This window comes from Pseudoliparis swirei, chromosome 24, assembly GCF_029220125.1.
Source record: "Pseudoliparis swirei isolate HS2019 ecotype Mariana Trench chromosome 24, NWPU_hadal_v1, whole genome shotgun sequence".
Classification (NCBI taxonomy): Eukaryota; Metazoa; Chordata; class Actinopteri; order Perciformes; family Liparidae; genus Pseudoliparis; species Pseudoliparis swirei.
This window is the reverse complement of record NC_079411.1, coordinates 4,193,427-4,325,738: the sequence shown is the minus strand read 5'-3', so window position 1 is coordinate 4,325,738 and position 132,312 is coordinate 4,193,427. Positions and strand designations below refer to the sequence as shown.

Here is a 132,312-nt window from a genome sequence, read left to right as displayed (position 1 = left end):
CACAGTATATGATCCCTGCAGCGTTTGCTTTCTGTCAAATTGAATACAAACATTAAAACCACACAAATGGAAAAACATGCATCTGTATCGCCAGCTCAAGCTCTACTCTCTATGGTCAAGTGTTTTTCTCTTGGAGAGCTGCAGTGAAAGACTCAGTCCTGTGGCAGCGTTGCCACACTCATTCAGCAAGGCAGCTTTCCATCATAGTCACCTCCCCATTCACTGACAGACGGGACAGAAAAGCAAGTGTGCTGGTCGTCAGAATCTCTGCAGTCTTCAAATTTGGTTGCGTCCTTGCTCACAGGTGTCTTCGGTAGTGATTAAAAAAAATGTAAAAAAAGAAGCAAAGAAACTGTGGAAAGTCTTTAGGGTCAAACTGAGCTTCTTCTTTTGAACGAGTCCGTCCTCTGTTGCTCACGACAACACGTTCCCTCACTCAGCACGGCACTCACACTGCCCTCCTCAGAGTGTGTGACAGCGAGTGTGTGCACAAGTGTGTGTGTGTGTGTGTGAATGGGAGAAAGAGAGAAGGGCAGATGGGTTGCCTGTTTGTGTGTATGTGTGTGCGTATGCATGTGCGCGTATGTGTACGTCTTTGAGTGCTACTGAGGAGTTCCTTGTGGCGGGTAGTAGAAGGAGTCTTAATTTGTCATCTGGCTCTACAGGTGAAACTCGAGAGCGCTGGGCGGCTGAGGTGGCGGGGCATAAATAATACAAAAGGGAGAGAGAAAGAAAGAGACATGGGATGCAGAAGATAAGACTGAATGAAAAGTAAGATGTCATCAAATCTCCTCAAATCCAACTATTATCAATGTGTAATTTCTTTAGTGATGCGTTGCATTTACGCTTATGAAGAAGAGAAGTCACGTACACACACCTTTATGTTATCTGACTGTAAATCAACTCCTCCTCTTTTTCCAGAGTAACGTATACTGTCGTGTGTGTGTGCCTGTGTGTGTGTGCATGTGTGTGTATATGAGATAATAGATAAGTGACGCATCATTCTAAAAAGTTTTTGTTTTTAAAACAGTATCAATATGAGAAGTGCAAGCATTCTTAACAACAGGAGAAAGAGCAGAGGCAGGAGAAACACCCACTCGTAATGTGGATATATGATGTCTTCACACTGGTGATCAATAACAGAGGAATGACTCCCTCAAACACACACACACACACACAGCCAGTAAAGGATCAGTAACAGAGCTGTGATTATTAGTGCCATCAACCAATTATTATTCTTCCAGAGCGAAGGGGTCCGATTGCCAGATCTGTCCTGTTACAGGGTATAGGTATTGGGTTGCCAGATCCTGATCTCTGGTCTTAGTGTGTAAGTCAATCTGATCATGACCAAGCAGCAAAGACCACATGTCATGATGTGTGTGTGTGTGTGTGTGTGTGTGCATGTGCGCACAGTGCATTTTATCCAACTTGTCTTTGAGTGGGTGCAGATGTGCATTAAAAAAAATTGAGAATGGAATGAAAGAGCATTTTTTTCCTGGATTTCCCACGGTTTGTCTCTAATGGTACATCTTCCTTTGAAGTGTCATGAAGAGACCCCATCAAACATGAAAAGGCCTGAGTAGCAGCTAGTCTCCCTCTTCCCAAAGCAATTGCTGCTGGCAGGTGGTCCTCCATCTTTTGAGAGTATTTGTAGAGAAGAAACCACACAGAGAAACTGGGATATATGCCCATGAGAGAAAAGCAGATTTATGAGAGACGTGGACTTGATGAGGCTCATCAAAAGCATTCAGGTCCCGAGGGGGAGCAGGAGACCATATTTGTCACATTACACACACACTTTACACACACACACACATAAAGCAATCTGCTGCTATCTAGTGGACCAGAATTACACCTGCAGCACTTCTATTCTAATAGTTTGTTGTTGGTTGGTTCAGGTAAGTTTACAGGCCTTGCAGCAAGTGTGAGGCTTGCATAACACAAAGCAATTACCTAAGTATTGTGCATTCTTTTTCTGTGATATAATATAATTTCATAATGAGTCAAAATGAGATACAGTCAGTAGTCTAACTCCAAGCAACAACATTTATCTTGCAGGAGAGAAGGAGATAAACCAAAGTGTGCAGGCAAAGGGAGCAAGGGGGGAGGGAGGAGTGAGTGCACTCAAAACCAAATCCTACCTTTCCTCCGGGATACCCACGCTGGAGCTCCGTGGTCACGTGTCCCCGTCATCTTAAAGGTCAAGGAGGGAAGAAATTACAAAAACGAAAACACCCCAAAAACTGACACTGCAACACATTTAAAGCTATCAGCACGGTTCCCTGCTCACCTCTGCTCCCGGCTCAGAGCAGCAGGGGTCGGTCAGTGGAGAGGAAAAGTGTGCCGCCAGGAACGGAGGATGAATATTTAACGACCGCTATTCTTCGGTGACCGACCGCGGGCTTGAGTTCCACACGCTGCGGTGAGAACTGATGAGCACCGCGGGTGGGCCGCGTCGGTCATACACGCCGATACACACTGATGTCGTTAAATAAACACGATAGGCACACTTTAAATGTGGAACATTTGTGTGTTTTGGGGTATTTTAGCCACATTTGTGTTGGTTTCACAAACTTTACGTATTCTTTGCCGAACGGGTGACAGATATAGCCTAGCTTAATTCCCGGGGCGTTAATTAGCATTAGTTAGTTAGAAATAAAATGGCGTTTTCCTCCACTACCTGACTGTTGGCCGGAAGTTTATCGTTATTCGTTATTAGTGTTTAACAAAGGTTGTGGACTTTTTACCATTTTCTCGCATGTGGACTGAACACGACGGGGAAAGAAGTGACTCAACGGGGTTGTAACGGCTCTCAACGGTTGAGGGTGAGGGCGGCCACTTGAGACGTGTCCAGCTAACGTCTTTCTCTCTCTCTCCCTCCCTCTCTTTCTCTCTCTCTCTCCACATGAACAATTCTTCCGCTGCCCGCTAGATGGACCCGCGCGCCAACAAACAGGCAGCATGGAGCCACAAGCTGCCGCATCTCGGTCACTTCATAACCTCGACGACCTTGCCGTCTTCCCCCCACACGACCGACCGGCTGCCGGTATCAAAACAGGTTTTTGGAGCTTTGATATTGAACCAACTGTGGCGAGCTGCGACGCAGTTTTCTTTATTTTTATTTTTTTAACAAACCTTTGAGCTACGTTTGAGCTATTTCTAGCGCTGTGCCGGAAATAGTGATTCAACTACACATACGTCAACGAATATATACATTTGCAGTGTTTATGGGTCGACACACTTAATACAATGTTGACACTCTGCAGCTGGCAGCCAAAGTCTCGGTCAGTGAACGCAACACTCCACCCTGCCAGCTTGTTTTATAACCAAAAACCAGGTCACTGCTTTTATTTTTGTTCGTCCACTGACAGCATCATAATCAAGTGTTCTACATAAACAACTGCTTCAAAATACAGACACCAATGTGCAACATAACCCAAGCTCTCTCTTTTAGTCATACCATATATTAGAATAAATCTGTGTTTCCCAGTCTGGTGGTCCAGACTCCCTGAAGGGGTCGTGAGATAATAAATAGGATCGTAAAGACGAAGGAAAACAACATGTTTATGCTCAGAAACTCGGCACTCTTCAAAAGATATTACATGTTGTTGTTTTCCTCTTGTAAGTTACTGGATCGTTTTACTTATTCACTCTGAAAGTGGTCACATGTGTTACCAGTGCCAAGGGGCAGCACGTAGACATGATTGAAGGGAGGACAAGCCCAAAGAAATTGAGTACCACTGGATGAGAGTAGGGACACCTGAAGGCATCATATTGTTTTTTCCCCGTGGTTATAGTTATTTTTCCAGAGCTACAGGGTAGTAGCCATGCTTTCTGCAAGCCAGCCTTACCGGAATTATTTGCAGCGAATAATTAACAGCTTGCTTAGGGCACTGAAACATTAAATCTCTATTGGCCCCGTGAATCATCCAAGGAAAACAAAAGTTTTATCCTGCAGGAACAAGCTACTTTTTTTCAAATAACATTAAACAGCCTTGTCTCAGGAAGCTTGTGATGTTTCCTCAAGAAAAATATTGCAGTATTGGCGTCAAGCAAGTCCTGCATTGTTATTTGAGTAAAATAAATATCACAGAAGAGAAATCTTGGTAATGTAAATAGTAAATGGCATTACACTTGTAAAACAAATGCCAATACCGGTTTGGTGAAATCAGAACAAGTAGCTCCGGCCCACTGCTGCCGAGTTCCATAATGGATGGAGTCGTGAGCTTTCCCGCTACTAGGCACCGCTGGTCGGCTGGCAGACGACACAGAGCACCAACATTATTCTTTCCTCCTGAAGGAGTCTGGAGCTGAAACAGCTGCTCCGCGACACCCGTCAGGCCAGAGGGAAAGCTTCCACCAAGACAGAGAGACCTGTGCATGTGTGTCTTTGTCTGTGTGTTAGATGGATGGATAGATAGATAGAGATAGATTAGGGTTGGAAAGATTGAAAAGCCGCAGGGTACATCCACGCTCAGCCACTTAACAGGCTCCACCTGTACCGGCCGTATAGTGGAGGATAGTGCGTCTGCTGCACTAGCGAGAGCCCCGCTGCGTGTCCATCAGTTTAAAATGTTCCCTGCTGCTAGTGAAGTGTCCTTGAATCCAATTTTCAACCCCTTCCTGCTCAGAGACACACCTGACGGCTGTTTCACTCCAAACCACAGTGATATGTTCCTGCCACTCACACATCTATTTTTTTGGTGCGTCTGTCTTTTTAGCCCCAGTCCAACCGAACCCCTCAGCCATGGTGCAGGAATGGACCCTGGCTCACAGCCTCTCTCCAAGATGGGTACAGTAACGGTTTGTGTTTGTTTGTTTGTCTGTGTCTATGGGTTAGTTGACAATGACAAATAGCCTTAAATACAATAAGGAGCTGAATTCGAGGATCGGATCGACTGAATTTATAGCAGCAATATCATATTTACATTACCGTTCAAAAGTTTGGGATCACCCAGACAATTTCGTGTCTTCCATGAAAAATCACACTTTTATTTATCAAATGAATATAAAATATAGTCAAGACATTGACAAGGTTAGAAATAATGATTAATATTTGAAGTATTAATTTTGTTCTACAAACTTCAAGCTCAAAGGAAGGCCAGTTGTATAGCTTATATCACCAGCATAACTGTTTTCAGCTGTGCTAACATAATTGCACGGGTTTTCTAATCATCCATTAGTCTTCTAAGGCGATTAGCAAACACAATGTACCATTAGAACACTGGAGTGATAGTTGATGGAAATGGGCCTCTATACACCTCTGGAGATATTTCATTAGAAACCAGACGTTTCCACCTAGAATAGTCATTTACCACCAGGGTTTTTCCTGGGTCAAAATGGGTCTTCGGTGCTGTTGAGTGGGTGATCAGCAGCTGGTTGCTCGTTCCATTCGCGCACCTCACAGTTGCGTATTGATCAGACAAGAGGACACGCTTATCAACTCCAGTGTTTCCCCTACCATTATAACTAGGGATGGGTATCGTTTGGGTTTTTTCCGATACCGGTGCTAAACCGGTACTTTTAAAACGATACCGGTGCCTAAACGGTGCCTGAACCGCTACTTCTTTTTTTTTAAACGCACATTGAGGACATTAAAAACCTCTTCGGCCATATTCCCTGTAGAAGCCGTTATCAGGGAGCACCGACACACAACGGATATCAGACTGTTAACATACACAATAGTTCTCCATGATATGTATTGTCATGTGCAGACGTTATAGGGTTAATCCTGTCACTGTTTTGATGGGCAAAGAGAACAACCAATCAGAGGGACTGAAGATGACACGTGACAAATAAAGTTTTGCTTCTGACAGCCAGAGTTACACTGAAACAAAGTGACGCCCCACGGTCTTCATTCCTCCGTCATTATATTCCCGGTAACACCGGGTATACAGCCGGGATCGCTGTACATCAACACATCTGCGAGCAGACTGTCACGCTCGTAGCTCGTAGCTAGCGCTAGCTACGAGCTAGCTTAAACATGGTTATAATGGCTAATTTATTATTTCTTGGGCTACTTTTATGAATGCAAGACTTGCAATCAACGTTCCGGTACTAATCTGAGTTAAGGCTGCTCGTCATCATCGGTCTCCCCGTGTTCAGGGGGACCGGTGACGGTCTCCCCGTCGCGCCCAGCCTGACGCTGGTGTCCACAGGGCTCACGTAGTCACACACGGCGCAGCCTCCGCTGTCAAAGTTAAATATGAGAGGCTCGTAACCTGCTGACAGGGCGGAGTCACCAGAGAAGTTCACAACAATAGGTTTTTTTCAATTTCAATCGGCTCAGGCACCGGAAAGCACCGAAATGTGCGTTGCGTTTCGGTCCGGGTAATACCGGTTGTATCTTTTATATATTTTTTCCATCGCGGACTTTTTTTTGCCTTAGGCGCTCGGGATTTGTCATAGGCACTCGGGAAAACGGCGTCGGCGCGCGCCCAAATGTTCTCTATGCAGGAAAAACCCTGACCACATTAACAATGTAGAGAGTGTATTTCTGATTAATTTAATGTTATCTTTATTGAAAAAAAAGTGCTTTTCTTTGAAAAATAAAGTCATTTCTAAGTGATCCCAAACTTTTGAACGGTAGTGTATGTGCATAGAGAATTTTAAGAGTTTTACAGGACACAAAATTATAATATTTGCATCCAAGTCACACAAAGTTTTAATCTGATGTAAAGAGCAACACAGGGCATTCATACAAACATGAACAAGATACAGCAAAGCCTACGTTTATCACCTGCATGACCAAATATATATATATATTAAGCATTATCGGCATGTGAAAACAGTGTTTTATACCTTTTTAATATACCTGCACTGTAAATCAACATGTAAATAACATACATGTCATATACAGTACACACAGAGTGCGACAGTACCATATATACAGTATACTGTATATAACGGTAAGCGTGAAGTAGTCATCTTTCATGTACAACATATAGAAAAAGTGGTTTGATTTCTAGGTGTTGCATATTGAACATACCTGCACTAAACATACTAAACAGTCTTATACTAGATATATAAACATGTGGTAATGAGCATAAACGATACGTATGTATGAAGCTACAAAGTGTGTGTTAATTTACTGTGGCACAATTCAAATGAATGAGATAAATGATCGCAGCATTTAGTTCATCATTAGCAATATTCCCTCAAATCTCTAAAATCACATAAATAACTCAAATATATGCTCACCACTTTGATTAAATTCCCGATGTACAAATGATTAAATAATTGATCCCGTGACAACTGTTGGTATTATTCACCTGACACCGTTTAATTAAAGATCGCGACCATAAGCCAAAAGAGGGTCGTCACAATAAAATGATGTGGAGAATTTCTAGTAGACATTGCGAGTATTTTAGATGTTCCCGACTCGATTCTGGTCTTTTAGTCGCATGGTAGTACGATCTCCGTCATTGTTTTTCCCGTCAGTATTTAGTAAAGATGAAAACAATAAAAAAATGATTTCTTTTTGGGGGTAATTGGAGGTAATCGCCAAATGCATCGGTTTTTCAGTTGAAAGAATAACAAGCTACAATGAACGACTACAATTAGCTGATTTAAAAATATCTTTTTTTAACAATCTCGGCAACCTTTACGGGGCTTTAATTTCACACCAGTAGTTTATTAAAGTGCTGCAGGCTCCAGGGAAGTAATTGTGTCTTCACATTGAGCATCAGTTACCTACAGTGTCGCGGATGTTCAGTATCTTTCATATTAATGATCTAATTCCATGATTAAAATAATATATACTGCGAGTCATGCAAAGGGACAATATTTGTATTCTCTGCAGTTTACGGAAGCTATCATTTCTAAAACATCTGTTGTATTTCATTAAATCCACCAAGCTGTGAACGCATGTCTTTAAATGACTGTTAAACATAATGGAACAGCTTAAAGAATTAAACATCTCTGTTCCTCCTGGGTGTTTTTTGAAAACACGAACAGTCTGAGTAGTTCATTTAGCGCGGCTTAAGATCTACTTCACTCTGGAGTATACGAGAGGAAAAGGGGGCGACGGAGATGGAATTACCGTGTTGCTTTCTGCACGGCAGGTGATTATTTGATCTTCAGGAACCACTTGGTTATGAGATCATGCTAGAGTGGTGGGATGGTGCTGTGGATCAGAGATAACACCTGGTTCGGCGTTAAATAACAGAAATAGAATTTCTATGAAAGCTGATGCATCTCATAAGCCCATTACAGGAAGCCAAATTACAATTTAAGATCATTTTTTTTAAATAGAGGAAAGTGGGTACCCCCCCCCCATAGTTGATATGTACCTTGACACAACAATGAGACACGCAGCAGGAGGCACACCTGTGGCCAGAACTGCTCTTTGGACTAATCGTGCTGCATTTTGAAAACACATTTTTCACACTATACATGACATGTGGAGGACACGCGGCTGCAATTGATCAACTTGCTTTCTCTCGCGGATGCCGATGCTCCGGGAGCGGGCAAGTTCTTCACATTTATATTCAGAACTGGACTTAAACAGTCCCCTGTTACCCCCGACACTCCGTCATCCACACCGTAAATATTGAAACAAAGTACTCCTGTATGGTCTATAAAGTTATAGCATTATCTATTAAACTGCATGCTTTAAATATACTTAGCATTTTAATGGGTGATGAATTTGAATCTCAAATATAACATTTCGTTGAGTTTTGGATTATTTTGTATTTAACCTTAAGAGCCTGCAGTAAAACAAGAAGGATGTAATGCTCTCCTCCAGTGCTCTTCATGAGCTCCTGCTTCACCGTGTAGAAGCTGCAAATACAAGACGAGCCGTAGGTAGCCGGAACAACTGGGGTTTGGAAAATACCTCAAAGCAAACTGAACCCTTCCCCTGAATGGATTTTGTGATGTAATGCATGTTATATTTACCTAAATAATGTATAAGCCAAAAGGTTTACTTGTCAGTCACCTAAAGGTTAAATAAAGATTGGAAATCAATCCCCAGGAGGACATGACTGAGGAGACAGCTGACTGGCCCACTTTGCTTACTGTCACCACCACCTGGACCCAGTTAAGCAGTAAATGTGCAGATGGATGGATACATAAATCGGTGTAACAGTACATTCGTAGACTAAACTAGACGACATTACTCTTGCTGTCGTTGGCATGGTTTCCATGCTCTCTGCCCCGACGTTTTGGAGCCTCGAAATTCATCCTATCGCTGTATTCTGGAGTGAGACCCAGAAGCAAGATCAGCATGTGGGAGTGGTAGTACAGAAGCAGGATTTCACTCGTTAGATAGAAAGATATATAGGTCAGCAACAGGTAGGCGGTCAGCAGAGGCAAACAAGACCAGAACAGGCATCGGGCAACATGTACTCGCGGGTACATGGCGCGAGGCTGCCGGAGACAATCTTCAAAATGACTATAATTACGACATGGGCAGGTATATTAGGGGCTGATGGGGTCGTGTGATTTAGGTTATCGGACCGGAGGTTGAGATCAGGCGACTGGAAAAGGTGGGGGCAGAGTTTTAAATCACAGCGGAACATTCAGAGACTAAACCACGATCCACTATTGTTGGCCTGAGTGTCAGCTCCATGTTCCCTAGGCCCCATCCCACAATCCTATGTTCCCTCAGCTCCATGTTCCCTAGGCCCTATCCCACAATCCTATGTTCCATCAGCACTATGCTTAATTTCCCATCCAAATTAACCATCATGTTCCCTCAGCTCTATGTTCCCTCAGCCTTATGTTCCCTCAGCTCTATGTACCCTCAGCTCTATGTTCCCTCAGCCTTATGTTCCCTCAGCTCTATGTTCCTTCAGCTTTATGTTCCCTCAGCTCTATGTTCCCTTAGCTCCATGTTCCCTCAGCTCTATGTTCCCTCAGCTCTATGTACCCTCAGCGTTATGTTCCCTCAGCTCTATGTACCCTCAGCTCTATGTTCCCTCAGCCTTATGTTCCCTCAGCTCTATGTTCCTTCAGCTTTATGTTCCCTCAGCCTTATGTTCCCTCAGCTCTATGTTCCTTCAGCTTTATGTTCCCTCAGCTCTATGTTCCCTCAGCTTTATGTTCCCTCAGCTCTATGTACCCTCAGCGTTATGTTCCCTCAGCTCTATGTTCCTTCAGCTTTACGTTCCCTCAGCTCCATGTTCCCTCAGCTCTATGTTCCCTCAGCGTTATGTTCCCTCAGCTCTATGTTCCTTCAGCTTTATGTTCCCTCAGCTCTATGTTCCTTCAGCTTTATGTTCCCTCAGCTCTATGTTCCTTCAGCTCTATGTTCCCTCAGCTCTATGTTCCCTCAGCCTTATGTTCCCTCAGCTCTATGTACCCTCAGCTCTATGTTCCCTCAGCTCTATGTTCCCTCAGCCTTATGTTCCCTCAGCTCTATGTTCCTTCAGCTTTATGTTCCCTCAGCTCTATGTTCCCTTAGCTCCATGTTCCCTCAGCTCCATGTTCCCTCAGCTCTATGTACCCTCAGCGTTATGTTCCCTGAGCTCTATGTTCCTTCAGCTTTATGTTCCCTCAGCTCTATGTTCCCTCAGCCTTATGTTCCCTCAGCTCTATGTTCCTTCAGCTTTATGTTCCCTCAGCTCTATGTTCCCTTAGCTCCATGTTCCCTCAGCTCTATGTTCCCTCAGCTCTATGTACCCTCAGCGTTATGTTCCCTGAGCTCTATGTTCCTTCAGCTTTATGTTCCCTCAGCTCTATGTTCCTTCAGCTTTATGTTCCCTCAGCTCTATGTTCCCTTAGCTCCATGTTCCCTCAGCCTTATGTTCCCTCAGCTCTATGTACCCTCAGCTCTATGTTCCCTCAGCTCTATGTTCCCTCAGCCTTATGTTCCCTCAGCTCTATGTTCCCTCAGCCTTATGTTCCCTCAGCTCTATGTTCCCTTAGCTCCATGTTCCCTCAGCTCTATGTTCCTTCAGCTCTATGTTCCCTCAGCCGTATGTTCCCTCAGCTCTATGTTCCTTCAGCTTTATGTTCCCTCAGCTCTATGTTCCCTTAGCTCCATGTTCCCTCAGCTCTATGTACCCTCAGCGTTATGTTGCTTCAGCTCTATGTTCCCTCAGCCCTATGTTCCCTCAGCTCTATGTACCCTCAGCTCTATGTTCCCTCAGCTCTATGTTCCCTCAGCCCTATGTTTCCTCAGCCCTATGTACCCTCAGCTCTATGTTCCGTCAGCCCTATGTTTCCTCAGCCCTATGTTTCCTCAGCCCTATGTTCCCTCAGCTCTATGTACCCTCAGCGTTATGTTCCTTCAGCCCTATGTTTCCTCAGCCCTATGTACCCTCAGCTCTATGTTCCGTCAGCCCTATGTTTCCTCAGCTCTATGTACCCTCAGCTCTATGTTCCATCAGCCCTATGTACCTTCAGCTTTATGTTCCCTCAGCCCTATGTACCCTCAGCTTTATGTACCCTCAGCTCTATGTTCCGTCAGCCCTATGTACCTTCAGCTTTATGTACCCTCAGCTTTATGTTCCCTCAATCCTATCTTCCTTCAGTACCAATTATTTATTCCCCATCCAAATGAGATCCTATGTTTCCTCATCCCTATGCTGCATCATCCTTGGCCAATGTAAAAAACATTCTATAACTTTTTGAGACATCCTGCTAACATCACCCAATATAGAAGCCTCAATATTTAGGTTATCACTGTAACACATCTGGATTTAGACCCAGAGGCAAAATCAGCAGGTAGGAGTAGTCCTGCAGAAGCAGGCGTTCCTCGTCATCATGCAGGATATGTAGGTCAGCAGCGGGTCGGCCGTCAGAGGAGGCAAGCAAGACCAGAAGGGCCGAGGCTGCCAGCCAAGTGTCCTACGCTGTGGACAGCCACCTGCGATGGATAAGGAAACAAGTATAACACTGTTGTGTAGTAGTCTGTGTGTAGTCTGGGCTTGATGGAGTGATGAGGGACGAGAATGCAGACGGGTGGAGGACCAGGTCAGGGGACTGGAAGAGGAATCATGCCAGCAGAGGATGGATGAAAATCAATACACTGTACATTTCTATCACGCTCTCGCTTTTTTGGGCAAATATAGCTGATACATCAGTGTTTCAATCCTGGAGGGAGACAAGCAGAACCTGTGGGTCGGAGTAATAGAAGAAAAGAAGATATTAAGAGTCAAAAGGCAGCATACAGGTAGGCAGTCAGAGCCGAGGGACCAGGCCGGCAGCCAGAAGTCCACAATCCAGTTGTCTCAAGGTCCACATCAAAATTGGGTTACGTTTGGTTTAAATTGAAGAAATATAGCTCCGTGAATGCGATGTTCGGACTCTGTGTTTGATAGTTTCTTTTCATGAAAGATATTTTGGAAAAGCACAGGTGTCGACAATGAAACGAACGCTGGCTGAAGGCCACTTAGCGGCTCCAATTTCAGGGTCCTTGTGCGTGTAGTGACTTAATGACACACTTGGATATAAGTTATTGACTGAGTGGATTGTTAATCGGATGAAGTAGATCACCTGTTGCAGCCCGATTAAACACATTAGTCAGTGTCAGTTTGTATTCCGTCTGTATAAAATGGCCCTTTTGATTCGTACGGACTGACTTTGATTCTTCTGTCGGCTGTTGTGTCCTATTCATTAGTCATATATACAATTCTATTTACAGAGACTCAACAATAGTTTGAAGGAGTGAACCGTGGACCTATGCTGCACTCTATACCCCCCCCCCCCTCACATCCCACTCTCTCTCTCTCTTTCCCTCCCTCTCTCTCTCTCATATAGTATGGTAAGACTCAATGCTGGCCTTCAGGTACCAGTTGGCCACTCGTGATGCTCAGTCCACCTACGCCTCTGAGAGTGTTGTTGCCAGAGGCAGAAATGTGCAGGCAACAGCCGGATCCAGAGAAGAGGGAACCACCACACATATTCCTTCATCGCTTTAAAAAAATAAATACATATAGCGCTCTTTCACGGAATTTAGCACTTGGTTGATTGGCACTTTCACCACTTTGTTTCTGCCTCTTGCCCCGCCCCTCTGTGGGAGGAGTACATGATTACAGTAGGTGTGTGTGTGTGGCCAGGAGCAGCTGGAGAAAGTCAAGACACAGCTGGAGTGAGCGCACCTCATTTAGGCGTGACACGCGCTCACCGACACACCGTTTTGCATATGTTGCTATTTCATACGCGAAGTCAGCCAGACTAATGACTTAATTGCTGTGTATATTTTGGGTGTGTGTATCAGCATGTTCAACAGGAGTGTTTACCAGCAGTGAGAGCAGGACAGCCTTTCACCGTTAGAGATCTAACATTCGCTCGGCCTTTAAATAACTTTGACGAGCAGACTTTTTTTTTTCTATGTCCTTCATCACTGTGATCGTCATTACTCTAAATTACTCCTAAATAGAGAATTAGCACTGGGAAATGTAATAAAGACCTTCATTTCAGAAGGAAACAAACATGGTCCTCAGAAGAAAAATACAAGAAGAGGCAGATCAAAGCTTTGTTTTTCATCTGAATTACCAAAACCTTTTTAAGGAAAAACAAAGGCAAGCTCGGACTAGATCTCAAGGGGTCCATCTCATTAGCTACATTTTTCGACAATTTGGAGCTAATTTAAACTGATTACCAGCCGCAACAGCGACGCTGAGATTGTTTTCACCTTGTGAGTCTGTGTGTGCGTCATAATGGAGCATGGAGAGGGAACCCCCACACAAGCTATTTGAATACTTACCAGATGTATATATATTATATTTCTGTCTGTATGTGGACAGATTTATTGAGGAGGAGGAGGGTCGCATCTGATTGTGCTGAAATGACAACTGACAGCAGCAGAGAGGAGAACATTTTTAAAAAAAAAGTTTGACAGCACCGATGTGATTGGTTTAAAGAACTGTGCAGAACCTGGTTGATTGACTGAAAGTGAATTCTCACAATCAGCTGAGAGAGAGAGAGAGAGAGAGAGACTGAGATATTATGAATGAAAAAGGAGTGTATAGAGAGTCTTCCTGACTGAACCTCTGCTTGAGCTTCATTTCACCGCGATGGCGTCACAACCGTGTAAGATGCAGTCACGTAACTTCACAGGTGTGTAGTTTAGATCGTAGCGAAGGCCGCTTCTGAAGATTGGTGTGGTCTGACTCAGGGTGCCAGAAGTAGGGGAGTGGGAAGTATTGAATGGGCCTTTTTCGGGGGCAATTTTGGCGTTGCAGCTTCTACGATCCCTTTGCAAGATGCTCTAGTTTTTTATCCAGATTTGATTTTTAGCAGTTATTGTATTAACAAAAAAACTCTGCCACTGTCTGTCTACCCACTCCTGTTACATTTGAAGAATGTTTAGTATCCGAGCACGATGAGATTTATTTGGCCTTTTAAATGTGCTTTTTTTTTGCAGTCGGCCATCTGTTTGACGTTGAGAATCTGAAAAAGACATCTTCGCTTCTTGCTGATGTTGACGATTACTCCATGTGTCACATCTCTCAGTTTACCTTCCAGCTTTTCTCGCCTAATGTTTTTTGAAGCATAGTATTACATTGTTTCCAGGAAATCCACTCGAGAGGGTGAACTGGACCCCTTTCTTTACTCAGACTAGCCGCTCCATTTATTGCAGAGCACATAGCACAAAGACTTAATTGTCCTTCTTAAACAGGAATAGTTCCTGGTGTCTGGAGGATGGCTCGCGACAATTCAGGTGGAGATAAAAGTGTCTCCAAAAAGTATCGCCCAATTTCAAAACTATCCTGTTTAGTAAAAATACTAATCACAGCGCTATTTCAGCCATTGCTTTAGAATCACATATTCTTCTATAGATAATGAAGAAAACATTACTATGCAAACAAATGTAGAACTTCCACTGTAGACCTCAGTTATGCACAAATGATGAAGGCCCGACCGGCTGTCTTTTGTAAACACACATATTTCTCCTAAATGCATCTCATACTAGAACGGGCACTCGGTAGAGCGCATACCTTCGCATATCACAAGATTGGGCATTGAATTATGAACATGTTGGCATTAGTTGCATGCCAATTGGATAAAAATTGACCGTGCTATGGTAAAAAGAAGATGTTGACCTCTCCATGACCTTGACCTTGACCTTTGACCCGATTGATCCCAAAATCGAATAAAATGGCCCCCGGATAATAACCAATCATCCCACCAAATTTCATGCGATTCAAGAAGATTTTTATCTTTTCATGACCTTGACCTTGACCTTTAACCCGATCGATCCCAAAATCTAATCAAATGGTCCCCGAATAATAACCAATCATCCCACCAAATTTCATGCAATTCGGTTTAAAACTTTTTTTGTTATGCGAATAACACGCATACAAATAAATAAATAAATACACGCCGATCAAAACATAACCTTCCGCATTTTCAATGCGAAGGTAATTAACACCGCAGTCATTAAAAAAGGCTACAGTAAACCTGTTAGTTGACTAAAGCATTGGTCAAATGTATTACATAACTATGAAGTTGATGCCCTTTCATCCTCATCAATTATTGTCATAATTAAATAGATTCTATAAATTTTGTGAAGTTTCTGAATATTTTTTAAGGTATGTTGTCATACTTTAAGAGGCAATCGCACACACACAAACACAACAAATACAAATGTAATTTGATGTCATTGTGGTAGAGTTTCAATGTTACAAATTAATCTTCTAACTTTGCTGAACAGCCCTTAAACAATTATGTAATCAATCACCTCTGGTTGAAAGTTCATGCTGGACATCATCACTTAACCTCATTTCTTGGACACATCCAACTTATGGATTTTGTTTGCAGTTGTTTGTCTTATAATTGATGAATTTGGTGGTCCTCGTCCTTCATTTCCTTGTTTTTCTTCTGGTCTGTTGATCATTATTTTGCTCCCGAGACGATTATGTGCTACTGACATAGATGGAAATGCTTGTAACTGGTTTCAGAATAATTAGTTTGAGAGACTTCTTCAGTGTATGAAGTCAGGGAGTGTCCAGTCTGTTTTTTGCCAGTCACAAAAGGTGTTCCGCAGGGCTCAATTTGAGGTCCTCTCCCTTTTATCATTTATAATAAGGATTGTGTTTCCTCACTGAGCGACTGTGAAGCCGATCTTTATGCTGATAACACAATATTGCTAACTCTATTCAACTAGCCATGGAGAAACTGCAAAGCTTTGTCTCACTCCCAAAGTGTCAAATACCGATGCACAAGGCACCCTTCATAGGTGGTATGAAACTCAACTGGCTTTCAGTTAACTCTGATGAAAACCCATCCGCGCCATTATTATCTCAGCGCGACGGAGTAGTATTGAGAGCGAGAAACTGTCACGTGAAGCTACGTCACTGAGTCAGCTGACGTTGCGTTCATACTTCAAGTTACTGAATCATTTTAAGCCAAACCATGATCTGTTTTCCTACCCTTCTGGGTACATGGTTCTGTACAAGCGGCAAAATACGACGAGTTGGGATGAGATCACGTCAGGTCACAAAAATCTACATACGGCCGCTGTGAATGGATCTAATATTGAGATTATACACATCTTAGCATTTGGCTTGATGATACATTTACATTTTAATTCCTTATTGCTAATATTGTGAGCAAACTGGGGCAGAAAATTGCCTTTTTATCAGCGCTTGAAGTGGAAAAAAATCTAAATGTCAGTACTCCCCTTATTCACATGTTGGCTTGCGTATTGGCCGGCAGCAGCAGACATTCACACGAGGAGATAATAGGTTTGTGGGGTCTTCCACCAAGAAAATGTTTAAATGTTTATGACTTAGAAATGGCCACATATATATATATATACTTGTTCTTTTCTTTCATTTTTCTCATGCAAAAAAAAGAACAAAAACAAATGCATCACTCAATTCATTCATAATATATTAAGCCTTATTTTTTTTTTTTTTTCTTTTTATGATACAGCTACAGCTAAAAAGATCAAATAATCTATAATATCCTATCTCTAAAATGAAATATAAGTAAAAAGTAGGTTAATAGAATTTAATAAATTGTCTAATTAACCTAAACACCTGCAAGAAACTTGACAAACACAAACACTCAGCTGTATATTTTTTTTTTTTACTTGGTTTTTTTTTAAAAATAAAGAAATATGATAGGATTTAGAGTTTTTTTTAGTGCTGTAAGCCATAATCAACAATAAATAAAAAATTGCAAAATATTTAGTATTTTTTGTAATGATCAATCAAATGCATGACATTTTTTTTTTTTAATTGCATTACAGAAAATAAAGAACTTTATCACAATATTCTAATTTTCTGAGACAGTCCTGTATATATGAGCTAGAACTGACACCCGGGGGTTCGATTATGGAGTTTGTGTTCATTCTCCGGCTTCCCCCCCCAGTCCAAAGACACGCAGCTTAGGTTAACTGATGACTCTAAATGGCCCGTAGGTGTGAATGGTTGTCTGTCTTCGCTATGCTCCTTCCTCCAATATTCATACAGCTTATGGAGCTACAGTGCAAGAGCGCTGGTGCTGTGCCCAGAGAATCTCATATGGAGAGCGTAGAAAAGAGTTCTGGCAGCTTGTGAGAAAAAGTCACGGTACGCCAAAGAGTGAAAGGTAGAAGTGACGCACCGACTTCCTTATGGTAGGAAGAAGATTGTTGAAGCAGCTTTCGTATCGGTTCTGGACGATGGTGATGTCATTTATAGACATGCTGCTGCTTCCCTTCTTAAACCTGTAGATTTTAATAATAATATTCACCGATGTCTCCAGTATAGTACGGTTGGTTGCTCTTCTCTTGCAGATGGGAGTAACACACATTGGCATCTATTTAGTTGTGTTTTATATCTTGTGTTTTGTGTCATTTCCCCTTTTTTCTCATTTATCTTGTGGTGTAACTGCTTTTGACTTGTTTTTTACTCCATGTCACTGACCATGAGGGCAACCGTTTGGATTTAAATTAAGGCTTGAACGAATGAACATGTGTTTACACTGCAAACAACTTGTCAGATTGGGGTTGGGTTTTAAGTGCAAATGGGGTCCTTTACAGGGTAGGGAATGAGGTTTTAAATTTCAATTTGTAATTGCCCTCAGACATGTGTGAATCCTCTTCCCTGGTGGGATAAAAACTGTGAAAATCAATAAAACATAAAAAATAAAGTTTCAGTAATAGCAGCACAAAACCCAAAACCTGGCACTTTATAGTCTGTTCTGTAACTAAGATTATCGATTTACATAGAAATGACCAAAAACACACAAAAGACGCACATTTTAGGAATTAAAACAAGTATAAAATGCCCAATATACACTATCTTCAAATATAGCAACTTGGAGATTTACTGCTGCTCCATCAACTGCTGAAATCTCAATTAACTGCTCACAATTGAGTGAACCTTTGATTATTATATATGGATTGGTGACTGAGCGAACGAGAGAGTGACTCAGACACAGCAACACATTGCTGTTCACGACTCCACACAAACAACTGCAAAACATTTTTGTTTCATATCAACAGTATCTTTAGTTTTCATTCTCAACTGTGGCCCGTCAGTGTTGTCTAAGATGTATCTGAGTGGGAGTGACACTAACAATGTGACCGTCCACAATCGCCGGTTTGTGCTGTTCCCCCGAGTGTGGCGTAACGAGGATAATATTGGCCAGTGGGCATCGGAGTACAAAGTGTCACAGAAGATTACACAGCAGGTGGCGACGTCGCTGCTTTCCATTCGAGACAAATAGTCCCCGTGTAGCCATGTTTACGTGGCCTTCGCTGATCACATTGGCCAGACCATATGTGCCAAGGAAATGCTCCAGTGTGTGTGTGTGTGTGTGTGTGTGTGTGTGTGTGTGTGTGTGTGTGTATTAATGCATGATGCAGCCACCCAACTTTCTCCATCGGTGTTCCTTGAGGAGATGCAGCAGATGGACAATATCCTTGCAGAGCTGGAGTTTCCCCATTCAGGAAAAAAAATTCCCCAAAAAACAAACTGCATGAGATTATATAATAACCAACCAGAGACTCAGGATTAGACATACCAGCACACAAACAGATGCACAGCAACACATTCAGTATGAGGGCCCGTTTGAGAGAATCAATCATTTAATTCAGTGGCTGACAAAACTAATTGACCAATCAATTTTAATTTTTTAAAAATAAATATAACCCACAGTGACTTTACACACTTTAATTGATGATCTGTCATGTGGAGAAGAAACATGCCATAATATAGTGTTGTGTTTTTTTACGTAAATAAAAAGAAATATTATATTATTAGAATTCTTTCCGTGTTGTCCTTTATTGTTGTTATTTTTCCTGTATCAGCATGAATATATTGACTTCACAGTGGACATCAATATACCACACAAGCATAACGTTGAAGGTCAACATCACTTCGCGTCACAATCTGCACATCTCCCAACCATCTACGGGCGAGAACATAATAATAAACATAATATAGAGATGTGTATCGTCCCAGCATCTACATATTGAGCCACACACGTATCTGTATTCATATATGCATGCAGACATGCATGCATCAACACACCCATAGTTATCAACACGGGCAAACACAGAGCTTTCATAGATGTTAGTATTATATTACGTTATCTATTTTTATTTACATTTAACAGCTTATTGTTTTGATGGTCAAATCAATGATTCATTATTAGCATATTTCCTGATAAATTAACAGGAAATTCCTTGATTATTAAATGCACGTGGACTGGTCAATTAATCGCTTCATCATCTTAAATGTCAACGGATCTATCCGTGGACAGTAAACCTGTCGGTGGCGCACAATCACACTATTTCAGACTTAACTGAATCTACAATCAATCGCTCCGTCTTCGCCTCACGTTCACAGTCCACTTAATTCTCCATACTTTCTCTTTATTGTTTCAATAATTGCTCCCTCAAATACTTTATACAGGAGGCTCGTCCCTCTGGTTCTTTTCTTACCCACAGAGGAGCCAATAACTAATCACTGTGCTCTTTATTAACCTAATATGCCGATGTCAGCATCCAGATCTACAGCCTTTTCCTTCACCGCCACCGGGATGAAGGCTCCATCAGCAGTTGGCCGGTGGCCAAAATGGGACATTATGCTAATGTGTGATTATTGGATTCACCTCCATAATCGGGCATTGTCCCCCGATTTAGTCTATTCCAGTCTAATCTATTTTTAATCAACAACACTAAATGTTTAAGCTTCTCCGCTGATTGAAATCATTACATGTGCCTTTTTTTTCTTCTCTCCAGCTTTTGAGTAGTTCATGTTAATGGAATACAAGTGTACTTGTGGCTTTTATGAGCTCAAGGGGGAGGGGGAGGGGGGGGGAGGACTTAAATACGCATCATTGGAGTGTCATACTCGGGTTCACATGTTCAATCCATCTTCAACTGAGCATCTCTCTGCTGTTGATCCTCTGCTCTATATCAACAAACAGCCTCACCACCAATGAAAATTATTTTTTCCACACCGTGTGCAGCTAATACGTTCTGACAAACATTTAAACGTTTCGGTAACTCTTGAATTGTGAGATCTCATCTGAAAATATGCAAATCAGCATCAATCTCAGTCTGCTTTAAGTTTTTTTTTACCAGTAAGATATTTAATTCAGCCTCTGGCTATGCTGTTAATAGAAAGGCCATAAAGAGTTACGGCCTGAAGATGAGCTATTTTAAATAGTTCTGTGGGCTGGGCCAATTAGTTTGATTTGGCTACAGCCTCCAACACTAAAACTCACTATTGCACCAACTCCGTAGCCGCAGAGCCCAAAGTACCCAAAGTACTGTAACCTCTGGGCACCCCAATAATTTAATTCCCTGAATATACACATGGGATTTCCTGGAGCACTGTGGTACCGGAGTGTGCCCCGGTGCTTTAGGTGCCAATTAATCAACAACGTCTAAATGTGTCCTTCCCCAGATCAACTGGATGACGTCATCTTTTGCATATTTTTTGTGTCTGTTGCAGGCTGCCACTCAAGGTGGGTCGTGTCGAGGAGTCGGTGCACTCCCTGAAGGTCTGTGAGCTCAAGTGGACAGTTGTGGTGGTCAACTCTTACCCACATTAAAGATGTGACTCCATGAAACCTGCAGGTCAGTTCTTTGGCGTCAATGGAATAGTTTGGAAATGCTGATCCGCGTCCATGCCGAGGGTTCGAGTCCTGCATCGAATGTCCTGGTCTGGGTTTTGGTGTCTTGTTTCCTGTTTTATTTTGAAGTCCTTGTCTCTCGTGTCCTCTTTTTTCCCTGCCCTTCCTGTCCCTGATTGATCATTCCCTTCACCTGCGCTCAGCCACCCCGCTGCCTCCTGTTTGATTGCCTCATTGTTTCCACCTGTGTCTCGTTAACCTGTGAATTTAGTCTGTGTCTACTTGTTCTGGGCCAAATCGTTTTTGTACTTCCCGTGTTCGTCGTCGTCGACTTTTTCCATTGTAAAGAGTTTTTTCACCACCTTTTTTTCAAGTATCAAAAGTAAAAGAACTCAATATGCAGTATGGCCCATTTCAGATTCATATATATTATAATGCTGTGTTCTAACTATTTATACATTAATGTGTTCATCGCTTTCATTTAGCAGCTCGTAAAAAGTAGAACACATTATAGTTATTGGTATACTAACGGGTAGCTTAATCTTTCATATATATCAGAATTTATGAGCTTTGTATTAATAATCTAAATCTCTGCATATCTGCAAAGTTGTCAAATATATGATAATCGAATAAAAAAGCACAATATTTTCTTCTGTGTTGAATTATAAAGTAGCATTAAATGAAAATACACGGGAAAATTAATTACTCCCAGTACTGTACTTAATAAAGTACTTAATTACTTTCCCCCATGTTGTACACTTTGTACTGTAAACATGAAGCGACAGCTAGCAGATTATCATATTTAAGCATATGGTCTCGAAACGAGGGGAATCACAGAACCTGCTCACCAGCTTCATATTTAACAACTCAGAACTTAAGCAAAAACATCAGCTTGTGGTTTTACAGCCGTTTATGAGCCAAACTATTCCCTTCACCTGGTCATCCTTTCACCATTCTGGCCAGGTGCGGTAACTACTCTGAGTCTCCACTGGTTGGTTGCTTGGCAACATCCCAGAGACACCAAGACAGGCAGAAGGAGTCCGGTACATATCTCTGTAACAGCACAACAAGTCGGTTTTACACAGAGTATTTTGTCTGGCTTTTTTTGAGCTGTTTCCACATTTCCAGTCTTTGTTGTCAGTAAACAGACTCCGGGCTGTAGCTTCAAAAAGGCAAACAAGTCTATGTCCCGGAATTTTTTCATTTAATATACGATAACCACCTCAAGCTGAACCCTTTGTATAGATGGAGAAGTTGCATGCACACAGTTAACTAAGTCCAGGTATTGTAATATATGTATTATTTCACCCTAAAGTGAGTAAAAATGGAAATGATTCATATCTCTAAGCTTGCCTGTGCAGATGAACAAAAAATACTTTTACTTTATAAAAATAAATTCTGAATGTTGTAGCAAAGAATTTAGGATTTTCTCATATATGCATATTTAGTTCACCTATTTCAAGTGTTGATGGGTTTTTTTCGTGTTAAAATGAGGACGGACTATTTCCAGAGAGGTCTCACTAAAAATTCGAAACTTTCTAAATCCTTTCCTGCAATTCATTATTACAATATTGACCGACCTTTTCAAGCTAGAGATAATTGCTGGTGCGACCGACTGAGAACGACACAGCAGTGCATCACTCGCCGCAAATTGATTTGGCGTGTGCACTCATGAACTTTTCACTGTGATCGGCACTGTGACAGGAAGTAATCCCCTCATCAGTTTACGAGATAGATGTTTTCTGAAAGGGGGCCGACGATATCGTTAAGGTAGTCGCGAAGACCCTCGGGAGTCAGTCTAAATGTAATGATTGCCGGAGAGATCAAGGCGCTACACACTGCCCCTATCTGGCTGTAGCAAGCAGTGCCGTCTGTGGGAGGGCTCATTCCACCCACTCTCTGTGGGCGAGAAGGTGGAGAGTGCACGAGGAGAGGGAGGGAGACGTCACAAAGACAGACTTTATAGGAGCAACATCCATAACTCGGTAAATTCCAGCTATCACACCGCTCTGTTTCAGCCTTGAATACATTTATGTTTATTATTGTTGCCTTTTATTGACGGAGTGATTCATTTCCGGAGTCTATATAAAGTGCTGCAACGTCTTCGCTGTGGCAGCGCCTCAGTCGGAGGGGAACAAAATAAATAAACGAGTCGAGATCATTGTATAAAAGACAGAAATCTATCTTGTGGGTTTTCAGCAGCCCACCTACTTTCTTCACCAACCAGCTTACTTCCAGTTGCAAAGAAACATTGCAGTGAATCATTCTTGCGGACTTCTATTGTGTTGGCCTGTCAATCAAATTGACTGATTGTTAGATAAGCCCAATTCTGTGCTGGTATGAAGACGGCAATGTTTTTTATCCTTCTCTTTAACTGGGCAGGTTTGTGTGGTCACCAAAACAAACAAAAAAGTATCCGGCTATGTGAGCGTAACCGGGTACTCAGGATTAGGAACTTTGCTTAACTGCCTTTTTAAAATTGTATAAAAGCATTAAACCCACAATGCTATTTGTTACAAAACATATAGTTTAATACTAAAAATACAACCCCCCCCCAAAAAGTGTGCTGCAGGGCCTCGTTGTCATGGAAACAATGCGCCTCTCACTCAGTCAAGTCGACAGTTACAGGCTTTTAGGACTGTTTAAGTTAGCTTTAATTAGCAGCGTGGGCTTTTAAAAGATGTCTGCGCTCATTGCATCAGCAGCAGGCCGGAGGCGTTGATCAGAGGGGCCCGTGAATGAGTGGCTGGCATCCTGCAGCAGTGAGCGGGGCCAGGTGTTTATGAATGGGGACTTGTGTATAGTTCAGGACAACTCGTAAAAAACTAAAAAAATAAATAAATAACATATGTATCTGGGTTTCCGCCACTGCCAAAAAACAAAAAGTGGCAACACTCTGAAACAGTCAGTTACCATGGATACAACAATTGCCCACATCATTTTTGTCAGAGGCCTTGTGTAATAGTTTCCTTTCTATTTATCTATTTATTCATTCAGTTGAAGATGTATTTATCCGTTTGTTTGTGAGTCTGCCTGCTGGTTTCAGAGTTGGAGCTGCTTACATTTGATTTGTTTTTCTTTCCTCTGATTAATTTTTGAAATATTGGAGTACTGGGCCACAACATTAGTGGAATGAGCTTTTTGTTTTCAGTAATTATACAAAGTAACAACAAACTACTTAGCACGTTGTTGACCCTCCACACATTGATAATGGGTCTAATCTGGGGTTTTTCTTCAAATATTTCACAAATCACACACCTTGAGAACTTTAATCACACCAGAAACGAAGAGATGAAGGACATGTGGCTCATTGGGCTGTTCGGATGCCGGGAGCCAGATTCATAACAGGCACAGGTGTTGAGATGCTCGAGTCCAGGTGCCACCAGAATGCTGAAAAGGGGTCCCAGAAAGTCACTATCGGGAGGTCTGTATAACCTCAAATGAGATTATATTTAAAAGGGACGGACAGCTTTTAAAAGCTTATTTTTGATGGTGGCCCGGAATAATGTATGATTGTATTTCCTTGGAAACAGCTGACGGTTTAAATATAGACCAAGACACGCTGAGCCGTACTCTCTTGGAGCAAACTGTTGGTCAACAGGCGAACAAGGGAAGAACCGCTAATGGCATTGCGCAACATTTCCTTCATGTCCAGGGGGAGGAGGAGGAGGGGGGGGGAGTCCTGGGTTTGACTTGTCCCAGGAGGTCGAGGCCCACACCCAGGGTTGTTTTCATTTCCCTCACAAGAAAAGTAGACCACCATCCACTCCTTGTGTGGTCCATCTCTCCCTCTCTTTTATGTCCACGTTACGCAATCGTCCGCTTCTTTTATTCCGAGCCTCGGAGGCTGGAGGAAGATAGAGGATCTCAACAGGTGGAGATTTTTTCAGGGATAGAGGAGGAGGAGGAGGAGGAGGAGGAGGAGGAGGAGGAGGAGGAGGAGGAGGAGGGAAGTTGTGTGTTCCCAAGACCTCCGGTCTGCTTGGAGGCTGCGTTTGGTCTCAACGTGCTCACATGACCCCATGCAGTATCTACACGCCATCTGGGACTCCACGTCCACGGGAACACTCACAGAGCGTGGTGGGGGGGGGAGGTGTGCCCTGAGGACCCCCCCCCTACAGTTATGATCTGCTGATTATGTTTAATTGAGGCTGCGTCACTCAGCGGTGGCTCTGTCTGCCCTCATCTTACCAGTAACCTTTTTACAAACCCACGGCGCGGATGAGGGGGACACGACACGTCATCAGCAGCGCGCGCGTCGGCGCAGGGAAGGAAGCCGCACTGTAGATTCAGGGGACCACGAGATCGAGCTGGAACGCTTGGAGCGGATATTACAAAAACATGTTTTATCTGCGCGCGAGGCGCCACACGAGGCGACTTGTTTGACGCCGAGACAGTCGTCACAGCATCACACACACACACACACACACACACACACACACACACACACACACACATACACACAAGCACAAACGCGCGCGCACTTTATTTTGGCTATAAGCGGCACCAGGTGAGGTCATAAACGGCGACTGGTGTGCGCCATATCTATCTTGCGACTTCATCTTTTTGGGAGGGGGGGAGAGAGAGAGAGAGAGAGAAAGGACGAGAGGAAGAGCGACGCGCAGAGAGAGAGAGAGATCCCAGAAAGAGACACAACGAGGAGACATCTCAGTTTTAACGAACAGTGAAGTTGGAGTCGCTTTTTTCTTCTTCTCTTTTTCTGGAGGGCGAGACGTGCATGGCGAAACGTCCCGAAAGCGCGCGCACCCTCTTTTTTTAACTCGCCCTCATATCTTTTTGATATTTTGTTATGGGAAGATGAAGTCACCCAAGTCGTCCTCCTCACCCCCGTCCCCATCCCCTCCTCTCTCATGCCCCCCCACCCCCCCTTCCCTTCCCCCACGCCACCCATCCTCCCATCCAGACCCGTCGCCCATATGTTTAATTAACTCGACTGATGTGTAAGTACCTTGAGCCAGCGAGGCGTGGGCGGCCGGGCTGCGGGGTAACGCGGCTGCCGGAGAAGACCTCCTTCTTTCACTCCGCCCGAGCGCGCGGTGGGCTGCCGGAGCGTCACCTCTGTCGTGCGGCGTAGAACGCGACGAAAATAACTCGACCCGTTTAAACTTGTGCCGAATTGTCCAGAGGGCGCCTGTTTGCTTTTGGAGTGCGGTGCTCGCGCGCGCGGAGAGAGAAAGAGAGAGAGAGAGAGAGAGCGCGTGAGGGAGAAGCAGGGTGAGACAATAGGGAGAGAGGGACATTGTGCATGTGTGGGTATTTTTCTGTGTCTATATCTATAAATATATATGTGTGTGTGTGTGCGCGTGTGTGTGTGTGTGCGTTCTGATGTTATTTGTGACGGAATCCCCCCTTCAGTCTCCCAAGAAATCCGCGAGCGGCGCGAGGAGAAGGACAGGAGAGGAAGAGGAGGAGGAGGCGCGCGGACCTGTCCACGAGCCCTCACTGCGGAACGCGCGTGGCTGCCGCCGGAGATTCCACAACAACCGTTAATTTGGATTTCTAGAGTGTGACTGATCCCCGCGCGCACGCACGCGTCCACGGCTCCGGTTCGCCTTGCCCTTCTACCCAGCCCGTCTCCGCCCGTTGAACGCACGGCGCGCGTGACACCTTAAACCAGAGGAATACTACCTATCTACCCGGGGGGGTGGGGGGGTGGGTGAGGTGCCTTTTTGGGGCGGGATTGGGAGGTCTTCGCGGGCAGACAGGTGGATTTACCCGTGTGGCGGTGGTTTTTGGGGGGGGGCGCACTAGATGGAGGAGGAATTGTTGGATTAATTTGACGGAGGAGAGTATTTGGTGATTCCTGCTCCCGCCGAGGGCAACCGAATGGAGTAACGGGCTGCAATGTCATCTCCACCTGTCCGCCTGGAGAGATGTGTCACGGGAATGGGGTGAGTTGGCTTAATGAGTAGTGTGGTGTTGGGGGTGTGGGGGGAGCAACTGTCGGTGTTTCAGTGGGTTTATATCATGCCGCACACTCACTCTCCTCCACGAAGTGGAGCAGAGGTGGTGGTGGGTCTTGTCTCCCCCTCCTCCACTCGTCCGAGTCCCCGACACACAACCTGCTGCATGCCCTACATAGGAGCCCGGCGCCGGGGAGCGTGAGGGGAATATCCGCCAAAAGCCACAGGCTGTTTTTAACTCTCTCTCTCTCTCTCTCTCGCTCTCGCTCTCGCTCTCTCTCTCTCCACACACACACGCTTCACAGAGAGAGAGATTATTTAGTCTTTCTCCCCTTTGAATTGAACTTGTTTTCGTCACGCGAGCTTTGCATCCAATAAGCCCGTGTGATCCGCAACAGAGGCGCGCGCACACACATACACGCACCTGTGCTCACACACACGCGAGTGCACGTGCCCCAAAACACACGCGCACAGGCACTTGGCGTGAGCTGGTATGTGATCCAATTGAAACCGTTAACACGCAGACGAGTCACGTGGGCTGTAATTGCATCGGGTTATACTAATTAATAAACTCGTCGGCCTATGTGCGCGCGCGTCGTTTCGTTTTGCCAATCAAGACCCTGAATTCAACAGGTGCGCGCGCTGTTTGCCGGTGTGCAACGCAACGAGCCACATAGCGTCCTCTGTGTGCTTTGTGTTCCAGATCAGGTTCGAACACTTTTCCTCTGGTTTCACCGACGCTGTGAGGAGGAACCAGAATGCCAGCAAGCGGACGGGCCACGCGGGCCGCCTGCACCGGCCCTCGCACCACGGCGCCCAAAGTCAGCACTCGTCGCACGTCGGACTCCGGAGAAGGAGGCGCAAAAGCTCCGCGACCTCAAACCCGCCGCAGCAGCGACGCGTTGTGACACCGAAGGTAAGGAGCGCGTGCGCGTGTTCCCGAGGTGCGACGCAGGGGCGCGCAGCCGCGGAGCGACGCTAAGCGGCGCTGTTGCATCACGTTCTCACCCCGACGGCCGGCAGAGAGAGAGGGAAAGAGAGAGAGAGGGCCGTGGAATGAATTCATATCTCAAATTACAGTTTTTCAGGCTTTGAATGCAGTCACGTTGTGGAAACGCATTTCTCCTTTCCGTTTTTCCTCCCGCTTCCCGTGCCAAGTCTGACACAAAGTGTATTTTTTCCTCTCTCAGGGACATGGAAGCCATCACACACACACACACACACACACACACACACACACACACACACACACACACACACACACACACACACACACAGATGTTACAGAAGGGGGGGGTCTGACATATCTGCCTATAGGAGTCTGACGTGACAGAATATAATGCCCTAATTCCCATAAATCGCCATCCGACTAATCGTTGATGGCAAAGGAGCGGTTTTTTTTTTTTTTTCAATGATAATATTTAATGCTAAATTAGTGTGTGTGTAAATGTATCACGATCATTGAAGGCACATGATCAGTTACGCCATGCTAGACTTATAGTGCTGTTGTGAAAGACTGGGGGGGGGGGAGAGAGAGGCTGTGGATGTCCTCAGCAGTAGCCTATTTCCTTTGAATAGTGGGATGACACAAAAGGAGATCAACTCTGTAGGGCATAAAAAACCCGCAGAAGAGTCGGAGCTGTTTGCTCTAATATCAAAATTGTGCGAAACTGCGATGAATTCTGTGTGTGTGTGTGTGTGTCATAACACCTTTTAAAACCGAAAGGCTACTTTTCTATATTTACTTTCTCTCTGTCGTCATCACTCCAAAGAGTGTTTCCTGTCCAGTTGGGTGTAGTATGTCATCTATGCTACGAACCAACTTACTGAAACAAAACCAGAAGCATAAAAAATGGAACAAAATTCACAGTGATGCGATATGCATACCATATCCCAGAGTCCTCATTTTGGCTCCGGCATCACACGGTGTTGAACCGACGTCTGAGCTGTTGGCAAAGCAGGTTCTGTAGTTCAGGACTCGACGTCTCGCAGCAGCTTGTCGCTGCAGTCAGGAACAGAAGCGAGTTAAAGCTATCCAATCCCTCACATTTAAATGTGCCGTTCTCAACATGTTGTCGTACTGCCTTTTACCAGGATGGCCCTCTTGAGAGTATTTTTTTTCGAAGGCACCTAAGTGGAGCTGGCGATAGTCACGTCGACGTTAAGTTCTTGTGCAGCTGCCAGAGAGAATTCTCTATCGTTTTCTTCTCAAAAAAAGAGCATTTTTTAAAGAGGGGCTTCTTGCCGATAACAGGCTGCAGTAGGTGAGCAATCAGACTGCTGTGTGTCATCCGGCGCTCAGTGTTTTGGTTTTTTAATTGTGTGCAGGACATTTTTAGAGCTAGAGCCCAAAATTAGCCCAACATCTCCATATGCCTGCAAGTGGAGAACGGTTCAGAGAGCATTTATGCAGAAATCTTTCTTTTCATGACAGCTGCATGTTTTTTCTTCTTCATGAATTGCAGTTATAGCCTCAAATGGTCGCTTATCGACATCTGGATGTCTTCCACGTTATTGTGTGGGTCCTAGACGTGATGTTTGTCACATTTCAGTTAAAACAAGAATAGATTGTAGAATAAACCCAGCTGCAAATCCTCTCCCTTTTCTTTTCTCCTCCTCCGTTTTCCATGAACATAGACGATTTTAGGTAGGTGTATTTACATAAGATTGCAACCTCGAGCTTATGAAGAATAATTATATAGAAGACGGTAATACACATTTTAAAAAGCCAAAGAACCTGTGGGTGGAATATGCACCTTGCTGCCCTGCGTTGTCGCCGTGTTTGTCCTGAAGGGCGGATTGACACATCCGCAGATAAGAGCTGCAGCGAGTAATCTCCTTCTCTGCAAAGTTTTTTCGGTTTGGATCTCACTATCCACTGAAGTTGATAGACTGCATGTGAGAAAATCAGGTTTACTTGTGATGTGGCTCTGCCCGAGAACATTAACAGCCAATCGAGCCTCCGGCGTGGCCTTTAGCTTCAGCTGTCGTCTGCAGAGGTAGTGCTTTTCTTTTAAAGTCGATTAAACCTGCCGCGTCGCCCGCGCCGCCAGATTATCTTGTCCCGAAAAACCCTCTGCAACACATATTTGACACATCTACTTGTCTGCTGCGTTCACACCAAAAAGCGTTGCGAATACTCGCTCGACTACGTGTGGCTTATCTCGTCACTCGCTTCATTCTCGCCCTGGAGGGGGCGGGGCTTATCTCTGTGGCTTTGCTCCGTGGAAACGGTTATCATTTCCTCCATCCACCACGGAAGAAATAACCACGAGTTCTGCTTCATACTTGTTGAGGACATCCCACAGACGTCGGAACATCTAACGCCCTCGTGTTCGGGTTCATAACATTAATATCATATATATATATTTATTCATACATGACATCACACAGCTCGGTGACTACGTCTGAATGACTGCCGCTGTCAGCGCTACTAGAGCAGGACCAGTTAGATTCACCGACGGCAGAGCATCTCAACGCCGATTGGCTTTCGCGACGGAAATTTTTCGCCAAAGTTGAAATATTTCAACTCGAGACAAATTTTTCTCGGCATTCGCGCCATCCGGCGTAAATCTGCGTCGATGGCAACCATTCGCGTCTGCACATTGACTTTGCACGGGATCTACTCATTTTTGGTGTGAACGCAGCATTAGAAGAATGTAAAAAAAAAAAAAAGGGATGCCCCGCCCCCTCCCAGTTTCAGAGATCCAATAGCGCTCACGTGAGGATGATGGCGAGCGTTTCCATTTCCCTGCTCCTCACAAGTGACAGTGAGCCGGGCGGAGTGACACATGAATGATGATGAGTCATTCGACCCCCCCGCGGATCTTCTGGATATTGATGTGTGATAGTGCAGTTTCTGACACAAGTTAATAACCCAAAAGCCTCTGAAGAATGTGCTCCGTTTAATCATTTAAATCAAAACACAGTTGGTGGTCTCATTAAACGAGTTAGTGAGCCGCGGTGGTAGAAAGTAGAGTTTGACTAATACAGGTTTCTGAACCGATATTTTTAGAATTAAGTAGAGTGGGTGTTGTTTTTTTGCAATGATGCTCTATATATATTTTTGATTTATTTGATCATTACATGCCCCAGAACAGAAGTATGCAGTATTTTTTCCATCATTTGAGTGGAGACAACTCTTTAGTTTGAATGTAATGATTGATGAGTAGTTTAGCGAGCCCCCCGTCAGGCTGAGCGATGGACACTAACAGCCCCGGGTCAGCAGCGCTTATGACTAAATGTTCACAGTGACTGCACACCGTGCGTCTGTAATGTTCCTTTAAGTGTTCCCTTCACTTTAAGATTCCAGATAAGTCTTATCCTGTTCCAGCCAAACTTTACTGATACGATCTAAGTAATCGCATTGGACGAGATCTCAACATTGGGACATTGAGGCTTGAGGATTATGGAAATCAAATCCTACTTCCGATCAATCTTGAAACTCCCATCTGTGTTTTTCACGTCTCAAAGGCAGATCGGTTTGATGCTGGAATCCAGGCTAATCTTGATCCTACATGAGAGGTGGTTTTAAGGGTGGCTTTAGAGGCGTGACACGCATAATAGAGCTGCAACCAAGAAACTGCCACCGACACGTCTCGAGTATGAATTCAAAAGCAGCATTTCGTGTTTCTATTTTAAACAATAAACCCGTCAAAACCGTCTCGTAACTCAAATGCAGGCGGACGGACCGGCTGGAGGGTCGATTAAGATGCTTTTTGATCTTTATACGAGTGTTTGAATTATTTTATGACACGTTTAGCATTGAAACAATGCGTTTTTTGTTGTTGCAGAATACAAATTATGTTTTTGGATCATATTGGCCATTCAGTGACACTTGAATGTTGCCTTTAAGATCTTATTCATCAAGCAGAATACTCTAATTGAAGCACTTCTCTCCACCATTCTCTTTGTCCACACAGGTCGTATTTGGCCGAGCAGAATCCTACTATTGATGACATTATTTGTTTAATAGATGGCGAGATAAAGGTTAATGGGATGTTAAGTAATCTGTGTCCTTTATTGAGCTGTATTGGCAGCGAGTCAGACCTTCAACACGCCCCATAGGTCAGCTCGCCTCGCAACGACTCACGACGTTCGGGAAAGATCCAAACATCTGTGAAGAGGTCAGAAAGGTCGTAAGCTAACCGCGTCGTCTTGTCTCCGGTTGGCTCAAGGAGAACGTGTGTTGTCAGCGCGCCGTTTTAGAGCAGTGGTTCTCAAATGGGGGCACGTGTACCCCTGGGGGTACGTGAAGGCACCCTAGGGGGTCCGTGAATAAATGTAAAAAAAATATATATATATTTAAAATGAGCATTCATTAAAAAATAGATGTAAAATAAATATTCAATGCAATATAAGTGTACGTTCATTAAGGGAATGGTATATATTCTATATTAAATCATCATTACATATTGTTTTCAACCCACAATGCTTTGCACTGATCAGTAAGTTCTCCTCACTACAATGGATTGGTTAAGGTTAGTGATGAGGGCAAATAAAGTCTCCTTATAGCCATTTGACAGCAGCATAACACATTGTGAACATTATTAGTATTGACACAATGCTACCTCATAAATGTAGGTCCAATATTCTGATATTTACCTTCGCATAGAATGCGGAAGGTTATGTCTTGATCGCCATGTATTTATTTATTTGTATGCGTGTTATTCGCATAACTCAAAAAGTATTAAACCGAATCGCATGAAATTTGGTGGGATGATTGGTTATTATCCGGGGACCATTTGATTCGATTTTGGGATCAATCGGGTCAAAGGTCAAGGTCAAGGTCATGAAAAGGCTGCGGCGAAGGTATGCGCTCTACCGAGTGCCCGTTGTTGTTAACTCTGTTTTGGTCCCATTTGACCGTTTAGCAGCTAAACGCTCGGCTCTGTTTAACATCTAGTCTCCGACTGGCGCCATGCAGGTAGCTCACACCGGGCTTCACGAAGCCCTCTCACAAAGAACAGCTGAGACTCAACCAAAATAGTACATCTGTTTTCTAACAAAACTCAAACTATGACAGACGATGAAACGCTTCATAGAGCTGCGAGGAACCGCAGTGTGCTTTGATCACTGCCAGCAATATGCTTTTATACTACATCCACGGCGGGGATTTGATCCTTTACTAATGTCAAAAATCTGGATTCGTAAAGGCTTTCAAAGGTTTCTGTTCCTTTTTAAAAAAAACGCAAATAATAACCTCATTATTGATAGTAAGTGATCATTGTTAAAAGAAAAGAAGATGCACTTGGATGTGCTCTCCTTTGATGTCAGGACTCATCTTTCAGTGGGAGGCTTAAGGCTTTCAAGATGGTGGATGTTTCATTTTGGTTTGTAACCCCCCCCCACTGGGTTTATTTGAAGAGTGTGCTTTTGGATTAGCTTGATTAGTATGAAGCACAACATGTGGCTTTGAAAGTGGGAATATATCCCCGTCTTCCTCGGAGGCTTGGTTGTTACCTTTTATATGACGACTTCTACACTTTGTCAGGCATTTTCCGAGCTTCAAACGAGGCTTAGGGGGAGTCGCCAGTCTGGCCTCGTCATTTAACTTCACACCCAAGGCCCACATTCCAATTTTATGCTTTCACGGAGACCAGATTTGGGCTCAAACTGATATCAAATGTTCCTCGATAAGACGTTCTTTAGTATTTTAAATCCAATTGGATTCAGTTTCCCACGGTTTACGAGGAACAGATCAGTGGTGTAAATGTTTCGGTACAATTTCACCATTTTATCGCTTCTCAACGGGGATCATTCTTCATTTCCACTAAAATTCATGTTTTAAATATGTTGAGGCCCAGAGAGCTCAATATTTTACCTTTACATTTTTTTTAAACAATGAATCAGATGTTATTATCCCGGAGGTGATAACGCATGCAGGGTCAGACTTATCGAAACAATGGTACAATGCAGCTGCACAATAACCTGCGCTGTGGCGCCATCATTGTGTTTCTATAAGAGGCCCGAAAAAGAATAGTCATCGTAATGCTAATTGTAATTCTCTTGATAAGCCAGCAGCGGCATTTCTAAAAAAGAACGCCTGGCTCGGTGCTAACTGTGCCAATAACGTTACGTCTATCAGGAATTTCGCCATCCTGCCTCAGAACACGTTAAATGGCTTTATTATTTTCCTCGTATTGGGATTCTTGCGAAAACAGAAGTTCCTCCAATACATAAAGAATTACATTTTTATTTTTTTAAACTGCTTTTTGAAAGAGTGTTAATAACATGTTTGGTGTTTGTCACCACATGCTCAACGTTGGCTATTAGGCAGTTCAGTAGCTTCAGTGTAAATGGGCCCCCTGCTCTGTGTGTGTTTTCAGATACAGCTTGTTATGAAACATTGATTTTAATTTGACGTCATAAAAGCCGCCAGTCGCAGCACGCAAACAAAAGTGATTTTTGACTTTTCAGGTAAAAAAAAAAAAGAAAGAGCTTTGTTCTGCCTGCTGCATGCCCCATTAGAGACTTCCTGTGGAAGAGCCGGCTGACTTCCTGTTGCCCCCCCCCCCCCCCGCGCACATGCATGGCATCAAATGATTCTGTGATATGGCTCATCTCGACTTTTTACAAACAAGTCATTTGGATGTTTGCAGTGCTCGAAGAAAACGTTAGTCGCCGTTCCACCGCCGCTTGTTTCCTAATGCGTGCGTCTGGAGAAAAGCTTTTACGGCCGGCGTGTGCATCTTGTTAAGCGTCTTTAAGTGTCACGTTCAATTCTCTGATCATGCAAATGAGGAAATTAATGCAAATTTGGTAGATGGAGCGGGCAGAACATTCCTCCAGACGTACTCCGGCCCATCCAATAGCACCACCACGACATGCGCTCAATGATAAATATCCAGACGCACGCGTCATCACCAGGTGTGTGTGTGTGTGTGTGTGTGGCTTCAAGCTGCGACGGGTGAAAGTCGCCACATGTGTTCGCGCGAGTGGACGGCGTGGCGAGCGAGCTCAAGGTGTGCGCGTGACGCCGCAACATTAAGTCGGCGTCGTCGCCGGTTGTCTGGCTGTCACTCGCGATCACCGTCACGCCGCGGGATCGGAGAGCGAAGCCACCGGGTTAATGCAAGTGTGTTTCGAGTGGGCAAATGCTAATTCTCTCCCCCCACCTCCATGGATAGATATCGGCAGATGAACGCGGGCACGTTCATGAGAAAATGGTGAAATATCGGTTCCCCCGTTTTGGGAAGAGTTGTTTGGGACTAAGCTGTTTTTATCGTTTATCAGTTTGGTAAAAGGCTTCCGTGCTCTTATGTCTTCTCACGGTCGTAATTCAGTGTGTGACTCTGCTTTGATTGATTCTGCTGTCGATTAAAAACGAAAACATGTTTGTGTTATTTATCCACAGTGTACTGCGTGTGATTTGAAAAGTGCTACACCAAAAAAATATGAATACTTTAATTAGATTAATCTGTAATACAGTAAATGCATAATAATGTTCCCGTTTTAAAATGTTACGGTATGTTTTCCATAACAGACAAACGGAATAAGAAAGCCATGTACTGAAAACAAACTGATTAAAAATGTTAAAACGAAAACGGCGACAACTCGCAGACGCCGTGGTCCCAGCTTGTTGATCGCGAGGTAGCCACGCCCTAAATCATACTTTGCTTTATCGTCTAATTAACTAAATGGGACCATAATTTACCAAATGAACTTCATATTGGATGAAAGAAGACTTGCAACTAGAGATTAAGACCATAAACTCATGTTTACAATGTTTACTGGGGGAATAAATCAAATGAGAAGTAGACTCACTTTCTGATAGACTTCTATAAAACCAGAGGAGTCGCCCCCTGCTGGCCATTAGGCAGAAAGCACGTTTAAGGCACTTCAGCATTGGCTTCACTCTTCAGAACTGGAGGTTTCCGCCTGAGCACAGTCTTAGATTTAAGTGGTACAGTTGTGCTTGAGTAGATTTGTATACTCATACCCCCGTGTGCCAATTCTTTGAAGATATGCTGCTAACCTTGGAGAAACAAACTGATCGGATAATTATGTGAGAAAACAAACAAACAGAAACCTGCAATATGTTTAGTTTGTTTACTGATGTAAAAACACAATATCTGCATCCCATAAAGTACAGCATGATACTCCAGGATTGTGAAGTATGACAAACGTGAAAACAACAGAATTACACTCAATAATGCTCCATTCCACACAGTGGTGACGGGTGCTGTCTCAGCCAGACGGGGCATCTGGTGATGTGGGTACATTGGAAGCCTCCGTCTCCTCCTGCCAAGTGCACTTTCTAACAGCGATAAGCGGCGCATCAAAGAACACACGTCAACCAGACACCCAGAGATGGACGATTTAAAAAAAGAAAGAAGAAGAGTTGCCTTTACCGCGATCGCCGGCTTCCCCCCCCCCCCCCCCCGTGTGTTAAACTAATGTCCTGGGTTTACACGAAATGTCCCTTTATTGAAACACGGCAGGGACATGATGGGAAATGTGTCACTTCTAGAGAACAGCGATGAGGCCGAAGCAGCGATGGAGCGCTCGCTCGTCTCTCACAGCGATGGATTTTTAAATATGTCTTAATTAATGAGCAATTAATGAGTTGTGAGCACAGGGGACACACGCCCCCACCTTTCAGCAGTAAATACCCTAATGTGTTTTCACATCGGTTTCACAATGTGTTGGAGACATAATTATTCCATTGGAACCATTTGTGTTTTTAATCTTTTTGACCTAAATGCCTCTTGTTTCACATTGATTAACAGGAATTTAAATATAGACGAATGATATACTTTCAATCAGAGGGTCATTTGATTGTAATTGACAACAGTTATTCTTTTCAAGAAATTGATCTGAAAAGCTTTCAGAAAATGAAGACTGCGTCGTCATAATAAGTAAGAATCTAGAGTGTTTCAACTTAATAAATATTGAACTCATTGCTGTGCATCACAATCATATCTGAGTTTCTATTGGCCCAAAATAAACATCTGGTTGAGTAAATGCCACGCATGTTTCCCGTCTATAGATTTTTAATGATGCAGCACAAGTGTATGATTAATAGCGTATTATTTAGCGGACCCCTGACAGACTGCCACGGCCCCCCGGGTGGTCCCCAGACCCCACTTTGTGAATCACTCCTCTAGATAATATACATTTTCCTACTGTCAACTTAGATGTCGGCATTTCTTAGGCAGTAATTAAAATCATTGAGCAGAATGATGCCATATTGGATTTTTGCATAACGATGTTTAAGTATTTGTCATCTATTTAATTAAACTCCATTTAAAAAGATGATTCTATCCAAAAGCAAAGACTCCGTGGAGGAAGCAGAGTTAGTAATGTGTGATGGAGAGATGAGAATTCATCCATAAGTAGAGAGAGAAGAGGAGAGAGGTGCTCAGTGCATCCTAAAACGTCCCCCAGCAGCCTATCAGCCTACAGCAGCATCTCTAGGGGCGGGACCAGGTGAACCTGATTCAGCTCTATAACTATAAGACTATTAAAGAGGAAAGTCTTCAGTCTACATGAGGTGACTGTGTCTGCCTCCCGGACTGAAGGTGGAATCTGGTTCCATAAAAGAGGAGCCTGATACCTGAAGGTTTTGGCTCCCATCCTACTTTTTACGACTCTAGGAACCACAAGCAGCTCTCTAGTGGGGACATATGGATAACATTTAATGTATAAGCAAAACAGGCGCAGAGTTATTTATTATAGACTAATCTAACACATTCTCCCCTCGTTTCAAATGGTCTCATTCACAATATTTAGTATTTTATTCAATATAATGTTCCCTTTTGTGCATAACGGATAATAACTAAGTGAGAGGAGCTGAGAGCATGATGCCTGTTGAACCTTCTGCTGCTGTGGGCTTGTTAATAAAAGTCCAACTTAATAAGATTGCTGTCGTGACTTTCACAGAAAAGAGATTCGGGCGCTTTTTCCAACACAAGACCGACAGATATTGTGCATGTGTGAGCGGCTTCAGCAGAAAAACATGAAAGGGAAAGGAACAATGTTTATTCATGAAAAGGTAAAAATAATCTTTGCATACATCTATGTGTACCAGCCCAGTTATTCCCACATATGGCTCAGAATAAAAATGTAATATCTGTACTTTTATTTCATCATTTTGATTAAAGCAATATGTAGTCTTTAGAATACATTTGGTGGATTAATATATATATCTTCACTTTTATCAATAATAGATTGTTGGAGAGCGGTGCACTTGTCATGCATTAAAACTCAGTTTTTGGTTAAAAATTAAAAGATTAAAAAGGAGAATTTATTCCGTCATTACATGAGGTCGTCTAACAAGTCTTACCGATGATTGTCTACAACCATCATGTGTCATTTTAATGCTTCAGGTCTTTTGAATAATTGAGAGCTGGAAAAGAAATCCCATCGTATATTTATAAGGGCGGCTCAGTCTTAGCTCATCTCACCGGGCTCTGCTCCTGTGGCCCTGGTGTTCGTACCGTTTGGGGTCAGCTACGCCTAGAAACGTACAGTTTTTGTCACATTATCAAACAATTCCTCCCGACCTGTGCAAATAATTCTCTGACTTGCTATCTGGTTGATTATAATCATGTACTTTGCCAAGGCAAGCTCTTTTGCTGTGAGGTTAAATCATTATTATACATTAAAATGTTCACATCCTCAATCGAGTGCAATTATGATATAAAATCTAATAGAGCTTATCAAACTACACCTCCATCTATCCAAGGTCGTTTCTGTCCTGCATGCACGACTAAACACGTCCTCACCTCAACTTCATTTTCCTGCCCCAACCCTCCTCACCTCTTTGCCCTTTAGTTGCGTCTTTCTCTCGCTTCGCGTCCCGCTGCATAAAAAAACAAACAATAACCCGAAAGTCAAACGGCACAGCGGAAGACATTCAGACAAACACGGTTACAAAAACACACGAGGCGGTCTGTTCCCCGGTGAGCGAGGGAGTGTGCGTCCTTTCTGTTTGGCGTTGTCCTCGTTTATTCCGATGTATTACCGATGAAATATGAATGACAGAACTCTGGTGGACATTTCTTCCCCCCCGATTCCACACGAGCATCACAAAAATAGAAATATGCACACACATTTGTCCCCATTGCTGAAATGTTAGAAGACTACGTGTAGCAGGGAGTTTTATTTTATTTTATTGAGTACAAGCTCGGGCGCTTGGAACTTCCATCGACGTTAAACACATAGAAAATGTGATATTTCAAACGAGACCTTTCCGTCTTCTTCCGCTGTCGAATAAAGACACCAAACCGGGTGGGTGGATAATGATGCACACGGCACGTCTCTGGCAGATATAAACCGTGCTGCTCCCAGGTCAGCAAAAGCATATTTAAGTATAATATTTGTAAGTTCACCTGTATTAAAGCAGTGTTCAGAGAGGGTGTACTGCAATTGCTTTAAAATGAAACCAATACTATTATTTGGTTGTTTTGTTGTCGCTGGAGTGGAGTTAAAAAGGTTATTAGGGACCATGTTGTCCCTATTTGCTTAAATTTCCATATCTAACTGTTGTTGTGCCTTCAAATGAAACAAAACAAGTGTGCTTTGTTCTCGTTTGATATGGCAAAATATGTTTGCTAAAGTGCAGCGAGTCATTTGTTTCATATCAAACTGTTTTGGTATTTGGTTTATTGACGATCTTTGTCCTGGACATGTTTCCATTCATCGGTGCTTTCACAGTTGAGCAATCTCCATAAGGGAGAAAGACAACACGCTGCTTTCATAAACATAAGAAAAAGCCTAAAATACAGATGTAGGTGTTTACTTTACTTCACTTTGTCCATTTGTGTCATCAGATTTTTCCTAAATTCACCCAAAGTTTGCATTAGAAATAGTCTCGGTTCGGGAAACTTGTAATTAAAAAAGGAACTGTATAAGTGGAAGTAATACACTGTTGTTGTTTTTTATTACTCTATTCATCTTTAGTGTCTTTCAAAATCCATGAAATTTGAATGCATTAATCTTTTAATCTCAAGACCTTTTTTCTCAAGCCAAAAATCTCCACTTCAGTCGCACTTAAAGACTTGTGGAAAAATAATTCCCTCTGTTAACCAAAAGGAACAATTATTTTGAACCTGGCTTTATGTTCAGATTTGTTAATGCACTTTAGCACATATTTAATAAAATGATGCCTAATTTAAATATTTAAACATAACTTTAAAAAAATTATCAGATGATGCCCAATTTACATATTTAAACATAACTTTAAACAAAAAAAAGGATATTTCATTCAAAAAAACCTGCCCTAATGTAATTAATGAACTGGGTAAATGTCATGCTGGGATCTATTAATTAAACTGTGTTACCCTATTCACCTGGGGTGTCTCCCCTCATGATAACATTTAATGTCTGACATACAAACAAACAAAAATTGACTATTGACACCAACAAGCCATAGAACACGATTCCAGAACATTTAATCCCAATTATATCAGGCGAAGACTTGTTTCTTAAATAAGTAGCTGGGGGCACTTCCATCTAAAATCCTATGTTTAATTAAATATGACGTGCTCGTCCTTCTCGTGAAGCCTGTGAAGCTGCGATAACTGACACCTGCCAACAGGACGACAGCTTTAAGCCTCTAACCAGATGGTTTGTGCTACTTGAAGCTGGTGTTTCATGTTGTTTTTTGGAAGGGATTAACAGCAAAGCATAACAACACTGGATCAATAAATCCATCCAAATTGCGGGACTTGTTCTACACATGTTCATACAATGGGATGCGGGGGATTTGGAAATGTTTAGAAATTCAATTAAAGTCGCAAACTAACATAAACATCTACATTTTCAATGTGCATTTTTTTAGGCACCTTGGCCAACACTGGCGGTTCCCACCAGCGTCATTGAACAAACATCGTGATTTAAAAACCCAGTTCTGTAAGCGCACTCGTATCGCTAGTTTCTGTCGATAGTTTTCACGAGTTTAGCTCGTTGGCGAGCTATGGAGGAAGATGATGTCATCGTTCATAATCACGCTTCAAAAGTTCTCATTGGTCACGTGTGTTTTAAAACTTAAATGGGACACTGACGAGAGGTCGGGCAAGTTGAATAGGATTTATTGCGAGACCACAGAGCAGAGAAGTGGACTGGTAAGTGGCATTGGCGAGTTGTCAGGGAGGCAAATGATCCTGGGACACAGGCAAACAAGCGTTAATCACAGGCCCCCAAAAATAACTCGGGGAATTGTTCTCACGGTAACGACTGAGACGACGACCTGGCAAGAACGGGGAGGAGAGCCTGCAGTTGATACTGTGCGGAGTTGATGAGTAGATTGCTGGCAGGTGTGTGCAGAGCAGGAGCCAGGAGAGCTGATGAGCTGATTGTAGGCAGGTGTGCTTAAATGAGCAGAGCTGGGAGCGAGGACAGCCACACCCCCTCTGTGGATATCAGTTATTGATTGGCCGATCAGACTTATCGTATCTGATGTTTCTCAATATCACAAAAGTTTCATACCAGAGTGAGGACAGATCACCATTTGTATTTGATTTGTTTTAAATCTGTTTAAAATATATGTTCTATATATATATATGTTATATATATAAAATAAATCTAATGTTAATTGGAGGTCATAACAACAAAAGGATCATAATCAACTATATGTATTGATTTATTCGAGCTTGTGAATAATATGTTGCGAAAAGAAGCTTGGAGAAGACTTATGAAAACATTTGTTTTGGTCAAAATGTTAGTCAATTTAGAAAAAATACATTTCAAACCAATGTGTTATTAAAATCACAACTACATACTGCAGAATATTCCTTAGAAAAAAGTCATTTTACAATGTCTGTCATATGTACTTGTCTGCTAGACATTCTCTCCAGAACCTGTCTCTCTGAACCTCACATTGAAAAAAAAACCTTGTTCCAAAGTTGAATTGCAAATTATAATTCATAAACCCTAAAACCACAAATAAGCGTAGTCGGTACAAACATCCTATTTCCGCAACATTTCATTCAGTTGTCTTCCAAAGATCTTTCGCTTTAACTCTCAGGAGGCCGTCACAAATCATAAACATGTACATAAGGTTAACAAAAGTCCCATACTCCTTATTTTTTAGGGAATACAAGTTACCTTTTCAGAGTCATGTATTTCCTTTAACCGTTTGATTTGTGACTATATCCAATGAGACTATTGAAATCCTTTTAGAAATGTATCAAAAAGTCCTAAATATCCACACCTTTTAAAACATTTCCAATATGTGCTTGAAGACGTCACACCACCATCTGCAATGTGTTTTAATTTTTTTTTTACCCTACTGAGACATAACTTAGCACAGACTGCCTGGTAATGTGACAAGCTTGGCTAGCTTCTCACAGTGCTATTGCAGCCAAATGAAACTAAGAAACAATAAAGGTGGGTGGACCACTCTTCTTTTAACTTTTGCACATTATGTATCTTCTCAACCAACAGGAGAATGAATTGCTCTCCTCTAAAATGAGAGTTGGGAAAGCAAACCTCTTCCTCAACTTCCCCTTTTTCTTAACGCTCTTACTTATTGGTAATCAATGAATGGATCTGAAAAACAAAACAATGTCAGATTTTTTTTTTTACTAACAATAATTTCAAACATTACATCCCATATTCATAAAGAATCACAAATTCATTAAGGTTCCAGAAGCTTATCTTTACTAAACGATGGGGTCCTCTGCGCAGCAATATTACCACACTGATTGTTATTGGTATGTTGCTCTCGTTAACTCTCTGTGCACATACACGTCATACACAATCCTCTCTGGAAAGCATATATAGCACATACAATACTACACTCAGGAGTGGAACATTTGTATTTATTTTATTTTATTTATTTTATTTATTTTATTTATTTTATTTATTTTATTTACATTTTTTTTAATTTTATTTTTAATTTTTAATTTTTTTAAATTTTATTTATTTTGTTATTTTTAATGCAATCTATTCATTATTATCCTTAGTTCCCCTCTTCTTTTGAATTTCTTTCTTTCTTGGAGTGAGCACCATTTAGCAGTGTGTTGTTCTTTGTGTGTTAGGGTTAGAATGTGAATATCATGTGTACCAAGACATACAACTGGAAAATTGACAATGAAAGTGACTGTATGAAAATACATATTGTTATGTTGTTGAAAACCCTAACCCTAAAAGTGAGTTAAAAAAACATAATTTTTTCTCACATAATTTATCGATTGGATATTTCCCATATGCTATATGTCTGTGAGATCATGCATTTGCATGAGAGTCAAACACACATTACTACTACTAGCTACTTAGGACACGACTGCTAAACAATGTAACTTGACAACGTTGACAAAGTCAGCCACGACTGAACCGACGTGTGCATGTTATTCATCAGACAGATGCACCGCGGTTCGGTCCGCCCGTCGTCGGAGACGTAGCTCGCGTGCAATCGCTGAAGTGTGTCTCTTATTCATGCAAATGCATTTAGCAGCTCCAAATAGAGCATTGCACACAAAACATGGGGGAGATTTAATAAAAATGTCTGACTGCACATTCTGGTGCATTTATTGACGGCTCACCCGCTGTATTCTAGGGTTGCTTTTTACTCGGGGACATTATTTGCCTTTGCGATACAGTAGCAGCGTTTTGAATTGTATATTAAAGGTGTGGTGGGAGAGATGAAAAATGTACTAAACCTGCGTTCTGCAGAAAATCACCATGACAGCAGAAATTTGTGTAGGAGAGCTACAGTGAATTATTTAGAAATGAGAGTGGGAGCTTCTTGGAAAAGAAAAGTATTTCAGTTCTAAAGAAACACTTTATTGCACCAAAGCGGGTGAAGAGTTATTTTTATTTAACCTGAACTCAAACATCCTCTTAGATAATACATTGGGGTGATTGCACACTTGACATGGAGTTGTGCTGGCACGTATTTTTTTAAAGGCATTTTATATGTTATCATGAATTTCACCTCTACGCCTACACCTCGACTACTGAGTCCATAGAACCACAATGAATACATTAATCATGGGTCAAGCTCTGCAAGAAAACATAATGCAAATTGTTCCAAATGCTGAATCTCTGAGAGACGGCTACAATAAATCGCTGTTGTCTTATAATCTTGTGGCAATGGGCTATATTTGATGTTTTACAATATTTATATACATGTACAACAAACTGCAGTAGATCGCTGGAGATCTTGGCAAACTCAGCACTTTATTTTTCCTCTCTATATTTAGTATTTTAGTATTAGTATTGTTATTGTGTTTTGTTTTTATATTCTATTATTTTTCTATTGGATTGAATCTATTGTCATCGCACAGAGTACAGGTGCAGAGGCAACGAAATGTATTCTCTGCATTTAATTATTAGTTATTAAGGAGCAGTGGGTTGCAGTGATGTGCCCGGGGAGCAACTGGGGGTTCAGTGCCTTGCTCAAGGGCACTTCGACTTGCAACTAATGGGGAGAGCGGGGATCGAACCGACGACCTCGGGGTTGAAGGACGACCCCCTTACCCCACTGAGCTACAGCTGCCCCGATGTGATATGTGATGTGCACCGCTGCTGTGGTCCTGAAATGTCCCCACTGTGGGACTAATAAAGGATCATCTAATCTATCTAATCTAATCTAATAGCTTGCTTTGCTCGGTTTTATCATGACCACATAGAAGCAGGAAGACCTCCCCCACTGGGGGCTCTACCATCCACGCACGCTTTGATATCCAAAGTGGCAGGAACAGAAAAAAACCCTGTATTTTGACAAAAAGGTTATTTTGCCACGAGCAAATTGTGTTGATGTGAGTTCATTTCTTCATCTTTTGAACAAACATCCCGGCCATATCACGCATTGCCCCGTTAATGACGTGCTCTGCGTTGGCAGCGACACGAATGATGTTCTCGGTTAAAGTTTAATCAAGGATGTAAATGGTTTTGGAGATGGTTTCTTTTAATGGGGATTCAGCATCAACACATTTTTCTTGGCTTATGACATGGTTTATTACTCCGTCGTAACCCTGAGCGGCGTCTTTGGAGATGTCGTTGATATGCAGGATGCAACTGAAAGAAAGTCCCAGTTTCTAATCATTAGCTACTGCTTTATTAAATCAGACGCTAATTTCATGTCGATCGAGAGCGCAAATATGGACATAAATCTGGCCCAGACACTCGGTGTGGAACTGGGTTTTATGGAGATGAACAAACATGATTGAAAAAACAACAAAATTTGATGATGGGGAAACTATTAGACATTCTGGTAGAAATGGGGTAGCAAGTCATCATTTTGGCATCATTGGCAGCTGAACACCAAAAATTATCATCATATGACATTATCCTTAATTCAATTGGCATAATCTTGAAAGTAAAAAGTGAATGTTAAAGTTTACGATCCTTTCTCTTGCTCGAGAAACTCACAATAAAGCAAATAAAGTGAACTAGATTTCGGAGGGTCAGCTTCTATGTGCTCTCTGAGCCAGCATCATTGTTGAGGCACCGCAATGTGATGAAGGGCGGCAACATATGAACATACAGGTATCTGGTGTTTTAACCGGTTAAATAGTTGATATAAACATCTAATCTTCACGTCTGCTGATCCCTCTACAGAAGCTTATTTAACACGGCCGACGCTTTTCTATTGAACTGCATCCAAAGAGCCAATTGTGTAATTCCGAGATCATTACTGGAGGAAGTTAATTAGTTTAAACAATGAGATGAATTGAACTAAACTGCAGTATCAGATTGGCCACACATGGTCGTCACGTGAAGGTACTTTTTGGGAACTCTTCGTAAACAAAAGGCTTTGCATGATGGATGTAACAATCGGAGCCTTACAGCGTTACTCCACACAAACACCATCTTGGGAAGCGAGGGACGGGAACGTGTTTTAATACGAGAGATTAAATTAAGAGAGGACAGCGGAAAGTAGGAGTGGAAGTTTGACATGTTTCAGTGTTTTGATGCGTTTTAATCCCCAGTGAAAATGAGTTAATTCATTTCCTTGTACAGCTTCACCTCCATCCCCACTTGAGTGTTTGCTTTTCAACAGACACATTTAGGGGGGGGGGGGGAGTATCTCTTTAAGATAATTTGGGGACACACGGCCCACACAACCGCGCGCCTAATTTGTGTTGTCACCAATGAAGAGCGGCTTCATTGGCGACGAATGAAGGAATGGAATTGCGGACCGACGGGTTTAAGCAATTACACCCACATGAGCTTTATTTAAAAGGAGTTGGGGTTAACATTGGTGAACCAAAAGATGTGCTTACATCCAAGGAGAATCACTCACAGACGCTCTCTGATTCATTGTCACTGGAGCAGCTTCAGGGCCTCTCAATGCCAGCTTCCTTCTGAGCACACGGGCGTGTGGTTTTCCGGCTTTGACACGCATCGTTTTCACAAATCGAGATTTAACTTTCGACTAATTTACTGCTTAGAGGCACATTTGTACAATCTAGGAAAACGTGTTTGGATGAGCACAAACAAAAGCTTCCTCTGTCTTAGCGCAGTACGTCAGCCATCGGATACTCCTCCACCATTAAAAGAGCCAACCGCCTTTAGTGTTGGCAGCATGCTAGAGAATTACGCCACTGGATGGTACATTATTAAAAATCTTTCATTTTCCAGAGAAATTAGCATATATGCTAACGCAGAGGGAAACCGTTACCCCTCATGACATCCCTTTTGGAAGCTGATCCTCCAGGAGTCAGCGGATGTGATTTTAAAGCACAAAATGCAAATCCAACAAGACAACGGGGGACCCTGAAGTGTTTTTCGACTTGTACTAGCGTTAGCTCGTTAGCTCCGGCGCTAACTCCGGGGGAAAGTCGGTGTGATCTCGTCCCGTCGGTTGGCGCTGACGCTGACGCTGATTTCTCGCGATAGGAGTGTAGCGGTGTGTGATTTCGCGGCGTATGCTAAGTGCTGCAGGAGCTGCAGGCTAGTCTGTGGGCGCGAGCTGGGAGAGCACTGACTTGCCTAACTGGCCTGATTAGACCGGGTGTGAGGTGACATGGATCAGATATACACACCAAGCCAGCCGGAAAGACAGATTGGCAGAATTGGAGGAAGAAGAAGAAAACAATTTATTCCGAGAAAAATGAATAAATATAGACGATGAGCATACAAGTTGGGCAAGGATGAAGAGAAACGGAGACGGTGGGTCACTGATGTGGACGTGGCGTTTCGGCCCTCCCGGGGTGTTTTTCAGCTCTGCTGGACTGCGGTGGTGCAATAAATTGTCCGAGATGCTGCGTGGCGTTCGCGTCGTGGTTTCATTAGCTCTCACTCAGCCCCGAGGTGCTCCACGCTGCATTCCCTCCCCTCTTCTGCCTCTCTCAGCTCTGCTCACCGCACAGTGGGAAACGGTAACGCGGAGAAAGCCCGACGTGGGTCCACGAGCTTGAGGTCCTCTCTGCATCCGACTGGAATGTGTTTGGGTTCGGATACGGGAGTTTGAAAAGAGATGTTGTTTTTCATCTCGGTACATGTAATGGATTGCGGAGACGTCGGAGCGCCCTCGGCGATCCGGAATGTTTTCCCTCATACGACTGGGGGACATCGGATGACATTTATTTCAGGGTTATTTTATCCATTAATAGCCGACACTTTGCTTTGAACGTTGCCCACAGGCATAGATTATGTGCAAATAAAGGCAGACAGTGGAAGAGAGATTTAGGGCGTCTCATGAAGCCAGATTAGCGCTTTAGCGGAAAGAAATAAAGTTAGGTTTAATGGGTGCACATTTTTTTTAACTGAATCAAGTGATTTTTTTAATAGTGGAGGACAGAAAAAGGACAGTAAACTCCCAGCTCCAGTTTTTGCCTATATTGTAATCTTTGAGACTAATAATTACATTCAGGCCACATATTTGAGTCACACTGTTTTGATTAAAGATAAAATACCAGCCACCTTTGAGAAAGCCGGCAGCTCATTTTTACAGCACTTCACTGCGTTGCTGAAGCCATGTTGAGAATACACAAGACTCCTGACATCCTGATAATCCTAAATATATTCCGTCCACAACACGGCAAAGTCGATTTCTAACTGGTTTCACAAGGTGTGACTCAACCACTTTTTTAAGCAGACAAAGATAGCAAGAAGTGGGAGTTCTTGCTTCTCTTGTAGGATGCAAAATACCAGCATGAAATACAGAGGAAACATCAGAGAAGAAGGGTGTTTTAGATAAATGAACGTGATGAAGTCCTTCAGCGCATGCATTGTAAACACCATGGACGGATTAAGAAACCACGGGCCCCTGGGCCTGGACGTGTCAAGGCCCCCCCCCCCCCCACCCGATACCGGAGCTGAGCAGACAACATAACGCGAATTATATGACCATGACATGAATGACTTAAGCCTAGCATATACCGGCTATGGCGCATCGTGTCATATCATCATATCAATACAAAGTTAATAACAGCTACTTCACGCAGAGGCTCTGGATTAGGGGCCCCCTGAGCTCATGGGCCCCTGGTGCCGGTAGGCTCGTTCGGTAATCCATCCCTCAGTAGGACTATTGGGGCCCTGTTACTGACATGAATGACTTAAACCCAGCATATACCGGCTACGGCGCATCGTGTCATATCATCATATTCATATCAATACAATGTTAATAACAGCGACGTCACGCGAGGAGGCTCAGGCCCAGGGGCCCCCTGAGCTCACGGGCCCCCTGAGCTCATGGGCCCCCTGAGCTCACGGGCCCCTGGTGCCGGTAGTCTCGTTGGGTAATCCATCCCTGAGTAGGACTATTGGGGCCCTGTTACTGACATGAATGACTTAAGCCTAGCATATACCGGCATACGGCGCATCGTGTCATATCATCATATTCATATCAATACAATGTTAATCACAGCGACGTCACGCGCGGAGGCTCAGGCCCAGGGGCCCCCTGAGCTCATGGGCCCCTGGGCCTGGGCCCGTAGGCCGTTGGTTAATCCATCCCTGCTCACACCCCTCCCTGGGAAGGAGGTTTGGCCGATTCACAGAATGGCTTAATTCTAAAATGAAAAAAAGAAATAATATAAAACAAATGAAATGAATAAAAAAGGAATTAAATACAGTATATATATATATATATATATATATATATATATATATATATATATATATATATATATATATATATATATATATATATACATATGGGGCAGCGAGACGCGGCGGACGCCGGCGAGACGCGATGCCGGCGAGCGCCGTCGGGACGCGGCGAGACGCGATGCGGCGAGACACGACGTCGGCGAGACGCCCCGGCGCGCAGATGAGCGAGGACCGAACCAGCGGACAAAAACTTCAACCAGCGGCAACACTTCAAAAGTAGCCCAATTCCGCGGGAAAACCGCGGACCTGGCAACACTGGTCGTCTCTCACTCAAAGGGGAACATACGGGTCTCTTTGCCTCGTGTCCAGGGGGGAAACAGCGCCCCCAAAGACTTGTGGCCAAAGATATATCGCATCGGAACTACCATAGAGACGTCTTTGAAGCGAGCATTGTGACGTCACTCAACCCACCAGTTCTAACTGGTTCTGTGCTTTGAAGTCGCCTGTGACGTCACGGACCAGCGAATCAGACTATGTAATACTAGTGATTTCTAGCAGACGGCACGGATCTGTGAGTCCGTAGGAGGCAGTAGGAGAAAGTTCTAGGGATTTGCCTGCCCTCCCTGAGTGTCGGCCATTGCCCACACACGTGGGGGGGTTTGTAGGCAAATTTCCTAAACTTTCCCGGGTGTAGAATCGCCTACACCTTCTGCAGGTGTGGGGGGGGGGGGGTCGGTTTGATTCACCTCGTGTGTCTCTGCCATAAGAATCCCTCACACCCCCTGGGAAGGAGGTTTGGCCGATTCATAGAATGGCTTAATTCTAAAGTGAAAAAAAGAAATAATATAAAACAAATGAAATGAATAAAAAAGGAATTAAATACAGTATATATATATACACATGGGGGGCAGCGAGACGCGATGACGGCGAGGCGCGATGCCGGCGAGACGCCGGCCGACGCCGGCGAGATGCCCCGGCCCGGTCTTGACTCGGGCCGTGACTTGTGACGTGTCAAGCCCCCCCCCCGCAACAAAACAAAAAAAGACCAACAAATGTAAAAAAGAAAAAAAGAAAAATATATTTTTTAAACATCGCTAACAAAACAGTCCGTATGGAACAACGATACCGGAGCTGAGCAGACAACATAACGCGAATTATATGACCATGACATGAATGACTTAAGCCTAGCATATAGGCCTACCGGCTATGGCGCATCGTGTCATATCATCATATCAATAGTAATACAAAGTTAATAAAAGCGACTTCATGCAGAGGCTCTGGCTTAGGGGCCCCCTGAGCTCATGGGCCCCTGGTGCCGGTAGGCTCGTTCGGTAATCCATCCCTCAGTAGGACTATTGGGGCCCTGTTACTGAAATGAATGACTTAAGCCCAGCATATACCGGCTACGGCGCATCGTATCATATCATCATATTCATATCAATACAATGTTAATCACAGCGATGTCACGCGCGGAGGCTTAGGCCCAGGGGCCCCCTGAGCTCATGGGCCCCTGGTGCCGGTAGGCTCGTTGGGTAATCCATCCCTGAGTAGGACTATTGGGGCCCTGTTACTGACATGAATGACTTAAGCCCAGCATATACCGGCTACGGCGCATCGTATCATATCATCATATTCATATCAATACAATGTTAATCACAGCGACGTCACGCGCGGAGACTCAGGCCCAGGGGCCCCCTGAGCTCATGGGCCCCTGGGCCTGGGCCCGGTAGGCCCGTTGGTTAATCCATCCCTGGTAAACACACACGGGCGGGTTATAGAAAGTCCTTCGAAAATTAACATACGATTTAAGCAGCTCAGTATTCTTTTACCAGGACAGTTTCCAAACAATAAACAACTGACAACATGGCAGAAGTCAATGACGGCAGGAATTCAGGGTTCAGTGTCTTGCTCAAGGGCACTCTGACGTGTGGACAGGAACCGCCCACCCTCCTGAGCCCACCCCTCAACATACAGCATGTCTCCCCTGTAGCTGACGCGCTGCTGGTAGCAGGCAGAACGCTGTCAGAGTAAAGACGTGTTGTTATGGTCTCTGGTATCAATTCAGTCTTGACAAGCTGTCACATCGTTGTTGTTGTTTCCAGGGTATGATGGGTGCAGTGGGCTGGATGTTGCTCCTCCTCTCCCAGATGATGGTGCCCGTGGCGTCCCAGAAGCCTCCGGGCCTCAGCGTGGGCGTGATCATGGGCCAGACGCGACTCATTCCCGACGAGGACCTCCGGCCGCCTCAGAGCCCCGACGACGCCCTCGACGTCTCCGTGGTGATCCTGAGGATCAACCAGACGGACCCGAAGTCTGTGATCACACAGGTGAGAGAGGCGGCGCACACTCACCTATAGTACACTCACGATCAAACACACACACACACACGGTCTCTTTCCATTCCCCAAGGTGTGCGAGCTTCTGTCGCGCTCTCGACTCCACGGCCTGGTGTTCGCCGACGGCACCGATCAGGAGGCCATCGCCCAGATCCTCGACTTCCTCTCCGTCCAGACGCAGCTTCCAGTCCTGGGAGTCTACGGAGGCTCCTCTATGATTATGGCTGACAAGGTGAGGGACGTAAAACAAAGCACAAACATACGCCTGCGTTTCTTTTGCGGGGGGATAAAGAGTGTTTGTGTTTTGGAGATTAGGGGGTTGTAATCCCTTCTCTCTGACTCCTTAATGTAGATAACGCTCTTCAACCCACACACTCTGCTCCGACACTTATTTCATTGACACACTTGGTGTTTATAAAGTCACATGACCTGAAATGCAGCTCACAATTCAACATAATCCACAAGGCCACAGCATGAAAAATGATATTCTCCATTTATCACATCATATATGTTATGAAGTGCCCCTTTTATATATATTTATATATTGTATACTGTATCCTCAGCTGGTGGGAATGAGAACGTAATGATGATGTAACATAAAAAACACAGCTTTACATTTTGCTTTCCAAGAGTTACATTTACCTCTTTGTTTGTGTGAGTAATGTGGTTCACTTCCGATTTATATATACATATATATAAATTTATATATATATTTATATATATATATACACTGTCCAAGGATGTGTATGTCAGCATGTTGTAGATTATGAAAATGACACACTAGGAGGTTTTGAAGCTTGTTTGTGTAACCACTGCTGCTCCGTCGGGTTATTTCTTTGTTTAAGTATAGAGTAGAAACACAGCCGACGTACTGGTGTGATGCCTGGTATCACTCATAGCTGCTTATTTAATTTAGCCTCAACTAAAGGTTACTGATTGCACATTTAAAAGTCCAGTATTCATAAGGTCAGTGGAAGTCTTTGCATAGAACATTCAGCATTCTCTGGCACATCTTTTTAAAATCGGTAACAAATGATCAAGCATTGTTTAAATATGTAATAATGCATTTTGCTGCTTGGTAGAAAACGGGGCTATGCAAAGCCTCCGGAAATCCTGAGCTCTATCCCCTTTAACGCTCTGCGGGGTGCCAGAAAAATAGACTTCCAGTTAAGAAAGAAGAAAAGAAGAGGAGATTTTCCTTCAAGGTTGTTGTATTTTATTTTATTGAAGATTGTTTTTATTTTGGCGTGACGCTTACTGCACAGTTGTGGACGTACATCTCTTGTCTCTCTGGCGCTGACTCCGCAGACCTCCCTCACTGACAGACGGACTAAAGAAGCTTTGATGAAAACACAACTGGTTCTTTAGCTTCCTAAGTCTCTCGGGGCGCGGCAGCCGAAACACAAGAACCAATAACTGCAGCAGTACGGCAACCTTTTGAAGTAGTAATCGTTACTGTGTGTGTGTGTGTGAGAGAGAGAAAAGACCAGAAAAGCCGAATTATAGGAGAGGCCGTGAGAGTTGGCTCGAAGGTTTGGGGAGTGAAGGTCAGCGGCTTAAACCTCCCACTGGTTACAAAATGATAGGGGGAATGTATAAATTGTGGGTTTTTTATTATTATGCCGCCTTCAATTGTCGATGTGCCATTAAGCGAGGCACTTAACCCCCCGCTGCTCTAATTGAACCGCTCGGCGGACAAAAAAAGAACCAGAGTGCGGTCACTCTCGGCAGCTCCCAGGTGTAACTAACGACCCCGCTGCAGCTGTTCCTGAGGCCTGTCCTGTAAATAAAGAACTCAACCTGCCTGGGGTAAATTCAGAGCAACAGCAGCCCACTGGCAGGCGAGTACGGAGGCTCAGTGAGTCAGCAGAGCACTTGGAAAAAACGACCATTAGTACACTGGTGTTTCCTCTCAAGTTCTGCTGTGTGTGTGTGTGGTCGTTGTAGTTCTTATTTAAATGCACCATGAGGACATAGGTCAGATGCGCGGCGGGAAGGTGTGAGGGGATATTGATGTTTTTCCTCCCCTGTATCGCCCGGATCCATATTTGAATATTTCCTTTGTGCTTTGCAGTTATCGGTTGGTACCGTTATCGATGGATTTCCTTCTGGATTAATCAATGTTTTCAAAATGGTGGAAACTGCTCAGGAGAATACATGACTATAAGTTTATACACAGGCTGCATTATACACATTTTATGAAGAGAAAGTGGTCTTAAACTCTCTCAATGTATTAAATGTCATAAAGAAATTGGCACCTTCCAAGATTTTTCTTTTTGGTCCGACCCGACGCTCCAAAAAACGCAAATATCGCACATTTTAAATGACGTGAACCCAGCAAATAAGATGACAACACGGATTCATTGATTATCAAATCTGTGGCAATTATTCATCCGACGCTGTGCCCCGTTCCCGCCTCCAACGCCCAGCGAGGCCATCATGACTCACTCTCTATTAGCTCCTCCCATTCATTTCAGAATACAGTACACACGTGAGCGCCAACGCTGTGAGAAAAACAGCAACTTTCTTCTTCGACGCAGCTTCTCTGTGCGTCTGTTGCTTACTGCCGTTTAATCTGGAGGATGGAAAGGAATCCCAGTGGGCTGGTAACAATTCATCCTGATTACTGTGGGCTAACAAACAGCCTTGTGCCTTTTTTCTCCGTCTCCACATGCACATGGGTTCTGTTAACGCGGCAATCAATTCCACGGTATGGGAGTGGGGGGAAACAAATGAGCTGCTCGTCCCTCGTTACCGTGGTTATCCTGGCTCGGTGCACTAGCACAGTCTACGCGTGATGTTTAGACGGAGAGCGGCAAAAAGAAAGAAAGAAGAAAAAAAAAACGGAAAGATGAGGACGGTGCCAAGAGAATACAGAAAAAGAACTCCGGCAGGCAGGCAAGTGCTCTAAAATAATGGATGTGCGTGGAGGTGGGCAGTGCGAGTGTGAACCGCTCGGTGTTAAAGCAGCATAAAGCTGCCAAGATGCACACTTAACTGTCATGAAGTGTCACATCGCATGTTGAGTCTTTCTCCACTTGTCTTTTTTTATCAAGAGCTGTCCGCAGAGAGCCGTCAACCGACCGCACAAACGGGAGCGGGCGTCGCCGGCGTCCCCGAGATCTGTGATAAATCAGATTGTGCAGAGCGGTAACTCAGTGCAACGAGTTTTTAAAAAGGACTGTTTATATTTGTCAAAATGTTCCCGAGTTTACACACACACACACACACACACACACACGGTGGGGGTGGGGGGGGATTTCTGAGCTCAGTTTAAATATTTCCCGAGTAACTTTTTATATTTTGAACTGCTTTTCAGTCGGGGATAAAGGTGTTTGTTTCTGGGGAGGTCAAACAGGAATGTTGTTGTTGTTTATTTGTGTGTGTTTTGGGGTCCACTTGTTAACCCTCTGCATTATTGAGTCCACCAATACCGCTGGGTCACAATATTGTGCAAAAAAAGAAATTTTTCTACATAAATACATATAATCATAAACACCCTTCATGCTCCTCACACAGACGCTCGCCACCTTACGCCGTCTTTGATGTCCGGCGCTGCAATTAAGTCCCACTCATCCGCCGCCCGCTGTTCAACAAACTGCCGACATCACGAGTTAGACCCCCGGACCCCCATATCACCAGCTTTCACACTGATGTTTAACATGAAGCTCGCAAATGTCCTCAGAATAGTTTACAAGCACTAAACACGTCTGCGTGAATAGTAACTGTGTTCACAATGAAGCGAGGAATGAATAAAAGAAACGACGGGTGTATAAATAATAACCTACAGGCATAAGTGAGGTTTGTTTACTGTGTGGGTGTGATTTTAAAATGAAACATTGATCTTCTAGCCAGGGATGAACCTCGCCATATAATATCGTTTTTGCATTCGGGTGTTTGGTTGTTGCCTCCGCTGAGACGACGCCCCCCAACACAATCGAAGAATCCTCCATTTGTGTTGAGCCATTTGTTTTTTGTATTCCCCTAAATGAAAACAACAGGATCGATGTCACAACGGGTTCAAAGCTCTCACCCTTTCAATTGTGTGTGTGTGTGTGTGTGTGTGTGTGTGTGTGTGTGTGTGTGTGTGTGTGTGTGTGTGTGTGTGTGTGTGTGTGTGTGTGTGTGTGTGTGTGTGTGTGTGTGTGTGTGTGTGTGTGTGTGTGTGTGTGTGTGTGTGTGTGTGTGTGTGTGTGTGTGTGTGTGTGTGTGCCCAGGAGAGCAACAGCATCAGTTTGGGTGATGTCGTTGGCTTTACCTCCATATGCGCTCACTCATGACCCCTTTGTCCTTGTTCATCACTTCTTTTTGACTCGTGCTTCGTGGCGGAGGGGGGGGGGGGCGTCACAGGGTCACAAGGTCACAGGGCATAGCGTAGGAACACGAACATGCGTCTTCTTTCTGCTTTGTTGCGATGCTGCCCTGTGTGTTTGTGTGTGTGTGGGGGGAGGGGGTGTATGAGTGTGTGTGTGTCGGTCTGGGATGTCCCATATCAGTCGGGGCCATTTGCCCAGGTCTCTGCTGAGTCGCTTTAATGTCCAGCAGCCGCTCCCCTCGCCTGCTGTCACGAGACGCAGCCGTTCAGTCACTCCCCGTCCGTCGCCTCCTTCACCTCCTCCGGCCCCGTGTCTCTTTCTCCCTCGCCCCCCACACATCTCCATCTCCCCCTCGCCTCGCGCCCGTCTCTTCATTTTTTGCCTGCCAGTCGGTTCTCCCGCTCTCGGCTGTTTTTCCACGGCGGCCGGTGAGAGGAGCGGTCGGCTGCGTTCGGCGGCTTTGGGAAATGTCGCTTTAGCCTCGAACCCCCGTGACGCGAGAGTAGAGGATGGGTTTGTGTGTCTGTGTGCGAGAGAAAGGGAGGGAGGGAGGGAGTAGCTGGGTTTATGTGGTTACTATGGTGACTCAACCCGACTACAGCATTTAGAACTGTTGTGCCTGCTGCTCAGGGACTCTGGCTGCATCGACACCACGGGTATTCATATCCATATTACGTCCATACTGTGATATGAGACTCCATGTGGTCTTGGGATATCGTAATACCAAGTGTCTTTTCCCGTTTAACCGCATCACAGTGAAGAAATCTAATTAAAATCTTAGTCGCTGTATCAAATGTACCTGTTAGTTTTAATCATATTCAGTTAATTTGTTGTGAACTCAATGTCTGGTTGACTGAGTCTTATCTTAAAACTGTAATTATTACCTTCGCATTGAAAATGCGGAAGGTAATGTTTTGATCGCCGTGTATTTATTTGTATGCGTGCGTGCGTTTTATTCGCATAAGTCAAAAAGTATTAAACCGAATCGCATGAAATTTGGTGGGATGATTGGTTATTATCCGGGGACCATTTGATTAGATTTTGGGATCGATCGGGTCAAAGGTCAAGGTCATGAAAAGGTCAAAATCTTCTTTTTACCATAGCGCGGTCAATTTTTATCCAATTGGATGCAACTAATGCCAACATGTTCATAATTCAATGCCCAATCTTGTGATATGTTGAGTGTTTCACAGGAGACCATGTGTCTGCAGTGACATCACCATGTCTTGTCTTGTCATTGGGAAGCTGTTACACAACCAGAAGAGGGGGGGTGAGCGTTGCGCGTGCATACAGCATTTAACGGAGCAGCGCGTGCGCTCTGATCGCTCTTTTAATGAAGTATCGATACTAAAAATATGCTAAATCACATGGTTTTTAACGTATGGGTACTTTGTTAGCATCGCTACACCGTGCAGCGTGACAGCAGCAGATGTAGCAGACTAACATTCAAGCTAACCTAACGTCCCAAACGCTGTGGACATCTGAACGCTGATTGGCCGAGACGCGACACGTCCCATCAAAGATGTTCTATTGCAAAGAGCACCACTTCACATTTTCTCCGCGTCTCACTGCAATCTCAACGGCAGCAGGCCATGTGAAAAAAATAATAAATTGGAACGCGTCTCTGGTATTGTTCAGGGGGCCGGTCCAAATGGGGAGGCGGGCCGTAGTTTGGGGACCACTGGTCATGAGACTGCCATGAGACCGTCATGAGACCGTCCCGCCTCATCGTCCGTTTGAACTCTCTTTTCATCTGATGTTCCCTCCACGTCTCGGCACACTCACACTTTAGTCCTCTCATTTTTACTCCGCTGTCTGTCGGTGACGTTTTTGGAGGTTTTTCCCTCATCAACCCACCACGGGCCACGCCGCTCATCCATTTGACGCGCTCGTTACTTTTCTGATGCTCAATCACAGCAGAGAAGATATCGATTTACTTTAAAAGCCCTTCACCACCGGACAGGTTTATTAAAGTTCAGACACAATATTTGAACACATTGAAGGAAAACCAACGCGTGTTGGCCTCCTTTTGTCAAGATTATTGATTTTAACAAGATGAACAATACCACGTTGTTTTAACTAAATGATCGGCTGATACAATCATGCCCAAAAAAATACCAACTGAGGAAGAGTAGCAAGAAAAAAAGTGAACAATAAGACTTGTATCACATTTCTGGTGCCCAGGTTGGCAGAGGGCAGTTTACGCGTATCTTTTAATTCGCTGCAATTGTCGTTGTTGTAATCACTGAATTGATTTTCAGCCATTACTGAAATGTTGATGATGGGAAAGAGAACACAATCTAGTTTTTTAAAGAAGGAGAGGCGCGTCTTCGTACGCTGCTCAGACAGACGATGAGAAATCCAGTTTTTCTTATCTGGGAAAATTGTAGATGAAGACGAAACACACAACATAGAAGAAGAAGAAGAAGAAGAAGAAGAAGAAGGAGGAAAGAGGGGGAGGAGGAAGAAGAAGGAGGAGGAAAGAGGGGGAGGAGGAAAGAGGGGGAGGAGGAAGAAGAAGGAAGAGGAGGAGGACGGAGAAGAAGGAGGAGGAGGAGGAAAAGGAAAGGGGGAGGAGGAAGAAGAAGAAGAAGGAAGAGGAGGAAGGAGGAGGAGGAAGAAGAAGGAGGAGGAAAGAGGGGGAGGAGGAGGAAGAAGAAGGAGGAGGAAAGGGGGAGGAGGAAGAAGAAGGAAGAGGAGGAGGAAAAGGAAAGGGGGAGGAGGAAGAAGAAGGAGGAGGAAAGGCGAGGAGAAAGAGGAGGAGGAAGGAGGAGGAGGAAAGAGGGGGAGGAGGAAGAAGAAGAAGGAAGAGGAGGAAGACGGAGAAGGAGGAGGACGGAGAAGAAGAAGAAGAAGGAGGAAAGAGGGGGAGGAGGAAGAAGGAGGAGGAGGAGGAGGACGGAGAAGAAGAAGAAGGAGGAGGAGGACGGAGAAGAAGAAGAAGAAGAAGAAGAAGAAGAAGCAGAAGCGCTCACGTCCAACGACCGAGAGCACGTGTTTCCTGCTCGTCTGGCACACATGCAAACACGACTGTCTTCATGCTTTACAACCAGACAATGGTTGCTATTTGTGCGTTATGGGCTTTTGTGTGTAGCAATTAAAATAAGACTAACATGCCAATTACAATGATGGGCTACTAAAACACACACAGGCTGTATTTAATGTGGGGAAATGCCAAAAGTCCAACATTTTAGTGACGACGCTGCGTTCCCCCATTTACTCGTATTTGATCTTCATGAACAGAAGCGGATTGGTTTGAAAGTCTTTATTTGTCGTAATGCACAATTTCAATCGAGTAAATATAATCTGAATGTGTTTATTTGTATCGCTAGATATCCTTGATCACAAACTTTCATATCTGTGCATAAATTATTGTTCTCGGGCAACTGCAGTTAGAATATTGGAATAAACTATAGTAAATATTAAACAGAATAACATGAAAAATAAATAGAAGATGATATGGAATACAATAACCTGCTTTGTGCGCAGGTAACTGTTTTGAAGAAAGTTAACGGGAGTCGATGGGACACAAAGTGTCAGCAGTTAACTCACCAACTCCAGAAGACGACCGGCAGCAGTCGCTGCGGCACGACTCTCGGGCTCTTCTGGGTTTTTGTTTTTTTTAATCTTTATTTTGTATTTCACAAACCAAAAACAGCCCTCGGTGAAACTCTCGGCGTCATGGAGCGTCTGGCTTCCCGTTGACATTGCCCAGGCAAAAAATAGTCGGTCCCAGCTGATCTCCGACAGCTCGGTGTTCACGGCCCCGGCGTCCAATCACGACAGCCTATGAGCCTCTGCTTCGTCCCCTCGGTGCTGACGCCGGCTCACGCGAGTCGAGCTTTGACACTGACAACCAGTGGCGGTCATAGGGGGGGGGGGGGGGGGGGCGAGGGCGGCAGCAACGGGTTGCCCTTTTTCCACTTGGGTGCAAATTGCCCTTTTCAACTGGCAATCGGAACTATTCAGGCCGTGCCCCGGCCCTCTCATAGGGCGTGACCTTTCTCTGGCTCAGCTGCGTTAGAGTTAGCGCTCGTATGTACACTACCGTTCAAAAGTTTGGGGTCATCCAGACAATTTTGTGTCTTCCATGAAAACTCACTTTTATTTATCAAATGAATTGAAAATTGAATAGAAAATATAGTCAAGACATTGACAAGGTTAGAAATAATGATTAATATTTGAAGTATTAATTTTGTTCTTCAAACTTCAAGCTCAAAAGGAAGGCCAGTTGTATAGCTTATATCACCAGCATAACTGTTTTCAGCTGTGCTAACATAATTGCACAAGGGTTTTCTAATCAGATATTAGTCTTCTAAGGCGATTAGCAAACCCAATGTACCATTAGAACACTGGAGTGATAGTTGATGGAAATGGGCCTCTATACACCTCTGGAGATATTTCATTAGAAACCAGACGTTTCCACCTAGAATAGTCATTTACCACATTAACAATGTATAGTGTGTACTTTTGATTAATGTTATCTTTACTGAAAAAACAGTTCTTTTCTTTGAAAAATAAAGACATTTCTAAGTGACCCCAAACTTTTGAACGGTAGTGTATGTATATATATATATATATATATATGTATATATGCAAATGTTAGAATGAGATGACCTTGACGTAACAAACCCCAGATGCAATGACACCTCGCTGCAGTAAAACTCATTCCACACGTCAAGGAACGTGTCTTTGGGTTTGAACACAGCTGATTGGAAGGCGAAGCGACAGGTGTCTCTGGGTTCTGGCAGGTGTGCAAAAGTCTGACTCACTCATTGTTTGTTTGCTCGCCGGTGAGCGGCTGCCGGAGGCGTCCGCCTCCCCTCAGCCGGTGGCTGCAGCTGTTTGACGAACACGCATCGAGGTGGCGCCGCCGCGGCGTCCGTCTGTGTGCCGCGCGGCAGAGCAGCAGGACGGCGTCCTGCGTCTCGCGCACAATGAGACGGTTACCTCCGCCGGACCTGCTGTCGCTGCACCTGCGGTTTCTTTCCGGTTTGAGGAATCACTTCCGATCTCGTTTACTCGACCTCAAACACGCTTCACGCCAACAAGCCGTCTGCATTGTTGGATCTTTGTCTTCATGTCTCCGCAGACTCCGCCCCTCCGCTGCCACACTCCCTCATACACACGTCACTTTCCAGCTTCCCCTTCCCCTGCATCACTCTCTTATATCCCTTTTTTATTTTTCAGTCATCCTTCATGTCTTGTATTGCTCCCTATTCTTCTCGTCACCGCGCCATCCTCTTCCCTTTCCTCTTCTCTTGTCATCCCCTCCCCTCTTGCTCTTCTCCTTCTCTCACGCCCCAGTTGGGGAGCACAATGAGATGGCAATGGCAGGACTGGTGTGTGTGTGTGTGTGTGTGTGTGTGTGTGTGTGTGTGTGTGTTGTCTGTGTGACACCACAGCAGCTCTATAGTCGCTCTCTCTTTTTTAATCCCGTGCTCACAGACCATAGTGCTATTTTAAGATTCTATATACCTTTTTTTAAAGAAGCTTCAAGGGGGAAAGCTTCGCCATGTACTGTGTGTGTGTGTTGGGGGGGGGGGGGGGGGGGGGTCTGCATGTGTATGTTTCGGACCAGCTGATAACTCCTATAAGCCAATAGGGTTCATGTCTGAATTATTCCTAGAAAAACGCGCCTGCATTTAAATCCTATTTTAAATGGAAAGATTGTATATCTGGTAAATAAACGTCTCCTTGGACGTCACTGGTTAGAATTTAAGTCTATTTGTGGACTTAATCTGTTTAATCCTTCTTTTTTAAATTTGTACTATTCTCAGCACATTTACCTTTCTGCCGAATAGGCTACAGTAAAATAAGTCAAATATTTAGAGTCACAGCTGATTAATAATGAAACCGGTAGGATCTCCAGACAATAAGCCCGCTCATTATCGCCACCGCAACACAACATCGCCGGCGCTGACGCGTGCGATCGCTCGTCTTTCATCATTTATTCATCCGGCACCGGCACAGAGGACCGACACTTTATTCTGCTTATGCGGTGGCACTTTCTTCCATTTCTGAAATAATGTACCCTTTTTAAACCATTAACACGTGAGGAGAGAAGCTCGGCGCCGACACCTGGACTCCTCGGAGAGGAAGGCGTGACACCGGAACGAATGAAAACGCAGTTACTGAATAGAATGCTGGGAAACGTCAGGAATTAGATAGTTCTGACCTCAGGCCTCGAAATACGTCGTTGGATGATCGGCTCCGTTCAGGTTAGGGATGAGAGCAACGGGATTATTCACTGATGGCAATAATTGGTCCACTTTAGGGCAGCAGAGTGAGCTGTAAACACAACCTAATGAAGTTGCTATGGTAGATGTGTTGGTAAACAGCTTCCTAGTTTAACATCCAGCGGGCACGCGATGATTCATTAGCATTCATTTTAATTAACGTTTGATGCAACTGTTCTTTTTATCTCTGTTTCTCCAAAATATATTCTAACAAATAGCTGGAAATGAGTTTGACGAACCAAAACAACGAGCTGAAAGATGATTAAAAAAAAAGAGTGAGTGGTTCTCTGTGGGTTCCTCAGTAGTCAGTGTTAAACATTATATTTATATATATTTATGATATTGTAATATTTCATTATATTTTGTTAGATCATCGTACAGTCACAGTTAGTACATTACATTCATCTCCCAGACGCCAGGATCCCCAAACCGTCTGGATGGTCGTACTTTAGAAAAAAGCCGTGCCTCTGAACCAGAGAACCGTGTGTGCCATTAAGAAAATCTATTTTAATTCAAATAAGTACATTACTAAACAGTTTTACTGTTTGGCATTGCAGTCTCCTGGCTGCTCTTAAATCACATTTAAATGTAATACTACAGTGCGTGGCCTAACTTAAAACGAGAGTCAGATGATGGTTATTACTCGCAGTATGCTTCATCCATATTCTTTTCTTCTTCTAATCACCGGTTGGCGAACAATCTGAGGTTCAGCGTCTCGCTCGAAGACATTTAAACATAGGAGGAGATCGGATCAGATAATCCTTCATTGGTCCCGCGGCGGGGACGTTTAAGGATAGGAGCAGCGCCACCATCGGCTGTGATGTATGAACGTGTAATTTCATCTGTAAATCCAGCAGTTGGATAAATATAAAGAGTGGTGTGGCGTACTGTCGTGTTTTGGTTCAAACAAACGACCTCGTGCGGCTCTCTGGACCGGACGCTCTCGCGGGTCCCGTTCCACTCTGATAGGCCCCGCCCTCCTCCCTTTCCGAGTCGCCCCGGTGTTTGCCGTACCGATGGCGACCACATTCGTCTTTTCCGCCGGAAGGTTCCGCGGTCCCGAGTCGCCCTGAGCGCTCTCTTTCGTAGCGGAGGCTGTCTCCGACATCAAAACCCACAAACCTGCCTCTCGACATGATCCCCACGAGCCTCCTTCAGGGAGCGCTTGATACCGTCGGCCCGAGTGTCATCTCCACCGCAAATAGCTTGGCGGCCACCGGGGCCGTTTCACCCCGGTCCTCCTGCCTCCTGTAGACATTATATAATCTCAGACCCATTTACATTTTAATACTGTTTTTTAAATTCTTTATATACTGTGTGTAACTGTAACGTTTGAAATCTTAATAGGAATCTGTCTGTCTGGTTTTCAGGAGTTGTCTCATTTGAGACGACCTCCTTCTGACCCCTGTTATTTACCTCTTAGACTCCAAGGATGCCTTCAATGTGGTAAATAATGACATAACGGAGAGGCTGGAGCATAGGGTCGGTGTCATAACTGAGAATAAGCATTTAGACAATTTTTACATCGGCCTTGCCTCGGTTCTCCCTCGGGGTTCAATTCCAAATGGATTTATCTTCCTCAGTTTGCTGCACCACTGAGTCATATTATTGAGACGTGTCCTCTCGTTGTTATACAGACGGCACACAGCGGGAGGTCCTGCTAAAGCCCACTGATCTGCACAATAAAAAATAAAAAACTTCTTTATGACAAATTCTAAGAGGAGTTTAAGAGTGTATATCAAGGTTTGTGAATCCCGGATGTTTACCTTTTTAGTTCTTCATCTAAAAATAACCTCCGCCATCCAGCAAGCTGTGCGAAAGAACATCAGAAATCTAAAGCCTGGAAGCTGAACTCTATAAGTTTCCTCCCGCCGCCGTCGTCCTCGGTGTCGAGAAGGGATCGAAACGAGGTTTGAACTACGACAAAGACGCTGGAATTGTTCTGGATGATTCTGCGGAGGTCTTTTATTTAATCGGCCGATGAACCTGGATAACACACCGGCTCGGCATACTCGATTTAACAGCAGGTCAAGAGATCATTTCCGAATAAGTTAATTAAAGTCAAACTATCGTAATCCCAGCGGGGAGCTGTGTCCTCTGTTTGACCAGACTGGAGGAGACCGCCGCCCCACTGGGCTGTGCATGGTGAAGACATGCTGCACAGACATCGATTGAGGAATGGAAACTGCTGATTTAGCTTATTTTAGCATTAGATTTCTTGAAATATACTAATATTGACATTGTTCCCCTCCAGGCACATGAGTACTCCATGAATAATTAGAGTTTTGAAATTGCCTTTCCACACACAAAAAAGTTATAAATATTCTCGACGTCTACTCCCTCATTGAGGAAGCCGTGCATATGCAAATAATATTCATTTTCTATTCTCGGTGTATGTGCACTGGGGGCTTCACGTCTCCACATCACACATCCGCAACGCTCGTACAGACGCATCTTAAAACTCCCGTTCGAGATGAGGCGAGATAAACTTTCCCTCTTGTCAAACTCTGCACATACATCATGCGGCACATTGAAGGTCAGAGCGAGGTCATTATAAGCAGAACACGTTTTGTTTTGTGGAGCGGTGGGGGACTTTCATTTTCACTTTATTGAATCTCTCGAGGAAATGTGACCTCTGAATTTGACCCAGAGCAGGTGGGATCTCAAACACAACCCCCCCCCCTTCCCTCAGTCGCCAGTTATCGACGTTGCATTTTAAACATTCCCGGCCGGATTACTGTAAATCCTTGCGCATTTGGAACGGTCCGTCCTCCCATGGCCACAAGTCGGCTGCCAAACATACAACTGTGTCCAGAAAGATGGACCGCATTTTGCCCGCATATGCCGTCGTACAGATGTGGCGCGAAAGACATGATGTTGTTTCTAAACGCTCTCCGGAAGGTTGCTTCCCTTTTTTTCCCCCCCGTGACGAGGTTTTTTTTCTTCTATTTCTTGGGAGTTTTTCTTGATCCGAAGTGACAGGGATGTCGTGTGCGTACGGACTGCAAAGCCCTCTGAGGAAAATTCTTAATTTGTGATATTGGGCGATACAAAATCAACTGAATTAAATTTAATTAAATGTGTTTCCTTTCCTTTTAGAGCTCTTAGTGCTGTCAGAAGTGGCCTTATAATGTTCTAAACTCAAGGAGAAAGCATTTTTATTGTTGCTCTCTGTAGATGATTGTCATATTCTGTTACTGGGATCAGCCCTTCAATGTGTAGATGTGTAAATAAATGTGTGTGTGTGTGTGTGTGTTCTCAGCACCAGCATTGCTTATACACACCACTCGTACATCCTAATAGAGTATCAAATAGCCCTTTTATGTCCCAGGAGAACTCTTCGACATACGGAGCGTCTATATTTCTCCCAAGCCTCAGTTGTGGATGGTGATGGTGATGTTAGTATTGAAGGCCGATGATGACCATGGCAGTGATAATGATGACTATATGACGAGGATGAGTAGTGGAGTTCCTGTGGGGCCCTTACAGCAGCATGGAGGTTGTTTTCTGTTTCTAGATTATTATTTTTTATTCAAAAAGATTCCATGTTTCTCTCTCTATGCAATATTCATACTATATGGAAACAATGAATAGTAAACACAGGTACATCAAAATATAATCTACATTAATAATGTGTATAATTAAAGAGTCTCGTGTCTGAAAAACAACACAGGGCCGTTCCCTGCAGTGTGTGTCTGCATGGGCGGGTTCACGTCCCAAATGTTACTAATAAGGTGGAATTGATTCCATTTCAGTGTTATTGTTTGAATATGTTCTCTGTGATCCGGTTCACGAATTACTAGTTGTTTTTGTGTTAACACACCGCAGAGGAAAAACAGAATGGGGAACGCTGTTCATCCCAAGTATGTAGTTAGACGGTGATGTGGGAAAACCAATCAAGGCAAACCATTAACACAAATATATGATAAACAAGGCACCAACGTGAATATTAATTCATGGTACATTGTATCATCAATGTGGTCGTATGATGCAGGTTAGATTTGTTTAGACCTTTGGCATGCGGGACGAAAACTAACCAACACAAATTACACCATTGCCATAAATCGATCTCCGGTTCGGTCATTACACCCCAACAAGAGCCACTCATCCATAAGTAATAGAGCGCTTGCTGGTTTGTAAATATGATGTTAATACGTTGTGTTATTGTTGGGGAGAATACAGATTATCTGTGTGGCTGAGAGATTGTTGAAGCCCATTACGGTAATTGTCTCGTCTAATATTCACAGTCAGATCCCCGGTGGCTCGATGCTTCATGATGATGAATTTAGAGGAGTGCGAAGCCCCATTTAAAAATTCATAACCTGTTGTGAAACACTGTGTATGACCGAAACATAGAGGCATCGGATGAAATCATGCCGGGTCGCCAGGAACTCGACCAGCCCCAGAGCAATACCGCATTTGTCCACAGGGGCCGCCAAAAACAACACAACATGAAAATACCTTGGAGTGACCGTAACATGGTCCGAAAATATGATAAGTGTGGAACTGCTCCAGTCGATTAATTCAGAATTTCTTTGGAGGTGTACAAATATTAATTTCACTTTCCTAGACATTGAAAACAACATATTGGAGTTCCTAATTTCTGTGGTGTTTCCCTTGTAATGAACCTGGTGGGGGTTTTGCCCACCGGTTGGAGCAGTTTATTTATGGGTGGGGACCTGTTGCGATATACACACTCATGCCACTTGTTTCACGCCATGCTGTAGAGCAGGGCTATTCAACTTCAGTAGCAAGTGGGCCGAATAAGAAAATCACGGGGGGTGTGAGGGCCGCACAGATGTTTCAGTAAAATATCAAGCTCAAAACCAACCAGTGTCAGATCCCCTCAAACCACTGTTTTCATGAAAAAATAAGAAATGTGAGTTATTAAGGCAGTGAGCGGTGGCGCTGAAGAAGCTGGGGGGTTCAGTGTTGCCTGCTTGCTCACTTCACACTTTGCAACAACTGGGAGAGCGCGGGGAAGCCACAACCAACTGGTTTGGTTGAAGGGCCCCTCTACCCCACTGAGCTACAGCCACCAATATTTAAATGACTTGGAATATCTGGGTGGTGCAGCAGACACTAGACATCTTGAGTGCAGACTCCTTTCAGCGTGAAAAGACGAAACCAGGGTCGGGCGATATTTTTTTTTTCGAAAATGTATTTGTGAATGTGCAAATCTGAATCTGCGAGGACAGAGCCAGGCCCGCTGCAGATGTTAAGAGAACACGCCAACGCAGAAAAACCAGGGTTTGAAAACAGTAGGGGTGGAACACGCAACCAACACGGGTGCGTAACATAAAGATGTTTTGGGAGGAAAGTGAAAACTCAATGGCTCTGGGTTAGATGTCTCAATGTATAAAAGAGGCGTGTGTCCTTTTTTTTTTTTTTTTATACCGCAACTGATTTGCAGGCAGTCTTGCGTCTCGGAACTTAAACTCAACGCGATCCGTCGCGCCGGGCCGCTAGTTTTGATAGCTCGCTGTCGAGCGTGCGCTCGTCCCCAAAGACACACGGCGGGTTTTGGTGTGGAACGCCGAACAGAAACATAACTTTTGTTCCACTCCGTCGCCGGGAGCCCGCGACGCAGTTTATCTGTGTTTAAGTGTCGGCGCTGTGGTGTGTAACGAGTTCAGACGGAGACATTACTCGGCTGACGGGCCCGGGCTCGGACTGTGTTGGAATACTAAAACCTCGCCGTACGTTTACCCCAATAACAACAATCACATCGATTCCATTTAGCAGACCAGGGACTTTTACAGGAAGTAATAAGCCCGTGTGCATGTTCGGCCTGCGGGGCGATCAAAGTATCGACTACCTGACTGTTGCGGAGCGGCCTGAATCAAATATAGATGTCGGGGTAAGAGTTGTGTAATTCTCGATCCTTCAGCTCCACTAACTCTAATTGGCACGTGAACAAAGACGATGCGTTCTCCAGAGCACACGCCGCCTTTGGGCGCCACGACTACACCGCCTAACTTTGAGAAGCCAATTACCGCAACGGGCATCCAAAGCCAATCAATGGAGGGTCGGGACGTGTTTGACGAAGTTGCAGGACTTGAGGGACCGGCTGCCATCGCCACTTTCGCCGTTTCACATCAATCCTCTCAAGTGCAAACAATACCGAGGACGCGTGGGATTTATTTTAGATGATTTTTTCTATTTAAATAACAGGTTTCATTCATTTCTGCTGCAGTTTGGAAAACCCATCCTCCCTGAGCCGACATCTGCTTCCATGGAGTATATACATTGATTCGTCTGTTATTGTTTATGTTGGTTAGGTCTGTTTGTTATTGTTTATGTTGGTTATTGTTTTATGTTTGTTAGGTCTGTTTGTTATTGTTTATGTTGGTTAGGTCTGTTGGTTATTGTTTTATATTTGTTATTGTTTTATGTTTGTTAGGTCTGTTTGTTATTGTTTATGTTGGTTAGGTCTGTTGGTTATTGTTTTATGTTTGTTAGGTCTGTTTGTTATTGTTTATGTTGGTTAGGTCTGTTGGTTATTGTTTTATGTTTGTTATTGTTTTATGTTTGTTAGTTCTGTTATTGTTTATGTTTGTTAGGTCTGTTTGTTATTGTTTTATGGTTGTTCGGTCTGTTTGTTATTGTTTTATGGTTCGGTCTGCCAAGGGACTACAGATGCAAATTAGCTGTATAGCTACAATCTGGTCACGTTTATGTTTTAACTGTACATGGTCCCTTTTAAATACAGATAATAATAATTAGTAATAAAATAACAGCAGCGGAAGAAAACAAGGGTCAATTTGAAGACTTTAATGTATTTTAGGACGATAAAATGTTATACTGAGTAATATTCAGAATCAACTCACTGTTAAATCCGCCAGATGACATGTGTAGCTACACAAGCATACATAATATTGACTCAAGTAGTTGCACAGTTAAGCTGTTATTCCAATAGACGGCTACAATAAGCCATTACACTTACATACATCCCCCCCCCCCCCCCCCATCCCATCCACCGTACAGGCGGGCAGGCCATATGGGCTCCGAGCGTAGGCACATGCCTCCAGGCGTCCTCCATCCATGTGCCTCACATGTTCTAGAGAGAACTCCAGAGGGGAGGAAGGTGGGAGAGGGAGAGAGACGGAGGAACGGGTGGAGGAAAAAAGGGAGATTTGAGTGAAGCTCGTGTCAGCGGCAGACCATGTTGGTGTCAGTTCCACTCCTCTTCCTCCATGTTCAGAAGTTTCTCTCTCCCTCAGAGGGCCCAGCTGGTCCTCAGAGAGAGAGAGAGAGACAGAAGGAGGATGAAGAGATCACAGTCATAGAAATAACAGAGGCAAATGCAGCTCTAAGATGAGATGGAAGAACGGAGCGATAGATTTGCTAACGCAGAATTTCACGCAACAGAGCTCTTCCTCAATATTTACTCTTTGTCCCCTGTGACATTTTATTTGGTCGACAGCTTACAGTGCAGTGGGGGGGAGGGGGTGGGGGGCTGAAATGTCTTTGATCACGTCTGATAGTATCCCGGCGCTTGTTCATTTGAAGGCCGTCCCCTCCCCGGATCATTTAGAGATATCTCTTCCCCACAAAAGTCGGTGGGTTTGCATTTGGGGATTTTTATAGTCGCTCCACAGCGGCAGAGATCAACTGATTAGCTACCTTCAAGCGGAGTGTGTGTGTGTGTGTGTGTGTGTGTGTGTGTGTGTGTGTGTGTGTGTGTGTGTGTGTGTGTGTGTGTGTGTGTGTGTGTGTGTGTGTGTGTGTGTGTGTGTGTGTGTGTGTGTGTGTGTGTGTGTGTGTGGCTGGCTAATTAGCCAAATCACCGGATGCGTTCATTAGATCCTCTATCCGGAGCGATGGGCACATTCTTCTTTTCGTTGGAAATAATTGGACATCGCTAATGATTACATGAGAGCGGGGCTCCATCTCCGGACGCTGCCTTTTCCATTTGTGTGTACTTTAATGAATTTGTCTCTTCCCTATTGTGCTGGTGGAATCTGACACTCAGTAATTGTGACGGCTAGAGCGTATTAATGGGGGAGGCCGGCGCCCGCTCTCGGAGCCAGGTTTGGGAGTGGCGCTCGCCGTCAAGCTGTACTCCTGGCGCCCGTCGTTGCAATAAGCCTCGGAGCCGGTCTGAGCACAGACTGGAGGAGCAACAGGAGGCCGCTGCCTTGTGGCCTCACCACCTGGGATATTGGACAGAGGCACAACGGCTGACACTGGATGTCTTCTAGTATCGAGCGCCGTGGCCTTTACTCCAAGTCCTTTGAGTGTACCGGAGGGGAACGTTTTGTTTTCTCAACTGGCACGAAGGCAATCCGGCTCAAGCCCGACGAAGGATTTCCTTGGTCCCCTCTGCCCTCTGTTGACGTCTACGGGTGAAGAGAAGAGAATGGCAAAAATACCCAGCTTGGGGGGGCATCATTGTGTCATTTTTTTCCCCCGCGAAGCGCAGATGGTGCCATCTCCCCCTGGCTCCATCAGCCGCTGACCTCTGATGTGCAGTTGAACTTTGTAGCGCCGAGTGCCAAGTGGCTGGAAATAAAAGGGCGAGGGTTTGACGCAAGTTGCGCGGCGAAAATTCGCCCGACGCCGAGTTGCGAAAGCCAATCATCAATGTCCGTGCTCCCGTCTAACTGCTGCTGCTCGTTAGTTAGTCGTTCAGGAGTCGGAAGTCACCGGGCTGTGTGAAGCTACAGGCGATGTCATGTATAAATATATGTTTGTAAAGCAGAACTAGTGGTTAGTTCTTCCGTGGTGAATGGAGGAAACGATTACGGTTTCCACGGAGTGAAGCCACAGAGATAAGCCCCGCCCCCTCTAACAATGGAGCTCCACCGGAGTGTGGCGGTAGAGAAGTAACGCCTCGGTCTCCTCTCAGGTGCTCCTGATGAGTTAGAGGTCGGGTCCAAAATAATAAAAAATGTGTATGTTCTCTAGAAATGCGGGTTATCCGGAGGTTTTCTCAGGTTTTTGTCGATCACATGATTAATTGTTCAACCAAATGAATGAGTGGAGTGAATATAGAAGAACCAGGAGTTCGACTAGAGTAAGACTTCATATGAGCGTGTAGACGAGTCAAGGTATAGGCTTTCTTTTTTGCTCCTTCCATCCAGATGAAGTTGAGTGAGTATGCATGTTATTTTTCAGGAGATTTTTCCCAGCCAGTCAATAATTCACACCAGCAACCTTTGAGTCAACGTAGCACTCCTCTGACCCCCATACAGAGCTCCGACTCACTTCACATCATATTCAATATCGAAGAAAATGTGCTCCAGGAAACGACAAAGCCGTTCTGTTCATCCCGACTGATCACAACAAAGAACGTCGTGACGTATATCGCGGTTCCTTCCATTTTTACAGGACGCTTAACATTCTTCTTTTGAACCCAGTATGTTTGATATCCTCCTCCTTCGTCCCATGACTGTCGCTCCGTCCTCCATTTGAGCTGCAGCCATTAAACTCTCAAATATGTTGCGCTAAGCCTCAAGAAGAAAGTATGAAGAGCAAAGCGGCGACGACATGAAGGGACGGCAACGGAGTGGCGCAGGGAGAGATGGAGTGTTTCTGTGGCTACGCCCACTTTGGCAAAGTCAAACTCCCTTCACCGCGCTGCTCTGCTCGACTCTGCGTGGGTTGTTGCTGTATAAATAACACTCTCAGAGCAGATACGAGAGAGGGAAAGAGAGAGGATGAGGGATGCAATACCAGCAGAGAGAGAGAGAGAGATGGTGAGATGGTGAGGGAGACGGGGGGAGGTGTGTGTGTGTGTGTGTGCGGGGGGTTGCGGGGTGGGGGCATGAGAGAAGATGGAGAAAGAGAAGGATGGAGGAACACTGTTGATCGGAGTTGCATCGGATGTTCAAGAGGAAGAGCGAGCGAAGAGAAAATGAGTGGATGGCGGCGGTGGGGGGGGGATGGGCGATCGAGAGGGCTTGTAGAATAATTGAACCATATATGGTAACAAGTATGAGGTGATGGGAGGGAGGACGAACATGTGAGAGAGAGAGAGAGAGATGGATGTGTGTGTGTGTGTGTGTGTGTGTGTGTGTGTGTGTGTGTGTGTGTGTGTGTGTGTGTGTGTGTGTGTGTGTGTGTGTGTGTGTGTGTGTGTGTGTGTGTGTGTGTGTGTGTGTGTGTGTGTGTGTGTGTGTGTGTGTGTGTGTGTGATGGCCCGTCTTAGGCGGTGTTTGCATGACACCTTCAGCGTTAGTCATGGGGAGGATGATTAACCGTGTCATGATTCTGCAGCAGCTCGATCTCCAGATCCTTTTGCTTTGGTGCACAACATCTCGTTTGAATTAAACCTCAACTTATTGAAAATACACATTCACAGCGAGACGCACACGTTTGTCCAGAACAGCAGTTTGTCGTAACTTTGCCCTCTGAGCGAGCGGCTGGGATGTTCTATCGACTTGCTTTACCGGGATGAGAAATGCAGTTTACCTGACCGATCGTTGTAAAATGCACTTGCATGACATCAGTAGCTTAAATAACGTATAATCGGCGGTTTAGAGCGAGTGTCGCAGTGACGTTAAACGGGTCGTAATCCCCCTCTCCATTTTGTCTCCGTCAGACAACGGTTGCCTATTTATTCAAGTTTCTCTCCAGAGATGGAATCGCACTTGAACGCGTCACGATAACTCGCTGTGACACCCTTTACCGTTAGCTGTTAGCTCCATTATTTAGAGCCCACAGGCGGCTGACAGCTGACATGAAGGAGCTCTCTCCTTCTGTCCGTTTCAACACGGATTCGTAATGTAGCATAATCAGGGGGTCTCGGCGAATATAAAGTATGCCAATGGGTCGCATATTTCAGGGGGGGGGGCTTGTAGAATAATTGAACCATATATGGTAACAAGTATGAGGTGATGTGAGAGGATGGGAGGGAGAAGGACCAAGTGAGAGAGAGAGATGGATATTCAATTCAATACAGTTTATTTGTATAGCCCAATTTCACAAATTACAAATTCGTCTCAGAGTGCTTTACAATCTGTACACATAGACATCCCTGCCCCAAAACCTCACATCGGACCAGGAAAAACTCCCAAATAACCCTTCAGGGGAAAAAAAGGGAAGAACCCTTCAGGAGAGCAACAGAGGAGGATCCCTCTCCAGGATGGACAGGTGCAATGAGGTGCAGATATAAGTTCTGTATAATATAAGAAAAGCTGCTTGGAGTCATTGGATGGTGCTTGTGATGCGTGGGTGGGAGACGTACAGTATGAACCCCGTGTTGTTCGTAATGTAGCTTAATCGGGTCTCGGTGGATAAAAAGCACGCCGCTGGGCCGAATACTTATTTTGTAATTGTTCGATGTCGAACCGCGGCCTCGTCGCATTTATTTTTTCCACTCAGGAGGTCAGACAACTGCATGAGGATTTCCTCTTGCCCGGACACAGAGCTAACTCCCCCCCCCCCCCATGGCAACATTTGGTCCTGGAGACTCCTGCTGTCGCTGCATCCAGGTGTTTATCTGTCTGAGATGCGCTCACGGAACTCTAAAGGCGTGTAGCTGAGATCAAAGTGAACGAAGGTGGATCAGGTACAAAGTTGCTTCAAACAGGGGGTGAGGAAGTGGGCATTTCGCAATTATTTTTTTCCAAAATCCCGGTCGCTCCAATCTTGGAACCCCCCTCGGATATCCATGACAGATACGCCTCCGGGGATTGTGGGGGTCCGGACTTGAGCTGCGTGACTGCGGTTGCAGTTGAGAGACGACATGCGTCGACGGGATTGTGGCCAGTTTACAGGAGACTTTTTAAACCAATGAAAAGTCATCACCCAAAGCCCGGAACGTGATTAGATAACACTACACACTCAGTAAATCGGGCACCAGAGCGCTTCCGAAGAAATCACATTCCTCACTGTTTATGCATATGAATGCAGAATCTGTAATAGAGTTTACCGTAGCTATGGACATAACAGTTCACACAGCATTAATGCACCTTTTTTTTTTTCCCCCACGTGTGTTCAACACAAACATCTGGAATGTGTGATAAGTTGCATCGTCATCATCTGTTTGTATTGTCATCACTTTAACGCTCTGTGCCTTTAAAACGTGCACATTCCCCGTCAGCTTCATGTTCATCCTCTATCTATTTCCTTTGGAGGGGGGGTCCGTAATTGCTTTAAATACGTATAACGAAAATTCGCATCATCTAAAAATCTGCACATGCAATCTAATTGATGCCTACTTTTAATTTTTCAAAAAGGATGAGAAAAGCTGACCTTTCTCAGTAATACTGAAGATGAACATTACTTATCCAGTTCCGGACACACCAGGTTAGTGATTACTGCTCTTGTGAGTCAGTAAACTGGAACATTTACATTCTAACAGACCTAATTGCTGAACTGTAAACCACATTTGTTTACATCTACTTGTTTGGAGGAATGAATTAATCATAACTACGTGAACGTGCGACCTTGTGAACATGAATAAAAAGGCATTATTAATCGCACCGGAGCGATGTGTGATCTGTGTGTACGCAACAAATGAGCAATCGGGACCCAAAATGGCCTCACGATGGCCAGAGGTGTTGCCGCGCTCGCTGATGGCGATGCATCCGGGAGCGTTGTTCTCCAATCGGCTGTTATTGGTCCGAGGCTCGCGAGCAGAAGATTTGGGATCGGAGTAAATTTGAGAGAGGCCTCCGTCGCCGCAGCCAGTGAATGACGGCCGGCGGGGCTCCACGCTCTGACAAACCCGTAAAGATCGCATTACAGATCGGCACGCTGCCGATGCTGACATCACGTGTCTAACTAGCCTCATATAGATTATCTTCACGACCGATTAGTTCCAACCGCTGCGGGGGGTTTTTTCCCCCGGAATTGGAATATTTTATAGTTTTTAATTCTTCACCCGTCTCTCGTCTGTTGGGAAATTCATTCTTGACCTTTTAGGAACCGCACGTGTCACAAAGTAATCTAAGCTTTAAAAAAAAAAAAAAAAGTCTATTTTCTAGCTTGGGTAGGAGCGAATGTTGTTTTTTTGAGGGCGAAATAACGTAATAAATATGAAACAACCGACTCAAATGTCACCCGGTAATAGAAATCCAGTTCAAAGTGACACGGCTGCAACCGCAACAATAGCTTTCCTGTGTGGCAGCCGGCGGATCGCTCTTATCTCATGTAGCGGAGGCTCTGAGAGGTGCACAGCGTCTCCTCTCCGCTTGCAGTGTTGCATTTTTGTTTTTTTTGTTTTTCTCTGGACATTTCGCAGTTTCCATCCCGTACGAATGATTCTGGAAATCGTTGAATGAATCCATTTTGAACGGTTTGAATGGTGTTATTGTTTGAGCAGCGTGGCTCTGGTTCTTCTGCGGCGGGGGGGGGGGGGGGGGGGTTCAGCGCTAGTAAACACCTGCCCAGATTGGCGCTGGGCGGGGCCAACGCGGGCGCCTCTTCGCGAGGCTCGCCCGGCTGCCGCTAATTGCCTTAATTGAGAGGCTGACCTACATCTGGGGAGAGGCTGCGGCGGATCAGCAGAACAGCTGGCCGACCCGAATAAGCGAGGGGACGGAGGGAAAGAGAGGATGGTGTTGTAAAGAACGAGGGAGAAATTAGGAGAGACGGAAGTGTGTGTGTGGGGGGTGGGGGGGGGAACGTGGTTCGTCTCAAACACACTTTTCCGCACACACGCTCTTGTTCCGATGGTTCTTTTGACTCAATTAAGCATTAAATGTTGCGTCAAATCCGAACTGAACCGGTAAATGATAGCGAGGGGGAGAGAGAGGGTGAGAGAGGGCGGGACACGCGGCGGGTAAAAAAAAAAAAAGAGTGAGAAAAGGGACAGAAGGCTGGCGGTGACATCATGCTTTTAGTGCACAGGCCGGCCCTCGGGCCCAAGCTGGATACTCTCATAACCGTCTTGTGTACTTCCCTTAGACTGAATTATTCCACACACTCCTGATGGAGAGACTGACTGTGTGTGTGTGTGTGTGTGTGAGAATGTCTGGGTGCATGTGTGCATGTACATTCATGCATGAATGCATTTGTCGAGAGAGAGAGATACAGAGGGATAGAAAGAGATTAATATAAGTTCTGTATAATACAAGAAAGGCTGCTTGGAGTCATTGAATGGGGCTTGTGATGTGTGGGTGGCTGCTCAGTTTATGTGCATGTGGCGAAGTGGGTGTTCACACACACACACACACACAAACACACACACACACACACAAACGTCTGTCAAGTCGTTGGATGTAAATGTGAATATTCTCTGTTTCAGATCAGGTGGTTCGGCTCATTTTTGTCCCTCTTCAAGAAAGAAATAGCCCCTCCATCCCCCTGAAGATCTCACCACAGTGCTCACACACACACACAAACACACACACACACACACACACATGGCGACATGCTCTCCCTCACTCTGAGTTTTGGGATTTCAAGCTGCAGTGCTCTTCTGTGTGCCCCCATTTCTTATTAGTGTGTGGTCTGAGTACTCTTTTGCTCAGTGTGTGTGTGTGTGTGTGTGTGTGTGTGTGTGTGTGTGTGTGTGTACATGTTTGCCCGGCATGCGTTTCCATTCCACACCGAGTGTCGGGGTTTGATCCCGTGCTAATGATCTCCCAGTGGCTCAAACTTTCGGTAAAGCAGGAAGGGAGAGAGAAGAGAGGGAGAGAGGAGAATGTGGAAGGGAGCAGAGAACGATGCCTGATCATCATCATCATCATCTTCATCATCATCGTCCTCACTAAACCCTCCGCTGCTCTCGTGGAGTAACCCCGCCCCCCCCGCCCCAGTCACCATCACCGCAGCCTCGGGCGGCGGCATCAAAGCGGCTGGTGACAGAAGGATGGAAGGAGGGGCGGATGGAGAGACAGATGGATGCAGAGAGAGTCGGCAGGTGAAGTGTGTCATGCTCGCACTCTCCTCAGCACACACATGCAGATACTGGAACTGTTTATTTTGTTCTTGCTCCCTCTTGTTTCCTTTTATTGAATGTCACGCGGCGGGTGTCTCTCTCTCTCTCTCTCTCTTTATCTCCTTCTTTCTCTCTGTCTATCTCTCTCTGTCACCACCCCCTCCTCTCTCGCTCTGCCTGTCAACTCCCGGCTCATCCTCTTGCTAACATCGACTGTAATGCACTTTTGTTTTTTTCCGGATGTGTAGCACTTCCTCCACTTGCTCCACTTCCTCCCCATCCCGAGTCTTGCCTCACCTCTCCTCTCCTCCCTCGCCCATCTGGTAAAATATCTGTCTCGCTCATAGGAGGCCCTGGCAAATTAGCCCTCCTCTCCTTCCTCTCTATCCTTCCTGCCTCCTCCCTTCCTCTCTCCTCTCCGAGCGCTCGCTGCCCAATGGAGCGCACTCCTGCACACCCACAGATACAGACATCCAAATACATGCGCGCGCGTACAGATTCCCCCCGTGTCCGTGTCTCTGGTGTGTGTCTCCAGGTTGGGTGCAGGCTAATAGGGCGTAGTAGGTAATGGCAGCCGGCGCCTATTATCTCTGCTCCGCTGTCTAAGAGCCGCTGGCTTTAAGCATCTGCCATGCAGCCGCTCTCACTCCCCCAATGGACACTTAGCAACTTTGTGCATACACTGATAGACACACACACACACACACACACACACAAAGACATGCACAACCCACCCCCACAGATGCACAGCAGAGATAAAACACACACCGCCAAAAGTCATTTGTGCATACGTGAGTGTCTGTGTGTGTGTGTGTGTGTTATCACTTCTAACACACCGTGCCTGACATTCTGAACGCTCTCTCCTCCTTGAGGAGCGCTGCCTCCCTTTAATTAGTAAAGGAAAAAGATTTACTTCTCTGATCTTTGACACATTGGCCATACACACACAAACACACACGTACACACACACGTACACACATCGGCTCGTGTGCACTCAACCACGCAGGACATCAACACCTATCCATTACCAGTGTGGTGGAATGGCGGAACAGGGGAAGTGTGTGTGTGTGTGAGTGTGTGTGTGTGTGTGTGGTAGGGAGAAATGAATCTAACTGACCATTGATTTGCCATGGTAACAGTGAATGGTGACTGTCTGTGAACAAAAGCGATGCGAGCGAGTGGCTGTACTGGAGAGTGTGTGTGTGTGTGTGGGGGGGGGAGAGAGTCAGACCAGCGGTGGCATAACTGAGAAACATGGAGCCAAACTCAGCAGAGGAGGGAGGGTTAACGTGCGTCAGAAGATCCAGCAACTTTTTCACGTGTGTGTTTCCCAGAAAGAATAGAATAGAATAGAATAGAATAGAAATATACTTTATTAATCCCCAAGGGGAAATTTGTCGAGCCAGTAGCAGCAACACAAGAATAAAAAATAAAAATAAAAATAAAATAAAAAACACAAAATATAAGAAGGGTTAGGGTGATCTGGCAAGAGGTGATCTGTTGTAGAGCCTCATAGCCGTCGGCAGGAATGTTCTCCTGTATCTGTCCTTGTGGCAGCGGAGCGTGAGGAGACGTCTGGAGAAAGTACTCCTCTGTCCCTGTAGGAGGTGGTGGAGAGGGTGGTCCGGGTTGTCCAATATGGACACAAGTTTCTTCAACGTCCTCCTCTCCACCACCTGTTCCAGGTGCTCCAGCTGGCAGCCGATGATGGAGCCAGCCTTCCTAACCAGTTTGTTAAGACGGCTGGTGTCACCGGCTCGATGCTGCTCCCCAGCAGACAATGGCAAAGTGCAGCACACTGGCGACAACCGACTGGTAGAATAACTCCAGCATCTTGCTGCACACGTTGAAGGATCAAGCTTTCTCAGGAAAAAGAGTCGACTCATCCCCTTCTTGTACACAGCGTTGATGTTGGCCTTCCAGTTCAGTCGGCTGTCGATGGAGACGCCCAGGTACTTGTACTCTACCACCATGTCCACGTCCACTCCCAGGACACTCAGAGGTGTAGGAGCTGTCGCCTTCCTCCTGAAGTCCACCACCATCTCTCTGGTCTTGGCCACGTCAGCCGCAGGTGGTTCGCATCGCCCACTTTACAAAGTCACTCACCACTGCCCTGTACTCCTCCTCCCGTCCATCCCTAATACACCCGACCACTGCAGAATCATCAGAGTACTTCTGCAGATGGCATGACTCCGTGTTGTACTGGAAGTCACTGGTGTACAGGGTGAAGAGGAAGGAGACAGAACAGTTCCTGTGGGACTCAACATCACTGACCACCGTTCCAGACAGCACACGCCCCATTCTGACAAACTGTGGTCTGCCTGTGAGGTAGTCAGTGATCCAGGAGATGGTGGACGCGTCCACACCGACCACCCGCAGCTTCTCACTCAGCAGCAGTGGCTGGATGGTGTTAAATGCACTGGAGAAGTCAAAGAAAGTGACTCTCACAGAGACACCGGTTCCATCCAGGTGCGACTGAGCTCGTTGCAGCAGGTAGATGATGGCGCGTCCACTCCCACATGAGGCTGGTAAGCAAATTGCAGAGGGTCCAACGACGATTTCACCTGCGGCCGGAGGTGGGCCAAGACCAGCCTCTCCAGCACCTTCATCACATGGGAGGTGAGGGCGACCGGACGGTAGTCGTTGAGGCCAGATGGTGTTGACTTCTTTGGGACAGGGACCAGGCACGACGTCTTCCACAGCACCGGGACCTCCCCCAGCCTCAGGCTGAGGTTGAAGAGGTGCTGCAGGACACCAGACAGCTGGGTGGCGAGGTCTTTAGGACCCTGGGGCTGATGCCATCAGGACCTTCAGCTCTGCGCTGGTGTAGTTTCTCCAGCTGTCTTCTCACCTGGTCAGTCGTCACAGAGAGAGGGAGGGTGGAGGAGCCCATTGTTATTGAGGGCTCGGTGGATGTGCAGCTCAGCAGGGGGACAGAGGGGAGGAGGTGTTTGGGAGGTGTGATGTGTGGAGGAGACAGGAGGGCTGTGAACTGAACCTATTGAAAAACAGTTCAGCTCGTTGGCCCTCTCCAGGAGCCCCTGGCTGTCTCCTCCCACCTTGAAGCCAGTTATCTGCTTCATGCCAGACCACACCTCCCTTGTGTTGTTCAGCTGGAGTTTGGCCTCCAGCTTCCTCCTGTAGGAGTCCTTGCCTCCTGAGCTTCACCTTCAGGTTGCGCTGGACTCTCTCAGCTCATCCTGTCTCCAGACCTGAAAGCAGCTTTCTTCATGTTAAGAAGCGCCTTCAGGTCCCTGGTGATCCAGGGCTTGTTGTTGGGGAAGCAGCGCACAGTCCGTGATGGGATGGTGGTGTGTTCACAGAACTTGATGTATTCCGTGATGCAGTCGGTCATACTGTTGATGTCCTCCCCGTGCGGTCCACACAACACATCCCAGTCCGTTGACTCGAAGCAGTCCTGTAGAGCGTCGTTAGCCTCCAGAGACCACCTCCTCACAGTCCTGGTGGTCACCGGCAGCCTCTTCACCAGAGGAACATACCTGGGTGTCAGCCGGACCAGGTCATGATCAGACCTGCCGAGGGGGGGAAGGGCAGTGGCGCTGTATGCGTCCTTAGTATTAGCATACAGCAAGTCCAGAGTTTTATTGTTCCTAGTTGGGCAGTCAATGTATTGATGGAAGGTTGGCAGAGCTTTATCCAATGTGGTGTGGTTAAAGTCGCCAGTGATGGTCATGAATGCTCCAGGCTGATGATTCAGCAGAGCAGACACAGTGGAGTGGATGGTGTCCACAGCTTCCTCAGCGTCAGCTGATGGCGGCACGTACACGACAACCACAATGGCGGACGTGAACTCTCTCGGCAAATAGTACGGGCGCATCCCCACGGCCAACAGTTCAATGTTCGGGCTACAGAAGCGCTCCTTCACGCACACATGGTCCGGATGGCACCACCGTTCATTCACATAAACAGCGATCCCGCCCCCCCTCTTCTTACCGCTCTGTGAAGCGTCTCTGTCAGCCCGAACAGTCCTGAAGCCGGGCAAAGACGCGCTGTGATCCGGATAGTCCGCGTGTAGCCACGTCTCAGTGAAGCACAAGAGGCTGCTCTCACGGAAGATCCTCTCGGACATTACCAGCGCGCCGAGCTCATCCGTCTTATTCGCCAAAGCCTCCGTCCCCGGGTTTGTATCTCCTCGTTTAGCCTCCGCTTGACACGATCTGCAACCGCAGCCCTCCAGCTCAGCTCCGCTGTCACAGGCATCAGCCTGCAGCCGCGATCATTTGCTTTGCACTCACACATACTCACACAAAGTGAACAAAAGCCACAGTAGAATTATAAAAGTAGTTATGGTCCAGTGTCCGACCGTAACTAAGACAAATTAGAAAAGAAGAAAAAGAGAGGAAAAGTGCAAAAAGACAATAACATAAACGCAAAACTACACACACACGTACACACAGCGCCATCTACACATAACCACACAGGACATCAACACGCAAGCGACGCACAATGTGTTGCGTTGTGTTGTGTTGTGGGTAAAATGAGACCAGAGTAAGGCTGATATATAATGAATGAATTCCCCTTCGGCTTCCGTTTTTCTCTCCTCTGCAGAATTAGTGATTCCCCCCCCCCCCCTCCACAAATGCCCTCTGGTAGCCTGTGTCATCCTATAAACGTATCAGTGGCATTTAGTAAACACCATCAACAGCAACACTGGGCAAATGTAATTTAAAGCAGACTGTGGCTAAACCGATGTGTTGGATTTCATCGGGGCCTGCAGCCCCCCCCCCTCCCTCTAAAAGCTGAAACACGCTGTGAATCGTGTGATTAATCCTCTGGCTCGTGGTGTTCCTGCGCCAGCCAGACCGGTTTGCGCCCCGACCCCGACCGGCCGCCCCGCTCTCGTACCCGCGGCACTCGGCCTGTTCCGCTCGCTCCAGCAATCAAAACCACTGAGGTAGTCACCCCTCGCTGGCATTTTTTTTCTTCACACCGGGCCTAAGGTTTCCAAAGTCCGACGTAGTCGAGAGAGACAGAGAGAGGCAGTAAGTGAGAGGGAGAGAGAAAGTGGGATATTTTTTATATATTTTTTTACCCAAAGGCACTTCAGCTATAAATATTACACCGCCAATGAAGGCTGACAGAGGAGGGAGAAGGATGCAGGGTCTTGCTCAGTTCTTGGGCGGTATCAAATTCATTCACCAATGGAGGGGGGGGGGGGGGATGGATGGCTGAGGAGGAATAGGGACGGCTGTGTCATTAATTGTACATGTCGGGGGATAAAATAACATTAACATCTCTTTCTCTCTGAACCTCTATAAGTCAAACTGTTATTATTATAAAAAAACAACAGCAGCAGCACACACACACACACACACACACACACACACACACCGTAAGTAGATGCGCATCCTATTATTTTTCTGCAATACAGATGGTTGTGTTTGTGTGTCTGTGTGTGTGTGTCTGTGTGTGTGTGTGTGTGTGTGTGTGTGTGTGTCTGTGTGTGTGTCTGTGTGTGTGGATGTCACAGCCCGGACAGACACTTCAGTTTTAATAAAGCAGAGGCCTCTCAGCACTCTGGTGGATCCGGCTGTAATCTCCTCTAAACAGGTGTCGTGATTATCCTCGGCCGGCAGCAGCCTTGTGACACTCGGACGGGCAGGCGGCGCCGAGCGGGCGCACGACTCGCCGCCTGGTGCTCGGCGAGCGCACTCCCGCCACACAATGCAATGTGCTTCGTCAAAGTTGTGCCGGGAATGTTTCTTTTCTCTCAGTCCTCTGGCAAAAGTAATTACGTCTTCTCTTTGCGATGTTCTCGTTGATTCTCCGGGGCGCAGAGGCAGCGCGGCTCTTCATTTGAAGCCGCTGAAAAGGCACGGCGGTTTGTCTACGTGGTTATTCATTCAACTAATTAAAATAGCAAATTCATATTTTAAAGTTAAAGTTTACGTTTTTAATCGTCTGCGGTATGAAGAAAATAGCACTCGGCTTGCGTTGCTGTCAAATGAGGAATAATCCTCTTCCCAAGAACATCTGGCTTCGAGAGTTTTGCAAATTAAATCACAATGTTGTTTGTGCTCTTGAGTTTCAACCTCAAAATTAGGCTGTTTTACTTCTATATTTACTTCTTACTGAAAGAGCTTTCTTTTTTTCTCCACAGTAATTATTGTGTAATCACCCTTTTCCCTGATTTCATTTAGTTATATTGACTAAATAAATATATATATGACGTCTATCTATCCACTTTTTACTAGAATAGACGAAATTGAAGAAATGGCAAATATTTTTGAAAGAAATTAGCAGGACATGAGAATTCCTGCTCAATCATTTTAAAAATAAATATAAATACGGAATTTATTGAAAATAAACTGTTTTGATCCAACTCGCTCGATGTTTTTAGGTTTCAGATGAAAAACTAAAATATGAGCAGCTGCAGGATTGCGTTAAAAAAACCTCTCAGATAGAAAAATAAAAGTGAATGTTGATGGTTTTCTTGGGATCAGACGTCTCACCTGCATGCTTCAATCATCTGTGAGTGTGAGACTGGATTAAAACATCACTAATCTCCCGATAATCTCGTCACGTATTGGTAGCCGATAAGTGTTTTTCGCTGTGTAGAATCTCGACTGACATGCTGACAGCAAAGTAATATATTACATGCGTATGATGGATGACTAGAAGTCCTCGAAGGCAGCAATATGTCTGCAAGCGGTTTTTAATGGATTTTTTTCGAAAACAAATATGAGTTTATGACTTCCCCGAGATAATTAAGGCAAACCTGAACTAGAACAGAGTGTATTAGTTTCTGACTGTGCCAAATACTGGGCTGTTATGACAATGGGAGAAAAAAAAGTGAAATTACACTGTTATTGCACATAACCGTTCTGCACAGAAATGCTCAAGGCAGCATATCCCAGACACAAATTAAGTGTATTACTTGTCTATGGGGAAAAAATAATGGCATGAAGAGATGAATCTAGTAAGCAACTAAACATTTTTTGTTCAAAACAATTCGATTGAATACTTTATGCTTACATTTTGGTATCGATGGATTTATAGCATTGAAATATTTCACTTTGAAACCTTTATGTGGTTTGAATTCCTCTCTTTAGGGTTTTAATGGGTTGTTTTTTCACCAATTGATCAAACCATTCTCCTAGAAATTATGTTGCATCCGTCATGTAATCCCAGAAAGAGAAGCTCGGACGAACGATAACCTGCACGCTTGAATTTCATGAATAAAGTTTTTGGAAATGCACGTGAAACATGGAATTGCCTTTTTTGAAGGAAGGGATTTCAAACCAGATGCATTAAAATATACACTACCGTTCAAAAGTTTGGGGTCACTTAGAAATATCTTTATTTTTCAAAGAAAAGCACTGTTTTTTCACTAAAGATAACGTGAATCAAAAATACACACTATACATTGTTAATGTGGTAAATGACTATTCTAGGTGGAAACGTCTGGTTTCTAATGAAATATCTCCATAGGTGTAGAGAGGCCCATTTCCATCAACTATCACTCCAGTGTTCTAATGGTACATTGTGTTTGCTAATCGCCTTAGAAGACTAATATCTGATTAGAAAACCCTTGTGCAATTTTGTTAGCACAGCTGAAAACAGTTATGCTGGTGATATAAGCTATACAACTGGCCTTTGAGCTTGAAGTTTGAAGAACAAAATTAATACTTCAAATATTAATCATTATTTCTAACCTTGTCAATGTCTTGACTATATTTTCGATTCAATTTTCAATTCATTTGATAAATAAAAGTGAGTTTTCATGGAAGACACTTTTGAACAGTAGTGTATGGTTTTTAAAATAAGAAGTTTTTGTAATTCAAATTTTGGTGTTGAGTCTCAAATCCTCATCGCCTCTTTGTGCCTCCATCTCGAGGTCGATGACCTCTCATCCAGACACTCAACTTGTGTCTGGGATGTGCTGCTGTCAGCAATTTATGTGCAAATAACTTGAAGTGCACTTTTCTATCCCCCCCCCATCACCATTAATGGTCATAAAAAAAAATTTAACCCTCCAGTGTAACAGTCAGAAAGTCCTTTTCAAACGTTCCCGTCACTTTATGACACTTCAACAAATTATTTGCGCGAGTACATCCCGTGCAAAGTTAACGCACAGACATTAATGGTTGCGAATGGTAAGAAAGTTTAAATATTACAACTTCTGCAAAAAATTCGCCCGACACTGTTATTTCTTTCATGGTGGATGGCGGCAATGATAACTGTTTCCACGGAGCAAAGCCACGGAGATAAGCCCCGCCCCCTATATGTCGAAAATGAAGCGAATCACGCGAATAAACCACAAATAAATCAGGCGAGTAGACTCACGCGAGTAAAGCGCACCGCTTTTAGTGTGACCGCAGCATAAAAGAACTTCAGACTCTTTAAAAACTTTTGTGTGGGGTCTAAAGGAAGTGGAAAAAGTGTTTTCGAGTGCCAGGAGACGCTGCATTCCCGTCCCAAATGGCGTCGTGAGGTCGAGTCGTAGCGCTGCCGTTCCATTCCGCCCGTTACACGCCCGTCTTGAGTTAGCGGTGAGACCCATTGCTCCACCAGTCCGAGGCTACGTTAGCCGGGGGCCCTCTGCGCCGCGTTAAACGCTATTCTGTGTTTGCTCGGGGAGCGCGAGGCTGTTAAATACTACAGTAGGCTTCAGCATCAGGACTTTCCCCGGGTAAATACTAAAGCAGTCTTTGTTAGCACCGAGAGCCGGCGTGTACGGGCCGGACGCTCGTCCTCCGTCAGTCCTGGGAGAGCGGAGAGTCGATGTTCGGGTGGAGGACGTGGGCTTCGGGACGCGTCGATGTGTTCTCAAACCGAAGAGCTTTCGGTGCTCAGGGGGCCGTTGAGGGACCTGCCTGTACGTTGCTTTAGCGTCAGGAGAATCTGCTCTGCTCCGGAGGTCGTCGACTACGCTGTCCCCGCTCACAGCTTTAAAGAATAATGTGAGACGCGACCTCGTTCGAGTATTACGCTCATAAAAGTGTTATTTCTGAAGGCTGAACACGCAGTTCAGACGCAGAGGAATCGACGCGTACATTTCTGTTTTCGAGCCACTTCCACAGCTCCCTCTTTCTCTCTGGATATTCGTTGGCCGCGTTCCTTCTGCTGGTCGAGATGGCCGCTGCCTCTCCCCGGCTGTCGGTGGTTGTTTGTAAGTGGCTAATTCTTCGTTAGCTCTGGGGCTCGCGGAACATCTGCTGAGCACTTACACAGCCATCAGCCTAACTGCAACTGAAATGTGTGCTGTGGAGCATTTCAGAGCAGTTTTGCTGTGTTTTACAGGCAAGTGTGTCGTGTGCCTCGATACCTTTCATCCCTCTAACATACTAACTTGCAGTGTTTACTTAATACTGATCACGCCGATGCGGTCCAACATCAGCTTCATAAATCATCCACTGTAATCCCTGAGGTGACCTTCCTCTGCTTGGATTCTCTGAATTTTTAAAACACTAGAAGCCAGTCTATCACCCCATGTGCACTTTTTTTTCCCTTCAGGGCATGTATTAAATATAACATCACATGCTGGACTACGATAGCTTGAGATACTCTGCTGGTTCTGAAGGTGATGGTTTTAATAACACCCTTTTTTGTACACCGTACAGCCTTTTCCACTTTTCATTAATGATGGTACGGATGCTTCTTTTGCATTTAATGGCCAGCTCACATTATATGACCTACGCCCTGATTGAATCATCGTCAAAATCAATCAAGTCATCCAAAACATCAAAAGTGATTTATTTTTGTGATTTATTGAAAACATTGTTTGAAATTTTTTCTTTGTGAACGGACATTTTATTGTTCTTTTTATTTATAATTTGCGTGTTTGTTTGGATTTTATTCTCAACAATAAAGCTAAGATACATTTCTAAAATAAAGTCAAAGTCAGGCCTCTCAGGTTTTGCATAGGGGCCCCAAAAAAGCTGTAACCGGCCCTGCCGGTGGATCTTAAAGCGATGAAGAGATCTCATTGCATTTGTATTACCAACAGGGGAGGAAGAGGAGTGAGTCATTAAATAAAACACTTCATAGCACGGTATTATTTTTATTTTTTTCATCTCTCGCCCCAAATGTTTCATCCTCCCCGATCCTATTGTTTCGGCCCCCGTGGGACGTTCTTACACTCGAGCCCCGGGACCAAAGTTCTGGCTGCAGCTCGTTCGTTATGAATAAACATAACGCAGAACTGATCTGCATGGGGGAAATAGCGGAGGCTACTATATGATAACACGTGCCAACGACAACATCTCTTCTCACCCATGTGTGTTTTCTTGACAAAAACTCCCAGTGTGTGACCCCCCCCCCCCCCCTGTCGTCGATCAGCGTCATTTTGAAATATGGAACTTTATTCCCAAACTGAATGCAGTCATCTGTGCTTTTAATGCCTAAATAACACTTTTATGTTTTGTCAAAACGTCAAGAAATATTGCACAATCCTTTATATTGCACTGTGAATGTCACTTTTTACGTTTGGAAATTCTCTTGCCTAATAATTTGGACCGCAGTTAATTATTTTGCTCTCTCAGACACGCTCCTCAGAGTGGCCCAGAATGGTGAATGAGACATTATTATAAGTATTTAAGTTGAAGGTGTTCAACTTGTTCTGCACTGTGCAGCCAGTGATGTTTAATATTCCATCACCAGAATAATGTGGAGGTCAGTTTTTAATCTCTCGACCGCTATTATTCAGAATAACTCGTTTGCTTCTTTATGTTGAGCTCAGAGCTGCTCGTGTTCTTGCCCTTTAGTGCAGACTTAAGTGAGATTGTACTCGGCAGCATCTGGAGGCCGTGCTTTGTCAGGCCAACTTAAGGTAGCTGCGCCACCCAAACTGCCCTACCGCATTATATATTAATATCGCACATTGCTGGCTTCTTCATCATCGTCCTCCTCCTTACCGCCTTCTCCTTCTCATTATTATGCATGCACGCTCCAGCCTCTTCTTCTGTGCTCTTCTACCAGCCTTTCAATTCTTGCTCCTCGGCGGCTGGCTGCGTAGTTCACTGATCAGTAAACTTAAGACAAAGTGTATTTGTGTTTGTAATTAGGCGCAAACTAATTATTATTTTCTTTATTGAGTTAAGTATAAATCATTTTTATTATTCAGAAAATCCAGACAGCTGAAGGTGACCTCTAAAAAAATAAATAACTTGATATCTAACTAGCAGCAAAAAAAGCAACAAATCATCAAATTAAGAAACCAGCAGAAAAGTTTTTGCTGATAAATTGACTCAAAGGTTGATTCTGGATTCTGGTTTATTATATTATATTCAAGCTGGACAATCATACAGGTTTCAATTCTTCAGGTTGGCCAAACATACTGGGAGGAGAAAACAAAAGAGGAAGTTGGTAACTGTCACAGTTGGGGAACGACGTTGTGATGCACCGACTGTCCCTGACATAGATTTCCTTTGCAATGAGGAGAAATGACATTTATCTGTTATTAATACACAATAAAATGTCCCAAACGTCGTGTGAGCGTTCCTCCTGTGTGGGCAACCAGGTCTTCGTGCTCGGGCTGTACAGTCACACATCTTCTATCGACATTTGAGTCGCGGCTCGTCTGAAAGCCTGCAGCTGTCGTCTCTGTTCATCCAGCCAGTAATCTCACAAATATTTATGACTTATATCTGAAAACCTTTCAGCACTCTCTGACATTTAAATGGTATGTTATAACTTTATTTATATGGTACCTACTGTGACAAAGTCACTTTACAAACCACAACCATAACAAGATCACAGTCAAGAAATGGAAATAAAGCATGAAAAAAAAAAAAAAAGAGTTTCATTTACGTTAATAAAAAATAAAAAACGAACTGTAGAAGTGAGTCTCGAGAGCCGGATTAAAAAGAGGACAGAGAGTTTTCTCGCCGTGTTCCTCGGGTAATCGATTCCGGAGGATTGGAGCCGGAACACTAATGCCCTGCTGTCACCCTCGGTCTGCAGCCCTGACCGGGGACGAGCCAACACGGCCGTTATCAGAGGACTTCAGGCTCCGGCTGAGACCGACGGAATCACAAACCCAGCCAGGTAGCGAGGTGCCCGCACCATGCCGGGCCTCAACTCAAGATTACGATGTTGTTTAATTCATTCTTAAGCCGAAAGGCAGCCGGTAAAGAGAGGATTTAGAACAAAATGATAATAAGAGAGATGCATTCGTTACTGTGGTTGAACGTCTGGCGGCTGCGTTTCGGGAACACCCTGAACACAGCATTAAACTCTCTGAAGATGTCTTTTCAGCGCGGTACAAACATCTCATCGGAGCGATGTCTCTCAAGCGGAAAAAGAAAACCCGACTGATAATAAAGCTTTATAATAACACGAGGTTGAGGTTGTGATCTAAAGTAATACCACGGCTCTCAACAGGAGGTAAGACGAGGTAATCTGCCCTTGATTCCTTCCCTCGCCAAAGGAAAGAGCAGATACTATATCGACCTATATGTCTGCATCAGGATCAGAAACATGCATTTGCTTCGTGTGTTGGACACAAAGAATTTGACTTAACATTGTGCAAGAATTCAAACATTACATTTACAGTAGTGTGAAACAAAAGTGCTGCAGCCAAGGCACTGTGAGTGTGTGTTAAAGTGACATGTGAAATGAAATATTAAATATTAAACATCTGTTTAGGCTGACCGACCCCACCCTCCCTCCGAATGCCCCTTCAGTAGTGCATCTACTTCCAAATATAGCGGCTTAGATAATCTGGCCCATCGATCTGCTCGTACGATCTCGGTGATGATGAAGAGAGCACGATATATAATATATTCCCAAACAATGCATACATAGACAGGAAGTGTCCTTTAAACAATTACTAGGTGGTTTATTTTGTCCACTGATTCGTTGTTAAATCGATTGTTTCTGCGCTGATTTATTTGCAACGGGCGGTTGTAGCCCTGTATGTGTGAGGGAGTGGGCGGCTGCCTGTTAGTGTGTGTGTGTGTGTGTGTGTGTGTGTGTGTCCGTGTCCATCCGTGTTATCTGGCTAAAGCTGTGCATGTGCCTGTTGCCGCACAAGGAGAGATTTCTGTCTTTTTTTTCTGAAACCTGAGTAAAGTAGAGACACACACACACACGCACACACAGATGGAAACATAGAGATGGATCTTTCTGAAGTACAATTTCATCCTCTCTCGTTCCCACATTTTTCTCTCTTTTGGTGTGGCGGTGAAGGGAGGGGAGTTAAGTCTCTGCGGTCCTCCTTCATGTGTGATGGCCTGAGCCGTGAGCTCTCTGTCAAACTGAGGCACAACACTAGAGGCACAGTATTGGTTTTACACACACACACACACACACCTATAAACACACGAAGCGGGAGGCTGTGGGGGGCAGAGAGACGGGAGCTGACGGCTGAGTCTCCATGTCTGTTTATGAGGGCTTTGATGTTTTATGTGTCACGTTCTTTGATGTGTGAGGAAAAAAGAGAGTCCATGCTCCCAAGACTCTCACTCCATCTCCACCTCTTCCTGCAGCAGGTATCTCAAGCTCACTCATGGGACTGGAGCATTTTTCTTCTCCATCCTCTCCTCTCCCCCTTCAGCCTTTTCTTGCCCTCCCTGTCTGCTCCTCCTCCTCCTCCTCCTCCTCCTCTCTGATGGACGGGCTGCGTTGCCGTCTATTTGTTGTGTCCCCCCGGGGAGTGTGTGTGTGTGTAGGGGTGTGTGTGTGTGTGTGTGTGTGTAGGGGGGGGGGGGTGTCTCTGCTTACGCGTAATGCAAAATACATTCAGCAATCATGAGCAGCTTCTTCCACACTCACTTTGGGTTCCATTGTGCGTAATGGCTCCTCTTTACACGACGTAACGCTCGCCGCTCTCGCGCCGACTGCCGCTTTCCCTCCGCCGCTCAGACTAAATGATTAGAACTCTGCGTGGCGGTGGGAATTAACGCCGCTTTGCATCGAAGACGTCCTCTGACGGCCGATGAAGCGATGCCCGATATCTTTTGTACTTTGTGTACCGCGGGGAGAAAAAAGCGACGTTCCACCTTAATGACGGATTTTGTGTTCTCTCCCTGTGGTACGTTCAAGACATTAAGCCGGTTCAACGACACAGCCGCAGAAACAATGAGCCGTCAGGAGCAGCGTTGTTATTCGCTTCCGAGACATCGGAGGGAATGGAGCCTGTGAGTGATGAGGCCGTTACCGCCGACCGGCGGCGGGTTCCTCCTGTTGCCGGCAGTCTGCCTTGTTGACTCACTCTCGCAGTTTCTCATCCTCGCTTCCCCGTTCCCCCCCCCCCTCGTTCGTTCTACCGACGCTCACACACTCTCTCTCTTTCTGTCCCTCTCTTTCTGTCGCTCTCTCTCTTATCTCCGCCATACTCCGGGTCTGACTCACTGATTGCAACATTCAAAATGTTTTGTTTTTAAAAAATCCCACCCGGTTTTTCTAGAGTCTGATTTGCACTCGCGCCAGCTCCTGTTTTATTTTATTTTCTCTCTCTCTCTGCTCCTCCTCCTCCTCTTCTTCCTTCTTCTCCGCCGCAATTAATTTCTGTTCCTCCGCTGCCCGCTTGTCGTTGCAGGATGAGAAGTCCACGTTCTTCCAGTTCGGCGCCGCTCTGCAGCAGGAGGCTCTGCTCATGCTCTCCATCATGGAGGAGTACGACTGGCACGTTTTTTCTATCGTCACTTCCAAGTTCCCCGGGTACCAGGACTTCATCAGCACGCTGAAGACGACTGTGGATCACAGGTAAATGAATACACAACCCCCCCCTCCCCTCCCATAACCTTTTATTTACAGCAGCTGACGAGATTAAGCGCCGCGCGTGTTATTTAATGGCGTCCATGTTCCAGCTTTGTGCGCTGGGACCTGCAGAGTGTGGTGACCCTGGACGCCGTGGACCACGACCCCAACTCTAAATCCCACATTGCACTCAAGAGGATCCAGAGTCCCGTGATACTGCTATACTGCTCCAAGGACGAGGCTGTGTGAGTGCATTTCCTTTTTTCCCCAATGCGTCACACAGCGCATCTTTGTCTGAACTCTCCTCCCCTTCACACAGGTACATCCTCGAGGAAGCTCGTTCCTTGGGCCTGATCGGAGCGGGTTACATCTGGATCGTGTCCAGCCTCACCACCGGCAACCCAGACTTTACCCCCGAGGTACCGAGGCCCCGTGTGAGCTCACAGGTGGCCACGTCTGAGTGGTTTGACGAGGCGGCCGGTGTTTTTAATTCCAGGCTTGTGGACGGTCATCTGCTCCCTCTCTATACCTAGAACTCCTTTTCCTCTGCAGCCAATATGAAATACTGCAATAAAATAATACTGGGATTCTGGAGGAAACAAATCAACTTACCAGAAGCTCTAAAGCTTTTCAACACACTGTACAATTTGTTATTTTATACCGGGTGCCTGACTATTTAGCCGTTTCCAATTAGCCAGTGCAAACTGCAGGTTGTTACTGTTCCCTGCCAAGAAACACGAAACCACTTAGCTTTCGCTTAGTTTTTATTCATCTTAAACTAAAAAGATATTCATGAGGGCGCTTTAGAGGCGCTGGAAAGCAGATTTAGTTTCCTGCGGACTGAGCCGCACATGCTGTCTCCACATGTTTGCAGTCTTTATGCTAAGCTAAGCTAACTGTCATATTATCAGACACAATCTTCTCATCGATTCAGAAAGCCAGTAAGCATATTTCCCAAAATGTGAAACTATTCCTTTACGCCGTATTAGCACATCATATTTTTTGTTCACTTCTTTGTTTAGGTTCCTCTCTCTCTGCCTGGAAACATGTGCTTAGCCCCTGAATAGGATGTTTGACAGCATCACGTACACATTCACTCTCAAAAAAGAAAAACGGCAAGGTAGCTCTTATCCAAATAGGATTCATAGGATAATCAGCTCAAATGTCCCCATTACATTAAAATATATCACATTTTTGCTCCTCAAAAGCCTCTTACATGTTTATCCTCCTATTTCCCCCGTCCTTCATCCTCAATTCCCTTTTCATGTTTGCTTTTCAGAGATCTGATTCCACATTTTGTGGCAAAAAAAAAGTAAAACAAAATATTAAAGGGTAGATTGACAGTCTAGCATAGTGCCAATTTTATTTTATTTTTACATTTGTTTTATGTTCGCTCAGTCTGAGAGACGAACTGAGGCGGCTATTTGGTTTCTCAATTATTTCATTTTGACAGTTTCAAAATGGAGGCAATACGTGACTGAGCAGTGATCTCTAGACATGACTTCTTTTAGGAAGTCACATGAAACCAATAAATCACCTGCCTGACACCTTTCGAGGGATCCGGATGTTAAAAACTGGGGTAAAGAAAAAGTCAAATTGAAGTCAAATTGAATCCTTCACACCATATGTGCCACCTCTCACATGTCCTCCCCTCCTCAGGTGTTTCCTCTGGGTATGATCTCCGTGTCCTATGATGACTGGGAGTACCCGCTGGACGCGCGGGTGCGCGACGGGGTGGGCATCATCTCCTCCGCCGCCACCGACATGCTGCGGGAGAAGGGGGAGCTGCCCGAAGCCCAGAGCAGCTGCTACAGCACGGCGTCAGACAGGAGCCCCGGGAAGCTCCCGCCCAGCGCCCTGCGCAGGTGTGTGTGTGTGTGTGTGTGTGTGTGTGTGTGTGTGAGAGTGTGAGGAGATCAAGGTCTGGGGACTTGCATAACTCTGCTCGTGTTTGTCGCCGGGTGTTGAGTCGTGTTACATACGTTTTTAATGCACTAATGAGAGGGCTAGAACGGGGAGAGGAAGCACAGACGACAGAGTGTTAAACACTGTTCTGTCTCATGACATTTAACACGATGAGCGACGAGGAACTTCAGGCCGACGCCCGTGTTGTTACTGCCCTGTGTGTGTGTGTGTGTGTGTGTGTGTTCACGTATACACTACCGTTCAAAAGTTTGGGATCACTTAGAAATGACTTTATTTTTCAAAGAAAAGCACTTTTTTTTCAATAAAGATAACATTAAATTAATCAGAAATACACTCTATACATTGTTAATGTGGTAAATGACTATTCTAGGTGGAAACGTCTGGTTTCTAATGAAATATCTCCATAGGTGTATAGAGGCCTATTTCCATCAACGATCACTCCAGTGTTCTAATGGTACATTGTGTTTGCTAATCGCCTTAGAAGACTAATATCTGATTAGAAAACCCTTGTGCAATTATGTTAGCACAGCTGAAAACAGTTATGCTGGTGATATAAGCTATACAACTGGCCTTCCTTTGAGCTTGAAGTTTGAAGAACAAAATTAATACTTCAAATATTAATCATTATTTCTAACCAATGTCTTGACTATATTTTCTATTCATTTGATAAATAAAAGTGTGATTTTTCATGGAAGACACGAAATTGTCTGGGTGATCCCAAACTTTTGAACGGTAGTGTAGTTCTTTGTGCGCACCTTACTTCATATGACTATATCATTAAGTCAGGATTAAAGCAGCTTTTATAGCTTTGTTCTCTCCTTTTTTCTCGTGTTACAGGTTTCTGTGCATGTGTGTGTGTTACCGTTCTGAGTGCATGTCCTCCTCTTTGAAGTATCTGTGATGAGCAAACGGTCAAATCTTTAAAGAGCAGAAGGGGGAATGGGCCCAGATACACATTCAAAAGGCATCAGATGCTGAATCTGTGAGCCGCTTCGCCTCCTTTCAGGGTTTTTTTTGGTGCGATATTGTGACGACATCTTCAATATGAGGCATTCAGAGGCTAAAATATGATTATTAATTCACACACTGATGCTAAAGTGACTGAATGCATGGAGGTCAGGTTGCTCGGCTCCGCACGTCGATGATGACTTATGAGTTGCCTCATCAGAATGAGAGCCACAGTGTGATTCTCACCACTATGGCTTTATTATCCCATCTCTCTCTCTCTCGTTCACCCATTGCGACATATATCAAAGCATATACAATACCGCTATGTTGACAGGTTGATCCAATATAACCTTATAGGAGCTCAACCCTTCTTTTTTTCTCCCCGGAATAATCTTTTCCTCATTCTCTCAGAGGTACCTCATTTTTAACTTATTGAATGCAATTTGCATATTTGTCGAAAAACAAACCGCAGCCAATTTTGGTGATAATAAACCCACAGGTTGGATTTCCCCCTATACCCTCGATTTGCAAGTGGCGAAGGCTGGGATCAGAACTCCGCATACATTAGTCTAGATACAATCTTGCCGCAGTGTGGATAAACAACGGGAGGTGGAGAGAGGAGGACAAAAATAATCTGGGGCCTTAAAAGTCATTATCAGTCCCGTTGGATTCCTGCCCGGCGACAGGCATTAATATCCCGGACTCTAATTCATCTTATTTGGTATTAACAACGGCACAAGGGTTTTTTATTTAGGTTAGTCCTGGTGTTGCATTTGGAGAGGTTATTCTATTTGATGGAACCACTGTACCATGCAAACCCCTAAACTGTCACTGTTCTCTGAAAAGATGCTCCATGCCACAACACAGAAGTTGGGAAGAGCCTCCCCTCCTTCTTTATTTATACCTTTAGAAAGTGCTCGCACAATGGCTACCCGAGCCCTCCAATAAAAGGAAAATGTTCTGCACATAATGGTAAGTGGACCCACATCTTGAAAGATGCTTTTTGCAACAGCAGGTCCAATTTATTTTTGCTGCTCTCAAAACGAGCATAGAATTACCCACCAATGCAAATACTACTTTTTTTATTTTTATTATAAGACAAAAAACAATACATAGACATAACACCTATAGGACGACGACACAGTGGATAAAACATCATAAAGTCAGAGTATTGAGAAAAAAGGAAAAGGAAAAAAATGCCTGTGTGTGTGTGTGTGTGTGTGTGAGAGCTTTTTTGTTTATTGAAAGAAACAAAATACATAGCTGAAGGCAGATGTATATGTATGAGCGTATATGCATGTACGTGGAATTGAATTGGTTTCCAGGCAAGGGAAAATAAAAAAATAAATGAATTAAGATGAATTAACTTATCAATAAGACGAGTGTTGTCATGTTTGTATAAATATAGTGAATGACGACCAGATGTCGTGGTGTTCTGTTGCGTTGTAAATGATAGATGAGGTGAGTTTTTCCATTGAAATATATTCTGACATGAAATGTTTCCAGTGTGATATTTTGTAGCTCGACATCTTTTTGTTTTATTGACATCACACGGGGATCCCAACATGACAGGAACACACGCATGAATATGAATTTTCTACATATGAAATCAAACACGCCAGCTTCATGCGTTTTCATCCAAATATTCTCCCCCTAAAAAAAAATGGTGACAAACCTGAAGCGGGAGGAGACGGCAGTTCCCCAGAATAGAGCGCCACAGAGAATGTTTTCAGCTGTGGCGATGCACTGCGACAAGGGCATCGCCCGCTGCGCCATGAACATGCCTCCAACACAGACGTATAGGGTCGCACTGACGCGTCACTCACGGCGGTTCAACCCGTAACGGCGACGTTCGGGCTTCAGCTGTGCGGAAAAAGTCTCGTCTGTGGGACTTTGTGCATTTGTGTTTCATTATTTGTGTGTGCTGAGAGAGCTGTTTGGGATTCCTGCAGCGGCGGCATGCGAGGGACACGGGGACCTCTTTATTTACTCCGTGTGAGCACAGGCCTGTCTTTTCAAAGTCTTTGTGAAGGCAGGTGATTATTGTGCCGATATTGATGTGAGTCGGAGCGCAATTATTATAGTTTCCACCTGCGTGACGAACGGCGCTCGAAAGATTCTCTTCCACGCTCTGACCGGCTCCTTGAGGGGCTCATTGATTTAGAACAACAAACACCCTGAATATGTCAACACTACAAGCAACTTTTGAAAGCATCTATTAAATTATTCATAAGATTAATCATTTTTCTATTTGCTTATAAGATCAAGTTTCATAATACTTCAGTGATTTGTGGATAATTCTTCAAGTTACTTAAACCAGCTTGTGAAGTATCATATTTACCTGCTTCAAGACGTTCATGACCTCGTTTAATGAACCCAATGACAACTTATGGGCAACTTATGATCACATTATTATGCATTATGATTATAATGCATGATAAAAAATATAATTATAATGATTATACTGTATTACGACTATGGGAATTACAGTAATACACTATGATCGTTGCCAAAACATTACAATTTTAAGTTAGTATGATACTTGAGCTTGTAAGTCATTCTAAAATACTTAATAATGTGATAGGACGGCTATTATGAATTGTAATATTAATAGACAATTTAATGCCAGTGCTTATACCTAATACATCACTATAAGACGGTTATAACACATTTTAAGTATGTTTATAATGCGTTGAAGACACAGGCTTCATAGAAAAGTAGACGCATGCGCCAAATTCCCCAGCATGTTTGTAAAGCAGATAAAAAGCTGCAAATCGTTTGACTTTTAAAATATTCTATTTTAGTCGGATGACATTTCAGTCACACATGAACCGTGTTTGACGCCGCGTCGAAATTAATCAAACCAATCGGCCGGAGCGCGAGGCGTCTCGGTCAGCTGCCGTCTGCCTCGTTATTCGGCCTTGTTAGTAAACTTCCCTCGACAGCGGGGGTCCGCGCCATCATCCCGGTCGTACACACTGTGAACATCCTTTTGTTTCACTGGAACAAATCTCCTCTCAATGCCGTATCGCTGTGAGAGCGACCGGTTCATTTACTCCTCTCCACCGCTTCACTTTGTGCAAATGCTTTTCAGCGCGAGATAACCGGCGTGAGTAAGAGAGCGAGGGCAGCCGCGCCGCACCGCCCGCCGGTCTTTCAGGCGCATTTCATATCTGTGGACGAATCAATGCAGAACGCTGATTGGGGAGATATGTGGCCTCTTGACTCGGCCCACTCCTACACACAGAGAGATGCTCACACACACACACACACACATAAACACGGGCATGCATGCACACACAGTGGGTGAAGACGGCATTGATTTGAAGAGGATACTCCTGCTGTGATTATAGAGTGCTTTACTTGTTATCTCAAATGTATATTACGCTCTGGTGCACACACACACACACACACACACACACAAACAGATGCACAACCAACGCATGCGAACGGCCTCCCGCTCTCTTCTTCTCCCATTTGTTTCAGACACATGATGCACGTATGGAACGACGGGCGCGACTTGTCCTTCACGCCAGACGGTTACCAGGCCAACCCCAAACTGGTCGTCCTCGTCCTGAATAGCGAGAGGACGTGGGAGAAGGTAACAAATGAACGCGGCGGGAAAAAGAGCACGTAAATTGAAAAAAAGTGAAACCACTGACGGTGTCCCTGGTTTTGTTCTTGTGTGTTTTGTGTGTACGCACACACACACACACACACACAGATGGGCCGCTGGGAGAACGGGACGCTGTCGCTGATGTTCCCGGTGTGGCCGAGGTACAACTCCCACGGGGATGAGGATGCGGACGAAAACCACCTGTCCATCGTCACCCTGGAGGAGAAGCCGTTCGTCATCGTGGACAACGTGGACATGCTCACCGGCACCTGCATGAGGAACTCGGTGCCCTGCCGCAAGCACGTCAAAAAGTAAGAGGACGCTCTCACACACAGCAGCACGCCGTACTGCCAGGGAAAGGCTCAAATCCCTCGGCCGGAGGGGGTCAGGGGGTCAGACGGGGATGAAAGTCCTCGATGTCACATGTCAGTTTACTCCACTAAACCAAAATGCTCACGAGCTAACTAGCTGGAGTGTCTTCACTAGTTCTAGTGAGGCGTCAAGTGGTTGCTAGTTCAACTGTTGAAAGCCATGGTGCTCATTACACAAGTAAGTTACTAATGACTCTAATTGACTCATTTTGACCTGAGTTAACTAGTTACACACGCGTTAGCTTACTCGTTGACTAGTCAAGGCAAACATGCGGACTAGTTGACTTGTTGGGGTCCATTTTCACCTCACTAGTTTGACTAGTTGATGTATTACAAATGCAGAACTTCAGTGACATCAGACATTTCGCGCCTTATTTCGTAAGCCGAAACATGCAGCCATTAGTTAACTAGTTACAGATCCTCAGGCCAACATGTTAAATAGTGTGCAACATGCCATAGTGTCCTGATTGGTTGGTATTTCTACCCATTATTTCACGAATCCAACTGGGAGAGGAAGCTGACGCTCATATCAACGACATGGAATACATTCTCACGTGGTATTCCATCGACAGGTTCTTCTTCTTCTTTAAATAAAAAAGGAGGCATACGTAAAGTTGTTCCTTGAACTCAGGAAAGCATTTGACACTCACTTAGTTCCCCTGTAATCTTCCTAATCTTTTGTCGAAACAAATGAATAGAAGGATACTTCACGAACTAATTTGTCAAAGAACAAACTCGCTGACCTTTGCTTGTCCACTTTTGTCCTGCAGGGCTTTCTACTGGGCCCACTCATTTTTACTTTCTACAATAATGACTCATCATCTGTTTGTCCTCGAGACTAAAATCCAAACGTATGTGACTGACAATCTAATCTATAAATCACACGGCGGTGCTGAAACACAACTTGATACTAAACTCACAATCTCAGCGGTCCATGTCAAAAGTCGGTCGTCTCTCTGCGCTCTCAACCGAGACAAGTAGGTCTCGTGTCGCCCCAGGTGTGTCTTGTCGGGAGGAGAGACAGAGAAGAGAGTATTGCATGGTGGGATAATCAAATTAACTGCAGATGATTTCAGATTCATGTTTTTAGACTCGCCGCGTCATCCGAGGCGCCCGAGATGTACGTCAGTGATTTTTTTTTTTCTGTACCGTTTCTCACTATTTTGTGTTTGTCCTTGTCGGCGTTGTGCAGGAGTAAAACTCTTCTCCAGCTTCAGTTTGAACACATACCGGATAAGAAGTTCTCATTTGGTTCCTCATCAGTCCTGTCAGCATTCATAATGAGCCTCTCCGTGTTGCTGTCAGCTCTCTAATGCCAATCTGTCGGCGTGCTCTGTTTCTGTTCTCACTGTAATTGCACGTGTGGCCCGTTATGCTCTTTGTTTCATTGTTCCATTAATTCAATGTGATTTTTGTGTTTGTGTGTGTTGCTTTTAGATTTTGCTTGTTTTTAGATGATACATTTACTAATTCATAATTAGTAATGCTGCTGTGTCCATTTGTGGTAATATGTGATTTTAATTTATTTAGCAATTGAACATTGGAACGTGAAATGTCACCACGATTGAAAAGTTTTTCAGTCTTCAGTGAAAACCATTTATCAGATTGTCTGTGGTTTGAATTTCCCTTTAAGAGTTCAGAGTTTCTAGTCTCAACTCTGAACTCCGGTCACATGGCTGACTCAGCATAACTCAAGGTCCAAGTCTGACTTGAATTTATAGATAATCTGAGCAATATAAATATATATATATTTTGTTTTTACATTTTCTCTCTATATTTGAAAACTTGATTTATGTACTTAAAAAAACAAGGGTCAAAAATTGCACTAGAGCTGAAACAATTCTTGATTACCTGATTTGCCAATGGACAGGAAATAGTTATTGTTATTGTTTTATTTAAAATATATATTTCCTGTTTTAGCTTCTCCGATTTACTAGTTAGATCAAAATAACTTAAAGTTTTAGACAGTTGGATGGAGAAAACTAAAAGTCATCCCCTTTGGTTTTCGGAAATTGTAAAAGTTATGACAATCTATCGATCAATAAATTGAGAAAATATTCTGCAGATTACTGGATAATGAAAGTAATCTTTAGTTGCATGCCTAAATTTAAAATCAGCTATTGGAAATTAGAGATGGTTCTTAAAGTAAAATATTGAAATGCCTCAAGGGAATAGTTTTAGTACTCAGTATTGATTACAAGTCAAACATAAGTGGTGTTTAGTTGCTCGTGAGATTCAAATCTTTATGCCCAACGTTGCCTCCATTCCAGGGCTGCACACCAGCCCTTTGGTGGACACAGTTGCAGTTATGTCTGAATGTGCAGTGTCCCGGACATGAATACATAAATCCCGGTTTGAGCTGCACCTCGAGACAGAAAGATGACAAGCTGTTCCATGTGGGACGCAGCCCAACCTTTTTGTCTTCTCCCATCTGGACTTGTGCAGCTCCCACCGAGCCGGGCTGGTACAGAATTCCAACCAACCGGTGCAGACCGCTGCAGCATCCTCAAGTTTCTCTCCTTTTGTTGCATCCCCCACATATATCCCCCCCCCCCTCCTCCCTCCCCGCAAGGCTGCCTGTGGCTGTTCACATACATTTTTTAATTCCTTTCCTGGCATTCAAGGCTCTTTTGAGGGAGTCGCACGAGTCCATCTGCAGGCGGCGGTCTCCCCGTATTGGCTTACGACTGGACACTTATCTCCCCCCCCACACTTCATGCTCTTCACCTGGCCGTGACTCTTCCCTCTGCGGCTACCCGATTGCGGCGTGTCCTTGCAACTCCACGCGGGACGGCGCAATGACTCTTTATTTTCTATTGTTACATTTTTTTTTATTAATCCCTTGAATGCCCCAATTTCCCCATTATTCTTATTCTGCACCTGCTGCTCACTTCGACGAGTCCGCCGTCATTAGCATATCCTTTATCAGACGTGATTACTTCAGGGTCACGGGAATATTTCATTATCTGCCGTGTGCGCCAAGTCGCTCGGGATAACGGCGTCAGATAATGGGATTCAAATATTTCACAAATTCGGATCGACTTTGTGGTTCTACCTGTTCTAATGTGTGTATAGAGTTCAGTCCCTCGCCGCCTCACTGCCATCTCCCAAATCACCCTTTGTTACAAATAGTGTTCGTTCCAACAGATTTAAAGTTCTTATCACAGTGAAACTAGATGAATACGTATACAACTAATATTTTGACACAACTTAGATCCATATATATTTCCCTCTTAGCCTGTGCTATTAGTCACACCTACAGTGTAACTGTGTGACACTTTCTACGTGCATGTCGTACAAGTTTTGAAATAAGCCCCGCCCCTTTCAATAAATACAATGCACTTTTCTCTTTAAAAATCATCGGTTATTGTTGTTATTGGCTTATATTGTCGCTAAAAACTTTTTTCTTCCCTCGAATTCTTCAACATGACATTTGGGGTTTTGCTCCAATTATCTGCCGCATATGGACCCCTCAAGGAGAACCTCTGCATGACAAGAGCACCGTTTCTCTCTGCTACTCCCCATCTGAGTTTATCTGTGTACCGCCAGTTCAGAAAACATAAGCATCATTCATAATTGGTTTATTTACCACTTGCTTAGTATCTGCATCTCCAGTGTGCTCCTGGTTGAACACAATCTGTTCTCCAGTATTCTAATCATGTCCAGCAGCAGTTATCGTCATGACTTCTATGAATGTTCACATGTCTACCACACAATAAAAGAAGAGGACAAAATGTTTAGGATAGCAATTAAGATGGGATAAAACAGGAGAGCCGGCCACAGGGACAGTGGAAAAAAAAAAAACTCAATTATAATTCCTCTCTGGACAGATTTATTCACGTGTGAGACTTTTCTTTTTAATAAACAGACTCCGCCATATTAAATCTTTGGTGTCAGACGGAGAGCCCCCGGACGACAGACAGGAGGCGCCGCGCGGAGTCACGACCCCGCCGGCGCAGGACAATTAGACGACTGAATCACCGGAGAGTTTAACTTTGCGACCCCGGTTCCCTCGAGCTCTCAATCCGGAGAGGGCCGAGATGACTCGCCTCTTCTGGGTCCTTTCGCTTTACGGCCCCGCCGCTGGTTTTTCCGCGTGTCCATCCATGCGTGCGCACATCCAACCATCCATAAGTGCCATATTTACTCAGCCACTACTTCCATTCTATTTGTGCGTTTGTTATTATAAAAGTATGCCATGAATCCAACAGATGTACTGTGTGGGTATCTCGGGGAGTCTGTGTGCACAGTGACATAAGGACACAGAGAGGGCTCAGCTGGGAGAGCTAATGTACACATTATGTGTACATTAGAGCACCTGCGGCACACACTGCACATAGAAGGGCTCACACACATGTGTGTTTGCATGAATAGTTGAATACTATATGCTCTCTCTCTCTCTCTCTCTCTCTCACACACACTTTACCTTTACTTTACTTTTCCTCTACCCAGAACCAATGCACTTAAGAAATCAGTAATGTACAGAGCCATTGCATGCTGGAATGTGCGCCCCTCATATGTGACTCTAACAAGAAATAAATGTGATTTCAAAAGGAAACTTAAGGCAGCAATAATCAGAAAGGAAATTATAGTAGATTAGGTTATTATTTTAGATATTTAGGTATTATTATTTTACTTTTAATGTAAATGTTGTTTTCTTAGACAAAGTGTTTTTGTGATAATTGATCATGCTGTACTGCATTTTATGTATTTTTTATTGTATTGTAATGTTTTTTTGCCTGGACCCCAGGAAGAATAGTCTCTACTACGGTGTCGACTAATGGGGATCCTTAATAAACTAAACTAAACACACATTCGCACACGATGCACATTATGCTGCGCCGCAGATATAGTCGACCGCTGCTGGAAGACATCTTAATCCGTTAGATTATTCAGTTCTTTGGCTCTCTGTGTGCTCTCGGTGTGTGTGTGACCTCCTCAGTTCTTTCCCCAACTTTCTCTCGAATCAGCGAAAATGGCGAGTGAAAAGGTCACCGAGTTACGCTCCCGGTCCGTACGACGGAGATGGTTGACATTGGAGCGGGATAAAGTTTCCATGGGAAAACGCGCGGGTGGAGGTTAATAGGTTATGAGGATCATTTGATCCAACAATTTAGTTCAGTTCACGGCCTAGGAGGTCCCCGGGGAGGGGCTGTCAGGAAAGTTGGCTAGAACATCAGTTTCTTGTGTCTGCGTCCTGTCGGTTTGGGTACGTACAGTAGGTAGGCTGTGGGTTTCAGAGCAGGACCCCCTTACGGACGGGATCAGTGAATCACTTCAGAGGACAGGAGAAAAGAGGACGGCGTGGCGAAGGAGCGCAGGGAGAGAGACGAGGGGAAGGACATCTGATATTTTAATCATGTAGGGTGGTTGTTCTGCAGAAGCCCGGCTCTATTTAAAGCCCGGCAGCATCTGCTCAGTACCCCTGTGTTTTCAAGCAGTGAGGAAAACACACACACACACACTCACAAATTCCATATAAGCTCTGGAGGCTATGCCCTTCAGCAGTATTCATAGTTACTCTGCACTGTCATAATTATAGTTTTACAGTTTGATGGAAGCACCAGATGTGGAGCGAGCAGACGGCATGAGTACAGTTACACTCCACACTACCGCCTGAACAACTCTAACATGTTGTCTAATGTCAATAACATGACCTAATTGTTTAATTGTGTGTGTGTGTGTGTGTTGCAGTAACATCACATCATCAGGAGGCTCCTACATTAAGCAGTGCTGCAAAGGTTTCTGCATTGACATTCTGAAGAAGATCGCCAGGAACGTCAAGTTCACCTACGACCTGTACTTGGTGTCGAATGGGAAACACGGCAAGAAGATCAACAACAGGTGGAACGGCATGATCGGAGAGGTACGGCCCACGTGGTTCTGCCACACTGCCACGTCGGCCTGACTCCACGCCGCGATCGGGAAATGTCAAAATGCTTTGATACCACTCATGTGTGGTCAATATTAGCTTAGCATTTTGCATTGACTGGAAACACGGGGAACCAGCTCGCCTGGCTCTGTCCTATCGTACGTACATGCACCCACCAGCTCTGCTCCACCTCACTGACCGCATGTTATCCCTTCAAGCTATAGCTACAGTGCCGGCGGGGAACCGTAGGGTCGATGGCACCGTGACGTACGAGTGCTGTACAGAGGCAGCGATGATCAAACCAATGGGGCTCAACAGGGAGACATGTGCACCTTTTTAAATGAAGCATGAGATAAATCATTCACGACCGTTTATATTGACTGAATACATGGAGTTATTATTAAATGTAACAATTGAAGGATAATATATGTTTACATTTTTGTCGAGGATTACTAATAGAGATACAGAGACAAAACTAGTTTTAGTTGGTTTTGGTCATTTTATCGAAATTTTTACTTTTAAGGAAAAAATGTGCAATAGCTCCAGACAAAATACAATCTGTGATACAATCTGTCAAATCACCACCCAACACGCAGGACTGGAAGCTGCTATCGCTCTTGAATTGACTCACGGATCTTTTAATATACATTGTGACATGAGACAAACATAGTATATAAACTCATTCCTCATTACACTCTTACCTGTAATAATATTCATCATTTGGGCTTTAAATTCCATAAAACTACGTAAGAGAACTCATTACACGCGATCGTTCATCTTTTCTGGAAATTATTTTCTCAACCTCGGACTAAACTAGGACGGCCCTCCTAGCGCAGACCTCGGCCAAGGCCGACATGTAATGGGCTCTTCTTCCTCGGCCTTGGCTTCACTCTTCCAACAAATTCCATAAAAGATCGAGCCAGTAGTTTCTCCATTGTTCTGCTGACAAACAGACAAACAAACCCAAAACGTAACCTCTTTGAAATGAAAGCGAAGTGCCGTCACGGGTTGAATGGGAAACATAAAACGTACGATGGAAGCTGACAATATGATCCATAGGTTGTGGTAATGTTTATGGGAGCCTTTAGACAATCACATTTGAAAAGAAACCAAACAAAACCTCTCACTGCGTACTAAAAGCAACATATTTATGTGCAGAGTCGCCGTCTGTCAGAACTCATCCAGAAATTGCGAAACAATGAAGAAGACAGCTTGTGTTTCTACTTTCCATCGGATGTGGCTGAACATGCCCTCCAACTATATCTGACATTCTGAGCTCAGACCCTCAGTCGCTGCGATATTTCACATCCAAAATACAAAAAGGGGGAATGCATCAAAAGACAAATTGGTTGACGTCGTCCAAAATTGTCGCAGAGCTCCGGCTATATTTACACCTGGGTGTCGGTTGGTGAGTCACTCGCTGTAACCGTGCCGCTCTCTGTCCACCAGGTGGTGTATAAGAAGGCGGTGATGGCAATCGGTTCGTTGACGATCAACGAGGAGAGGTCAGTGGCCATCGACTTCTCCGTGCCCTTCGTGGAGACGGGCATCAGCGTCATGGTGTCGCGTAGCAACGGGACCGTCTCGCCGTCGGCCTTCCTCGGTAAATCCGTCTTTTTTTCTTCTTTTAGTCGTACTGAACCGTACGTTTTTTCTTCTTTCTTTCTTTTGCCCTTGTCGTCCGACTCTCCCGCGGTGAAGCCGTGCGGAAAAACAAAGGGAGACGTTCACACGGTGGAGATAATCCTGTCCATGAAATGGAATATTTTAATCAGACGGTACATGCTGGACACGTTCCACGTGTCCTCTGACTCCATCGAGGCCTCGACACATGAATACTTCGAGCGCAGCGGAGGAAGCGAAGTGTGCCAGCTGGGTTTTTTTACCCCGAAAAAGTCGGCTCGCACAAAGCTTTTCTTGACGCTATCCTCTCCTCCTCCTCTCTTGTCTTCTCTCCTCTTCCTCCTCCGCCTCTTCATCCAGTGGTTCAGATGACTAGAGACTGAAGCGCTCCTCTGCGCTCGCCTAATGTCTTGTGTCGTCATTGGAGCGAGACGAGGAGCGAGGGGATCTATTGGGCCATGCGTGTTGGTCCCTGTGTATCAAGCCATGTGTCAGTATGTGTGTGTGTGTGTGGGGGGGGGGGAGTGTGTGGGATACTGCACGAATATATTAGGATGTTTGCGTATTGAATCAAGGGTGTGTGGAGAATGAATGCGCTTCAGCCGTATGTGTGTTTGTTAAGGGGTGAATGCTTTGTGTGTGTATTTACATGAAAGCACACGTGTGTGTGCGTGTGTGTGTGTGTGTGTGTGTGTTGAGCCTGGGCCAGGGTATCGGTGACAATTCAGTATCCCTTGCACTCATATTAGAGGCACCTCAGCGCACAATCTCTCAGGGCTGGCTGACCCTGGCAGTCACATACTTAGACATACAGTCTCACACACACACACACACACACACACACATACATACCATTTGTCTGGGTTCAGCGTTTCTGGCCCTCTGAACTCCTGGCCTGCTACACACCAAACACATGCAGACTCACACTCGCCTCTCACATACGAATAGATCACATACACTTGCCCACCGCGGGGCACATCAGATCACTCATAGTTTCATTCTTCTCTCTCCCTTCTTCTCTCTCTCTCTCCCCCTTTTCCTCCACCATCTCTCTCCCCCCGCCTCAGGCCTCTCCCTCTCTCAGCTCCCATTCCAAGGGAATAATGAGAAATATGGAAATGTGCTCCGTCAAACTCTCTGTGACTAACTCTCCCTCTCCTCCTCCCGCCCCATCTCTCTCCGTCTGCCTCCCTCTCTCCCCTCTCTGTGTCTTCTCTATCATCTCTTCCTCTTGCTTTGTCTGCCCCCATCCTTCCTGTGCTCTTTTTTATTATTATTGCCGTCTCCTCCTCTTATTTCTTTGTGTCTGTCTCCCCTTTCTCTCCGTCCCTCACTTTTTATGTATCTCCTGCTCCGCCTCTCTAATGAACTCTCCATTTCTCTCTCTCTCTCTCTCTCTCTCTCTCCCACCCTCTCAGAGCCCTTCAGTGCATCGGTTTGGGTGATGATGTTCGTGATGCTGCTCCTTGTCACGGCCATCGCCGTCTTCCTCTTCGAGTTTGTCAGTCCGCTGGGCTTCAACCGCAACCTGGCCCAAGGCAAAGGTAGAGTTACGCGTACACAATCGGGGATATCGCTCGCCCCCCCCGGAGCAAGGAGACCAGACAGTTCACTTAATGTAACAGAGCGTTAACAAGTCAGAGGAGAGCAGCACCTGGAGCGGCCCTGCTGGCTGGCTGGGAAGATTAATGTTAGGATCCAGAAGAAAATTGATTTCAGATTAGTTTTCTATATCTAGAGGGCAATGCAGGTGTTTTAAGTACATTATGTTTTTCACCTCACGCACTGATTGAACTACGAATGCCAACAAGTGAAAAACTGTTTTAAAACTTCATCTTTATACAAATGATGAGTTTCCTCTTTCGGGAGAACATGTTATCTTTCAAAGAAAAGGTTGAACATTGTTGAAATACATTTCCTGGCTCATTCTGATGGGAGATAGATGAGAAGATTCTCCTCGGGCGTAATAAAATATGCGTAAAGACAAAGACAGGAAACAGGTGGAGCGCGCTCGCGTGGCTCCGTCCAAAGATAACAAAATCCATCTTCCGGCATCTTTAAAGCTCACTAATTAACACGTTGTATCTGATTTGTTTAATCTGTACAAAAGCTGAAGAGTAAGAAGAAGAAAAAACATGTGGGGAATGTGTCAGACTTTATCCTGGAGGTGAGTTTGCCAACCTGCTGAACTAAAGCCCGCCGTCTGCTCTGGCTTTCGCTCAATATTGAGCGAGTGGCGTGAGATCAAATAGCGTGTTTTTATTTTTTTATTATTCCTTCTTTTAAATCTCTTTGCTGTGTCGCAGGGGTGCAAATCATCCACCAGGCCCCGCTTTTGAAATAAATTGCCACGCTGAGTTTTAAGTTCGAGTCAATAATAAGGACGTGTGATGTCTCGAGCCCGGTTTGTGGTGGTTTATTTATTATTTATTTGTTTATTTTTGCACAATTCAAACAATAAAACAAAAATAAAAATCACAACAGAGATAAATAATCATCTCAGACAAAAAGACAACTCTGACTATTTGAACCTATTTTACATTTTACAAAATTACAAAGATAAAATGAAAAATGCATAAGATAGACAACAACAACAACAAAATGAAAGAAAAATAATCTAATTATATCGAGTTTTATATCAGTTTCAGGTCTGAATTACGGCGCGCATCATCACAGCAGCAGGTCTAAATCTCACGAGTATTTTCTTTCCTTCGTCGTTAACATCCTTTTAGATTCACCTGTGCAGTGCTGTACTCACTACATCAGTGTTTCGTAGCTCTGACTGAAGGTAAATCTATCATTTTAGATCCGTCTCCCTTCATCACGCTGGCGAACCCAACAAGATGCCCGTCGTCCCACAATTACTGCGGCACATTTTGAAGGCAATAGAAGGCAATAACACCGTCGCCTTTTATTTTATATTTACGTCAGCCCTAAAATCATGATGCCCTCAAAACGAAATCATAAAACTCCTTTCAGAAGGTCTTTTGATGTTAAAAAGATGGTGGCATTTATGCGAAGATTTAGAAAACCTCCGGAGTGATTCCCCCCCCTGCCGTGAGGCAACCGTACGGCAGGCATTTTTTTAATGGGACAACATGTCTTCCTCTCTCCCCTCAGACCCCCACGGCCCCTCCTTCACCATCAGTAAGGCCATCTGGCTGCTGTGGGGTCTGGTGTTCAACAACTCGGTGCCGGTGCAGAACCCGAAGGGCACCACCAGTAAGGTCATCGTGTCGGTCTGGGCCTTCTTCGCCGTCATCTTCCTCGCCTCCTACACCGCCAACCTGGCCGCCTTCATGATCCAGGAAGAGTTCGTGGACCAAGTCACCGGACTGTCTGACAAGAAGGTGTGGGAACACACACACACACACACACACACACACAGAGGAAACTAAAGACATTCACACAGCGAGGGCTGCTCTTGGAATGGATGCTGCCCTGCGGCCAGACAGGGCTCTCCGGGGAGCGCCCTCAGGCTTCAACATCCCCAACCCTCTGGCCGGAGCTGTCACCACGCTAACACTGCCAGCGCCGCAGACCCAGGGACGCACACACACACACACACTGTATAGATCAAAGATGTGTGTGTGTTTAGATGTGTGTGTCGTTTGCAGAGGCTGGCAGTGTCAGCAGAACCTCGGCCAGGCTCACGCTCCACTGGACACGCAACGATGATGACTGATGAGTCCACTCCGCTGTCCCTCCTTCTCTCCTCTGTCTCTCCTTGTCACTCTCCTTCCCTCCCGTCTTGACTCTGACTTTCACGATGTCTCTCCCTTTTCTCGCCGTCCTCTTTTCCCCCCAAACTTCTCACAGTCTCCCCGGTGCTCTTTGTCTCCTGGCGTCTTTGTTGTCCCTCTCCTTTTGTGCTCCCGTCAATTCTCTCGTTAACAACGCGTCGCCCGTATTTCTCCCACTGCAGTTCCAGAGTCCGTACTCCTATTCGCCGCCATTTCGCTTCGGGACGGTCCCCAACGGCAGCACCGAGCGCAACATCAAGAAGAACTACCCGGACATGCATCAGTACATGACCAAATACCATCAGACCGGCGTCGTGGACGCGCTGGTCACCCTCAAGACCGGGTACTGTAAACGCGTCGAGCTGAGATGTGTGACACCTGGGAGGCTGACGGCTCATATGAATAAGAGCATGTGACATTGCATCACATCGGGGGAAAAAGCCGGGCCCCCGGGGGCCTCGGCACCAGCTCATGCTAAAAGGCTGCAGAATGTGCGCTCGCCGTTTATGTCACTGGCGGTAACAAAAAAAAGAAAAGCAGACACTGCCTGCGAGTGCTCATTATGGAGTCTTGCTGCTGCTGGGAAGATGGAGCTGCCAAAAAACTGTGAGAGTGTAAATTGTTCTGTAGTTTGCCGCCTTTATTCTCCCTCCTAAACACTAATGGAAGGATGGCTGCGGTGCTTTTATTCCTTCATTAGTCTTTCCGCGCTTTGATCTCTTTGGGCTATTTTCTCCAGATATGTTTTTCCCCCGTAGCCTCTCTGCAAACGCTTCATTGATACTGAATATCAAATACAGGTGCTTTGTTTTTCATACTCCATATATTAGTCTTCCCAACTGTATAATTAATGCGTTTTGCAGAATCCTAAATTAAATGTGTCATTACAATTGGTGGTTAAAAACCAAATAGATATAAACTCTTTGATGTTCTTGTCAAAGGCATACAATAAGCTGAGCCACGTTTAAAATATTCTAGTCTTTAATGAATCAAAGCAGAGGTGTCAAACTCATTTTCAGCATCATGGCCGCCTCTTAAAGGGCCGGTGTAAGTGAAACACTGTAAATTACTCGCGAACATATTGTTAAATAACTCTTTGCTTTTGATTGTTTATTTGAGTGTAGAAATATTGTACATAAGAACATTTCTCTAATATTATAACATAAATCCATTTAATATGAAACCTTCAAAATAAAAGCACAGGATATTTTTCTTACATTTCTTAAAGAAAAGGTGATCATATGTCTTTAAAGCCGTCAGGGGCCACGTAAAATGGCGTGATGGGCCGGATTCGGCCCGCCGGCCTCGTTTTTGACACCTGTGATCTAAAGTGTATTGTTTCTAAAATGCAGTATGGATTCAGATGAATTTAATTCTGCACGGTTTTGCAATTTACTATAGATACTCAAAGATTGCGTTTAATTCGACGTGTTTATTATTAATGCATCTCTAACATAGAGAGACATGGGTCTGGCTGCTCAGAGTTATATATAAAACTTTATTTTTGCTGATAAAGACGTTATAAAAAGCGTTCTGCTGCTATATATAGGACGGTGATGGTGCATTGTGTTTGGTTATAAAACATCCCGCTTCGGTTTCTGCTGAGCTCAGCTGTATCGAGTCCACATCGGGGAAACGTTGAGTCACGTCGTGGCCCCTGAGTTTGAATTCAGCTCGTCATGTTATAATAATCATAGCAGAAACCTGTGAATAAAAGAGTATCGCTATGCTAAGACATCCTCGTGTGCGGGAGTATTCACGCCGGACGGGATCCTCAGTCATCGGCAAAATCTGGTCAGCGGGAGAATTCCCCCGCCGGTTTGTTTATGGATCTGAGTAAAATTGTTACTGACACAACACACAATGTCCACTCGGCTCAGTGGACTAAACTGTGTTGTGGTCTTTCAGATTGAGGCCTGGTGGATCAAATCTCCCATCATCTTCTTTTACCATGAAGACCCACCCTTAACACATTGTCAGGGCTCTCAAGTGTCACGCATTGAGCGTGAGACTCACGCATTTCGGTCTTAAGTCACTCACTCCCGCCACACATCGTATTTCTCACGCTGAAAAAAATTCTCGGCTATCTAATGTTTTAATGTGCCGCAACGCGCAAACATGAGCTGGCCGCGCTGCCCTAACCATGGAGAAATCAAGCGCTCCCCTGGAGTTCTGCTGTGAGGTGCCACTTATCAGCCAATCAAAAACAAAAAATGGGCTACACAATAGCCAATCAGAAAAAAAACTGTATCTGTTGTCTGTATCTGGTTTCCAGCCAACCAATGAAAATAAAGCATCCTGGAATTGCGCGCGACTGACTGATATCCGAAAATGTCGTTCTGTGGGGGGGGGGGGGTTTAATCGTGTAAAAGTGACTTAATGCTAAGCTAATGATCTCCTGGCTTTAGTTTGACATCTAACAGGAATGCAAATAAGCATATTTCCCCAGAACTATTTCTTTAGGTGAGACAGTCCTTGTGCAGGGCTATTTCTTTGCTTCATATTTGTACGAGTATAAATATCTCTCGGGAAGAAAGTGACATCCCATTATTATCCCCCAATTATTTCTTAAAAGCAAACCGACGTCAACTCGGGACCAGTTTGCTTTAACGGAACCGTTTTCAGAGGCCTGAATACTGGAGGCAAAATACTCAGTACTTCAGCAAAGAAAAAGTGGGAAAAAACTAAATCTGTGTTGCAGAAATATGTTATTTTAATGTTCGCCAGTCTAAAGCTAACGACGTGATAACCCTTCAGATTCATCACGCGCGGGCTGGAAACCTGTTCCAGCCTGTGAATCCAGAACGTGTGCTCCTCTCGCAGGAAGCTGGACGCGTTCATCTACGACGCGGCGGTGCTGAACTACATGGCGGGCCGAGACGACGGCTGCAAGCTGGTCACCATCGGCAGCGGCTACATCTTTGCCACCACGGGCTACGGCATCGCCCTGCAGAAGGGGTCCTACTGGAAGCGCCTGGTGGACCTGGCCATCCTGGGCATCATCGGAGACGGTGGGGCGCAGGCGTCGTCTCCGTTGCACGCCATTTAAGTTTAAGTTCCTCAGATGATCGAGGCTTTTATTTTCTATTACAGTCGGGGGGGCCATTACCCAGCTCCCCCCCCACCCCTCTCCCTCTCGCCTCCATCCCTCTGTCGGAAAGCTATCAGGGGCGAGTCTTAACACACCATTTCATCATCATTACGCTGTGTGTGTGTGTGTGTGTGTCCACCATGTCCTGTTATGTTTACTCCTCCGTATTGTTCTGTATAATAAGCTGTGGGATGGTGCGGATGGAGGACAGAGAATGAGCCAGGCCCAAATCAAACGGCTGAAACCACTAAAGCACTTCTCTCCGCACCCGGCCCTTTTTTTTTCTTTCATTCGGGGGAAGACACCCGTGTGCGCACGCAACACACAAACACACTCGGCCCGATAATAATTCCTCCCATCTTTTCTGATCACTCCATCACTATCAGTTCTTCTCCCTCCTCCTGCAACCCTGTTTTTTCTCACTCCACCTCTCGTCTCTCTCCCATTACCTTCTATTTACCACTTCACTTCTCGCCCCCTCCATCTTTCCTCGTCATGATACGGCCTTTTTCTTCCCGCCACACCTCTCTCATCCCCTCGCTCTCGACCTCGCTTTATTCCTTCTCCTTCATTCCCCACCCCCTAAACTTTCGCTTCACCCACATTTACACACAGAGCTCTTGGGCAGGACTGAACATCCCGTCATGCCTTACAGTTTGCATATCAGACAACACGGGGGGGGGGGGGGAGGTTATAACTTAGTAAAACCATGCTAGATGGTTGTTTGCCTTCAACACTTTACACTGTGGACTTCCTCACTCACCGGACCCAGAGAGTGAGAGTAAATGAACCTCTATCGGGTGTGTCTATAACATCAACCGGCTTCCCCCCCCCCCCCCCCAAAGGCGGAGTCCTACTCTAAATCATTTACGCCAACGACATCTGCATTGATTCCAAAAATTCAATTAACACTTTGATTAATGGACACGTACTTGCTATGATCATAATTGACAATAATTTGACCACAGGTTTAGAGTTAGGGCGGCCGTAGCTCACGAGAGCGGTCGTCCCGCAGCCACAAGGTTCTCCCCGTAGTGACATGTCGACGTGTCCTTGAGCAAGACGCTGAACCCCCACTGAAGCCCCCCGGGCGCTTCACAGCAGCCCACTGCTCCTCAGGGCGACTTAAAGGCCGAAACCAAATGTCAGGTATGTATGTTTAAAAAAAAAATGCAACATGAGCAATAAATACGTAATGTAAGAAAAAGCAGCAGCGTCGCGGGTCGCCTGAGGAAGCTCCCGGATGACGCTGATTTGTAAATATTTTACAGTTTGCCTTCAGCTGGAACGCATCCCTCAACCGGAACAACTCATTAACAAAGCTGATGGAGGTTCATTGGCACTGAGCAGAAATGTCCATTTGACCTGCACAACAAACGTCCGTCACAGGAGGAAGAAGCCAAACATCGGACTCTCAGTTTAAGATATAAATGATCTTTCATTCCCTCTGTTGTGCAGGCGGTATCACCTCCAGCCATTCCTGTACTTATCCCTCATAACTTGGTTCCTCACATGTTCATCTGTTTACTGCCGTATTTCTAGGTTTATTATAATGTGTTTGTGTGTTTTTTTCTCTTGTGTGTTGATTTTGCTGCTGCAAAAAAAAAAAACGGCGACAAATAAAAGTCTGAACTTTGACATTTGTTTCAGGCGAGATGGAGGAGCTGGAGGCGCAGTGGCTGTTGGGGATCTGCCACAGCGAGAAGAATGAGGTGATGTCCAGCCAGCTGGACGTGGACAACATGGCGGGCGTCTTCTACATGCTGGCCACGGCCATGGGCCTCTCCATCCTCACCTTCATTTCTGAACACCTCTTCTACTGGAGGCTGAGATACTGCTTCACCGGCGTCTGCACGGGGACGCCCGGGCTGCTCTTCGCCATCAGCAGGGTGAGGATGAGGAAGTGGATCTTTTCCGGCACAGTGTCCGCTGCCGCCGATTCCGCGGTTGTATTTAACGACTGGTGTTCGGCATTGATTGGGACTGCGAGTACAAAGCACTTATCGCAAAGTCAATATGAGGACTCGGGATGGGAATTTATTGTAATATTATTGACGTTTTAAACGGCGATGGCGACTTTTATAGAGTATGAAATACCGAGAGCGCGGCACGTACACACAGAGACACAGCGAATAAAAAAATGAGCTGAGCCGTATTTGCAAATCTTCTTCACGCGGTTTCACTCTGAAGCAGAGAAAATAACAAGAGGAAAGAAAGGCGGCATGTTATTGCGACTTTGAAGCCAGCCGTCGAGCCTTTGCCGTGTTTAACGACAGACTTCACACAGTAAATTACACACCAGAAAAATGATTTTTCTGTTTGTCTGTTGCACATCAGACAAAGAAATGTAATTTGGCTAATCTTCACGGTTCTTCGGATGCAAACGGGAAGACACAGAAAGGACTGGTGGCCTGAAACATGATTGTTTCAGTTAAAAAAATGACATCTGTAGACAATCATCAAGTCTGGCACACACACAATAGTTACTGTGTGCGTATAGAAGGAGTCTGTGTGTGTGTGTGTGTGTGTGTGTGTGTGTGTGTGTGTGTGATAAGAGAGGAACGAGGAGGACAGTGTTATTATAAAGCCCCGCTGAGGTGGGGATGAACTGGCTGCTGGGCAGGATAGAGGAATCAAACCGCTAAGACACACTCGTAGAGACACACTCGTAGAGACACACACTTACACAAAGCTCTGGCCTATCTCTCTCTCACACACACACACACACACAAGTCTGCTCTAACAAAGTTAAAAATGCTAACGCATATACAGGAGGAGCGATGGATATGGGTGGACTTGACCACATGGGCAGACAGATAGACGGACGCACACTCTCACACACACACACACACACACAAAACAGGAAATGGCCGCATCCAGACGGACCATTCTTTTCATTATTCATATGTCATGTCTCTGTGTGCGGCGGCGGGGCTTTTATTCCAGACGAGCAGCATTTCACACATTAAATGTTTTACAAAAAGAGTGCGACGTGTGAGTGTGTGTGTGTGTGTGTGTGTGTGTGTCTCTCTCTCGGTGTGCGCACGCCTTTTGGAGCGGCGATGCGGGAGGTTAAGTGGCTTCAGGGAGAACATCTCCTTGCACTCAAAGGCCCCCCTCCGGTGACATCATCACCTAAATGAAATGTTCCAGGCGCCTCTGGAAGCGGCTCATTGAAGAAGGGATAAAAAAAAGTGGCGATTATCTCAGCTCGCCACATTCTAAAACTAGAACGGGCACTCGGTAGAGCGCATACCTTCGCATATCACAAGATTGGGCATTGAATTATGAACATTTTGGCATTAGTTGCATGCCAATTGGATAAAAATTGACCGCACTATGGTAAAAATAGGATTTTGACCTTTTCATGACCTTGACCTTTGACCCGATCGATCACAAAATCTAATCAAATGGTCCCCGGATAATAACCAATCATCCCACCAAATTTCATGCGATTCGGTTTAAACTTTTTTTGTTATGCGAATAACACGCATACAAATAAATAAATATATAAATAAATACACGGCGATCAAAACATAACCTTCCGCATTTTCAATGCGAAGGTAACAAAGAGAGGTCACGGTTTGCCGTAATCGCATCCGAGGAAAGGACACGGAGGTCTCCCTTAATTTACTGCGCGTGGGAACCGAGTCTTGTGCACGTTTGAACTCCTTGGGTTGGGAAGTAACTCTCCTGTCGTCCCCTCTGCCTCTCAGGGCATCTGGAGCTGTATCCACGGCGTTCACATCGACATGAAGAAAAAGAACCCGGAGCTGGACTTCAGTCCTCAAGCCAACATGCTGCATCTGCTCAAGTCTGCCAAGTCCATGGCGCTGTCTTCCCCCAAACGCAACACCGTCCTCCTGCAGCCCAACATCCTCGACATGATGTCGGGGAAAGGTACTATCCCTCGCACGCGGTACACCTGGCAGAGTATGTTTGTGTATCCGACCTCCTGACCTTCCTATGCAGTCTACGTATGCACATGTAAAGGTGCCTCCTCTTCCCTCTTACCTGGAAGCAGATGGACTGTCGTGTATAAGCCCGCCTCGTGATTAGAAACACCTGAGATCAGGGGTGTCAAACTCATGTTCCCCGTGGGCCACGTCAGCGTCACGGCTGCCTCTTAAAGGGCCAGTGTACCTGAAACTGTATGAGCTAATCCCGAAACATATTGTGAAATAACTCGCTTTGCATTTGATTATTGTTGATTCGAGTGTAGAAATTATTGGACGCAAGAACATTTCTCTAATATTATTTTTCAAAAGTCAGTTTAATTTTAAACCTTCAAAATAAAAGCACAGGATATTTTTCTTAAATTTCTTGAATAAAAAGTGATCATGTGTCTTTTCAAGGCGTCAAGGGCCCGGGCCAGATTCGGCCCGCGGGCCTTGTGTTTGGCACCTGTGTGCGCTAGATGGTCAGGGCAGTAGCTAATGGATCAGGCTGAGCATCTAGCCGAGCATCCTTCTGTTGTATCTGAGGTGCATCTCTCCTTGTCTCCTAGGTAACTCACTCCATAGTCTGCCCTCGAAGGGTCCTGGTCTCTATAGCAACGCTGCTGGTCCGCACAGTTTCTTGTCATTGTCCGGGCGACACAAAAACCTCCTTAACAATGCGGCGCCGTTCCCGGTTCAACAGAAAGCCCCCCCCCTTCAGACCAGCCCCAACAAGCCCCAGCTGTCAATCACCAACGGCAACGGCAAGACCCGCCTCGCCGGCTCCGCCCTCACCGCCGGGCCGCAGGGCTCAAAGCCCCGGGCCCTGTGGAAGAAGAGCGTGGAGACGCTGAAGACTCAGCCCAGCGTCATCGCGGGAGGCCCGAGCCCCGCCCCGTCATCTGGCCCCGGATCCGGACCGGCAACCATGAAGAGCCAGCGCTACCTTCCCGAGGAGCCGCCGCATTCGAACATCTCGGAGTGCTCCAGCCGGCCGCCGTCGCACAAAGATTCGGATTCCATCGCGGCGGCGAGGGGCGGATTCAAGCCCATCAATCAGCTGAGAAAGAGGGGAGGGGTCGGCGGCGGAGGAGGAGGAGGAGGAGGAGGAGGGCGGAGGATCCAAGATCTACTCCATTGACTCGGACCAGGCCAGCCTCCAGTCCGCTCCGCCCTACCAGCGCGACAGCCAGGGGGGCGGCGACGACCACAGCTACCCCCCGGACCCGTACGCGCACGCCCACACGCTCTCCCACCAGGCGGACGCAGCCGTCCTGCAGCTGAGCGCCGGCCTGCTGCACCACAGCCACAGCGCGGAGGCCGACCTGCACTCCCTGAAGGACAAGAAGTACAGCACCTACACACACAGCAGGTAGGAAGCGAAGCCCGCGGACACGTCTTTTCCCCAAATGCTTTTGATGATCTCGTTTGTGTAACCGGTGTCGTCCTCTCTCTCTCTCTCCCAGCAGCGCGAAGGACAAAGCCGGCGGGTCGTTCGAGGCTCCGGGTCAGGGCTCGCAGAGCGTCCGGCCCGGCCACTGCCGCTCCTGCCTGACCAAGCTGAGCGGCTACTCCGGCCTCTACGCCGTCCGCTCGCCGCAGGCCCGCTGCGACGCCTGCGCCCACCTGGGGAACCTCTACGACATCAGCGAGGACCACCTGCACGCGCACTACTCGCGCCCGCCCGGCGGGGACATGTTCACGCACTACCTTCCCCAGAGCGAGCTGGGCCCGGTGGGCGAAGGGGACGGGCTGGTCAGCCACTTGGAGCCCTCCCCTTCCTCGCCGTCGCCGCTCCTCGGCTCCCCGTCGGCCCCGCACCTCCTGCTGAGCCGCCAGCACTCCTACGAGAACGCGCTCCCGGACGGCGTTCCCGAGCGGCAGTCGCAGCTGCACGCCCACCTGCGGGGGCTGAGCCTGCCGGACCGGGACCGGGAGAGGGAGCCGACCCTGGACGAGGGCGCCTACGCCAACGTCCTCACCATGCGCTCCGACCGCCCGTTCGGCAGCCGCAGCCCCCCGTCTCCCTCGCACCGCCACAGCGTGGACGCCGCCCCCATGCCCCTCCCCCGGCGCTCTAAGAGCCTCTTCCCCGACCGCCCTTCTCACAACCCGTTCGTCCAGTCGGCTCCCGGCACCGCGCAGCGAGACCCCTCCCCCCAGGCTGCCGCGCGCCTCCCGCAGAGGAGCTCCGCCCACGAGCTCTACAAGCAGCGGATGCCGCTGTCGCTTACCCTCGGTAACCACGGCAGCCACCACCACCACAACCAGCACGGCGGCCTCGCCGACCAACAGTTGTTCTACCCCCAGCAGGAGCCCCCCGCGGTGGCCTACATGGTCCCGCCCGCCGCCTCTCAGCCAATGGGCTACGTGACAGCGCCGCGAGCCTCGAGCGCCGGCGGCAACCGGCCCCGGCTCTACCGCCGCATGCCGAGCATCGAGTCCGACGTCTGAGGGCTCTCGCCGAGACACACCGACACACACGCACACAAGCACACGGACACGCACACTCGGAGGCGAAAGGCGAGGGGCGGTCTGCTCCGGACTCGAAGGATAACGGCCGTTTCTTTACCGCGCCCTCGACGGGACGTGGTCGGGGCCACGGGGGCCACCTGCAGGCACAGTGCAAAGATGAGAAGTGTGTGTGAGAGTCGGTGTGTCCCCGGGGGGGGAGACGGTGACAGTGCGACTTGTCCCGCCCTCTCACCTGCCTCTTGGGGATGGAGGGGACTCACAGAAAGACCCTTTCTTTTTGAGATCACACACACTCACACACACACACACACACATTTCAGCTAGACACACCCGCCCCATGATTTCTCCGGCCAAACCCGTACGTTGCACTGCCGACATGCTTAAAGAGTAGAAAACTACACCAGAGTAACTTACTATCTTTGCGGTAGACCGGACTGGGAGGCGGGCCGCTGGTCTGAGAAGATGTACAAACACTCGAACACACACACGCACACACTGTGTTTGTTTCTACGGGGGGGGGGGGAGTACAAAAAACCTACCGACTGTTTACCGTTGATGTCAGTTTATTGAACATTCCAAAAAGTGGACCAAACGTGGCCGCCAGTAAAAAAAAAAAAAGCAAGAGAGAAAAAAGCCTATCAGGACGAGAGTGTGTGTTCTAGTGTTTCTAGATCTAGAGACACACAGAAGAGCATCCTTGCTTCCTCTCCTAGCTAGCCTTCAGGTCATACTGCATGCTTCCTACTGCCCTGTGTTACAGTTAAACTCCTATACAGGGTCATATATGCACACACACACACACACACATATATATAGATATGCACATACACACACACACGGGCACATACGCAGTAGTCTAGGTTAATAGATTTAGGATGGGTGTGTGTGTTGGAGCTACGCGATAGCTTCTCTTTGTGCACTTTGTAGATTTTATACCCTGCCACCTAACACAGACGTTTGACCAAAAACACTTTTGTACTGAAAAATATGAATATTCTCAACCATTCGCTGGAATAGATGTTTTCTTTTCTCTTATTTCTCTTTGGCGTTGGGCTTTCGGGCCCCGTTGAGTTCCCATCGTGAGGTGTTACCGTGTTAGATAATGGGTACGGGCATCAGACAGTATACGCAGCAGCGACGACTCTTAATCTTTCTCTTATGTTCTTAACTTTTGTATTCCTCCTTTTCATCCCCGGCCTTCTTTTCTTCCTTCATCGGCTTTCGGTTTTCTTCTCTTAATGGCTCCTCTGTCTTTTGGCTCCGCCCCCTGCTTCCTTCGATTATAGAGTAGACCGAGTGTCAGAAGAATAAAGCTCAGTCGTGGTGGGTTTTTTAAAATTTTAAACTCGACATATTGTTGGAAATCACTTTATATAAGTAGTCGTACGAATTCCTCCAACTCAACCACCCCTCGTAGGATACAGTGCTTTTCTCTTTTTCGAACACGTTTTTTTACGCCGAACAAAAGGCCTCGAGGCCCGATGTGATGTTCCCGTAGTGAATTCAGAGGCTGAGTGCATCACTGTTGCAGATTTTACTCACCAAATGTAAACTCCTGGACGGGCGTCGCAGCGGCTCTCACTGCGCTGTGTTCCAGCAGGGCGACTGCAAAGTGACTCGTTACAGAGGCATAACACACACACACGCACACACACACACACGCACACACACACTCGACGAGCTGGCAATGTGTGTATGAGTGTTCTAGAAATCCATAATCGACTGAGGGTATTGATTTTGATGGAAAATAAGACTTGATATCCCATTAGCTGAGCGTCTGTCTCTATTCTCTTTCTATTCGCTATTTCCTCCTCTCTCTCTCTCTCTATCTCTCACACACACACAGCTCTATATATATCTTGCTGCAAAGAATGCAAGACAGTTTGAACACACAAAAAACGCACCTTTTTTTTTTTTTACGGTGACCGCTGCCCCCTCTTTTGGTGATCCTACCAGGTTTGGTGTGTGAGTTATATGCACAATATCAGGTTGCAATATTATATTTCTGTACAGAGACATCTTTGTTTTAAATGTTAGGAAACGGATATCATTTGTTTGATTTGAATGGTATTAAGTGTTGAATTAATTTCAATGGCGACGTGGCTTTTTATTCTGCTTCTTTAAAAGGACAACAACAACAAAAAGACTGGCATGTTTTTTGAATTATTGTGTGATTTATTTTCTCTTTTTTCCTTCTTTTTTCTCTCCCTCTGGTGTGTTGTTGGTTGGGACCTCACTGTACAGTCCTCACTGCCTGGTTAACACACTAGTTAACCACCCTGGTCAGCTCACCAGTTAACTAGCAGCACGTAGCTGGGTCTCTCATCTGAATCACACTCAATGAATAATGAGTCCAGCCTGTGTGGTTAATACGAGCCCCCCCTCCCTCCCTCCCACATAGATCTCTTCCACTACGAGTCTGTGTGCGGTTTCACCTCTGAGTGTGAGTGTGAGCGTGCGTGTGTGCGCATGTGTGTGTGTTTTACACCGCGCAGGCATTTATATAAGTCAGTGAATGATGTGTGTAACAAGAGGTTGTTCGTGGTGTGTGTGTGTGTGTGTGTGTGTGTGTGTGTGTGTGTGTGTGCGCGTGTGTGCGTGCGCATGTGTGTGCGTATTCTTTTCTGTACTCTCTTCGGTTCGTCCCACACATAACATTTGACCCAGCTCTTACTCATACAACACAAATACATCTACACACACACACACACACACACACACACACACACACACACGTTGCGTCTGTACTGTTGTTGGTGAGGAGAGCGTGTCGAGTGAGTTGTGTGCGTCCGCCATCACACAGATTATTATTTTTTACACCGACCTTTCGTTTGATATTCTGATTATAATTCATTTATTTTTATTTTTTTATTGCATGACGTGCTCGTGTTTCCGGTGGTACCTATTTTGCTGCAACACCTGAGTTCTCCCTGATTTGACCCGAGCGAGGCTCCGCGCGCCGGCGTCTCCCTCCACGCACGGCCGGCGCACTCCGCATCCGACTGGAGCCCCGGATGTTCGACCCCCGGCCTGTGACGTCGCCAGGCCGGCTCCCGCACACGCCGGCCGTCGCCAAGCAACACGCGGTAAACGTTTCTCGGCTCTGTCCGACGCGTCTCGTCCGCGCGGCGCTGGGTGGAAGGAGCGCGTGGCCGCGCGGTCCTCCGCGTCTCCCTGCCGTGTATCTCACTTGTGTCTAAGTTCAGGGGTTTCTAAGCTACTAGTTGTGTTGTAAATACTACCTTGTCACTCAGTACCTCTGTACAATCTGTAAATAAGTAAAGGTTACATTTTTCTACTTGTCTGGGTCTTGTTCATTCATCTTTTTATCCATCCATCCATATATACATCAGTGGCTCATGTAACTATTGTAAATAAAACTATTATTAACGCTCTGTCAATCGGTAATAAGCCATTAGAGGATATCATATGAAGCTTTAACACCCTCACATTAGTCATATGTTATTTCCATGAACAGAGAAAGTTCGACACTGTGAACATGAGCTTCTCCACAGCAGTAAGTCTCAAACCTGTGATATCGAGTCTCACCAGGAGCTGCTCCACAGCAAATGAATAATTATATAATAAATGTTTTCTTTATTATTTCAAAATATGCTTGATTCTGTTGCAGAGTGCTGCACTGGGGTCTCAGAGGTAGTTGTTCTAGCTCAATATTGTTATTGGACTGGAGCAATATCATTTTTTAAATGTCCGTAGTTCCTCTTTAAACGTAATTTAGCATAACAACCAAAAATTGCAGATTTAGGCCATACTCGGTTTCTCCCCCTCTGATAAGTTGTCGAGGGTGCTCTGAAGGGACTAACCTGTCAAAACTGAAATTAAAGATTATTCATTAGTTTTTTTTAAACAAAGTGATTCCCACCAAACTTTTGGTCAGACGACTATTTCTATATTTTTCAGGGAAATGACCTTTTTAACTTATGCGTTGCCTTAATTAATCATAACATTGCTGTAAACTTAATTGCTAATGATGAAGTCTAAGTCAGAGGCTTCTCACTTTTCTAATTAAGCCATCATGTCTGCAGTTAATAAGTTGAGTTAATAAATTGTTCATGAATGAACTTTAAAGCGCGTCTCTGTGGCTGTTGGTCGGGAACTGAAATATCTCACAAACTATTCGACGGATCGCCTTGAAACTTTCATTCTTGATCCTCAGAGCATGAATCCAAATGACTTTTCCTCTTGCATCAGCAACGGTTTGCAGTTTTGAGCTAAATATTTTAACAATATTGAAAAGTACTTGACATGGATGCTTCCCTCAGGATGAATTGCAATAACAGTTCTTACATGTTTTCCTCTAATGGATCATCAGCATTTTTAATGTGTGTTTTTATGATCAAATAACTGCACAAATGTGCCTCAGCTGCACTTTGAGATACATGCTATTTCGCTAATGTGTGCATGCTAACACACATTGTGAACTAAATATCAGCACGCTGGTGTGTTTACGTTGATTTTAAAACATTGCTTTGTCTAAATGCAGCACCGTCTGATTGTATATAGAAGTCTATGAGAAGAAATGACCCAATACTTCGCCCTTGATTCATCTCAACAGAAGTTTACGGTCTCAGTCGCTAGTTTCAGAGCGGGGCGGGGCTACCTCGTGATTGACAGGTCGCTTCCACAGCGTTCTGCAGTTTGGTATCTCTTTAAATTTAGTATATATATGTATGTCTATATATATGTATATGTATATATATACTAAATATATATTTATTTATTATTATATATATTTATATATTATTTATATATATTTATATATGTGTGTGTATGTATATATATATATATATAATCATGATTAATCACATATTACCGATATTTATATTTAACATAGAGATTTATGACAAAAGACGGATATATACATTTATACATTATATCAGAAATATCAACTTTTTATTTATTTATAATATATATATACTAAATATATTTATATATTATATATTTTTATATTATTATATATATTTATATATTATTTATATATATTTATAACGCTTCCTCTGAGACACGCGGTGTGAGGACCACGGCGGGTTAATTCTTCCTGACGTGATCCATACGCTCGCATCTAATGGGCGGAGTGACAACACACACACAGACACAGGCCTCTTATTGAATTAATAGAACTGAGGCTGTTGATGTAATTACTGCAACACACAGGAGAATACATGTTCCCTGTGTACCCCTGAAGCCACGCTAACACATACAACATACATGTATGACTGTGTGTATGCGGCGGGAGATCAAGCCGATAAATGAAGATGATTAATTTCCCCCGAAAGAACGTCTGCATCAGAGTGTCCCCCCCCCCCCCCCCCGCGGCTGGAGAGGAGTCAGTCAAACAAGAGGCAGAAGTCAGAGAGAGGAAGAGGATGATGAAGGACGATGAGGGTGATAGCGCTGACTGTAGGCTGTTGGCTCTTCCAGAGACTTCAAACATCCTCATTAAGCAGCAGTCAGCCTACACACTTAACACGTGTCGGTGTGTGTGTGTGTGTGTGTGTGTGTGTGTGTGTGTGTGGGAGTGTGTGTTTGCATGTACGCTTGTATTCTTAAACTGCTGTGATTGTATGTGTGAGAGAGATAGATGGATAGAAGAAAAAGAGAGAGAGAGAAAGAGAGCGGGAGAGCGAGCGAGCGTCAGCCTACACACTAAACAAACCCATGAAAATTCATAAGGACCCGGCGACGCCTACTCGCACGGACTAAAAATACTGGAGTGAGTTGAGCCTAGTCAGAGGAGAGAAAAGGGGAGGACGGCGAGTACGCAAGAGAGCTATAGAGGAGATGAATAGAGAGAAGTGAAAGAGAGCAGCAGAGGAGGAGGAGGAGGAGGAGGAGGAGGGAGAAGACGAGAGAGGTGTAACATGAACCAGGGGAGAGGAGAAATAATAGTTACATCAACTGCATCCAACTTAGAACATCTATTCTCAGCCTCCAGCGGCCAGCACTCACTTTGTGTCAGAGAGAGAGAGAAGTGTGTGTGTGTGTGTGTGTGTGTGTGTGTGTGTGTGTGTGTGTGTCTCTGCGTGAAAATGTTTCCAAATGTTCTCATGGATGTCTTGAGCTTGAGGAATAAACAGTTTAAGTGGCTCTCGGCATGTCGGACGCCTCTCTGTGTTGCAGGAGTTCTCGTTCACAATGATTTGATGGCAATTGACATCGTTTCAGAGTCAGAGTGTTTCCTCCAGCCGGGGAAGGGAAGGGAAGAGAAGAGAAGAGAAGGGAAAGGAGGGAAGGAGGAACGGGCAGCCGGGATTTGGATGTTGCCTTTCGTAGCTGTTCTGTGGCGTCTGACTGGAGGAAGCGGCGGCTCCTTTCACAGCTCTGATGGAGGACTTTCTTCAGGCTGCAGGAAATGTTGACAGATGAGTGACAGCCCACAGTCAGACCCAGTGTTTTAAGTTTATACCTATCTATTTATCTATCTATCTATCTATCTAGCCCACTAACTCAACGATGTAAATGTTCTGTAAATACATCAATGCTTTATTTAAAAGAGCGATCCACCAGTTTAGCTTCAGGCCTCCAACGTTGTTGGACGCACGATGGAAAGTTTAGAAGAAAAAAAAAAATTTATCAAAATGAATGAAGCAGAAGAAGAAATATCGTCTTTGCTTGGTAACCTGTTGTCTACATTTCCCACAATGCAACCCGGTGGCCGAGCTTCAAGCTAACGTGGAGCTGACCTCGAGCAGAGAGACGGTCAACTCACTTCTACTACTACCACGTAAATACATACTCGTAAATTAAATTAATCTAAGAATAACTTTATATGGCTTTGTTTGTTTTTTAATCAATCATCCGACCTCTATATGTGCCCTTCAAATGTAACGATCACCAATTTTGGTGTATTTGCCTCATAGTTGATGCCCTTAGGATGAGTGCAGTACCACAATTCATCCAGTAGATGGAGACATTTACACCGTTATTATATGGAGGTAAGACATGTTTTGTGGTTATGGTGTAAAATAATATTCATTTGTATCTGTTCCTCTCTCTCTTTCTGTCTCTCTCCCCTCCCTGTCTCTCTCTTTCTGTCTCTCTCTCTCCCTCTCTGTCTCTCTCTGTTCCTCTCTCTCTTTCTGTCTCTCTCTCTGTCCCTGTCTTTCTTACTTTGTGTCTCTCTCCCTCCCTGTCTCTCTCTCTCTCTCTTTCTGTCTCTCTCTCCCTCCCTGTGTCTCTCTTTTTCTCTCTCTCTCTCATCAGGACACATCAAAATATACAATTCATATGGATAATACTAATAAAACAGAAATAACTTCATTGAAAGAAATAAACAAATCTCTCTCTCTCTGTCTCTCTCACACACACATGAACAGGGCTGTTATGCTCGTGCTAATATGCTAATCAGGTATACGTGCCTGTGCAGAAATAAACGGAACATTTAGCTTTATTAACCTGGCTAATCGCTCCATTAATGTTGCATCCATCCCGACGCACACATGCACAGCGTGCGGCGTTGTTGTTATTCTAATAGTGACTAATTTCCACCTGACTGCGGCCTGCTGAGGGATGCTGGGAGGCGGGAACACGGAGTTGGAACGACTCCTGCCCTGTGTGCATCTCCGGCTTCCTTCTTCCTTCTTCCCTATTCCCTCTTCCCTCTTCCCTCTCCCCTCTCCTCATGTGTGTGAGAGCCGGTAGCGATGCGATGCGAGAGCCGCAGCTCTCAGGCTTCACGCCGTTTTGTTATGTTTGTTTTATTTTGTCTCGTCTATAAATGAAGCTCCGGGCGGGAGAGAGAGGGAGGGAGAGGCACTCAGCCCTCCCCGGTGGTGTGTGTGTGTGTGTGTGTGGGGGGGGGGGTTCTCTCCCGCCGCTGGGCATCGCCCCCCCCCCCCCAACACACACCCCCTCGGCATCACCCACCCTCCCCACGTCCACAGCGGGCCCGTGACGGATGAACGAGGACAGCTCGAGCACGTGTGTGACTAAATTAACAATCACACGAAGCCCTGTTCTGAGATGCAGAGCGTCTTCCGTCTTATTATTGAAGGAATCAAGTTTGGCATCCATAAAAAAGTAATATCTTCGCCATTACTCGCTGGAGAAGATGGCATTCATCTTGTTGTGTTGCTCATTACTTCCGAGAGAACATTTCATTTATCAGAGCTGTACCTATAAATTATAGTGGCAGATTCGTCTCTTCAAAGCCTCTTGTTTACATCTCTGACCTTGTGGCTGAGCGTCAACAACAATGTTTAGTGTTCCTGTCAGACGCCGGCAGAGTAAAAGAAACTAAGAGAAAGTTAAGTGAATAATTTATTTGAAATTAAAGTGTTAAAGATGACACAACAAGAACATTTTGATTTAAATATAAGAGCCTAGATGCCTCGTGATGTCATACAGCCAACACAATATACATATTAGCAATAAAACAAGAATAATAAAATTATATATATATATACATATATGATTTTTTTCAATGTACATTATAACTATGTGAAAGTATAATTTGGCCTTTTAAAATGGTGTTACTTAATGTTGAGACTCGATATAATTAAATTATTTTTCTTTCTTTTCTTCCTTTTTTTTCTTTTGTTGTCTATCTTATGCATTTTTCATTTTATGTTTGTTATTTTCATTTTATGTTTGTTATTTTCTTAAATATTATATAGGTGGAGTCTTCAAATAAGCCTAGTTTTTTCTCTTCCTGCACTGAGATATTAATTTATCTCTTTTGTGATTTTTATTTTTGTTTTGTTTTTTGAATAAAAAATAAATAAAAATAAATTAATTCTTGACAAAACCATCTCCACACCAGCTCCAGCAGCAGCGGTTCTGTTCTCTTGTACGACGTGATCAACAGAGGGAGTCGACTTTTAAGCCGGCACCAACAAGAAGTCCTGAAGGTGCTCCGAAAATTTAAATTTTAACATCTGAAATTTGATGCCAAGAGCAAATATCTGATGAAATCTGCAAGAACGGCTCCTACAGGACACTTTCCTCCAAGATTCAAGATTCAAGATTCAAGATGTTTTATTTGTCACATACACACACAGGGTGTGCAGTGAAATGAAAGTGGCAATGCTCAGCAGGAATGTGCAAGGGCAACAAGTACACACTATTTACAAATAAAAAACAACACAATATTTACAGTAAGTGTGTGTGTGTGTGTGTGTGCCTAAGAGGGGCAGTTGTGTGGGTCTATGTGGGGGTCCTGGTGAGGTCGGAGTTCACAATCCTGATGGCCTGAGGAAAGAAACTCCGTCTCAGTCTCTCTGTTCTTGCAGCGTGACTACGGAGGCGCCTGCCTGACCGCAGCAGCTGAAACAGTCTGTTGTTGGGGTGGTGAGGATCCTTCATGATCCTGCCGGCTCTGGTTCTGCACCTCCTGGTGTACAAGTTCTGCAGGTTGGTGAGTGTAGTTCCAATAGTGCGCTCAGCCGACCGCACTACTCTCTGCTGAAGGTGTGAGAGGTCGACCTCTGCAATTTGCTTACCGGCATCTCATGTCCTGGGGCGCCATCTCTACCTGCTTGAGCTCAGTTCCACCTGCTGCACCCAGCCTAGTCGCGTGTGATGGAACTTTGACTTGTGAGTCACTTTTTAACCAGTGCATTTCCAGCCATCCTGAGACTGAGCTTGGAGTGGCGGTGTGAACAGGTCCCACCATCTCCTGGATCACTGACTACCTCACAGGCAGACCACAGTTTGTCAGAATGGGCCGTGTGCTGTCTGGAGCGGTGGTCAGTGATGTTGGAGCCCACAGGGAACTGTTCTGTCTCCTTCCTCTTCACCCTGTACACCAGTGACTTCCAGTACAACACGGAGTCATGCCATCTGCAGAAGTACTCTGATGATTCTGGTGGTTGGCAGGGTGTGTATTGGGGATGGGCAGGGAGGAGGTACAGACTTTGTGGAGTGGGTAAAGTGGGAACCACCTCGGGCACACCGTGCTGAAACGTGGCCAAGACCAGAGAGATGAGGTGGTGGACAGGAGGAGGAAGGCACCAGCTCCTCCCCTGATGTGGGAGGGGGTGTGGTGGACATAGTGGAGGTAGTAGTACCTGAAATCTCATCACTGAACTGGAAGGGAAACATCAACGCTGTGTATTATTAGGAAGAGGGAAGTCGACTCTTTTTCTGAAGAAAGCTTCTGATTCTTGTGCGTGTGCAGCAAGATGCTGGTATTATTTCGGTTGTGTGGTGTGTGTGCTGTGCTTGCTGTTGCCTGTGTGGCAGCAGCCCGCGAGCCTGACACCAGCCGCTTAAATGCGTCTTTGGCTGGGGCTGGGAAGGCTGGCTCCATCAGCGGGCACCTGGAACCTGGTGTGGAAGAGAGAGGCGTTGAAGAACTGGTGTCCAACTGGTGACCCCGGACCACCTCTCCCCACCCCCTCCACCAGGACAGAGAGGAGTTTTTTTCAGGCGTCTCCCTCACGCTGCCGCTGCCACAGGAGGGGAGAACATTCATTCCTGCTGCATGAGCTCTACTCTACAGTCACCCTCTTGCCAGATCACCTAACCCTTCTTATATTTGTGTTTTTTATTTTTATTTTTATTCTTGTGTGTTGCTGCTACTGGCTCGACAAATTTCCCCTTGGGGATTAATAAAGTATATATCTATCTATCTATCTATCTATCTATTAGCAATAAAACAAGAATAATAAAATTATATATATATATACATATATGATTTTTTTCAATGTACATTATAACTATGTGAAAGTATAATTTGGCCTTTTAAAATGGTGTTACTTAATGTTGAGACTCGATATAATTAAATTATTTTTCTTTCCTTTTTTTTTTCTTTGTTGTCTTTTTTCTTCCTTTTTTTTCTTTTGTTGTCTATCTTATGCATTTTTCATTTTATGTTTGTTATTTTCATTTTATGTTTGTTATTTTCTTAAATATTATATAGGTGGAGTCTTCAAATAAGCCTAGTTTTTTCTCTTCCTGCACTGAGATATTAATTTATCTCTTTTGTGATTTTTATTTTTGTTTTGTTTTTTGAATAAAAAATAAATAAAAATAAATTAATTCTTGACAAAACCATCTCCACACCAGCTCCAGCAGCAGTAGCAGCAGTCTCTCTGTTCTCTTGAACGATCAACAGAGTCGGAGTCGACTTTTGGCACCAACAAGAAGTCCTGAAGGGGTTCTGAAAATTTAAATTTTAACATCTGAAATTTGATGCCAAGAGCAAATATCTGATGAAATCTGCAAGAACGGCTCCTACAGGACACTTTCCTCCACATTGTTTTTGTCTCACACACCTCCCTCCTAGAGGTAAGACACAGTACCAACAACAGTATATATATATAGAACGGCCTACACACACTTTACTCCTCCACATTGTTGTTTTTGTCTTGTTCACCTCCTAGAGGTAAGACACAGTACCAACAACAGTATATATATATATATATATATATATATATTGGAAAGATTATTATTTTGAGGAACTAGTCGTGAAACTCACACTGAACCTCACTGTGTATTTTCCTCAGGGTAGAAAACAGCAGTTTAAAGTACTCGTCGGTTTCAGTGGAGTAAGCCGACCTTTCAGCGCCGTTGGCTGAAGCCGTAAACGATGTACTTGTAGCCGCGTGGATGTTTTAAAATGAGGTGAACCCTGCTGCTTTTAAACTCTGGCTTACTTCAGGCATGAAAGAAAAAAGCCCATAAGTCCACAAAATACTAGAGGAGTCCTTGTGCGAGTTTGTATTGAATTATGTTCACACCAGGAGTAAAAGTCAAAGCCGGAGACTCCACAGGAGGCGCGGAGCACGACGTTACCTTCTTTATTGGACTGAAACGTACCGCCGGGCCTGATGCATGCCCCCCCGCTGGCTCCCTGCACTAAGTATGAATTAACATTTTAACTCCTCCCACTACAACAATATCCATTCATTCATTTATTTTTTCACCCAATTTTTTGTTTTTACCATGAAAAAGATCCAACGATCAATGCTGCTGAGGAAACCTCAACAGACTCTTGACCCCGAGGTTGTATCGCCGTGTCTGTCGTGGTGCTGATGGTGGCTCCGTCAGGTCCGAGGGGTTTGGAGAGCTTCACTCGGCCTGCGTCAGATCTCCCTTACTTCATCACAGAGACTTTATCCGAGCTATAGAGAGACTCAGGACATGTTTCCCTGACATCTGACTTCAGTGGTTCTCTGGACAGATGCTGATGTCATCGTGCTAACAAGCTGATGTGAAGCAGTTATCATCTTTACCGTATCGTCACCATCCGAGTTGCGTCGTTTCTCCCTGAGCCGTCATAGCACTCGTTTCCTCAACTTTTTGCTTCATTTTGCTCATGGGAGAAATGTTGCCTTCAGGGCTTTCTGACAAAAAAAAGGATTTATTTGAACCCAAACCTAAAACCTAACCAAGCAGGTGTGTTGCCCCTGTAACCTGAGAGGACTCCTGGCAGAGGCACATTTCTCCCTCCTGTCAGCAAATCGCCGTCACCAGTACTAGCCAATCACAGTACAGGGGGGCGGAGCCATCTTGGGGAAAAGATAACGCATCTTGGGTTTTTTTCCCAAGGCTTATGAGACAAAGAGTGAATGTGTTAGTTTCACAGGTATTTATTCATAATCCAAAGTATTGGAGGAATATAATAATTAACCTGATAATGGTGCTAGAAAGGTCATTCGGGTTCGTCTCTGGGTACCCTGAATGTGTGGACCAAATTTCAAGGACATTTTAATGGCATAGAATCACCAAAGTCAGTCGGACACTTGGCCTCATCCGCCACCATTACCATCCGAGATGTTGACAAAGGTTGGAGGAGGAAAGGAGATCAGAGCAGGACACCGCATGTCTTCATCCAGCTGCCTCTCTTCCTCCCTCCTCAGTTGGCGCGAGAGGCCACTCTCCTCGACCCCAGAGGATGCAAACGTCTGTCAAACTCCTTCCCTATAGACGTGCAATGTTTTGTTTGTGTGGTCAGCTCCGGTGTGAGAACAGTAGTCTGATGCCTGGAGGCGAGAATGGTGCGTACTTTAAGCTGTTGGCTACCAAAAAATGAGTTTGTAGTCGTGAAAATAACCCTGGCAGGAGAGACAACGTCAAAATGTGATGTCATTTTTTCCCAGGGGTCGCCTAAAAGCATAAAGACATGTGACGTATGAGTTAGGAGAGCAACTATAGGAGCTGATGGTGTTTCCCATCCACTTGGCTCGGTGTGAGACGGGCTCACGGAGGGGCCGATGCAAATCAGAGACCTCTCGGCGAGCAGCGCGGGCGATTGATGTCCGATATTTTCATTTTTGGAATGGTTTGAATTCACTTGCAGGGGACCGCGGCCACAGAGGAGCCCTTCCACAGGGCCGTGACCATGTGTTTGTGTGGAAGCAGAAATCAAACCATTTAAATTAGCTTAAATGTCACTGGGGGAAAAATAGCGAAAATCATTAACCACCAAAAGTACATTTCGAGATATTCCCCGTTCGAGCTGGACATTCTACACAGAGGAACTTTTAACTGGTGATGAAACTGTCTCACTGGAAAGCT

The 132,312-nt window shown here is 45.2% G+C and overlaps 1 protein-coding gene across 1 annotated transcript; it reads left to right on the top strand.

Moving 5' to 3' along the window:
* Positions 1–26,795: 26,795 nt before the first annotated feature.
* Positions 26,796–122,125, top strand: grin2ab (glutamate receptor, ionotropic, N-methyl D-aspartate 2A, b). The gene is given in 21 exon segments (XM_056410005.1): positions 26,796–26,879; positions 27,595–27,807; positions 50,942–51,166; positions 51,249–51,407; positions 91,067–91,233; positions 91,338–91,472; positions 91,547–91,646; positions 92,887–93,092; positions 97,588–97,702; positions 97,826–98,028; positions 103,783–103,954; positions 105,410–105,563; positions 107,002–107,127; positions 108,704–108,933; positions 109,509–109,669; positions 112,150–112,337; positions 114,068–114,306; positions 116,134–116,317; positions 116,925–117,466; positions 117,468–117,727; positions 117,822–122,125. Coding segments are annotated over 21 exon segments (4,785 nt in total). The 5' UTR covers positions 26,796–26,861; the 3' UTR covers positions 118,810–122,125.
* Positions 122,126–132,312: the final 10,187 nt, after the last annotated feature.